Raw genomic sequence first — 144,179 nt, 5'->3', positions numbered from 1 at the left:
TGTACTACGCAGAAAAGGTGAATGGATGAACTCTACATGCCTGGTTCCCACCGTGAAGCATGGAGGAGGAGGTGTGATGGTGTGGGGGTGCTTTGCTGGTGACACTGTTGGGGATTTATTCAAAATTGAAGGCATACTGAACCAGCATGGCTACCACAGCATCTTGCAGCGGCATGCTATTCCATCCGGTTTGCGTTTAGTTGAACCATCATTTAATTTTCAACAGGACAATGACCCCAAACACACCTCCAGGCTGTGTAAGGGCTATTTGACCAAGAAGGAGAGAGATGGGGTGCTACGCCAGATGACCTGGCCTCCACAGTCACTAGACCTGAACCCAATAGAGATGGTTTGGGGTGAGCTGGACCGCAGAGTGAAGGCAAAAGGGCCAACAAGTGCTAAGCATCTCTGGGAACTCCGTCAAGATTGTTGGAAGACCATTTCCGGTGACTACCTCTTTAAGCTCATCAAGAGAATGCCAAGAGTGTGCAAAGCAGTCATCAAAGCAAAAGGTGGCTACTGTGAAGAACCTAGAATATAAGACATATTTTCAGTTGTTTCACACTTTTTTGTTAAGTATATAATTCCACATGTGGTAATTCATAGTTTTGATGCCTTCAGTGTGAATGTACAATTTTCATAGTCATGAAAACACAGAAAAATCTTTAAATGAGAACATGTGTCCAAACTTTTGGTCTATACTGTATATATATATACACACACATACATACATTTGGGATATGCTATTATTTTCTTTTTCTCTCCGGTTGTATTTGACTATATATCTGTGGACTGGGTGGTACGCCCGGCTTCACTGTTCTCTGTGGTGTCCTCACTGGCTGTATCAATATGTGCTCACATGACGCGGTTGCCGTGGATGCGGTGGTGTATCGGTGATTGCCATGTGTTATGCCACACCCTCCCCACACCCATTGGCGGAGACTACACACCCCCTTTTCTATTGGCTCAAGGGTTTCTAAACCCTACCCACCTTCATTGACGCCACCTCCTGACGAAGGCAGCCGTGCCGAAACGCGCACCAGGGTGAGTGCCATTGAGGAGCGTGTTCACATCCACTGTGGCTGTAAGTATTCTATAAGATTTATGCTACAATCTTTTCGCTGCCGTTCTTTAATCTTTTTTCCTACTTAGGTGCATTTTCTAGGCTTTAATATGTATTAGGATATACTTTTACTCTGTAGCCTAAGGGGTCAGGGCACTGATACCACTTATAAAGATCTGCTATCTTCGGTATGAGCTATCTATATTAGTACCTATATATAGACAGCGGTATGACTAACCTCTTACATAGCAACTACTTCTGACCTACCTCATAAGCACCTGCACTTTTATTGAATGCTTCACTGCATTTTAACAATATATTCTTATTTTTTTGGCAGCCCAATTATGTATTTACATCAGAAAAGAATCATCTTAATTTGTCTCATGCTCCTCCATTGTTTTACTATTAACTGTCTCTGTGATTCATATTTTTTTCCTGTATAAATTATAATTAATAAAATGTTGTCATTTTTTCACTATTAGATGGGACTCTGACTTGAAGTTTTTCCCTCTTGTTTCTTATGTATGGAGGACTATGTGGGGCCCATTATACTGTATGGAGGACTATGTGGGGCCCATTATACTGTATGGGGCACTATGTGGGGCCCATTATACTGTATGGAGGACTATGTGGGGCCCATTATACTGTATGGAGGACTATGTGGGGCCCATTATTCTGTATGGAGGACTATGTGGGGCCATTATTCTGTATGGAGTACTATGTGGGGCTCATTATACTGTATACTGGTCGGCCCACGACTTTGTCAAAGTTTTTCATTTTGGCCCTCTGCATGTTTTGAGCTTTCCATCCCTGATGTAAAATCAGTATGGGTAATGTACATGGAAATGGCAATAATGCAAAGCTGCTAATTGGACTTTGCTACAAGCCTCCTAATATAGCTGAACATGAAGAGGATGATATGCTGCAACAAATTCAAAAGGCAACAAAAACAAGTTATGGTCAAAAGTGTTGAAATTGTTCCAGAAAATGAAGTCATTCTCTCAGAAAATTATTGCAATTACAAGTTTTGTTATACACGTTTATTTCCTTTGCATGCATTGGAACAACACAAGAAAACAGAGAAAAAAAAGGCAACTTGAACATAATTTCACACAAAATAGTTCGGACAAAATTATTGACACCTTGCCAAAATTGTGGGTAAACAACTTTGTTTCAAGCATGTGAAGCTTGTTCAAACGCAATTTTGGGGAAGCACGCATCGTGCAGGTTCCCAGTCTCCCACTCAGGTAACTATGCTGGATTTTGACCGTGTGAGATACTAAGGGAAGGGATATCTATCTTTGAGATATAGCTATTTATAGCATATAGACGGTTGTTTTCATGTTGTCCCTTCACATGCGTTATAGTCTCTTTAAACATTTGACAATGGGGAGGAAGGGAGTTGTGAGACGAGATACCTGCATCCAATGTGTTACCTGCTTGTTTTTATCTATGTTTTAATGTTTTGTATGGTGATTTGGCACCGATTTGTCTCCTTAGACACTCTGCTCTATTCTTTATGTAAAAAATCTTTTTGAATAAAGTTTATACATGTTTTCTACATCATTGGCCATGTGATCGTTGTTTTCCGCTTCGGCACCCCCTAGTCAAATGCAATTTTGGCAAGTAACAGGTGTGGGCAATATGAAAATTACACCTAAAACCAGATAAAAAAGGGAGAAGTTGATTCAATATTTGCATTGTGTGAAAATGTGTGGCACACTAAGCATGGAGAAAACAGAAAAAGGAGAAGAGAACTGTCTGAGGACTTGAGAACCAAATTTGTTGAACAATATCAACAATTTCAAGGTTATAAGTCCATCTTTAGAGATCCATATGTTCCTTTGCCCAAGGTGCACAGCATAAAGAATAAATTTACAACCCATACAGTCAAATATGGTGGCGGTTCAAAGGTGGTTTGGGGTTGCTTTGCTGCCTCCGACTGTGTGCAAGGCATCATGAAATCTGAAGATTAGCAAAGTATTTTGGGTCACAATAGTGTCAGAAAGCTGGGTTTGCATCCTAGGTAGTGTTGAGCGAGTATGTTCGATTAACCCTTTCGCCGAGTATGCTCGGGCCGAGTTCCGAGTATTTACAGCTGCTCAGTGATATGTTTGAATCACTCCCATGTGCATGATTTGCAACTGTTTGACAGCTTTATTACATGTGAGGAATATCTATTTCTTACACATTCCTCACATGTAATAAAGCTGTCAAACAGTCGCAAATCATGCACACGGGAGTGATTCAAACATAACACAGAACAGCTGTAAATACTCGGAGCTCGGCCCGAGCATACTCGGAACAAAACACACTCGCTCAACACTAGTCCTAGGTCATGGGTCTTCCAGCATGACAATGAGCCCAAACATACTTCAAGAAGCACCTAGAAAATAGATGGAAACAAAGTGCTGGAGAGTTCTGACCAGCAATGAGTCTGGATCTAAATCCCATTGAACACATGTGGAGAGATCTTAAAATTGCTGTATGGAGAAAAATATTACAATTTGAGAGTCCTCAGTGGTTGATACCATCTTTTGAGTTAGCCATTAGTCAGTAAGCTTTCGAGACTACTCAGGTCTCTTCATGAGACATAGTATAACACAAAATCTGAAGAGTCACATATTTATACACAACAGGGCACAGGAATAATGCAATAGATAAGACAAGTGACGTGAAGCAGAACTATCAGTTTCGGAAAAGGATAAGCAGTTGTGGCCGTAAAAATGTGTGGCCACAAGTAGATCTATTCTTTTTTTTGTGTGGCGATGAGAATTCATACTTGTTTTAAGTTTTTGCCCTGTCTCCCCTACATACAGACCCCCAGTTGGATAATTGGTACATATAATTAAGTACATTACATTAGATTTGATGCAGCTGAAAGTACCTGGGATCTTGTAATCCTCATGTAAGTTGGGAATCTTTATCTTGTCCGTGGTCATTATAAACGGACAGGTTTACATACAGTGCCTACAAGTAGTATTCAACCCCCTGCAGATTTAGCTGGTTGACACATGCGGAATTAACTTGGCATTGTGACATTTGTACTGTAGATCAGCCTGGAAGTGGGAAATGCACTGCAGCAAATTTTGTTTTTTTTTTGTTTTTAAAAACGTTAAAAGTTAATTCAGAGTGTCATTTATTATTCAACCCCTCAAAACAAAAGAATTCTGTTTGGTCCCCCTAAAGTATTAAGAAGTAGTTCAGGCACCAAGAATAATGAGCTTCACATGTGTGGATTAAAGATCTCTTTTGCCAGCCTTTTCTGACTATTTAAGACCCTCCCCAAACTTGTGAACAGCACTCAGACATGGTCAACATGGGAAAGACAAAGGAGCATTCCAAGGCCATCAGAGACAAGATCGTGGAGGGTCACAAGGCTGGCAATGGGTACAAAACCCTTTCCAAGGAGTTGGGCCTACCTGTCTCCACTGTTGGGAGCATCATCCGTAAGTGGAAGGCTTATGGAACTACTGTTAGTCTTCCATGGCCTGGACAGCCTTTGAAAGTGTCAGGCCAGGCTTGTCAGAAGAGTCAAGGCTAACCCAAGGACAACAAGGAAGGAGCTCCGGGAAGATCTCATGGCAGTGGGGACATTGGTTTCCGTCAATACCATAAGTAACGTACTCCACCGCAATGGTCTCCGTTCCAGACGAGCCTGTATGGTACCTTTACTTTCAAAGCGTCATGTCAAGGCTCGTCTACAGTTTGCTCATGATCACTTGGAGGACTCTGAGACAGACTGGTTCAAGGTTCTATGGTCTGATGAGACCAAGATCGAGATCTTTGGTGCCAACCACACACGTGACGTTTGGTGACTGGATGGCACTACATACGACCCCAAGAATACCATCCCTACAGTCAAGCATGGTGGTGGCAGCATCATGCTGTGGGGCTGTTTCTCAGCCAAGGGGCCTGGCCATCTGGTCCGCATCCATGGGAAGATGGATAGCACGGCCTACCTGGAGATTTTGGCCAAGAACCTCCGCTCCTCCATCAAGGATCTTAAGATGGGTCGTAATTTCATCTTCCAACAAGACAACGACCCAAAGCACACAGCCAAGAAAACCAAGGCCTGGTTCAAGAGGGAAAAAGTCAAGGTGTTGGAGTGGCCTAGTCAGTCTCCTGACCTTAACCCAATTGAAAACTTGTGGAAGGAGCTCAAGAATAAAGTCCACATGAGACACCCAAAGAACCTAGATAACTTGGAGAAGATCTGCATGGAGGAGTGGGCCAAGATAACTCCACAGACCTGTGCTGGCCTGATCAGGTCTTATAAAAGATGATTATTAGCTGTAATTGCAAACAAGGGTTATTCCACAAAATATTAAGCATAGGGGTTGTATAATAATTGACCCACACTTTTATGTTTAAAATTTAATAAAATTCAACTGAGCAACATAACTTTTTGGTTTGTAAGATTTATGCTTCTGTTCATAAAACCTACTCTCGTTTGCAGTTTGAAGGCTCTAACTTATTTGCATCTTATCAAACCAGCTAAATCTGCAGGGGGTTGAATACTACTTGTAGGCACTGTATACAGGTGAGGATGAATTTTATAAGTTTCACCACAAAGGTGAAACTATCCTCCCGGTCAGTTTGCTTTTCCTCCCAGTACCTTTTAAGTCTAACAATGTTAGGTTTCTGGGAGATTATACTTGTTCCTTTTATTTTGGGTTCTCCTTAGCTTGCCTTCTTTGCCCTATATGAATGTGTTTTTGCTTCTCATTCAGGGTTTTCGTATTTTACTTCATACTTTCCTTTCCCCTTGTTGCAGCCTCCCCTCTGGTTACTCAGGAGGTATGAGAAACTCCTCAACGACTTATTAGGGAGTTAGGTCTGTGGTGGCGTTTCTAGTTGTACAGCTAGGGCCTTTCTTGTCTGTACAGAGACTAGTTGGGTGTAGTTGCGGCATTCTCCCCTGTGTGGGTTCTCCGGTGGTTATCAAGATGCGCTTTCTGTTTAAAACATTTCCCACATTTTCAACATGAAAAAGGCTTCTTCCCTGTGTGAATTCTCTGATGTTTATTATGATGTGATTTCTGTCCAAAACATTTCCCACAATCTGCACATGAAAAAGGCTTTGCCCCTGTGTGGGTTCTCTGATGGATTTTAAGAGTTGATTTCTCTGTAAAATATTTCCCACATTCTGAACATAAAAATGGCTTCTCTCCTGTGTGAGTTCTCAGATGGTTGATAAGAGTTGATTTCTCTGTAAAACATTTTCCACATTCTGAACATGGAAAAGGCTTCTCCCCTGTGTGAGTTCTCTGATGTTTGAAAAGATTTGATTTCTTTGCAAAACATTTCCCACATTCTGAACATGAAAATGGCTTCTCCCCTGTGTGAGTTCTCTGATGTATATTAAGACATGATTTTTGTACAAAACATTTCCCACAATCTGAACATGAAAATGGCTTCTCCACTGTGTGGGTTCTCTGGTGCTTAAGAAAACTAGATTTATGGTTATAACATTTTCCACATTCTGAACATGGAAAAGGCTTCTCCCCAGTGTGAGTTGTCTGATGTTTAATAAGAGTATATTTCTCTGTAAAACATTTCCCACATTCTGAACATGAAAAAGGCTTCTCAACTGTGTGAGTTTTGTGATGTTTGATAAGATTTGATTTCGCTGTAAAATATTTCCCACATTCTGAACAGGAAAACGGCTTCTCTCCTGTGTGTGTTCTCTGATGGTTGATAAGAGTTGATTTCTCTGTAAAACATTTTCCACATTCTGAACATGGAAAAGGCTTCTCCCCTGTGTGAGTTCTCACATGTTTGATAAGATTTGATTTCTTTGCAAAACATTTCCCACATTCTGAACATGAAAATGGCTTCTCCCCTGTGTGTGTTCTCTGATGGTTGATAAGAGTTGATTTCTCTGTAAAACATTTCCCACATTCTGAACATGAAAATGGCTTCTCCCCTGTGTGAGTTCTCTGATGTATATTAAGATTTGATTTCTGTACAAAACTTTTCCCACAATCTGAACATGAAAAAGGATTCTCCTCTGTGTGGGTTCTCTGGTGTGCGATAAGATTTGATTTCTCTGTAAAAAAATTCCCACATTCTGAACAGGAAAATGGCTTCTCTCCTGTGTGAGTTATCTGGTGCCTAACAAGACTTGATTTCTGATTAAAACATCTCCCACACTTGGAGCAAGAAAATCTATTTTTCGCTGTGTGAATTTTTTGATGTTTAAGAAAAGACTTTTTGAGAGGAAAACTATTTCTATATTCTGAATGTGAAAATGGCTTCTTTGCTTTAGGAGCAGTTTGTTTTTTAATGCTTATTTTGTGACTTTGATTTTCCTTAGTAGTCGGTAATGAATCAGAAGACAGGACGTGTTTCAAAGGATCAGATGACAGATCTTGGCTGTGAAGGGATGATGGTATATCTGCAGTAATGGCATTCACTTCAATTGTATCCTGTGGGATCTGAAAATTATCTGATTTGAAAATTGAAGGTGTCAGCTGTCCCTCTGATCTCCTGGTACAGACATCTGCCAAGAATAAAAACAATTATTATTTTTTAATAAAGAATCCTTGAATTTTATATTTTTGAACATTTCTACTTAAATTGTCTGTAAAAAAGGCAAGTTATATAAAAAAAAAAAAATCACTGGACAATGACCATCTAATAGAAAACCTCATAGGATGAAGCAGTGGAGCGTGGTGTTCACCTGTTTGTTTATTCTGCCTCCCAAATATGGAGTAAAAGGTACAGGCTCTGTCCAGCCACTAAGATTAGGGTGCTTGGGACCTGTAGTACCATCGAGTCTGGCAGTATGGGTGTGTGTGCAGTCCAGCTGGAGTAATCTGCTCCCTGCTTCAGCAATTTGGAAAGCACCGCACCCTACTAAAGCTGGAAGCATATTGCCGGAAGCTGCCAGATACAGCCTTGTTCTCCTCTGGTTCAGTCCTCTGTGCTCAGCTCCCGGCTTGTGTATTTGTTTCCTGTTGTGACCTCGGCCCGTTTACTGACTACTCTGGTGTCTTCTGATTTTGTATTTTCTCTGCCCTCCTGGTTCTGACCCGGTTACCTTACTATTCTTCTTTCCATCTCACTCCACCGAATAGCAGGTAACACCATGGCCCAAGCCTAGGGGTCTCTGTGTAGGTTCAGATCCATGTAGAAGAGTTAAAGGGTGATGAGCAAAGTAATTTGTGAAATCTGTAAACAGGATAGATAGTTATAAGCCTGTTCATGGTAGCCATCTTTTGAGCATTCCTAATAGCTAAATGGCGCTCCTTCCCTTCTCAACCTCCCATGTGCCCAAACAGTAGTGTAGAACCGTATATAGGGTATTGTCAGATTCAAAAGAAGTTGGAAAATAATTTGTAAGGTCCATTTGTTTCCTATTATCCTTTGTGAAGAATTCCAAAATTATCACCACATAAAGTGACACACGTCAAATTTGAAAAATGGGGCCTGATTAGAAACATAATACTGACTGCGGGAAGGGGTTAAAGCAGAGGATTACTGAAGTCAAAAACTGTGTCTACAGACAATAACACTTCTACTGAAATGATCAAACTGAACAGTCTTCATCAGAGAAAAATGAGTAACTAGTGGTGAAACCTCTCTGGGGTAATTAGAGTATGGGGCTCGGGGGCTCTTCTCAATCTAAACTATCGCTAAGGGACAATATTTTCTGGCAGATGAGTGTCAAGAAGAAATATTAGACATTCAAAGAGAACTTTTTTATAATACTGAAGAGCTGAGGTGTCTTAAATTTAGATCTCAGGTATTTGGAAGAGGCAATGGAGATCTTTTTGAAAGACGACCAGGGAGTTACAGACTCACATAAGTGAGGCCGGCCGATCCCACCAGAATGAAACTATCATAAAGAGTGAAAAAAATAAAAATATGTAAAAAAAAATAAAGAATATATAAACATGTAACATCCCCAACAACCACGTATGTATGAGGGGAGAAATCCAACACTAAACTGGAGTTGCACTCATTTATGGTGGACCATTTGGCGCGAACAAGCCGGAACCCCGAAAACTAACCCGAATTTGAAATGCCGAACAAATTCGCTCAATACTATTTATGACGTGGAGTGAATCCATGAAACCAGGGCTCGAGCCATGCCAACACATCTCCTGCAGGCGTGAATAAATGTATATTACAGCCATGAGCCACGCACAACTTAGAGATATATCATGGCACAGGTGTAATGTTTTCTGTGTAGTTTATGACAATCCTGTTTGAAGTTAGTTGGTTTTAAAAGAAATTGAAAAGTCAGGATAAAGGGAAACTCTGTTCTTATTGTACAGAAATTCACACTTGGCCTCACTGGACATTTAATGTTGTCGATCATAAAAGTGAAGTTTGGCCAGAAAGACTGGACCTGGTCTTGTAGGGACCATATGAGCACATTCAGCAGCACAGAAGGGAGAGAAGGTAGATTCATCTAATAAGATATCAGGGATCTAGGAAGCCAACAGCATCATTACCCTCCGCTTTCTCTTACAGGCCCATCATATTTTTCTTCAAGTGATTTTTTAATTTGTCAGCACATTCTACGTACGCTGTCATTTGGCTTTATAGTTTACAGACCTGGGCAGGTAACGGTCAGCGTCTCCTAATCCCAGGGGGTAGGTGGATCCTTCAGGTTGTAAGTTCTATAGAAAAGGTCTTTCACAATTACACAAAGTAATTTGAATATTTTCGAACGGAGGAGAATGTTGGAGTCTAGTGGCAAAATGGTGATCACACGATTGTGATACGACTACACCACTGATAAAGCAGCCACAGACAGGGACTTCTCTGTATTCAGTGGTTACTACTCACCTGAGTAGTCATATGTAGGAATCTCCTCTTTACACTGCTCATCAGCCCTTCCGTATGTCTCTGTAGTATTAATATGGGTCAGATCTTCACCCTGAAACAAATATTGTAAAAGTCACCGACAGATGGAGAAGTCACATCTATGATCAGCTCTAATCCTGCCATCTCCACCATTCTCATTACACAAATATAAAACATAATAATGATGGATAAAACAGAACTGAAGACATGACATTTACAGCCGTCTACACATCATAGGGGAGATCTCATGACACCTTCTCTCTATCTACCTGAGGAACATTTGGATTTTCTTGTTTACAGTCCTGTGGAAGAAGACGACGGGGACATCTCTCTGGTGTTGTCCTCTTACTGGATAGATCTGGAGGAAACACATACAGGGACTGAATTCATTCTTTACATACAGATAATTATAGGCCGTGTGCATTTAGTCCTGTCTATTACCTGGTGATGTGAGGGGCTGGGGAACCTCCATCATGACGTCCTTGTACAGATCTTTGTGTCCTTCTAAATACTCCCACTCCTCCATGGAGAAATAGACGGCGACATCCTGACATCTTATAGGAACCTGACACATACAATGATACCGTCATCCCCCTGATCCCTTCACAGCATTACTGCATAATGTCCCAGCATTCCCAGCAGTGTCACCTCTCCAGTCAGCAGCTCAATTATCTTGTAGGCGAGTTCTAGGATCTTCTGGTCATTGATGTCCTCATGTATTAGGGGGTGAGGTGGAGGCCCCGTGATTAATCTCTGGTTATGGAGAGTCACATTAATAAATCTCACTACAGACATTTCCAGAGTCCTCACCTCTCTAGTTCTGTCCATCTGTTATTTCCAAGAATGCTGTAATGTGACGTCATCAGAATCGCTCACCTCTCCAGTAAGCCGGAAGAGGATCTCTAGGGTGAGGTGTAATATCCCCTCCACCATCTTGTCCATGATTTTCCTGGATAAATCAGGAAAATTTTCTTATATAGACGATCTTCACTGAGAGGATCCGGTATTTTAGAGATCTGAATGAGGAAAAGATAAGCTGATGGATAAGACCATTTTTCTGCAAACGATGATGCGGAATCCAAAATGTACCACGAGTACCCTACATCCCTTAATCTGGTGTTCAGGTCTATTGCCTGTATATTAAAATCTGTGACAGTCGAGCAGTACCTTCTCAACCATAAAAATTGTCCCTTGGATTTTCCTCTTTTTATGGGGATGGGGGTGGTGGTTATCCCACTTCAGTAGTTTATTAGTGCTTGAAGGTTTCTGGTAGATGAGTGTCCCTAGGGTCCCGTTACAATCCTTCTTGATCAGTACATGCAGGAAAGGCAACTGGTAATAATTGGTGTTGGTCTGCTCCTTTAAATAAAATGTACTTTTCAGGTTATATCCTCAGTACCCTCATTTTTCATCCCTTCTTTTGAGGCCCACACAGTCAGACTCTACCGGCCCTTCTCCCTGCGAGTGGCGGTTGTGTATCGCCCTCTGGGCCCCTCCCGTCAGTTTGTGGATCACTTTGCCACTTGGCTTCCAAAATTTCTAACCTATGACATCCCCACCCTCATCATGGGAGATTTTAACATCCCATTAGGCGATTCCCTCTTCCCATCTGCCACTCATCTTTTATCGCTAACTTCCTCCTTCGGCCTTTCACAGCTTACTAATTCTCCTACACATGAAGATGGAAATACTCTTTGACCTGATCTTCACCCGGCTCTGTTCAATACATGACATTACTAACTCTCCTCTTCCACTCTCTGATCACAACCTTCTTTCATTCTCTGTCAAGAACTGTCACCCTGCTCAAGACACCCCCACTTTCCACACTTATAGAAATATACATGGCATTAACACCCAGAAATTTATGAAAACGTTGCAATCATCATTGGCCCCAATCTCCTCCCTCTCATGCCCTGACTCTGCACTGAAGAACTATAACGAAACATTGCAATGTGCCCTGGATGAAGGTGCACCTTCTACACAGAGAACAACTCGGCACAGACGGCGACAACCTTGGAACACGCTGCAAACACGTTTTCTCCAGCGGGGCTCCAGGTGTGCCGAACGGCTGTGGACAAAATCTAATCTGGCTGAAGATTTCCTCCATTATAAATTTATGCTTAAAACCTATAACTCCGCCCTTCACCTCTCCAAACAAACCTACTTTGAGGCTATGTGCCCACGATGCAGAAATGAAGCAGAAAATTTCTGCAGCATTTATGCATCTCCCTGGCGGAAAAAACGCATGCAGATTGTGCATGCATTTTTCCTGCAGAATACATGCGGAATACATGCGGATTCACATGCGTTAACGCATGTGTTTCCGCATGCGGACTGACAAGCACTTTCCAGGCGATAGCATCACTTGGAAAGTGCTTGACAACTAGGTCACACTGTAAAAATCCATGCAAACGGCATGGATTTATACAGTGTGAACGTAAAAATAAAAAAATAAAGTTATACTTACCTCCGATGCCGCCGTGTGTGCTGTCGCGCTCCTTCCTGGCTTGCCGGCATCTCGCGAGACAGCCTGCGGTCACATGACCGCGACGTCATCTCAGGTCCTGGAAGGAGAAGCGCTGCAGGGGCCGCCGGACAGGTGAATATAAACTTTATTTTTTATTTTATTCTTTTTTTTTACAGGTACAATGGTACCCAGGTCTGGATGAGAGTCTTCTCTCCTCCAGAACTGGGTACCATCCGCACATTGAAACGCATATTATCCGCTTGTACAAATGTACAGACACGGATTCTATGCGTCTCAATGCAAGCCAATGGCATGGCTTCCGCTGCGCTTCCGCAAAATTAATGAACATGCTGTGGATTTATGAGCGCTGCAGAAACGTTGCGGAAAAATCCGCAGCATGTGCATTGACATTGCGGAATGCCATTGGGGACCATGGGGTGCGGATTACCATGCGTTTTTGATGCGTTTCCGCAGCGGAAACGCATGAAAAAAGCATTGTGTGCACGCAGCCTAACAACCTCATCATCTCATGGCCCAATAATCCTAAACACCTGTTTGACACTTTTCATTCTCTCCTTAATCAAACAGCACAGGCCCCAACCAACAACCTCAGCACTGACGATCTGGACAATTATTTCAAAGAAAAAATTGACCATATCCGACAGGAAATTTTCTCTCAATCCCCAAATGTTATGCATGCTCCTCCCTCCCACATTGTATCTTGATCATTTTCTGACTTCGAACCAGTCACGGAAGATGAAGTGACAAGGCTCCTTGCTTCCTCTAGCTCTACCACCTGCACCAGTGACCCTATTCCTTCACATCTCCTTCAGTCCCTTTCTCCAGCTGTCACCACTCACCTAACTAAAATATTCAACCTCTACCTCTCATCTTGTATTTTTCCCTCCTTTTTTAAACACTCCAGCATACATCCATTACTTAAAAAAACATCCCTCGACCAGAACTGTGCTGCTAACTACAGACCTGTTTCCAATCTTCCCTTTATATCTAAACTCCTGGAACGACTGGTCCACTCCTGTATAATACGCTATCTCTCAGATAACTCCCTTCTTGACCCTTTACAATCTGGTTTCCGCTCTTTACATTCTACTGAAACTGAACTCACTAAAGTTTCTAATGATCTACTAACAGCCAAATCTAATGGTCACTACTCCCTGCTGATTCTCCTGGATCTCTCTGCAGCATTCGACACTGTGGATCTACCTCTCTGACCGCTCCTTCACTGTGTCTTTTGCTGGCTCCTCTTCTTCTCCCCTCCCCCTTATTGTCGGGGTTCCTCAAAGATCAGTCCTAGAAGCCCTTCTTTTCTACTTATATATCGCTCCTATTGGACAAACAATCAGCAGATTCGGTTTTTAGTACCATCTCTATGCTGATGACACCCAATTATACACCTCTTCTCCGGACATCACCCCTGCATTATTACAAAATACCAGTGATTGTCTTTCCGCTGTCTCTAACACTATGCCCTCCCTCTATCTAAAATTTAATCTGTCAAAAACTAAACTACTCCTATTTCCTCCCTCCACTAACCTATCTATGCCTGATATTGCCATTTCTGTTTGTGACTCCATCATTACTCGCCAGCAACATGCCGGCTGTCTTGGGGTCAAGCTTGATTCAGATCTTTCCTTCACTCCTCACATCAAATCACTCGCGCGCTCGTGTCATCTACACCTCAAAAACATCTCTAGAATCAGAAATTTTCTTACCTTTGACTCTGTAAAAACTCTTATGTAGCTCTTATTCATTCTCGTCTGGACTATTGCAACTCTTTACTTATCGATCTCCCCCTTTATAAACTTTCCCCTCTCCAATCCGTCCTGAACGCAGGAGTCAGGGTCATATTCCTCACCAACCGATACAACGATGTCTCTTCCCTGTGCCAGTCATTGCACTGATTGCCCATCCAATACAGAGTTCAATATAAACTTATCGCTCTTACCCACAAAACTCTTGATGATTCAGCACCGCCCTACATCACCTCCCTCGTCTCAGTCTACCACCCTACCCGTGCCCTCCGTTCTGCTAATGACTTAAAACTAAAATCCTCCGTAATCCGAACCTCCCACTCCAGTCTCCAAGATTTCTCGCATGCTGCTCCAATTCTTTGGAATGCACTACCCAGGACAATTTGATTAATTCCCAATACCCACAGTTTAAAGGGTGCCCTAAAAACCCATTTCTTTATACTGGCCTATCACCTCAACACACTTATCTAACTGTCCCAGTTTGGCCCATATTAAAATTTTCTTCAAAATCATGCTCATACCATCCATGCACTGCATAGCCTCTGTCTGTACTGTACACATACTGGCTGGCGACCAGTTCATGTGGTGTTATATACTTACTCTATTTAGTATATTAAGGCTGTATTATACAATATACGTACATTTTACCTTTTGTGTCTCCCCTATTTCCTTATAGACTGTAAGCTTGCGAGCAGGGCCCTCACTCCTTTTAATATCTGAGTTATGCTTATTCTGTAAAGTCTGTATTGTCAATATAAGTCCCCCTTAAAATTGTAAAGTGCTGCAGAATATGTTGTCGCTATAAAAATTATTATTATAATAAATTCAGATGTAAATCTAAGGCCCACTCTATTGATGTTGAGTTCCCCGACAAATTAAAAAGATTGTTCACTCGTCCCTGACCAGATGATAAAAATGCAGTCAATATATTTGTACCATACCCCAATATATGGATGCCATCCCTGAATATTGAGGATTCCTCCCACCAGTCCAGGGATAGGTTAGCATATAAGGGGGCACAGAGGCTACCCATCGCAGTACCCCTGAGCTGGTGGAAATACTTCCTATCAAAAAGAAAGAAGTTATGCATAAGAGTGAATTTTAGAAGATCCTCCATCAAGTCATTATGTCTGCTACACTCTACTGATCTCGATTTCAAGAAATGTCTTACTCCTCTGATATCATCCTCATGCGGTATATTACTGTACAAAGCCTCGATATCTAGTAATGCCTGCTCCACTACATGCCTGTATACATGCTCGAGGGTATATATGGAGGGGAGCAGGGAAAGGAAAAAACATTCTCCAGAGGGATTATTCCAACTGCAGGACCTCAGGCGGTACTGGGGGAACATTATACTGTGGGGGGGGGGGGGGGGGTCATACACACTGCATAAGGGGCATAATGGGGGCATTAAACTGTGTGGGGGCATCATACACACTGCATAAGGGGCATAATGGGGGCATTACACTGTGTGAGGGCATCATGCATCCTGCATAAAGGGCATAATGGGGGCATTACACTGCGTGGGGGCATCATACAGCCTGCATAAGGTGGATAATGGGGACATTACACTGTGTGGGGGGCATCATACATACTGTATAAGGGGCATAATGGGGGCATTACACTGTGTGGGGGGCATCATACATACTGCATAAGGGGCATAATGGGGGCATTACACTGTGTGGGGGGGGGCATCATCACACTGCATAATGCGAAACCCTGTGTGGGGGGGCATCATACATCCTGCATAAGGGGCATAATGGGGGCATCATACATACTGCATAAGGGGCATAATGGGGGCATTACACTGTGGGGGCATCATACATACTGCATAAGGGGCAAAATGGGGGCATTAAACTGTGTGGGGGCATCATACATACTGCATAAGGGGCATAATGGGGGCATTACACTGTGTGGGGGCATCATGCATCCTGCATAAAGGGCATAATGGGGGCATTACACTGCGTGGGGGCATCATACATCCTGCATAAGGTGGATAATGGGGACATTACACTGTGTGGGGGGCATCATACATACTGTATAAGGGGCATAATGGGGGCATTACACTGTGTGGGGGGCATCATACATACTGCATAAGGGGCATAATGGGGGCATTACACTGTGTGGGGGGGGGCATCATCACACTGCATAATGCAAAACCCTGTGTGGGGGGGCATCATACATCCTGCATAAGGGGCATAATGGGGGCATCATACATACTGCATAAGGGGCATAATGGGGGCATTACACTGTGTGGGGGCATCATACATACTGCATAAGAGGCATAATGGGGGCATTACACTGTGTGGGGGGCATCATACATCCTACATAAGGGGCATAATGGGGGCATTACACTGTGTGGGGGCATCATACATACTGCATAAGGGGCATAATGGGGGCATTACACTGTGGGGGCATCATACATCCTGCATAAGAGGCATCATGGGGGCATTACACTGTGTGGGGGCATCATACATACTGCATAAGGGGCATAATGGGGGCATTACACTGTGTGGGGGCATCATACATCATGCATAAGGGGCATAATGGGGGCATTACACTGTGTGGGGGGCATCATACATACTGCATAAGGGGCATAATGGGGGCATTACACTGTGTGGGGGGCATCATACATACTGCATAAGGGGCATAATGGGGGCATTACACTGTGTGGGGGGCATCATACATACTGCATAAGGGGCATAATGGGGGCATTACACTGTGTGGGGGCATCATGCATACTGCATAAGGGGCATAATGGGGGCATTACACTGTGGGGGCATCATACATCCTGCATAAGAGGCATCATGGGGGCATTACACTATGTGGGGGCATCATACATACTGCATAAGGGGCATAATGGGGGCATTACACTGTGTGGGGGGGGCATCATCACACTGCATAATGGGGGCGAAACCCTGTGTGGGGGGGCATCATACATCCTGCATAAGGGGCATAATGGGGGCATTACACTGTGTGGGGGGCATCATACATCCTACATAAGGGGCATAATGGGGGCATTACACTGTGTGGGGGCATCATACATACTGCATAAGGAGCATAATGGGAGCATTACACTGTGGGGGCATCATACATCCTGCATAAGAGGCATCATGGGGGCATTACACTGTGTGGGGGCATCATACATACTGCATAAGGGGCATAATGGGGGCATTACACTGTGTGGGGGCATCATACATCATGCATAAGGGGCATAATGGGGGCATTACACGGTGTGGGGGGCATCATACATACTGCATAAGGGGCATAATGGGGGCATTACACTGTGTGGGGGCATCATACATCCTACATAAGGGGCATAATGGGGGCATTACACTGTGTGGGGGGCATCATACATACTGCATAAGGGGCATAATGGGGGCATTACACTGTGTGGGGGCATCATGCATACTGCATAAGGGGCATTACACTGTGGGGGCATCATACATCCTGCATAAGAGGCATCATGGGGGCATTACACTGTGTGGGGGCATCATACATACTGCATAAGGGGCATAATGGGGGCATTACACTTTGTGGGGGCATCATACATCATGCATAAGGGGCATAATGGGGGCATTACACTGTGTGGGGGGCATCATACATACTGCATAAGGGGCATAATGGGGGCATTACACTGTGTGGGGGGCATCATACATACTGCATAAGAGGCATCATGGGGGCATTACACTGTGTGGGGGCATCATACATACTGCATAAGGGGCATAATGGGGGCATTACACTTTGTGGGGGCATCATACATCATGCATAAGGGGCATAATGGGGGCATTACACTGTGTGGGGGGCATCATACATACTGCATAAGGGGCATAATGGGGGCATTACACTGTGTGGGGGGCATCATACATCCTGCATAAGGGGCATTGCACTGTGTGGGGGCATCATACATACTGCATAAGGGGCATAATGGGGGCATTACACTGTGTGGGGGCATCATACATCATGCATAAGGGGCATAATGGGGGCATTACACTGTGTGGGGGGTATCATACATACTGCATAATGGGGGCAATACACTGTGTGGGGGCATCATACATCCTGCATAAGGGGCATAATGGGGGCATTACACTGTGTGGGGGGCATCATACATACTGCATAAGGGGCATCATGGGGGCATTGCACTGTGTGGGGGGCATCATACATCCTGTATAAGGGGCATTACACTGTGGGGTCAGTAAAGGGGTCCTGTACTATGAGAACAATACGTTTCCTCCTTCCTGTCTCCATAGTTGGGTCGTATGTATCTATTACAGGAAACAGAACAAAAACCTTATGATTCTTATAAAGGGGCAACACAAGACCCCAAAAGAGTCTCGGTGCTGAAGGGGTTAATGCCCCCTGCGCCCAGTAATGGGGTCTCCACATACCTCCACCTGCAGAGCCGCCACCACATATATGCCTGCTCTGTGCGCACAGGACCTGTGATGAGGTCACAGGAGGGGAGGAGTCAGGGGTCACATGATCAGGGGCCTCAGTGGATGCAGGACTCTGCTGTGCTGGTTGTCATGGTGCTGGATGAGCTGAAGTTTATGTGTGGGGTCAGGAGGGGTTTACAGTGTGGATGTAGCAGAGCCGCGTGTGCACGAGGTGTACGGAGCGGAGCCGCGTGTGTACGAGGTGTACGGAGCAGAGCCGCGTGTGTACGAGGTGTACGGAGCAGAGCCGCGTGTGTACGAGGTGTACGGAGCGGAGCCGCGTGTGTACGAGGTGTACGGAGCAGAGCCACGCGTGTACGAGGTGTACGGAGCAGAGCCGCGTGTGTACGGAGCGGAGCCGCGTGTGTACGAGGTGTACGGAGCAGAGCCGCGTGTGTACGAGGTGTACGGAGCAGAGCCGCGCGTGTACGAGGTGTACGGAGCGGAGCCGCGCATGTACGAGGTGTACGGAGCAGAGCCGCGCGTGTACGAGGTGTACGGAGCAAAGCCGCGCGTGTACGAGGTGTACGGAGCGGAGCCGCGCGTGTACGAGGTGTACGGAGCGGAGCCGCGCGTGTACGAGGTGTACGGAGCGGAGCCGCGCGTGTACGAGGTGTACGGAGCGGAGCCGCGCGTGTACGAGGTGTACGGAGCGGAGCCGCGCGTGTACGAGGTGTACGGAGCGGAGCCGCGCGTGTACGAGGTGTACGGAGCGGAGCCGCGCGTGTACGAGGTGTGCGGAGCGGAGCCGCGCGTGTACGAGGTGTGCGGAGCGGAGCCGCGCGTGTACGAGGTGTGCGGAGCGGAGCCGCACGTGTACGAGGTGTACGGAGCGGAGCCGCGCGTGTACGAGGTGTACGGAGCGGAGCCGCGCGTGTACGAGGTGTACGGAGCGGAGCCGCGCGTGTACGAGGTGTACGGAGCGGAGCCGCGCGTGTACGAGGTGTACGGAGCGGAGCCGCGCGTGTACGAGGTGTACGGAGCGGAGCCGCGCGTGTACGAGGTGTACGGAGCGGAGCCGCGCGTACGAGGTGTACGGAGCGGAGCCGCGTGTACGAGGTGTACGGAGCGGAGCCGCGTGTGTACGAGGCGTACGGAGCGGAGCCGCGCGTGTGCGAAGTGTACGGAGCGGAGCCTTGTGTGTGAGAGGTGTACGGAGCGGAGCCGCCGCACGTGTACGAGGCGTATGGAGCAGAGCCGCGCGTGTACGAGGTGTACGGTCAGTATATCGCTTATCTCTATAAATGTACATACAGTACAGAATATATACATACTGACCCTATATACATACAGTACAGAATATATACATACTGACCCTATACACATACAGTACAGAATATATACATACTGACCCTATACACATACAGTACAGAATATATACATACTGACCCTATATACATACAGTACAGAATATATACATACTGACCCTATACACATACAGTACAGAATATATACATACTGACCCTATATACATACAGTACAGAATATATACATACTGACCTTATATACATACAGTACAGAATATATACATACTGACCCTATACACATACAGTACAGAATATATACATACTGACCCTATATACATACAGTACAGAATATATACATACTGACCCTATATACATACAGTACAGAATATATACATACTGACCTTATATACATACAGTACAGAATGTATACATACTGACCCTATACACATACAGTACAGAATATATACATACTGACCCTATATACATACAGTACAGAATGTATACATACTGACCCTATACACATACAGTACAGAATATATACATACTGACCCTATACACATACAGTACAGAATATATACATACTGACCCTATATACATAGAGTACAGAATATATACATACTGACCCTATATATATATATACACTACAGAATATATACATACTGACCCTATATACATACAGTACAGAATATATACATACTGATCCTATACAGTACAGAATATATACATACTGACCCTATATACATACAGTACAGAATGTATACATACTGACCCTATACACATACAGTACAGAATATATACATACTGACCCTATACACATACAGTACAGAATATATACAGTACATACTGATCCTATATACATACAGTACAGAATATATACATACTGACCCTATACAGTACAGAATATATACATACTGACCCTATATACATACAGTACAGAATATATACATACTGACCCTATACACATACAGTACAGAATATATACAGTACATACTGATCCTATATACATACAGTACAGAATATATACATACTGACCCTATACAGTACAGAATATATACATACTGACCCTATATACATACAGTACAGAATATATACATACTGACCCTATACACATACAGTACAGAATATATACATACTGACCCTATATACATACAGTACAGAATATATACATACTGACCCTATACACATACAGTACAGAATATATACATACTGACCCTATATACATACAGTACAGAATGTATACATACTGACCCTATACACATACAGTACAGAATATATACATACTGACCCTATACACATACAGTACAGAATATATACAGTACATACTGACCCTATATACATACAGTACAGAATATATACATACTGACCCTATACACATACAGTACAGAATATATACATACTGACCCTATATACATACAGTACAAAATATATACATACTGACCCTATATACAGTACAGACCAAAAGTTTGGACACACCTTCTCATTTAAAGATTTTTCTGTATTTTCATGACTTTGAAAATTGTACATTCACATTGAAGGCATCAAAACTATGAATTACCACATGTGGAATTATATACTTAACAAAAAAGTGTGAAACAACTGAAAATATGTTTTATATTCTAGGTTCTTCAAAGTAGCCACCTTTTGCTTTGATGACTGCTTTGCACACTCTTGGCATTCTCTTGATGAGCTTCAAGAGGTAGTCACCGGAAATGGTCTTCACTTCACAGGTGTGCCCTGTCAGGTTTAGTAAGTGGGATTTCTTGCCTTATAAATGGATTTGGGACGATCAGTTGTGTTGTGCGGAAGTCTGGTGGATACACAGCTGATAGTCCTACTGAATAGACTGTTAGAATTTGTATTATGGCAAGAAAAAAGCAGCTAAGTAAAGAAAAACGAGTGGCCATCATTACTTTAAGAAATGAAGGTCAGTCAGTCCGAAAAATTGGGCAAACTTTGAAAGTGTCCCCAAGTGCAGTTGCAAAAACCATCAAGCGCTACAAAGAAACTGGCTCACATGAGGACCGCCCCAAGAAAGGAAGACCAAGAGTCACCTCTGCTTCTGAGGATAAGTTTATCCGAGTCACCAGCCTCAGAAATCGCAGGTTAACAGCAGCTCAGATTAGAGACCAGGTCAATGCCACACAGAGTTCTAGCAGCAGACACATCTCTACAACAGCTGTTAAGAGGAGAGTTTGTGCAGCAGGCCTTCATGGTAAAATAGCTGCTAGGAAACCACTGCTAAGGATAGGCAACAAGCAGAAGAGACTTGTTTGAGCTAAAGAACACAAGGAATGGACATTAGGCCAGTGGAAATCTGTGCTTTGGTCTGATGAGTCCAGATTTGAGATCTTTGGTTCCAACCACCGTGTCTTTGTGCGACGCAGAAAAGGTGAACGGATGGACTCTACATGCCTGGTTCCCACCGTGAAGCATGGAGGAGGAGGTGTGATGGTGTGGGGGTGCTTTGCTGGTGACACTGTTGGGGATTTATTCAAAATTGAAGGCATACTGAACCAGCATGGCTACCACAGCATCTTGCAGCGGCATGCTATTCCATCCGGTTTGCGTTTAGTTGGACCATCATTTATTTTTTAACAGGAAAATGACCCCAAACACCCCTCCAGGCTGTGTAAGGGCTATTTGACCAAGAAAGAGAGTGATGGGGGGCTACGCCAGATGATCTGGCCTCCACAGTCACCAGACCTGAACCCAATCGAGATGGTTTGGGGTGAGCTGGACCGCCGAGTGAAGGCAAAAGGGCCAACAAGTGCTAAGCATCTCTGGGAACTCCTTCAAGATTGTTAGAAGACCATTTCCGGTGACTACCTCTTGAAGCTCATCAAGAGAATGCCAAGAGCGTGCAAAGCAGTCATCAAAGCAAAAGGTGGCTACTGTGAAAAACCTAGAATATAAGACATATTTTCAGTTGTTTCACACTTTTTTGTTAAGTATATAATTCCACATGTGGTAATTCATAGTTTTGATGCCTTCAGTGTGAATGTACAATTTTCATAGTCATGAAAATACAGAAAAATCTTTAAATGAGAAGGTGTGTCCAAACTTTTGGTCTGTACTGTACATACAGTACAGAATATATACATACTGACCCTATATACATTCTTTACCCTATTACCTTTTGTACATTGCTGATAAATCCGGACATAATGACGACACATGGACTGAAGAACAATAGGGATGAGACTCGTCTGTGGTTTCTAGATGGAGTTGGCTCGTCTCTGCTGTGAAGGGTTTGTCCGGTCAGTCGGTGCCGCTGCCAGGATTTCCCAGTGTTGATTAGCGCTGGGCTACAATGAAATGACAAGTTCATAAGTCTGGGACATAAAATATCACAAAGAAAAGCTCTAGGATTACAATGAAATTCTAATTTTATTAAATTACAATACAGGGAAAAATAAATATCTACTATATAATCGGCTTATCCCGTCTGTCTGTCCGTCCAGGAAATCCCGTGTCGCTGATTGGTCCGGCAGCGGCCAATCAGTGATGCGGGATTTCAGAACAAGATGGCGGCAGTTAGCGGCTCATCTGCCGCACGGAGGTCAGTGGCGATGCAGCCGGGAGATGACCGGCACTAGCGGGTCATCTCCCGGCTTCTCGCAGCAGAAGTACCCCGACTGGCGGCCTAGGCAGCGCCGCTCCCCGGTCCTCCCTTCACACTTGCCGTCAGGAGATCAGAGACCCTAGCCGCTGAGCTCCCGACGGTAGCCGCATGGAGGTCAGCGGCGATGCAGCCGGGAGATGACCGGCGCTAGCAGCGGAAGTACCCGCACAGGCAGCGCCTCTCCCCGGTCCACACTAACACGGTTCGCTGATTGGTCGCGACCAATCAGCGATATTGCCGCCAAATTTAAACAGTGCTCTACTGATTGGCGCGAAATTTAAAAAAACGCTTCTCTGAATGGTCGCGGCCGCGACAAATCAGCGACTGGCGCAGCCCGGCCGCGAATTGGCGCCGGATTTGAAACACGCAGGCCACCGTCGGGAGATCAGCGGCGACGCAGCCGGGAGATGAAGTACACCGACCGGCGGCCTTGCTCCCCGGTCCTCCCTTCACACTTGCCGTCGGGAAATCAGCGGTCCTAGCCGCTGATCTCCCGACGGTAGCCGCATGGAGGTCAGCGGCGATGCAGCCGGGTGCTAGCCAGTCATCTCCCGGCTGCTCGCAGCGGAAGTACCCGAACAGGCAGCGCCGCTACCCGGTCCTCACTAACACGGTTCGCTGATTGGTCGCGGCCGGCATATGTCACGACTATTTGCAGCTGCAGCCAAGGGGTCTCCTGTTTCGCTTTCCACGGTGAGTGATGGACTGTGGGCGGGGTTATCCCCCATCCCGTCACACCCGGCATCCACCGCACGCGCATTCATTGACAGAGCGCGCGGTGGATGCTGGGTGTGACACGATGGGGGATAACCCCGCCCACAGCCCGTCATTCACTGTGGTACGTGGAACAGGAGACCCCTGGCTGCAGCCGCAAATAGTCGTGATGTAAGCGAAAGCAAGAGCCGGCTGCAGCCGGGGGAATTACGTCCTGGCTGTGCGTGGTCAGCGATGTTGTCACAAGCAGTATTGACAACATGACGTAATTACAAAATTCATTAGGGGCCCCGGGGGGATACATTGGGGGGTTAATTTAAAGTAGTGCACAACCCATTTAAATACTGCTTCGCTGATTAGTCGCACCCGGTCGGCCGCATACATATTCTAGAATACCCGATGCGTTAGAATCGGGCCACCATCTAGTATAAAATATATATTATATACTGTATATATATATATATATATATATATATATACATACATATATATATATATACAGTGCCTACAAGTAGTATTCAACCCCCTGCAGATTTAGCTGGTTTGATAAGATGCAAATAAGTTAGAGCCTTCAAACTGCAAACGAGAGTAGGTTTTATGAACAGAAGCATAAATCTTACAAACCAAAAAGTTATGTTGCTCAGTTGAATTTTATTAAATTTTAAACATAAAAGTGTGGGTCAATTATTATACAACCCCTATGTTTAATATTTTGTGGAATAACCCTTGTTTGCAATTACAGCTAATAATCGTCTTTTATAAGACCTGATCAGGCCGGCACAGGTCTGTGGAGTTATCTTGGCCCACTCCTCCATGCAGATCTTCTCCAAGTTATCTAGGTTCTTTGGGTGTCTCATGTGGACTTTATTCTTGAGCTCCTTCCACAAGTTTTCAATTGGGTTAAGGTCAGGAGACTGACTAGGCCACTCCAACACCTTGACTTTTTCCCTATTGAACCAGGCCTTGGTTTTCTTGGCTGTGTGCTTTGGGTCGTTGTCTTGTTGGAAGATGAAATTACGACCCATCTTAAGATCCTTGATGGAGGAGCGGAGGTTCTTGGCCAAAATCTCCAGGTAGGCCGTGCTATCCATCTTCCCATGGATGCGGACCAGATGGCCAGGCCCCTTGGCAGAGAAACAGCCCCACAGCATGATGCTGCCACCACCATGCTTGACTGTAGGGATGGTATTCTTGGGGTCGTATGCAGTGCCATCCAGTCTCCAAAGGTCACGTGTGTGGTTGGCACCAAAGATCTCGATCTTGGTCTCATCAGACCATAGAACCTTGAACCAGTCTGTCTCAGAGTCCTCCAAGTGATCATGAGCAAACTGTAGACGAGCCTTGACATGACGCTTTGAAAGTAAAGGTACCTTACGGGCTCGTCTGGAACGGAGACCATTGCGGTGGAGTACGTTACTTATGGTATTGACTGAAACCAATGTCCCCACTGCCATGAGATCTTCCCGGAGCTCCTTCCTTGTTGTCCTTGGGTTAGCCTTGATTCTTCAGACATGCCTGGCCTCGGCACGGGAGGACACTTTCAAAGGCTGTCCTGGCCGTGGAAGGCTAACAGTAGTTCCATAAGCCTTCCACTTACGGATGATGCTCCCAACAGTGGAGACAGGTAGGCCCAACTCCTTGGAAAGGGTTTTGTACCCCTTGCCAGCCTTGTGACCCTCCACGATCTTGTCTCTGATGGCCTTGGAATGCTCCTTTGTCTTTCCCATGTTGACCATGTCTGAGTGCTGTTCACAAGTTTGGGGAGGGTCTTAAATAGTCAGAAAAGGCTGGCAAAAGAGATCTTTAATCCACACATGTGAAGCTCATTATTCTTGGTGCCTGAACTACTTCTTAATACTTTAATTCTTGTGGTTTGAGGGGTTGAATAATAAATGACACTCTGAATTAACTTTTTACGTTTTAAAAAAAAAAAAAAATTGCTGCAGTGCATTTCCCACTTCCAGGCTGATCTGCAGTACAAATGTCACAATGCCAAGTTAATTCCGCATGTGTCAACCAGCTAAATCTGCAGGGGGTTGAATACTACTTGTAGGCACTGTATATATATATATATATATATATATATATATATATATATATATATATATATATATATATATATATATACACATACATACATACACACACACTAGATGGTGGCCCGATATATATATATATATTTTTTTGTACTGTGTTAGCCAGCTTTCAACCTGTTACTATCTTTTCAGTTAGTCATTAAAAGGTATAAACCACTGAGGACTCTCAAATTTAAATATTTTTAAAAGATTACAAAAAATCATGTAAAAACAAGGAAACCTCAGGAAAGTGCAGAGCATTAGATTGTGACTATCAGATTAGTAATATACCGAAGTATATGTGTAATAGGAAAGAATTAATAACTGATTAAGTGCTAGTGTAATACAGTGCTGGCCAAAAGTATTGGCACCCCTGCAATTCTGTCAGATAATACTCAGTTTCTTCCTGAAAATGATTGCAATCACAAATTCTTTGGTATAATTCTCTTCATTTAATTTGCTTGCAAGGAAAAAACACAAAAGAGAATGAAGCAAAATTCAAATCATTGATCATTTCACACAAAACTCCAAAAAAGTGCCGGACAAAAGTATTGACACCCTCAGCCTAATACTTGGTTGCACAACTTTTAGCCAAAATAACTGCGAACAACCGCTTCCGGTAACCATCAATGAGTTTCTTACAATGCTCTGCTGGAATTGTAGACCATTCTTCTTTGGCAAACTGCTCCAGGTCCCTGATATTTGAAGGGTGCCTTCTCCAAACTGCCATTTTGAGATCTCTCCACAGGTGTTCTATGGGGTTTAGGTCTGGACTCACTGCTGGCCACCTTAGAAGTCTCCAGTGCTTTCTCTAAAACCATTTTATAGTGCTTTTGGAAGTGTGTTTTGGGTCATTGTCCTGCTGGAAGACCCATGACTTCTGAGGGAGACTCAGCTTTCTCACACTGGGCCCTACCTTATGCTGCAAAATTTGTTGGTAGTCTTCAGACTTCATAATGCCATGCACACGGTCAAGCAGTCCAGTGCCAGAGGCAGCAAAGCAACCCCAAAACATCAGGGAACCTCCGCCATGTTTGACTGTAGGGACCGTGTTCTTTTCTTTGAATGCCTCTTTTTTTTCCCTGTACACTCTATGTTGATGCTTTTTCCCAAAAAGCTCTACTTTTGTCTCATCTGACCAGAGAACATTCTTCCAAAATGTTTTAGGCTTTCTCAGGTAAGTTTTGGCAAACTCCAGCCTGGCTTTTTTATGTCTTGGGGTAAGAAGTGGGGTCTTCCTGGGTATCCTACCATACAGTCCCTTTTCATTCAGACGTCGACGGATAGTAAGGGGTTGACACTGTTGTACCCTCGGACTGCAGGGCAGCTTGAACTTGTTTGGATGTTAGTCGAGGTTCTTTATCCACCATCCGCACAATTTTGCGTTGAAATCTCTCATAAATTTTTCTTTTCCGTCCACATCTTGGGAGGTTAGCCACAGTGCCATGGGCTTTAAACTTCTTGATGACACTGCGCACGGAAGACACAGGAACATTCAGGTCTTTGGAGATGGACTTGTAGCCTTGAGATTGCTCATGCTTCCTCACAATTTGGTTTCTCAAGTCCTGAGACAGTTCTTTGGTCTTCTTTCTTTTCTCCATGCTCAATGTGGTACACACAAGGACACAGGACAGAGGTTGAGTCAACTTTAACCCATGTTAACTGGCTGCAAGTTTGATTTAGTTATTGCCAACACCTGTTAGGTGCCACAGGTAAGTTACAGGTGCTGTTAATTACACGAATTAGAGAAGCATCACATGATTTTTCAAAGGGTGCCAATACTTTTGTCCACACCCTTTTTTAGGTTTGGTGTGGAATTATATCCAATTTGGCTTTAGGACAATTCTTTTTGTGTTTTTTTCATTGAAGACAAATTAAATGAAGAGAATACCACCAAAGAATTTGTGATTGCAATCATTTTGAGGAAGAAACTGAGTATTATCTGACAGAATTGCAAGGGTGCCAATACTTTTGGCCAGCACTGTATATTCTCCCTGGATGTTAATAATTACCCGCAGTTTATAAATCGTATAAAGTCTTTTCTCTATTGATCCACTATTCCCGTTTCATCACTTCTACATGTCTGTATATTTTTGCTCTTTCCTTACAATTTCTCAGCATCACCTCTCCATATTTGCTGCTTAACACGTGACATTTCCATCATACATCCTTAGTCACAATTTCTTTTCACACATTTGGGCAAATTATTTTTCCTACACTAATTTCACTTATCCAAACAATAAGTATAATAATATTCTTCTCCCATGGGCTCTTTTTGTTGTACAGTTTTCCTAGTGATAGGTATAGGCTATAACAATGTATAAAATTTATAGTAATCTGAACACATATATAGTATTCAAAAAATACTAAATAGTCTGGATTATTTTGGTAATACAAACATTTTCCTACATATAATTATTTTATTTCCCCCTACTACTCCCTTCAATATCCAAACATATATAAAAACAGCGCAGAGAACCATCTAAGTAATAATGGGCGGTAGTGCGCATGCGTCTCCTGAGGACCTCATAGACCAAACTCAGTGCGTATCATAGTAACCACTAGCATATCCTGCTTGTGGTTCACCTCGCACATGAAGGAGATCACTTCCTTATAGGGCGTCACAGTAGTGTTATGCGCCAACGACACCACCCACTTCATTACGTCAGATGCCATTTTCTATGGCTGATTGAGTAAAAACGTATCTGTAGCTGATTGGTCCAGTGACATATTTAACCAGGCCATGCCCCCCACTTAAGACACGCCCGCAAGGAAGAAGCCAGAGCGCTGAAACGCGCGTCGGGGGAAAAGGGGACTGACTTGTATACAAATTTACTATTCCCTATGTTCATTCAAGTGAAATAAGTTTACCTGATAAGGATCCTATGCGGTGCTTAACTGTGATGAAATAGGAATAGTGGTTAAATAATGATATATAAACTGCGGGTAATTATTAAGATATAGGGATAATATATTGCACTAGCATTTAAGAATTTATTAATTCTTTCTTATTTTACATATACTTCTGCATATTACTAATCTGATAAAGTCACAATCTAATGGTCTGCACTTTTATAATTTTTATTATGTAATTTAATAAAATTAAAATTTTATTATAATCATATAGCTTTTCTTTGTCTTTGACATTTTATGTCACAGACTGGTGAACTTTCAAGTGTTATTGAAGTGCTATGTATCATTTTGGAACATACAGTGATAATACAATTAAATGGTGCCTTACTCCCCTACTGCTATGGCAGCCACAGCATAGGAAATGAGATCGGATGCCTCCTGCAATCTCCTGTGGCCTGAGGCTGCCATATATGTGGTAAGCGTCGTTCTCAGACAAACACTAGCAAATAAAAAGATACTGACGAATAAGGGACTGTGTCGTCGAAACGTGTCCAGTTGTTCTCCTCCTAGTGACATGTTGTGATTTTTAATTTTGGAATAAAAGGATTTATCGCATGTGGCACCGGATTTTACCTTCCTTATATATCCTTGCAAGTGTAAGCTGGACACTAATCCGTGAGCCTGGGATTCCTGTGAGTATCAGGTGATATGAGCTAATTATCTTTTTTCAGTCTATGTAACAACATGAACAGTTTAATGGAAGCTCTGAAGATAAGTCATAATTCAGAGGAGTGGAGGCTCTTCATCGAACGTCCAAAACATGTGCTACCTTCAATTCCATTAGGTTATGCAGTCCACATGAAAGAAACCTATAACAACATGAAACAGCTGTTGAGGTGCCTGAACTATGACCAACATTTGCAGCCCCTCTGTGGTGACTTAAAGGTGGTTTCCCTCTAACTTTGTCTCCAGGTTGGATACACAAAGTACTGCTTCTTTCTGAGTGAAATAGTTGTGCAAGAGAATATCACTACAATAAAAGACTGGCCTTTCCAACAGTCACTTCAGCCAGGGAGTAAAAATGTCCTGCATCCAGCACTTCTTGACCTAGATAAGATTTTGTTGCCACCATTGCATATTACGTTGGGCCTAATGAAGAACTTTGTAAAGGCAATAGATAAAAATGCAAAAGCATAAAAGTATCTCATTGATACATTTCTAAGGTTGAGAGAAGCAAAGATAAAGGAAGGACTCTTTATTGGACCTCAGATTCTTAAGCTTCTTCAAGATGAGCAGTTTGTCCATTGCAGGACAATGAAAAGACTGCATGGGTAGCATTCACATTAGTGGTAACTAATTTTTTGGGAAACTCCAGAGTAGATAACTATGAAAAATTGGGAGAAATTCTCCTCAAAACATATAATGATCTTGGCTATAACATGCCCTTAAAGATTAATTTCTTACATTCGCATCTAGACTTTTTTCCACCAAACTGTGGAGCAGTAAATGAAGAGCACTGTGAGAGATTTCACCAAGATATTACGGCTATGGAGAAAAGATATCAAGAAAAATGGAAGCCATCAATGCTTGAACATTACCGTTATACAATTGTAAGAGATGATCCAGTGTAGGAGTACAAGAGACAAGCAAGAAAGAGTGGTCACTGAATGAGGAGCAAATGTTGTAGTGCAATTTCTGTATCTGTCAATAATTCGCAATAGTGTTTAGACAGGTTTTAGTTATTTGAATTGTTGCTAAGTTTCCTCTACATAAATATCAGAAGATTGGCATAGCAAAATATTCTGCATTTTTATATTTGCAAAAATAATAATGTTTCAAAGTACTGAAACTTTTATGCTTTCATTATATGTAGCAGTAAAAGGAAAACTCTTTGATGTCATAGAAACAAAAGCCAACTAAAATTCTCATTGTGAGATTTGAATTCAGGAGGTCAAAATCATTAACAAATGGCTCATTTCATAAATGAACCTGACAACTTTTGAAAATATGTAGAACAGTGTATTCTGTTGTAATTCCCATTAAGATTAAGTAATCTGAATAAAATAAAATATACTATATATCATGACGTATGTATAATTGATTGCGTCACTTGCCATGCTGGAAGTGATACTCGTTTTTCACCAGACACATTTCAAAGATGCGTTCCATGTTCCTGAAGGCATCGGCAAGAATATCGGGGGTATAGCATTAACTTCACGTTGGATATTTTCCTTCAAATCTTCCGAAGTGCAAGGCTAGTTCTGATAAACTTTTCCTTTGAGCATACCCCAAAAGGAAGAAGTCTGGTAGTGTTAGATCCAGAAACGGTGATTGCCAATTACCCTGTTGCCGAAAAAGGACTCAATTTCTGCTGTGTTTCTTGCCAAGGGATGGAAGTCGCAAACAGAGGTTAAGCGCTACAACAGCTGTCTACCTCAATGCATCCTGGCTTGTTCGAAGCTCCATATACTGAGATTCATATTGCATCTGTTTAGATCAGATTGCTTTGTCATAGTAAGAGTTGTTACAGAATATTCAGGGCCTCATTCGAGTGAATTTCCTTCTATTACACACTTTCCATGAAGCTGCTGATGCCAATAGCTTACCAAGCTCATTGCATGAAGCCATTATTGTAGCATTATTGAAGCAGAAAAAGGATCCACTTGTACCTGATTCTTATAGGCCAATATTTTTACTACCCACAGACATCAAAATATTGGCCGAGATGTTGGCTCTGAGGTTGAGTAAATTTATTTTTACAATAAGCCACGCTGGTCAAAATGGGTTAATGCCTATGAGGTCTAACATTGGTATGTTCACTTGAATCTCTAGATACCACGTGACAATTCAGGAGACAGGGTCATCGACTCGATGAATGCCACTAAGGCATTTCATAGCATAGAGTGAGAGTACCTCTGGTAGTGTTGGGAAGGTTCAGATTAGGACCTAAATTTATCTCTTGGATTAAATTGTTGTACCTGTAACCAAGGGCAAGGTTGAGAATCTTCTCACAAAGTCTTTGGGCAGGGTCACGCGGAAGAGGTGTACCTCGTCTCCCCTGCTCATTGTGATGGCCACAGAGCCGCTGGCAGCAGATATTGAAGAGCATTCAGACATTGCTGATTTTTGTTGTTAAGACGTGGAGAAAATGGTTGCCCTTTAAGCCGATGACTCATTGTTATTTTTAGCAGATGCTTCCTCTGCGTTATTAGTGGCAATATCCGTAATTGAAAGATTTGGATATTTGTCTGATTTGACCATCACCTGGTCTAAATCCGTTCTACTTCCCATAGAGAAAATGTGTTGCTCTTTGATCGCTCCAACTTCTGTCAGAGGTCCAATATTTCGGACTAAAGAGAACGGCCACTGTCATGGATTACAAGACATAAATTATTACAAAATATAAAACAGAATATAGAGGTTTGGTCCAGATGAACTCTGTCATTAGTGGGACACACAAATCTTATTAAACTAGTATAGGTGCCACAGCTGTTATATATACTACACAATTCTCCAGTGTAGATTCCATTATGCTATTTACCCCAAAATAATAAGACATTTATATGGAATAAGCATCCAGCTCATAACTTAGAATCTCTGATGTGGGGAGGTTTGGCAGTGCTGAATCTTTGGATATATTTTTTGGCAACACAGTTGGAGCATATCCGTGGCTGAGAGGAGGAGGGAAAGCTCAGCACTTACAGCTCCAATAACAATCTAGTCTCAATTAAGTTTTAGAGACCTATAAATTTAGAATAACGCCATATCAAATGCTCACCTTGATCCATAGGGTTTAGTGGAAAGTTGAGGTACTTTTAGGGTATGTGGAGGATCTCGAAACTGAGGAGCAGGGAAAGTCTGCAGTGGAAGAATGCTTTACATGGTAATGAAGTTGTTAGCACAACGTTGGATAGAGGCGAAGGGTCCGACTGTACAAGAATTTATTTCTAAGATAAACTGGCATATAACTCTGGAGAAGGCAGTGTATACTAAATGAGGTGTCATATGAGTGTGATATTGATACATCTGGAATGGCCTACGTAGAGTTAATCTGGTTCCATCTAGGTTTCTTGTAGCTTATTATCAGGGAGAGGTGAAACGTTAACAGAACAAGTTAATTTCTCAGTTGGGGTTTGGGAGATGGAAGGTAGTGCTTAATATCTAAAAAATTATATAATGTCAAAATAGTACAGATGAGCGAATCGCTTTGCTCAACCCTGCTCCACGGTCCAAGTCCATGCTCTCTGGCCATGGACAGGAGCTGCGCGAGTTTCCTGAGCTTCCAGGTTCCCAGCCACAGCGTTTGACTAACTGGTCTAGCACCATCTGTGTGGCATGGTGCAAAGGTGATGATGTGTCAGCTCGGCAAAGCATAAACTGAGCCTAAGATTCCAGAGGGTAAAGAAATTCTAGCAGCTCCTGTCATCGGCCAGAGATCACTGACCTGATCCATGGACCAGGGTTGAGCGAAGCGATCTGCTCATTTCTACTAAACAGATAATGGGTCCTACATAGTCCTCCATACAGAATAATGAGTTCCACATAGTCCTCCATACAGAATAATGGGCCCCTCATAGTCCTCCATACAGTATAATGGGCCCACATAGTCCTCCATACAGTATAATGGGCCCACATAGTCCTCGACACAGAATAATGGGCCCCATATAGTCCTCCATACAGTATAATGGGCCCCACATAGTCCTCCATACAGTATAATGGGCCCCACATAGTCCTCCATACAGTATAATCGGCCCCACATAGTTCTCCTTTCATACTGTATACATGGCCCCGCATAGTGCTTCATACTGTTTATATGGCCCCGCATAGTGCTCCATATTGTACATATGACCCTGCATAGTGCTCCGTACTGTATATATGGACCTGCATAGTGCTCCGTACTGTATATATGGCCCTGCATAGTGCTTCATACTGTATACAGGGCCCCGCATAGTGCTCCGTACTGTACACTGTGTGCAGAATTATTAGGCAAATGAGTATTTTGATCACATGATATTTTTTATACATGTTGTCCTACTCCAAGCTGCATAGGCTTGAGAGCCAACTCCCATTTAAGTAAATCTGGTGATGTGCATCTCTGTAATGAGGAGGGGTGTTGACTAAGGACATCAACACCCTATATAAGGTGTGCTTAATTATTAGGCAACTTCCTTTCCTTTGGCAAAATGGGTCAGAAGAGAGATTTGACGGGCTCTGAAAAGTCCAAAATTGTGAGATGTCTTGCAGAGGGATGCAGCAATCTTGAAATTTCCAAACTTTTGAAGCGTGATCACCAAACAATCAAGCGTTTCATGGCAAATAGCCAACAGGGTCGCAAGAAGCGTGTTGGCCAAAAAAGGCGCAAAATAACTGCCCATGAATTGAGGAAAATCAAGCGTGAAGCTGCCAAGATGCCATTCGCCACCAGTTTTACCATATTTCAGAGCTCCAACGTTACTGGAGTATCAAAAAGTACAAGGTGTGCGATACTCAGGGACATGGCCAAGGTAAGGAAGGCTGAAAAACAACCACCTTTGAACAAGAAACATAAGATAAAACGTCAAGAATGGGCCAAGAAATATCTTAAGACTGATTTTTCAAAGGTTTTATGGACTGATGAAATGAGAGTGACTCTTGATGGGCCAGATGGATGGGCCAGAGGCTGGATCAATAAAGGGTAGAGAGTTCCACTCCGACTCAGACGCCAGCAAGGTGGAGGTGGGGTACTGGTATGGGCTGGTATCATCAAAGATGAACTTGTGGGACCTTTTCGGGTTGAGGATGGAGTGAAGCTCAACTCCCAGACCTACTGCCAGTTTCTGGAAGACAACTTCTTCAAGCAGTGGTACAGGAAAAAGTCGGTATCGTTCAAGAAAAACATGATTTTCATGCAGGACAATGCTCCATCACATGCATCCAACTACTCCACAGCATGGCTGGCCAGTAAAGGTCTAAAAGAAGAAAAAATAATGACATGGCCCCCTTGTTCACCTGATCTGAACCCTATAGAGAACCTGTAGTCCATCATAAAATGTGAGATCTACAGGGGGGGGAAACAGTACACCTCTCGGAACAGTGTCTGGGAGGCTGTGGTGGCTGCTGCACACAATGTTGATGGAAAACAGATCAAGCAACTGACAGAATCTATGGATGGAAGGCTGTTGAGTATCATCATAAAGAAAGGTGGCTATACTGATCACAAATTTTTTTGGTTTTGGTTTTTGCATGTCAGAAATGTTTATTTCTAAATTTTGTGCACTGATATTGGTTTACCTGGTGAAAATAAACAAGTGAGATGGGATTATATTTGTTTTTTATTAAGTTGCCTAATAATTCGGCACAGTAATAGTTACCTGCACAAACAGATATCCTCCTAAGATAGCCAAATCTAAAAAAAAAACACTCCAACTTCCAAAAATATTAAGCTTGGATATTTATGAGTCTTTTGGGTTGATTGAGAACATAGTTGTTCATCAATAATAAAAATAATCCTCTAAAATACAACTTGCCTAATAATTCTGCACACAGTGTATATATGACCCTGAATAGTGCTCAATATTGTATATATGGTCCTGCATAGTGCTCCGTAATTTATACATGACCCCGCATAGTGCTCCGTACTGTATACATGGCCCCGCATAGTGCTCCGTACTGTATATATGGCCCTGCATAGTGCTCCGTACTGTATATATGGCCCTGCACAGTGCTCCTTATTGTATATATGGTCCTTCATAGTGCTCCGTACTGTATACATGGCCCCGCATAGTGCTCCATACTGTATATATGGCCCTGCATAGTGCTCTGTTCTGTATATATGACCCCGCATAGTACTCCGTATTGTATGTATGGCCCTGCATAGTGCTTCATACTGTATACTGGACCCCGTATAGTGCTCCGTACTGTATATTTGGCCCTGCATAGTACTCCGTATTGTATATATGGCCCCGCATAGTGCTCCGTAATGTATATATGGCCCTGCATAGTGCTCCGTAATTTATACATGGCCCCGCATAGTGCTCCGTACTGTATACGTTGCCCCGGATAGTGCTCTGTACTATATATATGGCCCTGCATAGTGCTCCGTACTGTATATATGGCCCTGCACAGTGCTCTGTATTGTATATATGGCCCTGCATAGTGCTTCATACTGTATACAGGGCCCCGCATAGTGCTCCATACTGTATATATGGCCCTGCATAGTGCTCTGTATTGTATATATGGCCCTGCATAGTGACCTCACATTATAAAGGCCCCAGATTAAAAAAATAAATAAATACTCACCTATGCCATTCCAGCGCTGATCCCTACCTACCTGTGGCCCACGAGCCATCCCCCTTTCACTAGCACCGCAGCTCCCGTCAGGCGGCGCGCCTTCCCGTCAGTCGGCGCGCCCTCCCATCAGGCCGCGCACCCTGATGGGTTTGGGCGTGAAAAGGAGAGTGGCCGCGGCAGTATTGCAGTCAGGCGGCACAGTTTGGGTCGCTCAGCCGAGGCGATGGCTGACGGCTGGGTGGCCCAAAACCGCAGCTAGAGGACCGACATGGAGAGCAATTGCCCCTCTGCCACCTGGCCCAGCCCGCCCCTGGAGATTCTAGTGAATTAAAGTGAGAGTGAGATGGAAAAAAAATTTGGAACCATGTTGAATTTTCCTTGGAGGATTCAACCTACAAAAATTTCACCTTACTTATCCAGGATGTCACAAAAGAACCAAGATGAACGTCTAAAGAACTAAAGGCCTCTTTTCTCTCCTCAGTTAATGTCAATGTCCTTAATTTCACAATAAGAAAGATGATGGGCAGAAATTGCATGAGAGAGTTGCAAACCGTGGCTGACCAAAAAGAACATAAAGGTTTTGTGACACTAATCACTACTTACGGACAGACTGTGAGGCAGAGAAGTCAGACGTTGCGGGGTCAGTACCAAGAGAGCACATAGAAAACCATAGGGAATAGACAAAGACATAAGTCAGGTCATGGTCCGGGGTCAAAATACCAGGAGAGAGTGGATCAAGGCAAAAGGACAAGACGAAGGGATAGTCAGAACAAAGGGTCAGGCAGTGTAAGATCAGAACTCAGCACAACATAACCAGGCAAACACTCACCAGGAAGCACATACTACCTCTGACAGGGATTAATGGCAGACAGCTCAGTTAAGTAGCTGGGCAATCTCCAGAACAGAGAACACCTGGAGAAAGTTCTTTACCTCCCAGTCACAGATTGGGCGGCAAAGGTGTTAATCAAGGTACCGACAGCTCAGCACGCCCTTCACAATATTGGATGCCCGAGCTGTCAGTCAAAACACCAACAATTCAGCATGACCCAGATTCCATAGTGCAGCAAAACAGTCATTCACTGAGTGGAGGAATTGTGACAGGCTTGACCCCCAGACTTTTATTATAATATTCTGTGAAATTGTGATTCAAAGGTGGAATTTTTTTGAAGACATAGGTCCCATCATATCTGATTAACACAGAATTCCACCATAATAACATCATACTAACAGACAAATGAGGTGATGTGATGGTGTGGAGCTGCTTCTACAAGAAGTGGCCGAGTTACCAGAATTGACGGAAACATGTATTCTGAACTCTATCACAAATTCACAGAAATTGGTCTCTCTCTGAATGACTAAAAAGAAACAAAACTAGGGTGTTGGAGTGGCTTAGTCAACGTCCTAACTTGAACTTCATTGAGATGCTGTGGCAAGACTTTCAACGAGAACCTTCCAATGTAGCCGAATAAAAACAATTCTGCAAAGACAAGTGTCCAAAATTCCTCCACATTGATGTAAAAAAATTCATCACAGGTTATCGCAAGCTAATGATTTGCAGTTGTTACTGCAGAGGATGGCATGACCAATTATTTGGTTTAGGAAAGCAATTATTCTTTTTTTACAAGGTGGATTTTTAGGGTTTGTATAAATCTTTAAACTTCAGTAAATGGAATGATCTATTAGAAGCTGCATTTTGTAGTTACTTGTTTAAACTTTATTTTATGGTAAAAATAGTTGGATGATCAAACATTTACATGTGACAAAAAAAGTAAAACTGAAAGAAACTACAAAAAGGCAAATACTTTTTTATATACATTTTTATAGGGGTTATCCCCTTTTAGAAAATCATCGTCTCCAACTGAAGTTTGTTAGAAAATAACCAACCACTCGTTACTCACCGTCCCAGGATCCAGCACTAAGTCTTTACCCATGTTCCTGGTGTCTGGTATTGGCTGTGGCACTGACTCAACATCGACAGCGCGGCGGTCAATCAGAGAACTCAGAAACTCTGAATGGGACGGTTCAGTTTCCACGGGCAGAGTCGCTGAGCTCACTGATTGGGTACCACACTTTTGCCATGAAGTCAACGCAGCATCCAATACTGGTCACAGGCAGCAGAGCCAGAAACTCAGTGTTGGACCCAGAGAAGGTGAGTGAAGAGTGGATGGTTATTTTATAACAAACGGCAGCATGGGACGAGGATTTTCTGAAAGGAGACAACCCTTTAAGTTCTTGACCAATGTTATATCTTTTCCTATCTCATCAATGATTTATTTTGACTATAAATTGAATGTCTGTTATAATTTTAGTACATAAAACAGATTGAAAAAATGCTGTCACTGAATAAATCCATTTGTTTTTAAGCAGATGTGATTTGTGTGTAAAACATTCAGGAATTGGAAATCTTTTTCCGGTAAAAGATTTCTCATGCAGAATTAGAGCTGGCTTTGATTAAAACACTCTCCGAATAGGGTAGATGAAAGTTTTCTCTTATATATTTGAGTTTTTTAATACTTATTAAGATTTGATTTCTTGGTAAGATATTTCTGACATTATTGCATGAAAATGGCTTCTCCCCTGTGAGAGTTCTTTGATGTCTAAAAACTTCTGACTAAAACATTTCCCACATTCTGAACATGAATATGGCATTGATCCTGTATGAACACTTTAATGGTTAACAAGAGATGATTTATCGGTAAAAAATGCCCCACACTCTGAACATGAAAATGGCTTCACCCCTGTGTGAACCCACTGATGTCTGGCAAGATGTGTTTTATTATTATATCGTTTCCCACATTCTGAACATGAGAATGGCTTCCCCCCTGTGTGAATTCTCTGATGGAATGGAGGCCCCCTTTAAACAGATGTTCAGAGAGAAGAGGCCCTCTCCTCTTCTCTCTATACACTGCCCCGATTGGACAAACCATCAGCAGATTTGGGTTTCATTATCTCTATGCTGACGACACCCAATCATACACTTCTTCCCCTGACATCACCCTAACCTAATACAAAATACCAAGGATTATTTGTCTGCTGTGTCTAACATCATGTCCTTCTTCTATCTTAAGCTGAATCTCTCCAAAACTAAACTTCTTGTGTTTCTCCCCTCTACTAACCTAACTCTACCTAACATTGAAATTACCTTGGAGGGTTCAACCATAACTCCCAAGCAGCACGCCTTGGGGTCATATTCGACACTAACCTTTCCTTTACCCCCCATATCCAATCACTCACTCACTCTTGTCACCTGCATCTTAAAAACATCTCCAGAATTCGACCTTTTCTCATCTTTGAAACTGCTAAAACTCTTACTTTCGCTCTTATTCACTGTTGTCTGGACTACTGCAACTCTCTTCTGATCGGTCTCCCTCTTACCAAACTTTCTCCTCTCCAATCCATCCTGAATGCGGCAGCCAGGGTCGTATTTCTGTCCAGCCGCTTCACCGATGCCTCCACCTTGTGCCAGTCATTACACTGGTTGCCCATTTGCTACAGGGTCCAATATAAACTCATCGCTCTCACCCACAAAGCTCTCCACAGTTCTGCACCGCCTTAAATTCCTCTCTCATCTCTGTCTATCGCCCTACACGTGTCCTCCGTTCTACAAATGACCTAAGACTAACATCCCCCATAATCCGAACCTTGCACATCCGTCTCCAAGACTTCTCTCGCGCTGCACCAGTTCTCTGGAATGCACTACCCCAGACGATCCGACTGATGCCTAGCCACCACGTCTTCAAGCGTGCTTTAAAAACCCATCAGCTTAAAAAAGCCTAGCACGTCAACTACTCAGTAAACTAACTTTCCCCTGTCCCCTCCTTCTAAATCTTATTCAGAATCTGCGCCCTACTCTTCATCTGTCTCCACACCCTCCATGCACATGATAACTGCACTCGATACTTGAGTATTGCATTTAAACATACTGATATGAAAATCCCTATTTATTATAATTGCCAGACCTGAAATAACAAGCACTTTCCACCTATTGTGTCCCCCCCATTTCCTTGTAGAATGTAATTTTGCGAGCAGGGACCTCACTCCTAATTTAACTGTTTAACTGTCTTACATTGTATTGAATTTATTGTCTGTACATGTCCCTGCTTAATTGTACAGTGCTGCGGAATATGTTGGTGCTATATAAATATAAATTATTATTATTTTTAAAGGCTTTCTGAGGCTGGATAAACCAGAAGATATTTCCAGCATTTAATCTCTTTCGGATGAATATTTTGAGCAGATTAAACAGAAGTAAATCTGCACCAGAAGGAAGGTGAGCAGCGTTCTCGACACCCATGGCACTGACCTTCCATCCTCCTAGGAATCTTCTGTTGTTTGGCTGTATACCTCCATGTTATCACACAGTAATATTATCTGACATATTTACATAGTTAATACGAATGAAAAAAGACAAATGTTCACAAGTTTTAATCGGATGGGAGAAAATGAACGTACAACCATAATGCATGTTCCGTTCTGACCAAAAGAGCTAAATATTTGCTTCTGATCTCAATTGTCAATCTACTGGAGATTCAAGAAAGCACCTTATATATTTACATCATTATTTATGTTATTGTTTTTAAAAAAGCATCTAAGTCTAAAAAACATCTATATGGTATAAAAACCCATCCAGACCGATGGTCTTGTCTAGTTCAAGTAAAGGAGCTAAAAAGCCCTCACCCTCCAAGTAATTTTGTCTTATCCTTTATCGTTGTTGTTTTACAAAGAACTGTCGATCAGCTTATATTTTATTGGATACAAATTACCTTTGATGTGGCGCATATACACTGCTCAAAAAAATAAAGGGAACACTCAAATAACACATCCTAGATCTGAATGAATTAAATATTCTCATTGAATACTTTGTTCTGTACAAAGTTGAATGTGCTGACAACAAAATCACCCAAAAATCATCAATGGAAATCAAATTTATTAACTAATGGAGGCCTGGATTTGGAGTCACCCCCAAAATTAAAGTGGAAAAACACCCTACAGGCTGATCCAATTTTGATGTAATGTCCTTAAAACAAGTCAAAGTGAGGCTCAGTATTGTGTGGCCTCCACGTGCCTGTATGACCTCCCTACAACGCCTGGGCTTGCTCCTGATGAGGTTGAGGATGGTCTCCTGTGGGATCTCCTCCCAGACCTGGACTAAAGCAACCGCCAACTCCTGGACAGTCTGTGGTGCAATGTGACATTGGTGGATGGAGCGAGACATGATGTCCCAGATGTGCTCAATCAGATTCAGGTCTGGGGAACGGGCGGGCCAGTCCATAGTTTCAATGCCTTTATCTTGCAGGAACTGCTGACACACTCCAGCCACATGAGGTCTGGCATTGTCCTGCATTAGGAGGAACCCAGGGCCAACCGCACCAGCATATGGTCTCACAAGGGGTCTGAGGATCTCATCTTGGTACCTAATGGCAGTCAGGCTACCTCTGGCGAGCACATGGAGGGCTGTGCAGCCCTCCAAAGAAATGCCACCCCACAGCATTACTGACCCACTGCCAAACCGGTCATGCTGAAGGATGTTGCAGGAAGCAGATTGCTCTCCACGGCATCCCCAGACTCTGTCACGTCTGTCACATGTGCTCAGTGTGAACCTGCTTTCATCTGTGAACAGCACAGGGCGCCAGTGGCGACTTTGCCAATCCTGCTGTTCTGTGGCAAATGCAAAGCGTCCTGCACGGTGTTGGGCTGTGAGCACAACCCCCATCTGTGGACGTCGGTCCCTCATACCACCCTCATGGAGTCGGTTTCTAACCGTTTATGCAGACACATACACATTTGCAGCCTGCTGGAGGTCATTTTGCAGGGCTCTGGCAGTGCTCCTCCTCTTCTTCCTTGAACAAAGGCAGAGGTAGCGGTCCTGCTGCTGGGTTGTTGCCCTCCTACGGCCCCCTCCACGTCTCCTGGTGTACTGGCCTGTCTCCTGGTAGCGCCTCCAGCCTCTGGACACTACGCTGACAGACACAGCAAACCTTCTTGCCACAGCTCGCATTGCTGTGCCATCCTGGATGAGCTGCACTATCTGAGCAACTTCTGTGGGTTGTAGAGTCCGTCTCATGCTACCACGAGTGTGAAAGCACAACCAACATTCAAAAGTGACCAAAACATCAGCCAGAAAGCATTGGTACTGAGATGTGGTCTGTGGTCCCCACCTGCAGAACCACTCCTTTATTGAGGGTGTCTTGATAATTGCCAATAATTTCCATCTATTGTCTATTCCATTTGCACAACAGCATGTGAAATTGATTGTCAATCAGTGTTGTTTCCTAAGTGGACAGTTTGATTTCACAGAAGTTTGATTTACTTGGAGTTATAGTCTGTTGTTTAAGTGTTCCCTTTTTTTTTTGAGCAGTGTATATATTCCCATGAGAAGAATCTGTGACTTCTCTGCATTTAGTGGTTACTACTCACCTGGGTGGTCATATGTAGGAATTTCCTCTTTACACCGCTCATCACCCCTCACATATGTCTCTGTAGTATTAATGTGGGTCAGATCTTCACCCTGAAACAAATATTGTATAAGTCACAGACAGATGAGAAGTCACATCTATGATCAGCTCTAATCCTGCCATCTCCACCGTTCTCATTATACAAGTATAAAACATATAATACTGGTGGATAAAACAAGACTGAACACAAGACCTACACAGAGGTCTACACATCATAGGGGAGATCTCATGACACCTTCTCTCCCTCTACCTGATGATCCTGAGGAACATTGATGTCTTCTTGTTTACGGTCCTGTGGAATAAGAGGACGGGGACATCTCTCTGGTGTTGTCCTCTTACTGGATAGATCTGGAGGAAACACATACAGGGACTGAATTCATTCTTTACATACAGATAATTATAGGCCGTGTGTATTTAGTCCTGTCTATTACCTGGTGATGTGAGGGGCTGGGGAACCTCCATCATGACGTTCTTGCACAGATCTTTGTGTCCTTAGACTGCGACATTTGGACACCTTATAGGAACCTGACAAATACAATGATACCGTCATTCCCTCGATCCCTTCATGAGTTCTAGGATCTTCTGGCCATTGATGTCCTCATATATCAGGGGGTGAGATGGAGGCCCTGTGATTGGGCTCGGGGGTCTTCCACATCCCTCAGACACAGGGTCCTGACAGCGCCCACTAGAGGTCTTCTTCACTACTGTGTAATCCTGGTTATGGAGAGACACATTATCTATCGTCAGTAGACAACTTCATCCAGCACCATGACCACCAGCACAGCAGAGTCCTGCATCCACTGAGGCCCCTGATCATGTGACCCCTGACTCCTCCCCTCCTGTGACCTCATCACAGCTCCTGTGCGCACAGAGCAGCCATATATGTGGTGGCGGCTCTGCAGGTGGAGGTATGTGGAGATTCCCCATTACTGGGCGCAGGGGGCATTAACCCCTTCAGCACAGAGACTCTTTTGGGGTCTTGTGTTGCCCCTTTATAAGAATCATAAGATTTTTGTCCTGTTTCCTGTAATAGATACATACGACCCAACTATGGAGACAGGAAAGGAGGAAACGTATTGTTCTCATAGTACAGGGCCCCTTTACTGGCCCCACAGTGTAATGCCCCCATTATGCCCCTTATGCAGGATGTATGATGCCCCCACAGTGTAATGCCCCCATTATGCCCCTTATGCAGTATGTATGATGCCCCCACACAGTGTAATGCCCCCATTATGCCCCTTATGCAGTATGTATGATGCCCCCACAGTGTAATGCCCCCATTATGCCCCTTATGCAGTATTTATGATGCCCCCACAGTGTAATGCCCCCATTATGCCCCTTATGCAGTATGTATGATGCCCCCACACAGTGTAATGCCCCCATTATGCCCCTTATGCAGTATGTATGATGCCCCCCACACAGTGTAATGCCCCCATTATGCCCCTTATGCAGGATGTATGATGCCCCACACAGTGTAATGCCCCCATTATGCCCCTTATGCAGGATGTATGATGCCCCCACAGTGTAATGCCCCCATTATGCCCCTTATGCAGTATTTATGATGCCCCCCACAGTGTAATGCCCCCATTATGCCCCTTATGCAGTATGTATGATGCCCCCACACAGTGTAATACCCCCATTATGCCCCTTATGCAGTATATATGATGCCCCCCACACAGTGTAATGCCCCCATTATGCCCCTGTAATCAGGTGACCGGATACAATGCACAGACAAACACAAGGTGGAAGTAACCAATATAATTATTTATGTCCCTGATATGGGGGAATTGTGATAACTATAGCAACAGTGAAAAATGCAGAACAGGGAGATTACAAAGATGAAATCTACAATATCAGATATACAGTGAATTCTCCGGCTCACTCTAACTGTAATCGCAGCCTCTAACCATATGTTACTTTATCTACTGACAAGGGTGTTGGTCCGGACACATATAGGCCATTATGCTCTGCGGCGTGGAACACATAACTACGGGCATGCGCAGTCACGGGTACGAGAGGTTGGGCTGCAATCTGTTTATCTGGCTTATCAGTGTAAAGCGTGTCACTTCCAGACATGCACACTAGGGGATGGATATTATCGAACCTCTAGCGCATGAGAAGTAGCGCAGGCGCAGTATATTATTGTAGACAAACTCCATTCTATATGTCTTATGACAATTCACCTCTAGGAATGGGAATGGGTCTCCTAGTCTGGGGAGGGGTTTTGGATGAAGTGGGATATTTAAACATGGACACCTGACTGTATCAAGCCTCCTGTTGAACCTGTTGGGGAAACGCATCAGGGCGGATTATAGAAACATTCTTTGATTAGTCCATACTCTTTCCTATATACAGTGGGGAAAATAAGTATTTGATACACTGCCTATTTTGCAAGTTTTCCCACCTACAAAGAATCGAAAGGTCTGTAATTTTTATCATAGGTACACGTCAACTGTGAGAGACAGAATCTAAAACAAAATCCGGAAAATCACATCGTATGATTTTTACACAATTAATTTGCATTTAATTGCATGAAATAAGGATTTAAAACAATAGACAAACAGAACTTAATATTTGGTCTAGAAGCCTTTGTTTGTCAGACATTTCCTATAGTTCTTGACCAGGTTTGCCCACACTGCAGCAGGGATTTTGGCCAACTCCTCCATACAGATCTTCTCCAGATCTTTCAGATTTCAGGGCTGTCACTGGACAACATTGAGTTCAGCTCCCTGGGGTCATATTCGACACTAACCTTTCCTTTACCCCCCATATCCAATCACTCACTCACTCTTGTCACCTGCATCTTAAAAACATCTCCAGAATTCGACCTTTTCTCATCTTTGAAACTGCTAAAACTCTTACTTTCGCTCTTATTCACTGTTGTCTGGACTACTGCAACTCTCTTCTGATCGGTCTCCCTCTTACCAAACTTTCTCCTCTCCAATCCATCCTGAATGCGGCAGCCAGGGTCGTATTTCTGTCCAGCCGCTTCACCGATGCCTCCACCTTGTGCCAGTCATTACACTGGTTGCCCATTTGCTACAGGGTCCAATATAAACTCATCGCTCTCACCCACAAAGCTCTCCACAGTTCTGCACCGCCTTAAATTCCTCTCTCATCTCTGTCTATCGCCCTACACGTGTCCTCCGTTCTACAAATGACCTAAGACTAACATCCCCCATAATCCGAACCTTGCACCTCCGTCTCCAAGACTTCTCTCGCGCTGCGCCAGTTCTCTGGAATGCACTACCCCAGACGATCCGACTGATGCCTAGCCACCACGTCTTCAAGCGTGCTTTAAAAACCCTTCAGCTTAAAAAAGCCTAGCACGTCAACTACTCAGTAAACTAACTTTCCCATGTCCCCTCCTTCTAAATATTATTCAGAATCTGCGCCCTACTCTTCATCTGTCTCCACACCCTCCATGCACATGATAACTGCACTCGATACTTGAGTATTGCATTTAAACATACTGATATGAAAATCCCTATTTATTATAATTGCCCGACCTGAAATAACAAGCACTTTCCACCTATTGTGTCCCCCCCATTTCCTTGTAGAATGTAATTTTGCGAGCAGGGACCTCACTCCTAATTTAACTGTTTAACTGTCTTACATTGTATTGAATTTATTGTCTGTACATGTCCCTGCTTAATTGTACAGTGCTGCGGAATATGTTGGTGCTATATAAATATAAATTATTATTATTATTAAAGGCTTTCTGAGGCTGGATAAACCAGAAGATATTTCCAGCATTTAATCTCTTTCGGATGAATATTTTGAGCAGATTCAACAGAAGTAAATCTGCACCAGAAGGAAGGTGTGCAGCGTTCTCGACACCCATGGCACTGACCTTCCATCCTCCTAGGAATCTTCTCTTGTTTGGCTGTATACCTCCATGTTATCACACAGTAATATTATCTGACATATTTACATAGTTAATACGAATGAAAAAAGACAAATGTTCACAAGTTTTAATCGGATGGGAGAAAATGAACGTACAACCATAATGCATGTTCCATTCTGACCAAAAGAGCTAAATATTTGCTTCTGATCTCAATTGTCAATCTACTGGAGATTCAAGAAAGCACCTTATATATTTACATCATTATTTATGTTATTGTTTTTAAAAAAGCATCTAAGTCTAAAAAAAACATCTATATGGTATAAAAACCCATCCAGACCGATGGTTTTGTCCGGTTAAAGTAAAGGAGCTAAAAAGCCCTCACCCTCCAAGTAATTTTGTCTTATCCTTTATCGTTGTTGTTTTACAAAGAACTGTCACCCAGCTTATATTTTATTGGATACAAATTACCTTTGATGTGGCACATATACACTGCTCAAAAAAATAAAGGGAACACTTAAATAACACATCCTAGATCTGAATGAATGAAATATTCTCATTGAATACTTTGTTCTGTACAAAGCTGAATGTGCTGACAACAAAATCACCCAAAAATCATCAATGGAAATCAAATTTATTAACCAATGGAGGCCTGGATTTGGAGTAACCCCAAAAATTAAAGTGGAAAAACACCCTACAGGCTGATCCAATTTTGATGTAATGTCCTTAAAACAAGTCAAAATGAGGTTCAGTATTGTGTGTGGCCTCCACGTGCCTGTATGACCTCCCTACAACGCCTGGGCATGCTCCTAATGAGGTTGCGGATGGTCTCCTGTGCGATCTCCTCCCAGACCTGGACTAAAGCATCCGCCAACTTCTGGACAGTCTGTGGTGCAACGTGATGTTGGTGGATGGAGCGAGACATGATGTCCCAGATGTGCTCAATCGGATTCAGATCTGGGGAAAGGGCGGGCCAGTCCATAGTTTCAATGCCTTTATCTTGCAGGAACTGCTGACACACTCCAGCCACATGAGGTCTGGCATTGTCCTGCATTAGTAGGAACCCAGGGCCAACCACACCAGCATATGGTCTCACAAGGGGTCTGAGGATCTCATCTTGGTACCTAATGGCAGTCAGGCAACCTCTGGCGAGCACATGGAGGGCTGTGCAGCCCTCCAAAGAAATGCCACCCCACAGCATTACTGACCCACTGCCAAACCGGTCATGCTGAAGGATGTTGCAGGAAGCAGATTGCTCTCCACGGCATCTCCAGACTCTGTCACGTCTGTCACATGTGCTCAGTGTGAACCTGCTTTCATCTGTGAATAGCACAGGGCGCCAGTGGCGACTTTGCCAATCCTGCTGTTCTGTGGCAAATGCCAAGCGTCCTGCACGGTATTGGGCTGTGAGCACAACCCCCATCTGTGGACATCGGGCGCTCATACCACCCTCATGGAGTCGGTTTCTAACCATTTATGCAGACACATGCACATTTGTGGCCTGCTGGAGGTCATTTTGCAGGGCTCTGGCAGTGCTCCTCCTGTTCCTCCTTGCACAAAGGCGGAGGTAGCGGTCCTGCTGCTGGGTTTTTGCCCTCCTACGGCCCCCTCCACGTCTCCTGGTGTACTGGCCTGTATCTTGGTAGCGCCTCCAGCCTCTGGACACTACGCTGACAGACACAGCAAACCTTCTTGCCACAGCTCGCATTGATGTGCCATCCTGGATGAGCTGCACTATCTGAGCAACTTCTGTGGGTTGTAGAGTCCGTCTCATGCTACCACGAGTGTGAAAGCACAACCAACATTCAAAAGTGACCAAAACATCAGCCAGAAAGCATTGGTACTGAGATGTGGTCTGTGGTCCCCACCTGCAGAACCACTCCTTTATTGAGGGTGTCTTGATAATTGTCAATAATTTCCATCTATTGTCTATTCCATTTGCACAACAGCATGTGAAATTGATTGTCAATCAGTGTTGATTCCTAAGTGGACAGTTCGATTTCACAGAAGTTTGATTTACTTGGAGTTATATTCTGTTGTTTAAGTGTTCCCTTTATTTTTTTGAGCAGTGTATATATTCCCATGAGAAGAATCTGTGACTTCTCTGCATTTAGTGGTCACTATTCACCTGTGTAGTCATATGTAGGAATTTCCTCTTTACACTGCTCATCACCCCTCACATATGTCTCTGTAGTATTAATATGGGTCAGATCTTCACCCTGAAGTCACAGACAGATGGAGAAGTCTCATCTATGATCAGCTCTAATCCTGCCATCAACACCGTTCTCATTACACAAGTATAAAACATATAATACTGGTGGATAAAACAAGACTGAGCACAAGACCTTCACAGCCGTCTACACATCATAGGGGAGATCTCATGACACCTTCTCTCCATCTACCTGATGATCCTGACGAACATTAGGATCTTCTTGTTTACAGTCCTGTGGAAGAAGAGGATGGGGACATCTCTCTGGTGTTGTCCTCTTACTGGATAGATCTGGAGGAAACACATACAGGGACTGAATTCATTCTTTACATACAGATAATTATAGGCCGTGTGTATTTAGTCCTATCTATTACCTGGTGATGTGAGGGGCTGGGGAACCTCCATCATGATGTCCCTGTACAGATCTTTGTGTCCTTCTAAATACTCCAACTCCTCCATGGAGAAATAGACGGCGACATCCTGACATATTATAGGAACCTGACACATACAATGATACCGTCATCCCCCAGATCCCTTCATAGAGTTACTGTATAATGTCCCAGCATTCCCAGCAGTGTCACCTCTCCAGTCAGCAGCTCAATCATCTTGTAGGTGAGTTCTAGGATCTTCTGGTCATTGATGTCCTCATGTATAATGGGGTGAGGGGTAGGCCCTGTGATTGGGCTCGGGGGTCTTTCACATCCCTCAGACACAGGGTCCTGACAGCGCTCACTAGAGGTCTTCTTCACTACTGTGTAATCCTGATTATGGAGAGACACATTATCTATCGTCAGCAGACAACTTCATCCAGCACCATGACAACCAGCACAGCAGAGTCCTGCATCCACTGAGGCCCCTGATCATGTGACCCCTGACTCCTCCCTCCTGTGACCTCATCACAGGTCCTGTGCGCACAGAGCAGCCATATATGTGGTGGCGGCTCTGCAGGTGGAGGTATGTGGAGATCCCCCATTACTGGGCGCAGGGGGCATTAACCCCTTCAGCTCGGAGACTCTTTTGGGGTCTTGTGTTGCCCCTTTATAAGAATCGTAAGGTTTTTGTTCTGTTTCCTGTAATAGATGCATACGACCCAACTATGGAGACAGGAAGGGGGGAAACGTATTGTTCTCATAGTACAGGACCCCTTTACTGCCCCACAGTGTAATGCCCCCATTATGCTCCTTATGCAGGATGTATGATGCCCCCCACACAGTGTAATGCCCCCATTATGCCCCTTATGCAGGATGTATGATGCCCCCACACAGTGTAATGCCCCCATTATTTCCCTTATACAGGATGTATGATGCCCCCACACAGTGTAATGCCCCCATTATGCCCCTTATGCAGGATGTATGATGCCCCCCACAGTGTAATGCCCCCATTATGCCCCTTATGCAGGATGTATGATGCCCCCACACAATGTAATGCCCCCATTATGCCCCTTATGTATTATGTATGATGCCCTCCACACAGTGTAATGCCCCCATTATGCCCCTTATGCAGGATGTATGATGCCCCCATTATGCCCCTTCTGCAGTATTTATGATTCCCCCTACAGTGTAATGTCCCCATTATGCCCCTTATGCAGTATATATGATGCCCCCCACACAATGTAATGCCCTCTTTATGCCCCTTATGCAGGATGTATGATGCCCCCACACAGTGTAATGCCCTCATTATGCCCCTTATGCAGTATGTATGATGCCCCCACACAGTGTAATGCCCCCATTATGCCCCTTATGCAGGATGTATGATGCCCCCACACAGTGTAATGCCCCCATTATGCTCCTTATGCAGGATGTATGATGCCCCCACACAGTGTAATGCCCCCATTATGCCCCTTATGCAGGATGTATGATGCCCCCAAACAGTGTAATGCCCCCATTATGCTCCTTATGCAGGATGTATGATCCCCCCACACAGTGTAATGTCCCCATTATGCCCCTTATACAGTATGTATGATGTCCCCACACAGTGTAATGCCCCCATTATGCCCCTTATGCAGGATGTATGATGCCCCCACAGTGTAATGCCCCCATTATGCCCCTTATGCAGGATGTATGATGCCCCCACACAATGTAATGCCCCTTATGTATTATGTATGATGCCCTCCACACAGTGTAATGCCCCCATTATGCCCCTTATGCAGGATGTATGATGCCCCCACAGTGTAATGCCCCCATTATGCCCCTTATATAGGATGTATGATGCCTCCACACAGTGTAATGCCCCCATTATGCCCCTTATGCAGTATGTATGATGCCCCCCACGCAATGTAATGCCCTCCTTATGACCCTTATGCAGTATGTATGATGCCCCCACACAGTGTAATGCCCCCATTATGCCCCTTAAGCAGTATGTATGATGCCCCCACACAGTGTAATTCCCCCATTATGCCCCTTATTCAGTATGTATGATGCCCCCACACAGTGTAATGCCCCCATTATGCCCCTTATGCAGTATATATGATGCCCCCCACACAGTGTAATGCCCCCATTATGCCCCTGTAATCAGGTGAACGGATACAACGCACAGACATACACAATGTGGAAGTAACTAATATAATTATTTATGTCCCTGATATGGGGGAATTATGATAACTATAGCAACAGTGAAAAATGCAGAACAGGGAGATTACAAGATGAAATCTACAATATCAGATATACAATGAATTCTCCGGCTCACTCTAACTGTAATCGCAGCCTCTAACCATATGTTACTTTTATCTACTGACAAGGGTGATGGTCCGGACACATATAGGCCATTATGCTCTCCGGCGTGGAACACATAACTACGGGCATGAGCAGTCACGGGTACAAGTGGCGTGGCGGCAATCAGTTTATCTGGCGTTTCAGTGTAAAGCGCGTCACTTCCGGACATGCACACTAGGTGATGGACATTATCGAACCTCTAGCGCATGAGAAGTAGCGCAGGCGCAGTACATTATTGTAGACAGACTCCATTCTATATATCCTGTGACAATTCACCTCTAGGAAAGGGAATGGGTCTCCTAGTCTGGGGAGGGGTTTTGGATGAAGTGGGATATTTAAACATGGACACCTGACTGTATCAAGCCTCCTGTTGAACCTGTTGGGGAAACGCATCAGGGCGGATTATAGAAACATTCTTTGATGAGTCCATACTCTTTCCTATATACAGTGGGGAAAATAAGTATTTGATACACTGCCGATTTTGCAAGTTTTCCCACCTACAAAGAATCGAGAGGGCTGTAATTTTTATCATAGGTACACTTCAATGGTAAGACAGAATCTAAAACAAAATCCAGAAAATCACATTGTATGATTTTTACATAATTAATTTGCATTTAATTGCATGAAATAAGGATTTAATACAATAGACAAACAGAACTTAATATTTGGTCTAGAAGCCTTTGTTTGTCAGACATTTCCTATAGTTCTTGACCAGGTTTGCCCACACTGCAGGAGGGATTTTGGCCAACTCCTCCATACAGATCTTCACCAGATCTTCCAGATTTCAGGGCTGTCACTGGACAACATTGAGTTCAGCTCCCTCAGAAGATTTTCTATTGGGTTCAGGTCTGGAGACTGGCTAGGCCACTCCAGAACCTTAAAATGCTTCTTACGGAGATCCTTTTTGGTTGCCCTGGCTGTGTGTTTCAACTCATTTTCATGCTGGAAGACCCAGCTGCGACCCATCTTCAGTGTTCTTACTGAGAGAAGGAGGTTGTTGGTCAAAATCGCTCAATATATGATCCCATCCATCCTCCCTTCAATATGGTGCCATCGTCCTGTCCACTTTGCAGAAAAGCACCCTCAAAGTATGATGTTTCTCCCACCCTGCTTCACAGTTGGGACGGTGTCCTTGGGGTTGTATCCATATCCTTCTTCTTACAAACATGGCAGTGTAGTTGATACTAAAAAGTTCTATTTTGGTCTTATCTGAGCACATGACCTTCTCCCATGCCTCCTTTGGATGATCCAGATGGTCATTGGCAAACTTCAAAGGGGTCTGGATGTGTGCTGACATGAGCAGGGGGACCTTGTGTGCCCTGCAGGATTTTAATCAATGTCAACGTAGTGTGTTAATAACAGTAATGTTTGACAATGTGGTCCCAGCTCTCATCAGGTCAATTATCAGTTCCTCCCATCTAGTTATGAGCTGATTCCTGACCTTTCTCAAAATCATCCTTACCCCACGAGGTGAGATCTTGCATGGAGCCCCAGACCGAGGAAAATTGACAGTCATCTTGTGTTTATTCCATTTTCTAATAATTGTGCCAACAGTTGTTGCCCTCTCAGTAGGCTGCTTGCCTATTGTCCTATAGCCCATCCCAGCTTTGTGCAGGTCTACAATTTTGTCCCTTAGCTCTTTGGTCTTGGCCATGTTAGAGAGGCTGGAGTGTGATTGAGTGATTGTGTGGACGTGTCTTTTATACAGATAACGAATTCAACCAAATGCAATTAATACAGGTAATGAGGGCAGAGTAGGAGGGCTTCTTAAAGAAAAACTAACTGGTCTATGAGAGCCAGAATTCTTGCTGGTTAGTAGGCGATCAGATACTTATTTCATGCAATAAAATGCAATTTAAAAAATCATACAATGTGATTGTCTGTTTTTTTATTTTTATATTCTGTCTGTCACAGTTGAAGTGTACCTGCGATAAAAATTACAGACCACTCCATTCTTTGTAGGTGAGAAAACTTGCAAAATCAGCAGTGTATTAAATACTTATTTTCCCCACTGTATATACCATGAGGCATATCTGGTCCTATTAAATTTATCAGTGCATTTTTATATATATATATATATATATATATATATATATATATATATATATATATATATATATATATATCTCTCTATCTATCTATCAGGGTCAACTAGGGCTTTTGAGGGACAACCACCAGTGAGCGGGGACGCCATTGTTGTTCCTTAGTCTGCCAGCCTCCCCGTTTAGGCAGTATCAGCTTTGCTTAGGTACAGGATAGGGTACGGTAGTGACTGTATCAATTATTCAGCAACATCTTTGTTTACATCTGTTTATACACAGTTGAAACCAGAAGTTTACATACACTATATAAAAAAGACACATCTGCATGTATTTCTCAATATCTGACATGAAATCAGAATAAACCTTTCCCGTTTTAGGTCAATTAGGATTACCATAATTTTTAATATCTGCCAAATACCAGAATAATGAGAGAGAATGTTTTAAGGCATTTTTATTACTTACTGCAAAGGCAAAAGTTTACATACATTTCATTAGTATTTGGCACCATTGCCCTTAACCCCTTTACAGCCTGTGGTGTATTAGTACGCACCAGGCTGTCACCCCCTGTTAATCGCGGGCTCCGGCGCTGAGCCCACACTGAACCGGGCACATGTCAGCTGATTTTTACAGCTGACATGTGCCTGCAACAGCCGCGGGTGGAATTGCGATCCACCCGCGGCTGTTAACATGCTAAATGCCGCTGTCAATCTCTGACAGCGGCATTTAACATCGCCGCACCGGAAGCGCATCACTTATCCCGCCCATCGGTGACACCGGGTCACTGATGGGTGTGCATGACAACCCTGGGTCTGCAGCAGACCCCAGTGGTTGTCATGTGCTGATCGCTATGAGCACCACCTAGTGGTCGGCGCTCATAGCACAGGGGCATTTCTGCTACATAGAGGTGATCTGCTCATCACCTCTATGTAGCAGAGGCGATCAGACAAGTGCTGCTTCTAGTCTCCTATGGAGACTATAGAAGCAAGAAAAAAGTGAAAAAAAATGTTTTTAAAAATATTTAAAAAAAATTTAAAATATAAAAGTTTAAATCACCCCCTTTTCGCCCCATTCAAAATAAAATAATTAAAAAAAAAACACATACACATATTTGGTATTGCCGTGTTCAGAATCACCCGATCTTTCAATATAAAAAAAGAATTAATCCGATCGGTAAACGGCGTAATGAGAAAAAAATTCAAAACGCCAGAATTACATTTTTTGGTCGCCGCAACATTGTAATAAAATTCAATAACGGGCGATCAAAACATCAGATCTACCCCAAAATGGTATAAATTAAAACTTCAGCTCGGCGCGCAAAAAATAAGCCCTCACCCGGCCCCAGATCCCAAACTTTGGATTTTTTTTTCACCATTTAAATAAAAAAAGAACCTATACATATTTGGTCTCTACGAACTCGTAATGACCTGGAGAATAATAATCGCAGGTCAGTTTTAGCATTCAGTAAACGTGGTAAAAAAAAATTAAAAAAAATCTATCATATTGCACTTTTTTCACAATTTCACCGCACTTAGAATTTTATTCCTGTTTTCCCATACGCGATATGGTAAAACCAGTAATGTCGTTCAAAAGTACAACTCATCCCGCAAAAAATAAGCCCTCACACGGCCATATTGACCAAAAAATAAAAACTCTATGACTCTGGGAACAAGGGGAGCAAGAAACAAAAATGCAAAAACGGAAAAGGCTCGCACCTGCCTTTTCAGCTTTGCAAAAAATTTTCAATAGGATTGAGATCAGGGCTATGTGATGGGCACTCTAAAACATTGACTTTGTTATCCTCAAGTCACTTTGTTACCATTTTGGCAGTATGCTTCGGGTCATTGTCCATTTGGAAGACCCATTTCCGCTCAAGCTTTAACTTCCTGGCTGAGATGTTGCTTCAGTATTGCCACATAATCTTCTTTTCTCATGATGCCATCTATTTTGTGAAGTGTACCAGTCCCTCTTGCAGCAAAACAACTCCACAATATGTTGCTGCCACCCCCGTGTTTCACATTTGGGATGGTGTTTTTAGGCTTCCAATCTTCTCCCTTTTTCCTCCAAACGTAACAATGGTCATTATGCCCAAAAAGTTCAATTTTAGTTTCATCAGACCACAGGACATGTCTCCAAAAATTAAGGCCTTTGTTCCTTTGTGCATTTGCAAACATTAATCTGGCTTTTTTTTGTTTCATTTGGAGTAATGGCTTCTTCCTGCAAAAGTGGCCTTTCAGCCCATGTTAATACCGTACTTGATTCACTGTGGTTATTGACACAATCTTACCAGCTTCCGCCATCATCTTCACAGGGTCTTTTGCTTTTGTCCATGGTTTAATATGCACATGTTGGACCAAAGCACGTTCATCTGTGGGACACAGAACTCGTCTACTTCCTGAGCCGTATGATGGCTGGACATTCCCATCTTGTTTGTTCTTGCGTATAATTGTTTGTACAGATGAACGAGGTACCTTCAGGTATCTTGAAATTGTACCCAAGGATGAGCCAAACTTGTGCAAGTCCACAATTCTCTTTGTGATATCTTGACTAATTTCATTAGACTTTCACATGATGCTGAACAAATAAGTAGTGTGTTTCAGGTGTGCATTAAAATACATCCACAGGTGTGTCTCTAATCAACTCAGCTGTTGCCAAAAAGCTTCCAAACACATGGCATCATCATATGGACAATCCAGAATTGTTTAAAGGCATAGTATGTAAACTTTTGACTTTGAAGTAAGTAATAAAAACGCCTTAAAACATTCTCTCTCATTATTCTGGCATTTGTCAAATATTAAAAATTATGGTAATCTTAATTGACCTAAAATGGGAAAGGTTTATTCTGATTTCATGTCAGATATTGAGAAAAACATGCATATGTGTCTTTTTATATAGTGTATGTAAACTTCTGGTTTCAACTGTACATCCACAACAAGCCATTCAGCTTATTTTTTTTTCCTTAGATTTAAGTATATATATGTTGTTAGTTCAGTTTTTAATGCATATATTTAATAAAGGTTTAAGAACAGGGCTGTGGAGTCGGTAAGCCAAACCTCCGACTCCAACTCCACGACTCCGATTCCCTCATACATGGCTCATGTTTATGTGATAAATTTACTGTAGCTCAGATTCATCTCAGCTAAAAGTCTAGATCCTTAGATCAGGGATAGGACAGATATTTACAGGACATTTCATAACTTTCCCAAATTCTTATGAAAAAAAATATTCCCCACAAACTGCATTGAACTACTGTACCCAGTTTATTATATATTTTAGGAGTTGGAATTGGTCTATTTTATACCGACTCCGATTCCGACTCCACCAAAATGGACACAGACTCCGACTCCAGCTCCACAGCCCTGTTTAAGAATTTACTTTAGAGTGCTGTCCCCACAGCACTGCTTCTAAACACACTATGCTATGTGACGACACAGCATTTGATCTCAATTTTCCAGACATAAATTCAGTAGGCCAGGAGACATACGCTATTATTTTTTTGTTGACTTTTTAATTTGTGGTTGGTCAAGAAGCACAGACTATTGTTTGTATAAACCTGGATGTTGACACTTGAGTTGATATGTACTGCAACTTATTGTCTACTAGCTTTGCAAAACGGGTGCAGGGTCATTGAATAATGGATGTTTACTAATTATGTTGATTGACCATTGTGTGGGCCCTGTGGCTTGTTTTTTTCATAAAACAGAGAAGGATGAACTGTGCAGATCGATTAAATGTTCAAAACAATGAGTTAAACTCATCCCACCTCCCCCTGTGGATGATGACCTGAGCCACAGATGTAAATATAAAAAGTGATTTATATCTTTCTGCAAGAAGAATGAGAGTCAACTGCCAGAGCAACAGCTAAGACAACATGGCCCCATGAAGAGGGACACAGATTTGACTTTCTATAGGATGTCAGCTTAGGGGACCATGGCCCCAGCTGGAAGAACACAGAAGTGTTCCACTGAATATCACTGAACCCATGGATACGTTTGGTAAAGCTAGGATTGTGACCATCTGGTCATCTGACCCCCAAGGATACATTTGGGTCACCTGTTCCCATGGAGATGTTTGGGGTAGCCAGGTTGTCATGCTAGGTATGGGAAGGACCCAGCATACGATGAAGGGAAAGGGGGGGAAGCCCAGCAACTAAGGAAAGGGAGAGTGGAGACCCCCTAGGCAGATCTAACACCCTGACTCCCCTACACTTAGCTTTGAGAAGACACCAGAAAGATCACGACTAAAGTCCACAAAGGAACTCCAAGAAGAATCTAGCCGACTGCTAGAACTCCAGACCTGAACAGAGGAATTTACTCTATCACAAGCTATTCTCTGAAGAAACTGAGAGTTTTTAAAGATCCAGCTATGGTGTGTTAATTAGCAGCAGGAGGTCGAGATCACTGCTGGGTCCTAGAGAGGGAGGCATGATGAAAGGATCAAGAAGGTGTCTGCAAGGCCAAGTGCAGCAACTTTCTACAGCCGGATCCAGAATGACTGTCTGTCAAACCTGACACACCCGTGACAGGTTGGGACCCTACGGTCACTTGGAACCCAGGGAGATGTTTGAAGTAGCCAGGTTAGGACCCTCCAGTCACCTGGAACCCATGGATATGTGCAGAGAAGCCAGGTTGCAACCCTCCGGTCACCTGGTCACGTACCTCTATGGACTGTCAGCTTTCTAAGCTTGTCATTACCTCCTCTCTGTGGATGCCCGCTAAAAGCGAGGTGCCATTGGTGGGGGTAGTCGGCCCTGGAAGCCCCGAAGTCTAAGCGGCTTTAATCCCCGCGAGTCAGCGGAAGGGTGGGACTTTGTGATTTTACACCATTTTGGGTATTTTGCTGGGACTGTTCTATATGTTATTGTCTGTTTGGTGGTTCAAGTATTGCCACACTGTTTTATCCTCACCCTGTGTTGTCCGAGCAGAATTCTGCTCACAGGAGACCCCCCGTGTCTCCGAATGGTACCATGTACCCCTTGTGAGGCAGTGACCGGGATCATATACGAGGGGCGTTATATATCACCCAGAATGTGTACAGAGTCCTATTAAATCCATTGGAGTGCATTGCAGTCACAAACTCACATGTGGCTGCAATGCAGGACTGAAGGTCAGCATTGACCTGGTCAGGCTATCTGGCTAAGGCTGATTAGTAAAACCCGGCAGGGCCTTCATTTCTTGGAGGAGGTTACAGGAAGGCAGTGGGGCGGGCTCCTCCCTCCAACCCGGGTTTCCAATGGCTCTTGCCACAGGTCCTTTAAAAACCCTGCAGTAAGGATTAGTGTTGTTCAGTGTTGGGACCTGCTAGGAGGATAGCAGGAAAACTCGGCAGGACTGTGTATAGCTGAACCCACGCCTGGGAAGGCTCTGCACCCGTCAGGCTCTGAGTGGCCCGGCGCGGCCGTTAACCACGGCATCCATTGTCTATAGACTTTCTGTTAACCCGGCTGCGAACCGGAGGACTTTTTGTTAACCCGTGAGTTGCTGAAATAAAAGCTGTTTATGTTGGACTTGCTTGGGTCACTGCCTCAGTTACTGCACGGTGTGAACACCGCTGCCTTACCATTTGGTGGAGAAAGCGGGCGTTGTGACTGAGGCATACCTCACCGGCAGCTGCATGACCACAATCCGGCCTGCCACCTTTCAGTTCCACCCCGTGGACAAAATGGAGGAGCTGTTAAAGCAGCTGGTACTCACTCAGCGGCAACAGCAGGAGCAGCACCTGAGTCTCCAGCGGCAACAGCAGGAGCGGGAGCAGCAGCATAATCAGCAGCAGCAGCTACTGTACCAGCAGCAACAAAAAACAAAAGAACTGTTGCTGCAATAGATTGCTGCTCTGTGGGAGACGTCGACGGCACCAGCCCCGGAACGTCGAGAGGCCCGGGACAAGGTTCGCTCAGCGTTAAGGAAAATGGAACCGGAGGACGACATGGAAGCCTTCCTGACCATTTATGAGTGCACAGCAGAGCGGGAAAACCTACCAGCCATCCAGTGGGCAGAAGTGGTGGCTCAGTTTCTGGTCTGCGATGCCCAAAAGGCCTACTTCGACCTCAGTCGGGAGGACGCCCAGGACTACTAGAGGCTCAAAGGTGAGATCCTTGCCCGACTGGGGGTCAATACATACGTGAGGGCTCAGCGCGTATTTTCATGGGCCTATGTGGAGACCCGACCCCCCCGGTCTCAGGCTTATGACCTTTTGCAGCTGGTAAAGAGGTGGCTCCAGCCTGAGTCTTTCACTCCAGCCCAGATGGTGGAGAGGGTGGTGGTCGACCGGCTGGTGAGGACTCTGCCGGCCGCTATCCAACGTTGGGTGGGGAAAGGGGACCCCGGCACCCTCGACCAGGTGGTTAGCCTGATCGAGCACTACTCGGCCACTCAGGACTGCGTCCGAGACTCTGCCCCCTCGCGGCTGTCACGCCGATCCCTGCCAACCCAGGAACCGGGAAAGGGGTCACGCCCCTTTGCTGTGGACAGTCAGCACCTTACCCCTGCTGAAGGGGTACCCCGGAGTCAGAGTGGCAGGAGACCGGTTACCTCCCAAACGGTCATAAGACCTAACAGTACCTCCACCATTAGGTGTTTGCGGTGTCAGGGGCCGGGACATGTGGTTGCTAACTGCCCCCTGCCCCTAGTGACTTTGGTACATGGGTCGCTGGTGGCAGGAGACAACCCCAGTGGACAGACAGTCGGGGTTGTGTGTATCCATGGGGACCTCCGAGAGTACCCAACTGCAGAGGTAGGTTTGTCCACGCCATGTGGCGACATAAAACGTGGTGGGGGTGGTAAAAACTCTTCCCTATGGGACTGTGTTGGGAAGAGACCTGCCCCTGTTCTGGACTCTGTGGAAAAACAGAATCCACTCTCCCCTGGTAAAATTTGTTACAAGCGCTGTACCCGACGAATCCGAGTCAAGGGTACCTGCCATAGGGGTGTCCAACCTAGGGACAGAGTGTGACCCTGATAGGTCTCCCCTAGAGGTACTGGCAGGAGAGGTCGAGGACACCCCATCAATCCCTGAGCTGGAAGTGGTTTGGGACAGCTCAGCTACAGGATCCTACTCTGACTCGGGCACGGGAAAGGATGTTAGAGGTAAATGGTGTAGCTCAACAGCCCGGTGCAGATACTGTATTTTCACGCATGGTAGTCAATGGTGAGTTGCTGTATAGGGTAGACAGAATCAGGGACGAGGTCGTGGAACAGTACCTCAGTCGTACCGTCGGGCGGTTCTGGAGTTGGCACACACCCACCTGCTGGGTGGACACTTAAGGGTTAAAAAGACGCAAGAGCGCATCTTGCAGGGGTTCTTTTGGCCGGGGATTTACGCAGAGGTCCAAAAGTACTGTGAATCCTGCCCCGATTGTCAGTTGACCACACCCACCCCAAGTTTCCGTAGCCCATTGGTACCTCTGCCAGTGATAGAGGTACCTTTTGAACTGATTGCAATGGACTTCGTAGTGCCCATTGTAAAATCTGCTCGTGGCCACCAACATATACTGGTGGTCGTCGACTATGCCACCCGGTACCCGGAGGCTATACCGCTACGCCACACCTCGGCGAAACTGATTGCACGGGAGCTGTTTTCCATGTTCTGTCGCCTTGTACTACGTAAGGAGATCCTGACCGGTCAAGGGACCCCTTTTATGTCCAAGGTGACAAGGGAACTGTGCAATCTGCTAAAAATTAAACAATTGCACACCTCGGTGTACCACCCTCAAACCAACGGGCCAGTAGAACGGTTCAATAAAACCCTCAAGTCCATGTTAAAAAAGGTGGTTTCTAAGGACGGAAGGGATTGTGACATGTTGCTACCCTATTTGATGTTCGCCGTCCGTGAGGTACCCAGGCTTCCACAGGGTTATCTCCCTTTCAGTTATTGTACGGCAGACACCCTAGGGGTCTGTTGGACGTAGCCAAAGAGACGTGGGAACAAGAGCCGACTCCACATAGGAGTATAATTGAACATGTGGCTAGTATGCAGGACCGGATTGCGGCAGTCATGCCCATCGTAAAATAACATCTGTTAGATGCCCAGGCGGCCTAGAGGCACACATATAATAAAAGAGCCATGGTCAGGACTTTTAACAAGGGCGATCGGGTGTTAGTACTGGTACCCACAGCCGAGAGTAAGCTCATGGCCAAGTGGCAAGGGCCATATGAGGTTCGAGAAAAGGTGGGGGAGGTAAATTACAGGGTGTATCAGCCCGGAAGGAGGAAACCTGAGCAGCTTTACCATGTAAACCTGCTAAAACCTTGGAAAGATCGAGAGTGTTTAGTTACAGATGTCACTTTGGGCATATCGCCAGAGAGTTCTCTACCTTCAGCCAGGGATGCGTCCGGAGGAGAGGTCAAAATAAGTGATGTTCTCACTAAACAGCAGTGATGGGAGGCTCGCTCGCTGGTGCAGCAGAATACCGACGTGTTCTCAGAGCTACCGGGTAGGACTACAGTTCTCCAGCATGACATTGTCACCGAACCTGGGGTAAGGGCGTGAATGAGACCGTACTGGGAACCCGAAGCCCGGAGGCAAGCCATCACGGCTGAGGTAAATCAAATGGTCCAGTTAGCGTCATCGAGGAATCACGGAGTGAGTGGTCTAGCCCCATCGTACTGATTCCGAAACCAGACGGATCTTTACGCTTCTTTAACGATTTCCGGAAATTAAATGAAGTGTCAAAGTTTGACCTTTATCCAATGCCCAAGGTGGATGAGCTGATTGAGAGACTGGGGCAGGACCAGTACTTTACCACGCTTGATCTCACCAAGGGTTACTGGCAGGTACCTCTCACGAAATCGGCGAAGGAAAAGACCACCTTAATAACGCCGGAGGGTCTATATCACTATGCGGTCTTACCTTTTGGGTTACATGGGGCCCCGGCTACATTCCAGAGGCTGATGGACATAGTGCTCAAGCCCCATCAGAAGTCCGCGTCCGCGTAGCTAGATTATATTATCATCTTTAGCACCGACTGGCATACGCATCTATCCCAGGTACAAGTGGTGCTAGATTCTGTCAGAGCTGCGGGGTTAACGACAAACCCCAAAAAATGTGCGATAGGCCTAGAGGAAGCCCGATATTTGGGGTATGTGATTGGCTGAGGAATTATCAAGCCCCAAATCAATAAAGTTGAGTCCATAAAAAACTTGCCTAAACCGTCAATTGCAAACCAGGTGAGGGGGTTCCTTGGCATCCTTGGGTATTACCGCCGGTTTATACCTAATTTTGCTGGGAGAACGGCGGCCCCGACCGATCTCTTGAAAGGGAAAAAATCGGTAATGGTTCGATGGAACCCTCAGGCAGAAGAAGCCTTTCAGTCCATGAAGTTGGCCCTGTGTGGACAGCCGGTCCTCATCAGCCCCAACTTCAAGGAAACCTTCATTGTACAGACAGACGCCTCGGAGGTAGGCCTACGGGCGGTATTGTCACAAAACGTGAATGATGAAGAGCACCCGGTCACCTACTTGAGTAGAAAACTTGTCCCGGCAGAGAAAAACTATAGCGTGGTAGAGAAGGAGTGTTTAGCTATTAAGTGGGCCTTGGAATTGCTACATTATTGTTTACTTGGGCGTCAGTTCCACTTGGTGACGGACCACTCACCTTTGGTATGGATGAGGAATGCCATGGAGAGGAATGTGCGAGTCACCAGGTGGTTCCTGTCACTGCAAAATTTCAGTTTCTCTGTAGAACATCGCCCTGGGAAGTTGCAGGCAAACGCGGATGCCCTGTCCCGGGCACCCTGCACAAGATTGAAAGAGGGAGGGCATTTGTGAGGCAGTGACAGGGATCGTATACAAGGGGCGTTATGTATCCCCCAGAATGTGTACAGAGTCCTATTAAATCCATTGGAGTGCATTGCAGCCACAAACTCACCTGTGGCTGCAATGCAGGAAGGAAGGTCAGCATTGACCTGGTCAGGCTATCTGGCTAAGGCTGATTAGTAAAACCCGGCAGGGCCTTCAATTTTTGGAGGAGGTTACAGGAAGGCATGGGGTGGCCTCCTCCCTCCAACCCGGGTTTTCCAGTGGCTCTTGCCACATGTCCTGTAAAAACCCTGCAGTAAGGATTAGTGTTGTTCAGTGTTGGGACCTGCTAGGAGGATAGCAGGAAAACTCAGCAGGACAGTGTATAGCTGAACCCACACCTGGGAAGGCTCTGCACCCGTCAGGCTCTGAGCGGCTCGGATCGGCCGTTGCCCACGGCAACCATTGTGTATGGACTTTCTGTTAACCCTGCTGTGAACCGGAGGACTTTCTGTTAACCCGTGAGTTGCTGAAATAAAAGCTGTTTATGTTGGACTTGCTTGTGTCACTGCCTCAGTTACTGCATGGTGTGAACACGGCTGCCTTACACCCTCCAACTACCACACTGCTAATTAATAAATTCACACTTAGCCCCATTCTTAGTGCAGATTATAATGAACCCAGGACCCATGATATATTTCTCACACGATAATAGGATAGACAGGGGAATACCATCAATAGCCGCCATGGTGTCTGTGAATTGAGAGGGCTCGTGCGGCTCAGCACCGGGCACCCTATCCTTCCACAACATCACAATTTCAGCGATATCCAAATTCCCATGACGATGGTACCATTGAATAGAATAGTGAATCAGGGAGTCACAAGCCCCTTGATCCACCATTCAGCCTTCGCCTGTGAGTCTGAGACTCCGTGATCTGCAGGCACAATGACGTCACAACATCACAACTGTGGTATGGAACCTCAGTACTCACACTGCACAGACCGGAGCAGCACACAATCAACCGCAGCAATATCAGGAATTGTGCGGGCATCACAATCAAACCGCAGCAATATCAGGAATTGTGCGGGCATCATATTAAGTGAAAGGCTGTGGGGAATCATATTCAGGGGAGGAGTCCTGAGGAGATAATTTGCATATTCCCACTGCATTTTGGGGTAAGTGAAGAGTCTCCGTGAGCTCAAAGAACACTGGATTTTGGCTGCTGGAGCTGAAAAGAGGACATCGGTAAACCAGGGGAGGAGTCCTGAGGAGATAATTTGCATATTCCCACTGCATTTTGGGGTAAGTGAAGAGTCTCCGTGAGCTCAAAGAACACTGGATTTTGGCTGTTGGAGCTGAAGAGAGGACATCGGTAAACCAGGGGAGGAGTCCTGAGGAGATAATTTGCATATTCCCACTGCATTTTGGGGTAAGTGAAGAGTCTCCGTGAGCTCAAAGAACACTGGATTTTGGCTGTTGGAGCTGAAAAGAGGACATCGGTAAACCGCGCGCATTTTGAAGCTTTTTTTTGAAGCTTTTTTCACTGTTTTCAGAACATTAACAGTAAGAACATGGAAGAGTCCAGGAGCCATTTGGTGAGCTGCATATCCTGCTACATGTTCACAGACTTGCCAGTGGAAAAGCCAGACTTCACATGCCAGAAATGCAAGCTTGTGTCCCTGTTGGAGGAAAAGTTGCGAAATCTAGAAGAGAGGTTAACTACCTTGAAAATCATTAAGGAAGGTGAAGAGTTCTTAGACAGAGCAGAATTATCTCTTCATGATTCAGAAAGAGAAGAAATTCGAACTGCACCTGAGGAAACAGAGGAATGGAAGCATGTGACCCCGAGAAGCAGGAGGATCGAGAGGCAGTCAGCACCCATACTGCTCAGGAACCAGTACCAGGCTCTCTCGCAGGAGAACCATGAAGAAATACAGCAAGATAAGACTTTGCCAGCAATGAATAACCTTGTAAGCCCTCAGAATCCTCCTGGATGGAGAAAGAAGAATGTTGTGAAGAAAAAACGGAGAGTGGTGGTCATGGGGGATTCCCTGTTAAGAGGAACAGAGGCCGCTATCTGCAGACCAGACATAACCTCAAGAGAAATGTGCTGTCTTCCAGGAGCAAAAATTAAAGATGTGTCTGACAGGATATCAAGACTCTTCAGACCTACAGATCACTACCCATTCCTGCTAATACATGTGGGGACAAATGACACCGCAAGAAAGGACCTGGAAACCATCTGCAGTGACTTTGAAGACTTGGGCAAGAAAGTGAAAGAATTGGGAGCGCAGGTGGTCTTCTCATCCATCCTCCCAGTGGATGGCCATGGAACAATGAGGTGGAATAAGATTCTACAGGTGAACAACTGGCTACGTCGATGGTGCCGTCAACAAGGATTTGGATTTCTGGATCACGGAATGAATTACCTATACGATGGACTACTTGCTAGAGATGGGGTGCACCTTACGAAGACTGGAAAACATGTATTTAGAAATTGCCTTGCTGCACTCATCAGGAGAGCTTTAAACTAGAACAATGTGGGAAGGGAAGCAAAAGGCCAGATAAAGCCATACAGCTGACAAATACTATTGAGATCTCTGCTACTGGAAGTGGAAAGGAAAAACTAAGACAAAACAATTTAAATAATAAAAATATGGGAGGAAGAGAAAACAATCACAAAGTAAAATGTTTTTATACAAATGCACAAAGCATGGGCAACAAACAAGGAGAATTGGAACTACTAATGCAGGAAAAGGAATATGATGTCATTGGAATCACTGAAACTTGGTGGGACGATACACATGATTGGAATAAAAGGCTAAAAGGATACAACTTATTTGCAAGAAACAGACTTGATAAACGAGGAGGAGGTGTCGCATTGTATGTTAGAAAAGCGTATATCTGCACAGAGATTGAAGCTTCAGAGACTGGGAGTTCTGTGGAAACTGTTTGGGTAAGAATACAAGGAGAGAACAACGGAAAGGACACCATTGTAGGCATTTACTACAGGCCACCTGGGCAAGCTGAAGATATGGATGAACTCTTTATGCATCAAATGACCAAGTTCTCCAAAAAATATGACATAGTGGTCATGGGAGATTTCAACTATCCAGACATTTGTTGGGAATCTCTCTCAAGTAAAACTAACAGGTCAAGCAAATTCTTATCCTCTCTTGCTGACAACTTTATCTTCCAAAAGGTAGGGGAGAAAACAAGGGGATCTGCTACTTTGGATCTAATCCTTATAAACAAGGAGGAAATGGTTGAGGAGGTAAAAGTGGCTGGGACCCTAGGAGGCAGCGATCATGCTATTATAGAATTTTGGATAACTAGAGGAGGAAGACATGTGAAGACTCAAACTTCAAGGTTAGATTTTAGAAAGGCAGATTTTAAGAGACTCAGAAAGAGAATAGGAGGGATCCAATGGCTGGATGTCCTTAAGGACAAAAATGTCCAGGAAGGATGGGAAATTTTTAAAAATGAGATTCTCAAAGCACAATCGTTAACAATCCCGAAAAGTAGGAAGAATGGGAAGCATTTAAGGAAACCAGGATGGATGAACACAGAACTTAAACACATGCTAAAAAGAAAGAAAGAAATGTTTATTAAATGGAAAGAGGGAGGCATATCTAAAGAAGATTATAATGCAGTCTGCAGATCCTGCAGGGCATGTATCAGGTTAGCTAAAGCTGACAATGAATTAAGGCTTGCAAGAGATGTCAAAAGCAATAAAAAAGGATTTTGGGGGTATGTCAAAAGTAAAAGAAAAGTCAAAGATGCTATAGGATTTTTACAGGCTGAAAATGGAGAAATGGTAAGAGAGGATGTTGAGAAGGCCAAACTTTTTAATTCCTATTTTGCATCTGTTTTCTCTCAGAAAGAAAATGTAACATCAACTGATCTTCACTGTCCTTTTAAAGGAATAGAAGAATCCAAGTTATCTGTAAACAGAAAGATTGTGAGGGAATATTTAGCTAACATAAATGAGTTCAAGTCTCCAGGTCCAGATGAATTACACCCCAGAGTACTGAAGGAGATCGTAGAAGAAATTTTAGAACCACTCTCCATAATCTTTGAAAATTATTGGAGAACAGGAGAAGTCCCAGAAGACTGGAGAAGAGCAAATGTTGTTCCTATCTTCAAAAAGGGGAAGAAGGTGGACCCAGGGAACTATAGGCCGGTGAGTCTGACTTCTATACCAGGAAAGATCTTTGAAAAAATGATTAAACAACATGTATGTAAGTACCTGGATAAGAATGAAGTGATTAACCAGAGTCAGCATGGGTTTATAACTAACAAGTCATGTCAGACTAACTTAATTTCCTTCTATGACAGAATCACTGACTGGGTGGATCAGGGAAATGCTGTAGATATAGTATATCTTGACTTCAGCAAAGCATTTGACAAAGTATCTCACACCATCCTTATTGAAAAAATGACCAAGTATGCAATGGACCAGGCAACTGTTAGGTGGATTCATAACTGGCTTAGTGATCGGACTCAAAGGGTGATTGTAAATGGCTTCACATCCAGCTGGATGAATGTCTCAAGTGGGGTACCACAGGGCTCCGTCCTGGGACCTGTATTGTTCAACATCTTTATCAATGATTTAGATAAAGGAATTGAGGGTAAACTGATTAAATTTGCTGATGACACAAAGCTAGGAGGGATAGCTAATACTAGAGAAGAGAGAGAGAGGATTCAAAAAGACCTAAATAAACTGGAGCAGTGGGCAGCAACCAACAGAATGGTTTTTAACAGGGAAAAATGCAAAGTACTACATCTGGGCAATAAAAATGAAAAAAGCATATACAGAATGGGAGGAATAGAGCTAAGCAACAGTACATGTGAAAAAGACTTAAGTATACTAATAGATCATAGACTGAACATGAGTCAACAGTGTGATGCAGCAGCAAAAAAGGCAAATACAATTCTGGGATGTATTAACAGAAGCATACAGTCTAGATCACGTGAAGTCATTATTGGTCTTTACTCCTCTTTGGTCAGACCTCATCTGGAATACTGTGTACAGTTTTGGGCACCACATTTTAAAAAAGACATAGACAAACTGGAGCAAGTTCAGAGAAGAGCGACCAGAATGGTGACTGGTCTGCAAACCATGTCCTATGAGGAACGGTTGCAGGATTTGGGAATGTTTAGCTTGCAAAAAAGAAGACTGAGAGGAGACTTAATAGCTGTCTACAAATATCTCAAGGGCTGTCACATTGTAGAAGGATCATCTTTATTCTCATTTGCACAAGGAAAGACTAGAAGCAATGGGATGAAACTAAATGGGAGGAGACACAGATTAGATATTAGAAAAAACTTTTTGACAGTTAGGGTGATTAATGAGTGGAACAGGCTGCCACGAGAGGTGGTGAGTTCCCCTTCAATGGACGTCTTCAAACAGAGGCTGGACAGACATCTGTCTGAGATGATCTAGTGAATCCTGCTTTCAGCAGGGGGTTGGACCAGATGACCCAGGAGGTCCCTTCCAACTCTACCATTCTATGATTCTATGATTCTAAGGACTGTGGGGCTCTCATACTGAATAGACGGCTGGTGGGGACCATTATACTGACTACTAAGTGGGGGGCTGTGGTGGACTGTAAGAGCCTCTATACTGATTGGGTGTCCTCATTTTGTGTAGCAGGCTGTAGGGGCCCTCATATTGTGTGGGGTCTAGGGGGGGCATCATACTGTGTGGGAGCTTTTATTCTGAGCTACATGGGCACAGAGGAAAACAATTTCATGGTGATGTGTCAGGGATAAGTGAGACCTTTGGTCTATCTGGTTGCAGACTTGAATTGATATCTTGTGTGACAAGAGGAGAAATCGGTACGTTCTGAAGAAAAGCAAAGATATAATGGCAGTCAGTGGGAATCTGGATTCCTTTCAGGGAGCATTGCGAAGATAAAGAGGAGGGTGAGGTTCTTAGCTCAGGTCAGGAGGCCTACTTAAACGGTACCTAGCTTTGCCCAAGGACAGCAGAAGGTCTGGAGACTTAATTACAGGGATAAAACTTTGCTAAGTTGAGCAGCAGGATGAGGTCCTTAGTCAGGCCAGGAGGCCTACTTAAACAGTACAGAACTTTGCCCTGGGGGGAGGGTCAGAAGGACTAATTGAAGGGGAATAAGTTAAGGAAGGATTCCTTATCTTAGACAAACAGGATTTAAACAAAATATTGTCTATACTAGAGAGGAAGCTACAGTGTCACCAAACAGGGACCCCAGTTCTCCTATGGAGAGCTGAAGATGCAGTGCCTCAGCAAGGAGTGTGTGGCCCTCATTGAAAGGACTTTGAGAGTACGAGTGAGGAGTCATACCGATGCACCTCAGCCAGTGAGGTCCTCAAAAATAAACTGGGAGCTGAGAGTAGCTCTGAGGGGCTTTAGCCACACATTATAACTGTATGGTCCCCACAGGAGATGGTAGGCCTTTTGTTTGATGGACTTTTGTAGCTTGTAACACATGTAACCGTAAACTTCTCTGCATAATGCAGAAGAAGCATTCATAAAGTGTTGTTCCTGCTATCCGATGTACATACTTCTCATCAAGTTCTTGTTAAGTAAAGAAAAGTTTATATTTGCAATTTTGTCTCCCTCATTCATCTCCATTATTATTATTATTATTATTTATTATTATAGCTCCATTTATTCCATGGCGCTCTACATGTGAAAGGGGTATACGTAGCAAAAACAATTACAATAATCTTGAACAATACAAGTCAGCGACTGGTACAGGAGGAGAGAGGACCCTGCCCGAGAGGGTTCACAATCTACAAGGGATGGTGAGGATATAGTAGGTGAGGATAGAGCTGGTTGTGCAGCCGTATTGTGGAGCTATGGTTACTGCAGGTTGTAGGCTTGTCGGAAGAGGTGGGTCTTCAGGTTCCTTTTGAAGGTTTCCACGGTAAGTGAGAGTCTGATGTTTTGGGGTAGAGAGTTCCAGAGTAGGGGCGATGCACGGGAGAAATCTTGTATGCGATTGTGGGAAGAGGAGATAAGAGAGGAGTAGAAAAGGAGATCTTGTGAATATCGGAGGTTGCGTTCAGGTAAGTACCGGGAGACTAGCTCACAGATGTATGGAGGAGACAGGTTGTGGATGGCTTTGTATGCCATGGTTAGGGTTTTCATCTGATTATTTTTATTGAGGAAATTTTACAATTATAGGGGAAGGGGAAAAAAGGCAAAAGAAAACAAAAAAACAGTATATATCAAACAAAAAATATATATAGAAAGGGAGGAATGAGAGGAAAAGTTAGGTAAGTGGGGAAGAAAGGGAAACCGGTGAAGGAAGAATATGTAAAGGGAAAGAGGATCAAAGGGTGATATATAGGCCACTAAGAATGCACTTTTACTTCATTTACATTACTAACTTGTATAAGATATAACTGAAAAAAACTATTAAAACAATACATATATACATATATATGATATTCTGGTCCAGTTTGATTTCATATTTTGTATGGGAGAGGCAATGACCTTAGAGGGAAATACTTTGCTCCACAAGTACCATCGGTTATTATAATGCCGAAGTGAATTATTTCTTATCGTAAAAGGTGTTGTGAGTTGAAACTCTATCAATTACATCTTCAATAGATGGTATATTACTTATATTACTAGATTTTCAATTAGTAGCTAATAAAATTTTTAATACTTGTGATATATGAATTATGATATATCTAGACTTAGGTGGAAAGTCGTCTATCTCTATAGATAGCAAAAGCAGATGTGGAGCGAACGGAATGGTTGAATTCGTAATTTTTATTAGTAAATCATGAACATCTTTCCATATTGCTCCAATTTTGGGACAATCCCAAAGATATGATAAACGTTTGCTCTTATTCCACAACCCCTCCAACATAAGTCTGAATGGTCTGCAAAAACCGAATGTAGTCCAGTAAGAGAGTAATACCATCTAGATGTTAGTTGAAAATAGGATTCGTGGAGTGATACATTGATAGTGGAAGTATAAGTATACTTAATTGCTTTTTTGCCATTTCTCTGGAGTAAATTGGATATTTAGATCTTCTTCCCATTTAAGTGAATAAGGTGATTTTACAAAGACTGAGTCTAGGTTACATATAGTATATATTTCTTTTTTGTTTTCCATAGGTTGTGGTTAGTTATGTTTTGTAGTAAAAGAAGAATATTCTTGGGTATAGTGAAAGGAATTTTAAAATGATTACTTAAGTATTTCCTAACCTCTAAGAAGTTATAAAATTCTTCTTCAGGTATATTGTAATCCAATCTTAGAGCTAAGAAGTTGATTATTGAATTTTGCTTGTTATCTTTTAGTAATATTGAAAAATCAGTTATTCCCAATTTTTCCCATTGGAAAATTAGGTAATGCATAATTTAGTATAGAGATTGGCAGTAACTTCAGGGGTATCTCTATTCGAGGTGCCGTAGATCTTTTTATTAATTGTTTCCATGCTAGTATTGTGTCCCTATTCAAGGGGTGAGTTGGAGTAGGTAGTTTAGGATCCAATATTGATGCTAATATTAAAGAGGATAAGGGAGAATTTTTATTAATTGAGATTTCCAAATCTACTCAAGAAATTTTATTAGCTTTTAAACACCAATGTCTGCTTTTCTTTATTAAGTTGATTAGATGGAAAGCCTGTAGATTTGGTAGACCAATTCCATCTCTTAATTTATGTTTTGAGAGAATCTTTTTTGAAATTCTTGGTATATGTAAGACTACATATTTGTTTCTGTAGTTTGGTCAACCATTGGTGGGGCCAAAATAATGGTATAGCCCTTTATATAGAACTAGCTATTGAACCCGTTCTACGCCCAGGTGGGGGCATTTTTTTGGTACATGGTCTCCCATGCTAGTATGTGCTGCCCCCCTCCTGGTATTTCCGCTGCCCCCATCCTGTCTCCACCATCCTATCCTGGTATGCATGTCACCCTCACCCCCAATCCTGGTATGCATGGCACCCCTCACCCCCAATCCTGGTATGCGTGGCACCCCTCATCCCAAATCCTGGAATGCGTGGCACCGCTCACCCCCAATCATGGTATGCGTGGCACCCCTCATCCCCAATCCTGGTATGCGTGGCACCCCTCATCCCCAATCCTGGTATGCGTGGTACTCCTCACCCCTATCCTGGTATGCGGGGTACTCCTCACTCCTATCCTGGTATGTGTGGCACCCCTCACCCCCAATCCTGGTATGCGTGGCACCCCTCACCCCCAATCCTGGTATGCATGGCACCCCTCACCCCCAATTCCAGTATGCATGGCACCCCTCACTCCCAATCCCGATATGCATGGCACCCCTCACCTCCAATCCTGGTATGCATGGAACCCCTCATCCCCAATCTCGGTATGCATGGCACCCCTCATCCTTATCCGGGTATGCATGGTATCCCTCATCCTGGTATGCATGGTGCCCCGCATTCCTATCCTGGTATGTATGGTACCCTTCATCCCTATTCTGGTATGTATGGTACCCCTCATCCCTATTCTGGTATGTATGGCACCCGTCACCCCACCAATCCTGGTATGTATGGCACCCCTCACCCCACCAATACTGGTATGCATGGTCCCCTCACCCCACAATCCTGGTATGCATGGTCCCCTCACCCCCCAATCCTGGTATGCATGGTCCCCCTCACCCCCCAATCCTGGTATGCGTGGTATCCCTCACCACCCAATCCTGGTATGCATGGTACCCCTTAACAACCAATCCTGGTATGCGTGGTACTCCTCACCCCCCAATCCTGGTATGCGTGGTACCCCTTACCCCCCAATCCTGGTATGCATGGTACCCCTTACCCCCCAATCCTGGTATGCATGGTACCCCTTACCCCCCAATCCTGGTATGCATGGTCCCCTCACCCCCCAATCCTGGTATGCATGGTCCCCTCACCCCCCAATCCTGGTATGTGTGGCCCCCTCATCCCTTTCATGTTGTACACACATGCAAAAAAATAAACACTTAGGCTGCATGCCCACGTTGCGGATTACAAGCGTTTTTGCTGCGGATTTTCCGCAGTGGAAACGCTTGTAAAACGCTTGGTAATCCGCATCCCATGGTCCCCAATGAGAATCCGCAAGTTCTATGCCCATGCTGCGTTAAAAAATCCGCAGCATGTTCATTAATTTTGCGTTTCCGCATGCGGAATTGCGTTATATAATGCAATAAAAAACGCAAGGCAATTCCGCATGTCGAAAACGCGTGAAAAACGCGCGATAAACGCTTGCGGAATTCCACATGCATTTTTCCGGGAGAGGACATGCGAAAATGAAGCAGAAATTTTCTGCTTCATTTCCGCAACGTGGGCACATAGCCTTATACTCACCTTTCTTCCCTGTGCTCCTGTGCTGTGTCCTGTTCTGCTGGAGGCCGGGGGAGGAGTGCAGCGCCGGAGCACCGCGCTATCCGGCGCCATTTTGCTGAAGACACACTGCAAATGTGTCTTCAGTAAAATGGCGCCGGATAGCACTACGCACATGCGCTGATCCGACGCCTCACTCCTGCCCCGGTCTCCGGCGAAGAGAGGCGCTGCGGCAACGCTCCCCTGGTCAGGTAAGTATGGCGCCGGAGATCGCGGTATGCGTTCCGTCTCTACGCATACTGCGATCTCCGGTACCATACACACTCCTCTTACCTGTAATGGCTGGATGCCTGCTTCTGTCTGCATGCGCAGTCTATAAAGGCTTCAGACAGAGACACTCATCCCCGGTTATATTATAGATGATTCTACCTAACCAGGAAGTTTCTTTTCCCTTGATATTGTCAATATTTTCCTGGGTTTCTTTGTAAATGTCAGACAGGTTTATATCAATTATTTTATTACCTGGGTTTGTCAATGGTTAGGGTTTTGAACTGGAGTTTCTGGGTAATAGGGAGCCAGTGAAGGGATTGACAGAGAGGAGAGGCCAGGGAATAGCGGGGGGACAGGTTGATTAGTCGAGCAGCAGAGTTTAGGATAGATTGGAGGGGTGCAAGAGTGTTAGAGGGAGGCCACAAAGCAGGAGGTTGCAGTAATCTCCATACTATTTGGTCTAGGCCTGCAAGTATAATGGCAGCATGCAACCTGCAGAGAGTTGGGAGATATGACTCTGCTATATATATATATATATATATATATATATATATAATGTACATACTTTATTATTTTCCTTTTCACATTGAGGGGCCCAATTACAGCTATTGCTGTGGGACCTGTGATTTCTATCTATGCCACTGTGTATAGGATAATAAAGCATAATAAAGTTGTTATGGACATGATTTACCTAACATTGTGCAGTGAGTCTGTTTTCCCCAAAGAGACGGATATTTCTTGTTGCAAGAACTGTGATATTATTTTTCACATTAAACCTTTCCTTAAATTTTTTGAAACTACTGAATAGTGCGATCATACAACATACAAGCCTCTGATGGCTCCGGTGAGTCACTGTACTACTGTAGTGCCGTGTATTATCACTGCCTGTCAGTGTAATACTAACGGCCCCATACACGAGATAAGTGTTGGCTGAACGGTCATTTAGCAGACGGCTATCTCTCCCGACTCCCCCATACACACAAATATTTCAGCTTTCCTGTGGTCTGTATGAGAGAATCGCCTCCAGGCTCCTCTAGGGAAGAACAAATGGATTAGCCTCTGAAATTCAGGATGCCATATCCTTCTCTGAAATAAGTATTGTTAAGGGGGCGCTGGTGGACTCACAACCCTGACCTGCTGCTGATACGGGCAGTGAACCAAAAAGACTGCAAGGGTTTAAATAGTAAATGTATAGAGTATCTGCGCTGGTCCTGGCCTACCAGGACCAGCGCAGATACTCTATACATTTACTACATATCCTTCTCTGCCCTGACATCATCTGTCCGGAGGTCCCCAAATACATTATATAGTCAACCAAATCCCCGAAATCAGTGCTTTCATGCAACTTTCATCTATGGGAGCGTTAAAAGGTAACTTATTGGATGTTGCCTCTGGCTCGGCCTATTAAACTTCTGTACATTGCAGGCCCAGACACCATTATTAGGCATTTAAGTATCGTAGTAACTAGACATCTTCATACTATCGAGTACTTGGGGGGAGGAGGGGCATTGAGCTGAATTCTGTCAAACCTTCTTAGATGCCATGTTTGCTTTTGACAGCAGCAAGTGGTTAAACTGCCAGGGTTTTTGTTGCAGCAGCACCTCTACTATCCCTGCGGTGTACATCTACTGGTGAATCTCACAAAATTAGAATATCATCAAAAAGTTAATTTATTTCAGTTCTTCAATACAAAAAGTGAAACTGATATATTACATAGAGTCATTACAGTCAGAGTGATCTATTTCAAGTGTTTATTTCTGTTAATGTTGATGATTATGGCTTACAGCCAATGAAAACACAAAAGTCATTATCTCAGTAAATTAGAATACTTTATAACAACAGCTTGAAAAATGTTTTTAAAATCCAAAATGTTGGACTACTGAAATGGTTGTTCAGTAAATGCACTCAATACTTGGTCTGGGCTCCTTTTGCATCAATTACTGCATCAATGCGGCGTGGCATGGAGGCGATCAGCCTGTGGCACTGCTGAGGTATCATGGAAGTCCAGGTTGCTTTGATAGCAGCCTTCAACTCTTCTGCATTGTTGGGTCTGGTGTCTCTCATCTTCCTCTTGACACAGTACCCCATGGATTCCCTATGGGGTTATGGTCAGGCAAGTTTGCTGGCCAATCAAGCACAGTGATACTGTTGTTTTTAAACCAGGTATTGGTACTTTTGGCAGTGTGGACAGGTGCCAAGCCCTGCTGGAGAATGAAATTTCCATCTCTCAAAAGCTTGTCGGCAGAGGGAAGCATGAAGTGCTCTAAAATTTCCTGGTAGACAGCTGCGCTGACTTTGGTCTTGATAAAACACAGTGGACCTCCACCAGCAGATGACATGGCTCCCCAAACCATCACTGATTGTGGAAAATTTGCACTAGACCTCAAGCAGCTTGAATTGTGTGCCTCTCCACTCTTCCTCCAGACTCTGGGACCTTGATTTCCAAATGAAAATTGAACTCTGGGACCTTGCGGAGTGTGTCAATGACAGCCTTCTGGACATCTGTCAAGTCAGCAGTTTTCCCCATGATTGTGGAGCCTACTAAAACAGACTAATGGACCTTTTAAAACGCTTAGGAAGCCTTTGCAGGTGATTTTTGTTAATTATTTTAATTTACTGAGATAATGACTGTTGTGTTTTCATTGGCTGTAAGTAGTGTTGAGCGAGTATGTTCTGTTAACCCTTTCGCCGAGTACACTCAGGCCGAGCTCCGAGTATTTATAGCTGCTCGGTGATATGCTTGAATCCCTCCCGTGTGCATGATTTGCGACTGTTTGACAGTTTTATTACATGGGAGGAATGTCTATTTCTTACACATTCCTCTCATGTAATAAAGCTGTCAAACAGTTGCAAATCATGCACACGGGAGTGATTCAAGCATATCACCGAGCAGCTGTAAATACTCGGAGCTCGGCCCGAGCATACTCGGACAGAACATACTCGCTCAACACTAGCTGGAAGCCATAATCATCAACATTAACAGAAATAAACACTTGAAATAGATCACTCTGTTTGTAATGACTCTATATAATATATGAGTTTCACTTTTTGTATTGAAGAACTGAAATAAATTAACTTTTTGATAGTCTAATTTTGTGATATATTCTGATGCCCAAAATAGTTAATTTTTTTTAACCCCTTTAAAGCCCAAGACGTACTAATACGTATCTGCGCCCTGGAACTTAAGAGCCACATACGTATTAGTACGTCATGGTTATCGTGCAAGCACACAGGCTGTGCGGGCACGATCACCGCCGGGTGTCAGCTGATTGTCACAATTGACAGCCGGTGCTATGTGTTAGAAGCGGTCCCTTACTGCTCCCCGCACATTAACCACCACAATGCTGCTATCGAATTCGATCGCAGCATTGTGGAGGTGATCGCGATACTCACCTCTCCTGCCGGCGTCCAAAGCAGTCTGCCGTGGCTTCCTGGATGTTGCCATGATGACCGGATGTCATCATGACAACATCCGGGTCACCAGACAGCAGGAAGATACTTTGGTCATGCGCAGTGCATGACCAAAGTATCTTCTGCATTTGCAGCGCTGACAGCCTGTATAGCACAGGGATGGTGCTCCATACCTATGCTATACAGGCGATCAGAATAAAAAAAGTGAAAATCTCATAGTGGGACAAAGAATAAAAGTAAAAAAAAGTGTTAAAAAACGGAAAAAAAAATTGTAAAAATATAAAACAAAATTTAAAAAAATAATCCACCAAAAGGAAAAATATAATGTACCCATCAATAAATAGTATTATAAAAAAAACAATAAAAGTACACATATTTAGTATCGCTGCATCTGGAACCACCTGACCTATGAAACTGTCCCACTAGTTAACCCCTTTAGTGAACATGGTAAAAAAAAAAAAAAAGAAGCAAAAAACAATGCTTTATCATCATACTGCCAACGAAAAAATGGAATAACATGCGATCAAAAAGACGAATATAAATAAAAACGGTGCCACTGAAAACATCATCTTGTCCCGCAAAAAAAAAAGCCGCCATACAGCTCCATCAGCCGAAAAATAAAAAAGTTATAGCTCTCGGAATAAAGTGATGCAAAAAAATTTTTTTTCTATAAAATAGCTTTTATTGTGTAAAAGCGCCAAAACATAGAAAAATAAATGTGGTACCGCTGTAAACGTACTGACCCGAAGAATAAAACTACGTTATCAATGTTACCACATGCGGAACAGAATAAAAAAATGGAAAAAAAACAATTCCTGAATTGTCGCTTTTTGTTTATTCTGCCTCCCAAAAATCGAAATCGAAAGCGATCAAAAAATGTCACATGCTTGAAAATGGCACCAATAAAAACGTCAACTCATCCCGCAAAAAAACAAGCCGTCACATGACTCTGTCGGCCAAAATATGGAAAAATTATAGCTCTCAAAAAATTGCGATGCAAAAACTAGATTTTGCAAAAAAATGCGTCTTTTAGTGTGTGACAGCTGTCAATCATAAATACCCGATATGAATCTGGTATCGCTGTAATCGCACCGCCCTGAAGAATAAAGTCGTCTAATCACTTTTACTGTAAGAGGAACGGTGTGAAAAATAAACTCTAGGGTTAGGGTTGTGCTAGGGTTAGGGTTAGGCGTTAGGGTTGGGGTTAGGGTTAGAGTTGGGCTAGGGTTAGGGTTGGGATTTTTTTCAAAAGTAAAAAAAAAAGATTATGATATGGCGACTAATGTTGAACGCAAGTGCTCGCTACTTGAGTTTGCATCGGGTGCTCGGATATGCACTGAGTATCGCGGGTGCTCAAGTGACATGATTGAGTCTCTGCCCCATATTCTTTGCAACCAAAAAATCCTTGCGGGGATTGCCTGCCATGCACGAGCGATCCTCACATGTTTTTTTGGGTGGCTAATAACCGTGAAACATGTGGGCGGGGAGTCGAGCATGTCACTCGAGCACCCGCGATACATGGTGCATAACTAAGTACCCGATGCAAACTCAAGTAGTGAGCACTTGCGCTCAAGACTAATGACAACTTATTCAATATGATAACATTAGGTCATCAAATTCTGTGTCGTACCTCTGGGTTCAAAATGTTCACTTTACCCCTTGATAAAATCCTTCAGGTGTGTAGTTTCCAAAATGGGATCACTTGTGGGGGGGGGGGGGGTTTCCACTATTTAGGCACATCAGGGGTTCTCCAACCGCGACATGGCGTCCGCTTTCGATTCCAGCCAATTTTGCGTTTAAAAAGTCACACAGTGCTCCTTCCCTTCTGAACTCTGCCGTGCGCCCAAACACTGTATTTTCCCCACATATGGGGTATTGGTGTACTCAGGAGAAATTGCACAAAGGTTTTTGGGGTCCATTTTCTCCTCTTACCTTTGTGAAAATAAAAAAATTGGGGCTAAAACGTCATTTTTGATACATCTAGATAAGTTCCCTGATGGGTCTAGTTTCCAAAATGGTGTCACTTCTGGGGGGTTTCCACTGTTTAGGCACATCAGGGGCACATCCGCTAATTATTTAAGCAAATTTTACATTCAAAAAGTCAAATGGTGCTCCTTCCCTTCCGAACTGTGCCGTATGCCCAACGCAGTGGTTTTCCCCCACATATGGGGTATAGACGTACTCAGGAGAAACTTCACAACAAGTTGCATGGTGCAATTTCTCCTGGTACCCTTATGAAAATGCAAAACTGGGGCTGAAAAACATTTTTGTAGGAAAAATGTGAAAATTTTATTTTTACGACTCCATGTTATAAACTTCTGTGAAGCACCGGGGGGTTCAAGGTGCTCACCACACATCTAGATAAGTTCCCTGAGGGGTCTAGTTGCCAAAATGGTGTCACTTGTGGGGGGTTTCCACTGTTTAAGCACATCAGGGGCTCTCCAAACGCAACATGGCGTCCGCTAATTATTCAAGCAAATTTTACAATCGAAAAGTCAAATGACGCTCCTTCCCTTCCGAACCCTGCCGTGAGCCCAAACAGTGGTTTTCCCTCACAAATGGGGTATCTGCTTACTCAGGAGAAATTGCACAACAAATTTTTTTCCTGTTGCCCCTGCGAAAATAAAAAAAATTGGGTCTAAAGTAACATTTTTGAGAAAAAAGTTAAATGTTAATTAAATGTTAATTTTTTTCTTCCACGTTCCAAAAATTCCTGTGAAGCATCTGAAGGGTTAATAAAGTTTTTGAATGCGGTTTTGAGCACGTTGGGGGTGCAGTTTTTAGAATGGTGTCACTTTTGGGTATTTTCTGTCATAAAGACCCCTCAAAGTGACTTCAAATGTGATGTGGTCCCTAAAAAAATGGTTTTGTAAATTTTGTTGGAAAAATTAGAAATCGCTGGTCAACTTTTAACTCTTATAGCTCCCTAATAAAAAAAAAAAATTGGTTCCAAAATTGTGCTGATGTAAAGTAGACATGTGGGAAATGTTATTTATTAACTATTTTGTGTGACATCTCTCTGACTTAAGGGCATAAAATTTTGAAAATTTCAAAAATTTCTAAACTTCCGCCAAATTTCCATCTTTTTCACAAATAAACGCAAGTGATATCAAAGAAATTTTTACTACAATCATGAAGTACAATATGTCACGAAAAAACAATCTCTGAATCAGGGGGGTCCGTTGAAGCGTTCCAGAGTAATTACCTCATAAAGTGACAGTGGTCAGAATTGTAGAAATTGGCCTGGTCATTAACGTGCAAACCACCTTGGGGGGTAAACGAGTTAAACAAACGTTTAATGTTTTCAAAAATGATAAAATGTGTCTAATGCTTTTTGCATGTTTTTTCTTTTTGAAAGAATTGTCGGTGCCACTTTTCTTTTGAAACATTTTAATTTCTGCTTTTTTTCTAGTGTTTTTCTTGTAATATAGGAAAGCTTAAGGCCAGAAATAAACTCCATAAATACTGTACATGGAGACTTTAGTGTCAAATAATTTCTGTCTGCAGTATTTGTGCAAACAAAAAAACTCTTATAAAAGCCTCAAACTTCTGTGTGTGAATCAGACATGAGATCTAACATGATAGAAGATTACAGTCTGGGGAAGATGGGAAACATTTATATAGACGGCCGGTGGAGATGTAGTCAGTGATGGACTCTGGCTAACTATGTTTCTACAGCCGTAGTAGAAGATGAAGATGTCGTCCTCATCATGAAGTAATTATTTCTCATGTCACGTGTAATGAATATCTCCTGCAGTATTGCTAATGCCGATTCCAGTGTCGGTAAATGAGTTGAGAATTAACATTATGGAAGATAAGTCTATGAGAAACGTATTCAACTGCAGACTCTGAAGAAGAAACTGCTTGTTATCTGTGACCTAAAATATATAGGTTTTATTTGTAGTTGTAAAGAAGAAAATTAAATACTTTAAATAATAAATCTCCTGTTTCCCCTATTATCTCCAGTAATTGTATCATTACACAGGATTTTTATGTTACATTGGCTCATCATCTTCTCATTCAGGTATTTACAATATCAGATCCACGCAGTGAAGATCTTCTATATAAGAGAATTTTCCTGATTTACCCATCAAATATGGATATGGATAGAAATAAGATGGCGGAGAGGATATTACACTTTGCCCTTGAAATCATCTTCCGACTTACTGGAGAGGTGAGAGATTCTGATGACATCACATTACATCATTCTTATAATTTCTGTAAAGCACTGTGGAATTAATGGCGCTATATAAGTGAGTACCGTATTTTTCGGACTATAAGATGCACTTTTTTCCTCCAAAATTTTGTAGGAAAGTGGTGGGTGCGTCTTATAGTCCGATATACATAAATACTGTGGCTGCAGGTGGTGGAGGATGTGGGGGGAGCAACAGCAGCAGAGTAGCAGAGCACATGAAGCATCAGCCGCATGCTGCAGCCTACACTGTACCAGCTAAAGAAAATGAATATTCACTGATCCCCATGCCCAGTATTCCTGAATTCATGAATATTCATGGACTTTAATAGTCTACAGTGTGCGTGCTACTAGGGAGAATGAATGGTGACTGCTCCCCACACACACAGTCCCAGCGTGGGGAGCAGTGACTATTCTGGCACAGCTGATCACTGTGTGAGGGCGCATAGCAGGGACGCCATGCGCGGTTCACACAGTGAGAACCCTGTCGGCAGCAGAGTTGGACGCAGCGCTGGAGGAGAGATGAGGTGAGCATGATTGTTTCTTTTTTTGTATGCAGCGTGACAGGGATCAGGGGAGGCCATACATACAGGGTTGAAGGGTGCAATACATACTATGATGAGGGATGACGGGGGCCATACATACCAGGATGGGGGATGAAGGCTACCATGCATACCAGGATGGGGAATTGGGGTGCCATGCATACCAGGATGGTGAATTGGGGTGCCATGCATATCAGGATGGGGATGAGGGCCACATATTACAGGAAGGAGGGGGCCATATACACATGTGGTCAAAATTTTTGGTACCCCTCGTTTAATGAAAGAAATACCCACAATGGTCACAGAAATAACTTGAATCTGACAAAATTAATAATAAATTAAAAATCGATGAAAATGAACAAATGAAAGTCAGTCATTGCTTTTCAACCCTGCTTCCACAGAATAAAAAAAAAAAATTAAACTCATGAAATAGGCCTGGACAGAAATGATGGCACCCCTGAAAATAATGTGACAAAAGGACATGTTAAATCAAGTTGTGTCCACTAATTAGCATCACAGATGTCTACAATCTTGTAATCAGTCAGTGGGCCTGCATATAGGGCTACAGATACTCACTGTGCTGTTTGGTGACATGGTGTGGACCAAACTCTGTTACGGATTCGGGTGGTGGAACCTCTGTGCTGCGGTGCAAGGAGGGAACAGAGAGGCGTAACTAGGTATCAACTCAGACTGACCAAGCTCGTACGGCGGCTCAATCGACTCCGTGACCAGGGAAGGACCAAGAAGAGGGACCAGGTGCTACTCTGGGCCAGAACTTGTATGAGACCAGGTGACTCCCACGGGTCAGAAGGCAGGGACTGACCAGTATAGTAGATGGGCACAGCAGGCAGGCTGGCGGGTGATCCAGGTAGACGGACTGCCAGACACGGCAGGTAACAAGCAGGAGCCTCCAGGTAGGCACGGCAGGTAACAAGCAGGAACCTCCAGGTAGGCACGGCAGGTAACAAGCAGGAACCTCCAGGTAGGCATGGCAGGTAGCAAGCAGGAGCCTCCAGGTAGGCTGGCTGGTAGGCACGGCAGGTGCTACCAGGTAAGCAAGCGGGTTGGCAGGCACGGCAGGTAACAAGAAGGAGCCTCCAGGTAGGCTGGCTGGTAGGCACGGCAGGTAACGGGCAGGTGCTTCCAGGTAAGCAGGCGGGCAGAGCCCATAGACTGACTGGCGGACTGAACGGAAGACAGACTGTTGGGCTGGAGAGTAGTCAGGCTGGCGGACTGGACTGGTAGTCAGGCTGGCGGACTGGACTGGTAGTCAGGCAGGCAGCGGAACCTGAGGGCTGAAGCAGAGGTAAGTACACAATGCTACAACTTTGCTCGGGCAAAGTGCCTTATATATGGGAGGTCCTCTGGCCATTGGCCGGGGACTCCTTAGGAGGGCGCACTCGGCCCCTTTAAGAAGGAGGGAGCGTGCGTGCCCTAAGCACAGTGCCCGGGAAGCTGCGTGCGCCGGCAGCCGCAGGAGTGCCGGAGGACGCTGGGCGGGGATCGTGGCGGAAAGAGGGACGGCATCTCTACCTGTCAGGGGGCAGAGACGTCGATACTACACACTCAACATGGACCAGAGGAAGCAAAGGAAAGAGTTGTCTCAGGAGATTAGAAAGAAAATTATAGACAAGCATGTTAAAGGCAAAGGCTATAAGACCATCTCGAAGCAGCTTGATGTTCCTGTGACTACAGTTGCACATATTATTCAGAAATTTAAGATCTATGGGACTGTAGCCAATCTCCCTGGATGTGGCCGCAGAAGGAAAATTGATGACAAATCAAAGAGACGGATAATACGAATGGCAACAAAAGAGCTCAGAATAACTTCTAAAAAGATTAAAGGTGAACTTCAAGCTCAAGGAACATCAGTGTCAGATCGCACCATCCGTCATTGTTTGATCCAAAGTGGACATCATGGGAGACGACCAAGGAGAACACCATTGTTGAAAAAAAATCACAAAAAAGCCAGACTGGAATTTGCCAAACTACATGTTGACAAGCCACAAAGCCTCTGGGAGAATGTCCTATGGACAGATGAGACGAAAATGGAAGTTTTTGGCAAGGCACATCAGCTCTATGTTCACAGATGGAAAAATGAAGCATATCAAGAAAAGAACAATTTCCCTACTGTGAAACATGGAAGAGGCTCTGTTATGTTCTGGGGCTGCTTTTCTGACACATGGTGTCTTGAATTTGTGCATGGTACAATGAAATCTCAAGACTATATCAAGGGATTCTAGAGAGAAATGTGCTGCCCAGTGTTAGAAAGCCTCGTCTCAGTCGCAGGTCATGGGTCTTGCAACAGAATAATGACCCAAAACACACAGCTAAAAACACCCAAGAATGGCTAAGAGGAAAGCATTGGACTATTCTGAAGTGGCCTTCTATGAGCCCTCACCTTAATCCTATTGAGCATCTTTGGAAAGAGCTGAAACATGGCGTCTGGAAAAGGCAACCTTCAAACACAAGATAGCTGGAGCAGTTTGCTCATGAGGAGTGGACCAAAATACCTGTCGAGATGTAGAAGTCTCATTGACAGTTACAGGAATCTTTTGATTGCAGTGATTGCCTCAAAAGGTTGTTCAACAAAATATTAAGTTAAGAAGAACCATCATTTCTGTCCAGGCCGATTTCATGAGTTTAATTTTTTAAACATTTCCGTGGAAGCAGAAAAGCAATGTCTGACTTTCATTTGTTCATTTTCATAGATTTTTAATTTATTATTACTTTTGTCAGATTCAAGTTATTTCTGTGACCATTGTGGGTTTTTCTTTCATTAAATGAGGGGTACTAACAATTATTACCTGTCTCCATAACCAGGATTACACAGTAGTGAAGAAGACCTCTAGTGAGCACTGTCAGGACCCTGTGTCTGAGGGATGGGGAAGACCCCTGAGCCCAATCACAGGGCCTCCACCTCATCCCCTGATGCATGAGGACATCAATAACCAGAAGATCCTAGAACTCACCTACAAGATGATTGAGCTGCTGACTGGAGAGGTGACACTGCTGGGAATGCTGGGACATTATACAGTAAAGCTATGAAGGTATCAGGGGGATGACGGTATCATTGTATATGTCAGGTTCCTATAAGGTGTCAGGATGTCGCCATCTATTTCTCCATGGAGGAGTGGGAGTATTTAGAAGGACACAAAGATCTGTACAAGGACGTCATGATGGAGGTTCCCCAGCCCCTCACATCACCAGGTAATAGACAGGACTAAATACACACGGCCTATAATTATCTGTATGTAAAGAATAAATTCAGTCCCTGTATGTGTTTCCTCCAGATCTATCCAGTAAGAGGACAACACCAGAGAGATGTCCCCGTTCTCTTCTTCCACAGGACTGTAAACAAGAAGATCCCAATGTTCCTCAGGATCATCAGGTAGAGAGAAGGTGTCATGTGATCTCTATAATATGTAGATGGCTGTGAAGGTCTTGTGTTCAGTCTTGTTTTATCCACCAATATTATATGTTTTATACTTGGGTAAAGAGGACAGTGGAAATGGCAGGATTAGAGTTGATCGTAGATGTGACTTCTCCATCTGTCTGTGACTTTTACAATATTTGTTTCAGGGTAAAGATGTGACGCATATTAATACTACAGAGACATATGTGAGGGGTGATGAGTGGTGTAAAGAGGAGATTCAAACATATGACTACCCAGGTGAGTAGTGACCACTAAATGTAGAGAAGTTACCAATTATTCTCAGTCACAGGCTGTAGTTGCTTTATCATTGGTGCAGGGTCTGCTGTATCACAATCGTGTGATCACCATTTTGCCTCTGGATCACAACATTCTCCTCCACCCAAAACTTTTCAAATGACTTTGGGTATTTAAAGCCCTTTTCTATTGAACTTGCAACATGGACAATCCACCTACACTCTGGGATTAGAAGACTCTGAACGTTACCTGCCCAGATCTGTAATTTCAAAAATCAAATGTCAGCATAGGTAGAATGTGCTGACAAATTAGAAAATCACTTGAAGAGAAATTATGATTGGCCTCTTAGAGAAAGTGAATTGTAATGATGCTGTTGACTTCTTAGAACCCTGATATCTTATTGGATGAATCTACCTTCTCTCCCTTCTGTGCTGCTGAATGTGTTCATAAGGTCCCTACAAGACCAGGTCCAGTCTTTCTGGCCAAACTCTATTTTTATAATCGACAATATTAAATGTGCAGTGAGGGCCAAGTGTGAATTTCTGTACAATAACAACAGAGTTTCCCTTTATCGTGACTTTTCAATTTCTTTTAAAACCAACTAACTTCAAAAAGGATTGCGATAAGCTGCTTAAAAAACATTACACCTCTGCCGTGATATATCTCTGTGCCATGATATATCTCTTGGACCAGAGAGTCCAAGAATAGGTGCATTCTATATGCATCCCAAAATCCACAAATGTGGTAATCCAGGAAGACCAATAATTTCATGTGTGGGCACCCTTACTTAGCAAGTTTCTGGATGGATAGAGCGTGTTCTTAAACCACTGGTAAAGATAACACCCAGCCACATTCAGGACACAACGGACCTACTGAATAAACTAGCAGCTATAGGTCCTCTACCAGAAGAGCCCATCCTGGCCACCATGGATGTGGAATCTTTGTACTCTAATATCCCACACCAGGATGGATTAAATGCCTGCAAAATCTTCATGGAAAATACAAGAATTGATGCTGATTCTGTAGTGAAACTTACAAAATTCATTCTCACCCACAATTACTTTCAATTTGATAACAACATATATCTACAGGAGACTTGTACAGCGATGGGTAGAAAAATGGCTCCACAGTATGCAAATCTTTTCATGGCCAAGCTTGAAAGTGACTTTTTGTCCTCATGTCCCATCAGCCCTCTGGCCTACTATCGTTGCATTGATGATATTTTAATCATCAGGACGGAGTCTGAGCAACAGCTGAAGACGTTCCATGAACACTTTAATCAATTTCATCCCACCATCAACCTAACACTCAACTACTCCTGTACTGAAATGAACTTTTTCGACACCATCATCAAGCTACAGAACAATGAAATAGAGACATCCTTGTACCGGAAGCCAATCAACTGTCCAGCATACCTTAAATGGGACAGTTTCCATCCAAAACACATAAAAAGCTCTATTGTCTACAGCCAAGCCATCAGATACAATCAGATATGTTCCAACCCTATGGATAGAGGCAAACACCTTGGTGGCCTCAGAAAGACCTTTTTGAATCAGGGCTACCATCCAAGAACAATTGAGAACCAGCCACCACAATATCAAGGAATCATCTCCTACATTACAAAACTAAACAAGAATGCAACCGATTGCCTCTAGTAGTTGCCTACAATCCAAATCTGGAGGCACTAAGGAGAGCTGGACGGAAACTATAACCCTTATTACAAAAAGATGCCCGATTACAATCCATATTTCCAGACTCCCCACTTCTGTATTTCAGGCAGCCCCCAAATCTAAGAAGCATCATTGTCAGAATCTCCCTGTCATCTCAACCAGCTACAGGTACCTTTCCTTGCAACCAGAAAAAATGTAAAACCTGTCTGTTTATAATTACCACAGACAAGATAAAGATCCCCAACTCACAGCAGGACTACAAGATCCCAGGTACTTTCAGCTGTATCACATCCAATGTAGTGTACTTAATTATATATACCAATGTCCAGCTGGATGTGGGGAGACAGGGCAAAAACTTAGGACAAGAATGAATCATCATCACCACACAATAAAAGAAAAAAGAATATATCTACTTGTGGCTAAGCATTTTTGTCTCCCTAATCACTGCATTAAGGACATGAAACTACTGGTATTAAAAGGTAATTTCAAATCTCAGAGAGAAAGAGTCTGGGAATAAAAAATAATGGTGACGTTTGATACCTTCAGAGCAGGAATGAATGTGTCGCATGGATTTATGTCATTCTACATCAACTAAGGAATGTGCCCATCAGACTTGTGGGGTCATCATAACACTGGACCTAGTCACAATAAAACCTTCACACTCCTTATCTATGAACTGCTAAAATATTTACAGCCAGAACTGTTTATCTCCCATAGTAATAGCTCTGCTTTTCATCACCTGTCTCATCTATTGCATTGTTTCTGTGTCCTATTGTGTATAAATATGTGACTCTCCAGATTTTCGGTTATACTAGCCTGATGAAGAGGCCTAAGTAGTCTCAAAAGCTTGCAACTTGTTACCATCTTTTCAGTTAGCCATTAAAAAGTATCAACCACTGAGGACTCTCAAATCTAAATATTTTCAATCATATCTCTAAGCTAAATTTAAGACACCTCGGCTCTGCAGTATTATGAAAAGTTATCTCTGAGGGTCTAATATTTCTTTTTGAAACTCATTTAATAGAAAATATTGTCCCTTATGATAGTTCAGATTGCCAAGAGCCACAGAGACCCATACTGAAATTACCCCAGAGAGGTTTCACCACTAGGTGCTCATTTTTTTACTGATGAAGACTGTTGAGTTTGATAATTTCAGTAGATGTGTTATTGTCTATACTCAGTTTTTTACTACAGTAGTTAGTGTCCAAAATACTCTGATTTAACCCCTTCTTGTAGCCAGTTTTGTGTTCCTAATCAGGACCCATTTTTCAAATCTGACGTGTGTGAATAATTCCAAAGTTATCACAACATAATGACAAAGGATAATAGGAAACAAATGGACCTTACAGATTACTTCCAACTTCTCTTGAATCCAACAATCCCCTACATATGGTTGTACCATACTGTCTGGGCACATAGCAAGTTAAGAAAAGAAGGAGCACCATTTAGCCATTTGATTGCAGATCTCGCTGGAACAGTTTGCAGACACAATGTATTGAGGGCACTGTTCATGTTCACCTGGCAGCTCAAAAGATGACTACCATGAACAAGTTTGGCACTCTCTACTCCGTTTTCCAGATCCCACGGATTGCTTTGCTCATCACCCTTTGACCCCACTACATGGATCTAGAATTGCACAGAGACCCCTAAGCTTGGGCCACGGTGTTGCCTGCTGTTTTGTGGTGTGAGATGGGAAGAAGAATAGTCAGGTAGCCGGGTTAGAACCATGAGGGCAGAGAAAAATCAGAAGACACAAGAGCATTCAGTAAATGGGCCGGGGTCACAAGTACACAAGCTGGGAGCTGAGCACAGAGGACTGAACCAGAGGAGAACAAGGCTGTATGTGACAGCTTATGGCAATATGCTTCCAGCTTTAGTAGGGCATGGTGCTCTACAGTTGGCTGAAGGAGGTAACAGATTACTGCAGCTGGACAGCACACACACTCATACTGCCAGTCTGGATGGTACTACTGGTCCCAGCAACCCTAATCTTAGTGGCTGGACAGAACATGCACCGCCCAGAGCTTCTAGCTCCTATTTCTCCTCCATTACCTGCGCCGCCTGCAGAATGAATAATGCGGCTCCTGGTGACAGAAGCAGACTTTGCAGGAGCAGATCCCAGAAGAGATGGGACACACCATTTGCAGAAGCCCTAATATAACAAAATGGCATAAAACCAGAGCAGTAAAAATCCCCATAAAGTGACTACATTTTGGACATTATAACCCTCAGTGAATTAATCTATAGAAGTAGTGACTATTTTTGACTCCACAGCCACTTTCCAGAAATTAGCACGCAGTGGATGTTGCTGAGTGAAAATTGCAAATATGCAATTTTATACCCCAACACAACACATAGTGCCCAGATTGTGCTCCAGGAGACACACACACACCGTAAATTAAGTGGGTTCATCTCACTGTAGTAATGCCAAATACATAGATGCTAAATGTGATTTGAGTACACTGCAAGGCTCAGAAGTGAGGAGGAGATTTGACTTTCTGAGAGTGGATATTGGTGGATAGGTTTATGGAAGCCATGTTGTTTTTCAAGAGCTTTTGAGCTGCTAACGTGGAAACCTCAGTTTTTCCACTGATAGATGATGAACCAGAGTGGGGACTTTTTTGTGAGATGAGTAGAAGTTTTTATTGATATTATTTTCACTAACATAACATTATTTGGTGGCTTTTTATTCCACATTTAAGAGGCAGAATGAACAAACAGTTGAACACCACGCTCCACTGGTTCATCCTGTGAAGTTTTTGTGACAAAACAGTTTCTAATCTTAATTAGCCAGATGTCTAGATTTGTTAAGCCAAGAGAAATACACTATTGTGTTTGTGAATGTATGTATTTTTCTTTGGCTGGTCAAGAAGGACATACTATTATGTGTATAAACCTAAATGTTGACTTCTCTTGGTCTGGAAACAATAATGTTTGTTAATATGCTAATTACATATTGTATTAAAGCCAGCTAATTGTTGATTTACAAGAGTCACCCTGCTATACCAACTATGTAAATTGATTAAATGCACAAACAATGTGACCTGAGCCCAGTGGAATAATATCTTCCCTTTTTTAGACCTGTGAATGTGTACTTGAAAGGACAATCGTAACTATCTAAGAGACATATGACTCTGTAGCAGTCAGAATGAAAAAGGAGAATCAGAGAGACTTTAGGACATCAGGTTGGTAGCATGGCTCCATCCAGAGAGACACAGATTTGGATTCTACATGATTCCGACCTAAGGGTGCACGGCCCTGACTGGAAAGATATGGATCTGCTCCATTGACCATCAGAGCGCCCATGGATACTTTTGGCGAGACCAGGTTGGGACGGTGAAGTCACCTGGCCCCATGTATATGTTGTTTGGGGTTTCCAGTTGAGACCCTCCAGTCGCCTGGAACCCATGGAGACATTCGAAGAAGCCATATTGGGATCTGCCGGTCATCTGGCCCCATGGAAACTCTCAGAGACCAGAGTGGGACCTTCATGTCCCCTGGCCTTGTAGCTCAATGGACTATCAGCTTCCTAAGCTTGCCGCTACCTCCTCTGTGTGGGGGCCTGCCAAAAGCGGGGGGCCACTGGTTGAGGTAGTTGGGCCTGGAAGTTCCAAAGTCGTAGTTGTTCTACTCCCAGGCGGGCCAGCGGAAGAGTGAGACTGTGTAATTTTGCACCATCTTGGGTATTTGCCGGGACTGTTCTATGTGTTTATTGTCCGTTTGGTGGTTTTACCCTCAACATGTGTTGTCTGAGTAGTATTATGACCATGGAAGACCCCGGGTCTTCACAGTTTCTTATTAGACTATGAACTGTCATTGTCTTAGTGAATAATTCTATAAATTTATATAACTTGCTATTTTTACAGAGAGTTTAAGTAGAAATGTTCAAAAATATAAAATTCAAGGATATTTTTTGTTCAAAAATAATAATTGGTTTTATTCTTGGCAGATGACTGTACCAGGAGATCAGAGGGACAGCTGGTATCTTCAATTTTTAAATCAGATGTTCTTGAGATCCAACAGAATACAATTGAAGTGAATGCCATTACTCCAGATGTACCATCATTCCTTCACAGCAAAAATCTGTCATCTGATCCTTTGAAACAGGTCCTGTCTTCAGATTCATTGCCAACTACTAAGGAAAATCAATGTCACAAAATAAGCATTAAAAAACAAATTGCTCCTAAAGCAAAGACGAAATTTTCACGCTCAGAATATGGGAATAGTTTTCCTCTCCAAAAGTGTTTTCCTAAACATCAAAAAATTCACAAAGCAGAAAATAGATTTTCTTGCTTCAAGTGTGGGAAATGTTTTAGGCAGAAATCAAATCTTGTAAGGCATGAGAGAACCCACACAGGGGAGAAGCCTTTTTCCTGTGCAGAATGTGAGAAATGTTTTAACCGGAAAAGTAATCTTGTAATACACCAGAAAACTCACGGAGGTGAGAAGCGTTATTCATGTTCAGAATGTGGGAAATGTTTTAACGATAAATCATACTTTGTTAAGCACCGGAGAACTCACACAGGTGAGAAGCCTTATTCATGTTCAGAATGTGGGAAGTGTTTTAACGATAAATCATATTTTGATAAGCATCAGAGAACCCATACGGGTGAGAACCCTTATTCATGTTCAGAATGTGGTAAGTGTTTTAACCAGAAAGGACATCTTGATAGCCACTGGAGAACCCACACGGGGGAGAAGCCTTTTTCCTGTTCAGAATGTGGGAAATGTTTTAACCACAAATCAAATTGTGTTAAGCACCAGAGAACTCACACAGGGGAGAAGCCTTATTCATGTTCAGAATGTGGGAAGTGTTTTAACGATAAATCTTATTTTGCTAAGCACCAGAGAAGTCACACAGGTGAGAAGCCTTATTCATGTTCAGAATGTGGTAAGTGCTTTAACCAGAAAGGGCATCTTGATAGCCACTGGAGAACCCACACGGGGGAAAAGCCTTTTTCCTGTTCAGAATGTGGGAAATGTTTTAACCACAAATCAAATTTTGTTAAGCATCAGAGAACTCACACAGGGGAGAAGCCTTATTCATGTTCCGAATGTGGGAAGTGTTTTAACGATAAATCATATTTTGATAAGCACCAGAGAACTCACACAGGTGAGAAGCCTTATTCATGTTCAGAATGTGGGAAATGTTTTAACCAGAAAGGGCATCTTGATAGCCACTGGAGAACCCACACGGGGGAGAAGCCTTTTTCCTGTTCAGATTGTGGGAAATGTTTTAACCACAAATCACGTCTTGTTGCGCACCAGCGAACTCACACAGGGGAGAAGCCTTATTCATGTTCAGAATGTGGGAAGTGTTTTAACGATAAATCATATTTTGATAAGCACCAGAGAACTCACACAGGTGAGAAGCCTTATTCATGATCAGAATGTGGGAAGTGTTTTAACCAGAAAGGGCATATTGATAGCCACTGGAGAACCCACACAGGGGAGAAGCCTTTTTAATGTTTAGATTGTGGGAAATCACCTTCCGTGTCAGCACCATTCTTGTGGTTTTGAGACTTGCATTCTCGGGCTTATGTGAGGTTGCTTCATCACACAAGTCCTGCCCCAAATCGGCTTCAATCGGCTTCAACGTCTCTGCCTTCGGACGTGTTGAACATCAAAAGGAAGCCAGGGCTGCAACTACGCTCCGACTTCCTCTTAATGTTTGATTTGTTTGAAGGTCGGGACAGTAACGCCAGCACTGATTGGGTGCAAGGCTCAAAATTACCTCACATGAGCCTTGGGAATGTAAATGCTGTCACCGCTGGATTGGAAAGTGTAAGTAAGTGTGTAATTGTTTTTATTTTAACAGGATCAAACATGAGGAATGAAAAGGGGTTGTCAATGTAGTGGACAACCCTTTAAACATCAAAAATCCCACATAGAGACTAGTCATTATCATACCTAGAGTGTGAAAATGATTTTCTGGAAAATCGTATCTTGTTGACCATCAAAAACAACTCAGACGGGGAGGGAAACTATATATGTTATTGTCAAACTGTACAAAAACAGTATAAATAAATGAGATATCACTTTAAACTGACTGTATTTTTTGGACTATAAGACACACTATTAGCAAGAAAAAAATCTTGCTAATAATTGAGAGCGTCTTGTAGACTGGAGACAGATTTCTGTGACAGAGGAGAACAATGAGACAGTGTCCTTCCTCATCACTGAAAGAACAGCTCCACACTTATCTGACTGATTGGTGCAGAGCAGGAGAGGAAGGTACTGGGACCTGCACTGAGTCTGCACATCCTGAGTGAGCAGCTGAAGAACCTTCGACCCGACTAGCTCAAGGACCTTTCAGATCATGTAATCAATCACATGACCTTAAAAGAATTACAAAATGGGGTCATGTGTGTATATATAGTGTATGTGTATGCAAATGTGTATATTTAGTAGAGCTGTATATATTTACTGTAAGTGTGCATACAGTGGCATGTAAAAGTTTGTGCACCCGTGGTCAAAATTACTGTTATTGAGAACAGTTAAGCAAGTTGAATATTAAATGATCTCTGAAATGCCTAAAGTTAAAGATGACACATTTCCTTTGTATATTAAACAAAAGAAAAAAATATATTGTAATTTTTTTACATTTTAAAAATTAGAAAAAGGAAAATGAGCCGATGCAAAAGTTTAGGCATTCTTTGAGATTTGTGTGCTTAGATAACTTTGACCAAGGTTTCAGACCTTAATTAGCCTGTTAGAGTTATGGATTTTTCATGGGTGTGTGGCCTATGGATATTGAAACCCTTTATCAGGGGGGTGCAATTATTAGGCAGCTTATTTTTCTCAGGCAAAATGGGCCAAAAAGAGTTTTAACTGACTATAAAAACTCAAAAATGGTTAAGTCTTACAGAGGGATGCAGCACTCCTTAAATTGCTCAAATATTGGATGTGATCACAGAACCTTCAAAAGTGTATAGGGTCACAAAAGAAAAAAAAAGAATAGCATTAACTGCAAAAGATTTCAGAAGACTCAAATGTGAAGCAACCAGGAATATATTATCCTCCAGTGCTATTGTATTCCAGAACAGCAGCCTCCCTGGAGGCCCAGAAGTACAAGATGTTCAGTGCTCAGAGACAAGGCTAAGGCTGAATACCGACCACCACTGAACAAGACACAAGAAAAGACTTGGCCAAGAAATATCAGAAGACAGATTTTTCAAAGGTTTTATGGACTGCTGAAAGTGACTCTTGACGGACCAGATGGATGGACCCGTGGCTGGATCAGTAATAGGCACAGACCTCAACTTCGACTGGTATGCTGGTATTATTACAGATGAACTAGTTGGACATTTTCAAGTTACAATTAGGTGTAAAATCAACTCCCAAACCCCCTGCCAGTTTTTAGAAGACACTTTAAGCAGAGGTACAGAAAAATCTTCATCTTTCAAAAAAAAAAAACAGTATTGTTCTGCAGGACAATTCTCAATCACAGCATCAAAGTCTTGACTGCTCGGTGTCGAAAAGGTCTTAAAGATTAAAAAATAATGACATATTGAAATGGCCTTTTCCTCATTGGACCTAAACCGTAGAGTGAACTTTCGAGCTTTTCTTAAACTCGATATTTATGGTGAAGGAAAACAGTCCCCTCTGTGATCAGTGTCTGGGACTATGGTTGGTGCTGCCCACAAAGATGATCGTCAACAGATTAAGAAACTAATGGACTCCATGGATGGATGGCTTATCACTGGTATTGAAAAGAATGGTGGATATATTGGTCACTGTTATATTTTTATTAAATGTCAGAAATGTATTTTTGGACATTGAGTTGTTTGGTTCTTATCCTCACTATACCAGATGAAAATAAACAATAAAGATGGAAAATTTACATTTTTCACATAGTTGCATAATAATTCTGGACACAGAGATATTCTCCTAAGACAACACCTCACTTTTACTTTCTTAAATATTCAGGTTTATTACCCTTTGAATTGACCAACAGCACTGGAGATGTTAAATAATAAAGGTAATCATCAAAAATACAAATAATCGTGCACACAGTGTAGAGTAGGCGGTAGAGTTAGAAGACCTCTTCTTTCTAGAACTTATCATGGAGTGGTGAGATGTGTACAAATAAACCATTAAAATATTGTTACGGATCCGGGAGGTGGAACCTCTGTGCTGCGGTGCAAGGAGGGACCCAGAGGGGCGTAACTAGGTATCAACTCGGAGCGACCAAGGTCGTACGGCGGCTCAATCGACTCCGTGACCAGGGAGGGTCCGAGCAGAGGGACCAGGTGCTACTCTGTGGATGACCTTGTAAGGGAGCAGGTGACTCCCACGGTACAGATAGTTGGGACTGACCGGTATTGCAGATGGGCACAGCAGGCAGGCTGACGAGTGATCCGGATAGATGGACTGGCAGACACGGCAGGCGACAGGCAAGAGTCTCTAGGTAGGCTGACAGGTGGTCACGGCAAGTGGCGGGCAGGAGCCTCCAGGTAGGCACGGCAGGTAGCAAGCAGGAGCCTCCAGGTAGGCACGGCAGGTAGCAAGCAGGAGCCTTGGTAGGCACGGCAGGTAGCAAGCAGGAGCCTCCAGGTAGGCACGGCTGATAGCAGGCAGGTGCTTCCAGGTAAGCAGATGGGCAGAGCCCATAGACAGACTGGCGGGATGAACAGAAGACAGACTGTCGGGCTGGAGAGTAATCAGGCTGGCGGGCTGGACTGGAAGTCAGGCTGGCGGACAGGACTGGAAGTCAGGCTGGCGGACAGGACTGGAAGTCAGGCTGGTGGACAGAACTGGACGTCAGGCTGGTGGACAGGACTGGAAATCAGGCTGGCAGACAGGACTAGTAGTCAGGCTAGCAGCGGGACCTGAGGGCTGAAGCAGAGGTAAGTACACTGTGAAACAATTATTTCTCGGGCACCTCCATTTTGGAGGAGGTGCCTTATATATGGGAGGACCGGGGACTCCTTAGGACGGCACGCGCGGCCCCTTTAATAGAGAGGGAGCGAGTGCGAGCCCTAAGCACAGTGCCCGGGAAGCTGCGCGCCCCAGCAGCAGCAGGAAGAGGAGCGCCGGAGGACGCCAGACAGGGAGCGCGGAGGTGAGAGGGACGGCGTCTCTGCCTGGCAGGGGGCAGAGACTCCAATGCTACAGTACCCCCCCCCCTCTACGCCCCCTCTTTTTTAGGCCAGAAAGAAATTTTTTAAGGAGAAGTGGGGCATGAATGTTCTCCCTGGGTTCCCAAGTTCTCTTCTCTGGGCCAAACCCCTTCCAATCCATCAGAAAAAACGTTTTTCCTCTTACCCTCTTGGTGGCCAGAATGTTCTCTACCTCAAAAACGTCCTCAGTGGAAACCGGAGCAGGGGGAGCACCTGGATTGTTGGAAGAAGAATTAAACACAACTGGTTTGAGGAGAGATACATGGAAGGAGTTGGGAATCCGCAAGGTGGCCGGGAGTTTTAACTTGTAGGCCACTGGGTTGATTTTTTTGAGGACTTCAAATGGACCAATGAACTGAGGACCCAACTTATAGGAGGGTATTTTGAGCCGGACATGTTTGGAAGAGAGCCAGACTTTATCTCCCGGACGGAATTGAGGCGGATCCAGACGTCTCTTGTCAGCATGTTTCTTCATGCGCTCAGAGGACTGAAGAAGTGCGGACCTAGTATTTTCCCAAATGGTGGAGAATTCGCTGACTAGAGACTCCGTGGCAGGGTTGTCCACCGAGGCGGAGATGGGAAACAGAATCCGGGGAAGTTGACCGTAGACCACAAAGAATGAGGATTTAAAAGTAGATTCTTTCTCATGGTTGTAGGAGAATTCGCCCCATGGTAGGAGCTCCACCCAATCAGTATGGTGAGCGTTAACAAAGTGCCAGAGGTAGCTGGTAAGGATTTGGTTGATACGCTCCACTTGGCCATTGGACTGTGGATGGTAAGCGGAGGAGAAATCCAGGGAGACATCCAGCAGCTTACACGTAGCTCTCCAGAAGCGTGAGGTGAACTGAACCCCTCGATCCGACACAATGTGGAGGGGTAGGCCATGGAGACGGAAGATATGAAGGATGAAGTCCTTAGCCAGCTCCGATGCAGATGGGAGACCAGGCAGAGGGATGAAGTGGGCCATTTTAGAAAAGCGGTTGGCAACCACCCAAATGACTGTACAACCGGCAGAAACAGGGAGATCTGTAATAAAGTCCATGGCAGTGTGCTGCCACGGCGCAGAAGGTACGGGAAGAGGCAGGAGGCGACCGGCTGGAAGATGTCTGGGAACTTTGTTGCGGGCACAGGACGAACAGGCCGAGACGAAGTCTACCACATCCTTGCACAGGGTAGGCCACCAGTAATGCCGGGTAATGAGCAGGAAGGTCTTCTTCTGACCGGCATGGCCTGCTAGCTTAGATGAATGACCCCAGTTAAGAACCTTCTCACGATCTGGAACCGCTACAAACGTCTTACCTGTGGAAGACGAGTCAGATCCAAGGGGGCCACATTCGTCACTTTGGAGGGGTCGATGATGTGCCTAGGCTCCTCCTCTTGATCGGAGGACAGGAAGGATCGGGATAAGGCGTCAGCTTTATAATTCTTGTCCGCCGGGTGGTAATGTAGGATAAAGTCGAAGCGGGAGAAGAACAAAGACCACCGGGCCTGACGCAGATTGAGTCTTTGGGCATTCTGGAGATATGCTAGATTTTTGTGATCTGCATAGATGATCACTGGGTATAGAGCCCCTTCAAGCAAATAACGCCACTCCTCCAGCGCCAATTTAATGACTAACAGTTCTCGGTCTCCTATGGAGTAGTTGCGCTCAGACGAGGAGAAGAGTTTGGAGAAGAAGCCACAGGTTACCATTCTCCCTGATAAAGATTTTTGGGTGAGCACCGCTCCGGCTCCGGAGGAGAAAGCATCAATCTCCATGAAGAACTGTTTGTTGCAGTCCGGACGGTACAGCACTGGGGCAGAGGAGAAGGCTTGCTTTAAGGAAAGGAAGGCCTCCTCAGCTTCGGGCGGCCATTCCTTGGGATTTGCTCCCTTACGGGTGAGCGCAGAGATGGGGGCAGTCTGGGAAGAGAAGTGTGGGATGAAGTGACGATAGTAGTTGGCAAAGCCCAGGAATCGCTGAATCGCCTTCAACCCCTTCGGACGGGGCCACTTTAGGACAGCAGAAAGCTTCTCAGAATCCATTCGTAGACCTGTCTGGGAGATAACATAGCCCAGGAATGGAAGAGAGGTCTGCTCGTAGAGGCACTTCTCAAATTTTGCATAGAGGTGATTCTGCCTGAGCCTAAGCAGGACCTGACGAACATCCCTCCGGTGTGTGGGAAGATCCGGAGAGAAGACCGAGATGTCGTCCAGGTACACCACCACGCAAGAATATAGGAGGTCACGGAAGATGTCGTTGACTAATTCTTGGAAAACGGCGGGAGTATTGCAGAGGCCGAAGGGCACCACACGGTATTCATAGTGACCGTCCCGGGTATTGAATGCCGTCTTCCACTCGTCTCCTTGACGGATCCGGACCAGGTTATACGCCCCACATAGATCCAGCTTGGTAAAGATCCTAGTGCCCTTAAGGCGGTCAAACAACTCGGAGATGAGCGGCAGGGGGTATTTATTTTTGACTGTGATTTGGTTGAGTCCTCTATAGTCAATACAGGGGCGTAGTGAACCATCCTTCTTTTTAACGAAGAAAAATCCGGCTCCAGCCAGGGAGGTGGATTTCCGGATGAATCCCCTGGCCAGATTCTCCTCGATGTAATCCGACATGGCCCGGGTTTCTGCCGACGACAGCGGGTAGATACGTCCACGGGGTGGAGTGGCACCGGGTACCAGGTCGATCGGGCAATCATATGGCCTATGAGGTGGCAGTGTCTCTGCTTCCTTTTTGTCGAAGCCAACTGCATAGGACCAGTAAGGTGCCGGTAAACCTTGTAGATTAGCCGGGGTGGGTGGAGGACGAACTGGGCGAACCGGGACCAGGCAGGTCTTATGACAATCCTGCCCCCAACGGTGTACTTCACCGGATTGCCAATTCAGCACGGGTTCATGTCTCTGAAGCCAGGGTAGACATAGCAATAGGGAGTGAGAGAGTCCGGAAAGCACATAGAAGGAGATCCTCTGAGTGCAGCATTTCCACCTGCAGAGTTATAGGTTCTGTGATGAGCAGGATGGTCACCGGAAGGAGTCTTCCATCCACGGAGGCGACTGCCAATGGTTCAGCCAGAGGTTTGGTGGGAATGTGATATTTCTCTACCAGGGACTGGGAAATGAGGTTCCCAGCAGCTCCGGAATCCAGGTGTGCAACTTCAAAGTAGCGGTTCTCTCCCCAGGAGATAGAGACAGACAAAGTCAGGGAAGGAGAGGGTTTACTTTTGCCTAGGACGACCTCTCCGAGCGGTCCTAGACACTGGAGTTTCCCGGCTTTACCGGGCAGGAACGAATGAAGTGCTCCTTACTGCCACAGTAGAAACAGCTCCCCTCGGCTCGGCATGACTCTTGGCGAGATTTGACCATCTTGGTCTGGTCGATCTGCATAGGTTCGGGCGAGGGTGCCCGGGGAGTTGCTGATTGAGAAGCAGGTCTCTGGAAAATAGGAGCAAGATGAGGAAATCTTCTCTCCAAGGTGACCTCCTTGGTACGTTCTTGGAAACTGAGGTCAATCCAGGTAGCTAGTGACACCAGGTCATCCAGGGAGGTAGGAATATCCTGGGCGGCTAACTCGTCCTTAATCCGACCAGAAAGGCCCTCCCAGAAGATAGACACCAGGGCTTCATTGCCCCAGGTAAGCTCAGAAGCAAGGGTGCGGAAGCGTATGGCATACTGGCCCACGGTGAGACATCCTTGGCGGAGACGGAGCAAAGAGGAGGCAGTAGAAATCCTTCGTCCTGGTTCATCGAAGACCCTCCAGAAGGCAGAGAGGAAAGCTGGAAGATCAGACACCATGGAATCTTCTCTCTCCCATAGGGGGTTAAGCCATGCCAGTTCTTCCCCGGTGAGGTGAGACATGATGAACGCCACCTTGGCCCGGTCGGAGGAGAACTGATGTGCCAAAAGTTCAAAGTGCAGCGTGCACTGGTTCAGAAAGCCCCGACATGAGACGGGGTCACCTCCAAAACGAGGAGGCGCAGAGAGCCGGGGACCTGGGTTGGATGCTGTGGTGTTGGTGGGCAGCGGCGCTGCGGGAACGGGAGTCGCACGACTCGAGGCGTACACAGGTGGGACAGACAGCGTGTCCAGGCGGGAGTTGACATTCCGCAGGAAGTTCAGGATGGTTTCCTGTTGGGATCTCTGACGAGAAACCTCCTGGTACAGGTCAGTAAGCAAGGGGGTTTGGGGGCCACTGGGTTCCATAGCCCGAGCAAACTGTTACAGATCCGGTAGGTGGAACCTCTGTGCTGCGGTGCAAGGAGGGACCCAGAGGGGCATAACTAGGTATCAACTCGGAGCGACCAAGGTCGTACGGCGGCTCAATCGACTCCGTGACCAGGGAGGGTCCGAGCAGAGGGACCAGGTGCTACTCTGTGGATGACCTTGTAAGGGAGCAGGTGACTCCCACGGTACAGATAGTTGGGACTGACCGGTATTGCAGATGGGCACAGCAGGCAGGCTGACGAGTGATCCAGATAGATGGACTAGCAGACACGGCAGGCGACAGGCAGGAGTCTCTAGGTAGGCTGACAGGTGGTCACGGCAAGTGACGGGCAGGAGCCTCCAGGTAGGCACGGCAGGTAGCAAGCAGGAGCCTCCAGGTAGGCACGGCAGGTAGCAAGCAGGATCCTTGGTAGGTACGGCAGGTAGCAAGCCGGAGCCTCCAGGTAGGCATGGCAGGTAGCAGGCAGGTGCTTCCAGGTAAGCAGACGGGCAGAGCCCATAGACAGACTGGCGGGCTGAACGGAAGACAGACTGTCGGGCTGGAGAGTAATCAGGCTGGCGGGCTGGACTGGAAGTCAGGCTGGCGGACAGGACTGGAAGTCAGGCTGGCGGACAGGACTGGAAGTTAGGCTGGCGGACAGGACTGGAAATCAGGCTGGCGGACAGGACTGGTAGTCAGGCTAGCAGCGGGACCTGAGGGCTGAAGCAGAGTTAAGTACACCGTGCAACAACTATTGCTCGGGCACCTCCAGTTTGGAGGAGGTGCCTTATATATGGGAGGACCTCCAGCTATTGGCCGGGGACTCCTTAGGACGGTGTGCGCGGCCCCTTTAAGAGAGAGGGAGCGAGCGCGCACCGTAAGCACAGTGCCCGGGAAGCTGCGCGCGCCGGCAGCAGCAGGAAGAGGAGCGCCGGAGGACGCCGGGCGGGGAGCGCGGAGGTGAGAGGGACAGCGTCTCTGCCTGGCAGGGGGCAGAGACGCCGATGCTACACATTTTATTGGCTGTACAAAGACTGTTGCGTTCTTTATATTGTTAAATTACCTGAATTATTTTATATCTTTCGTAATCCCAACTGATAGCACATAGGTATCTCTGTATGACCTGAAGATGTATGAAGAGCTCTACCATATTATTGCTTTATACCAGCATCACAATGCTATTAATTTTTTTTTATTACACAGAATTTTATAGATTTTACACCAACTCATCTTCAATCCACTCAGATTCCCACAATATGAGATACTAATAATTTATCTATATCACTTTCCTAGAGAAGAATGGATAGAGACAAAACGAAGATGGCAGAGAGGATATTACACCTCACCCTAGAGATCCTCTTCTGGCTTACTGGAGAGGTGAGAGATTCTGATGACGTCACATTACGTCATTCTTATCTATGGGAATAACAGATGTACAGAACTGGAGAGGTGAGGACTCTGGAAATGTCTGGAGTGAGATTTATTAATGTGTCTCTCCATAATCAGGATTATACAGTAGTGAAGAAGACCTCTGGTGAGCGCTGTCAGGACCCTGTGTCTGAGAGATGGGGAAGACCCCTGAGCTCAATCACAGGGCCTCCACCTCATTCCCTGATACATGAGGACATCAATGACCAGAAGATCCTAGAACTCACCTACAAGATGATTGAGCTGCTGACTGGAGAGGTGACACTGCTGGGAATGATGGGACATTATACAGTAATGCTATGAAGGGATCAGGGGATGACGGTATCATTGTATGTATCAGGTTCCTATAAGTTGTCAGGACTTCACTGTCTATTTCGCCATGGAGGAGTGGGAGTATTTAGAAGGACACAAAGATTTGTACAAGAACGTCATGATGGAGGTTCCCCAGCCCCTCACATCACCAGGTAATAGACCGGACTAAATACACAAGGCCTATAATTATCTGTATGGAAAGAATTAATTCAGTCCATGTATGTGTTTCCACCAGATCTATCCAGTAAGAGGACAACACAAGAGAGATGTCCCTCTCATCTTCTTCCACAGGACTGTAAACAAGAAGATCCCAATATTCCTCATAATCATCAGGTAGATGGAGAGAAGGTGTCATGTGATATCCTCTATAATATGTAGATGGCTGTGAAGGTCTTGTGTTCAGTCTTGTTTTATCCACCAATATTATATGTTTTATACTTGGGTAATGAGGACAGTGGAAATGGCAGGATTAGAGCTGATCATAGATGTGACTTCTCTATATGTCTTTTACAACATTTGTTTCAGGGTGAAAATCTGACCCATATTAATACTACAGAGACATATGTGAGGGGTGATGAGTGGTGTAAAGAGGAGATTCCTACATATGACTACCCAGGTGAGTAGTTACCACTCAATGTAGAGAAGTCACAGATTCTTCTCAGTCACCGGCTGTGGCTGCTTTATCGATGGTGTAGTTCGGCCATGTCATAATTGTGTGATCACCATTTTACCTCTAGACCACAACATTTTCCTCCATCCAAAAATGTTCACATTACTTTGTGTAATTGTGAAAGACCTTTTCTAGAGAACTTACAACCTGGAGGATCTACCTACCCCCTGGGATTAGGAGACGCTGACCGTTACCTGCTCAGATCTGTAAACTATAAAGCCAAATGAAAATCACTTGATCAATGTTTTCAATCCTAAGGAATTCAGATTACTGCACAATCTCTCCTGAAACGAGGGGCACTAATACTTTCTCTACTTTTATGGTCAGAACTAATAGTAGCTCCAATGGTCCACCATAAATGAGTACTCTCCCGGAGTAAACTCCAGTTTAGTGTTGAAGCTCTCACTTATTTATATGTTGTTGTTGCGGATATAACATATCTTTTATTCTGTCTTTTTTTACAGGTTCATACTGTATGGTAGTTTGATTGTGGTGGGATCGGCTTGACTCACTTATGTGACTCTGTAACTCTCTAGTCTTTAAAAGAAGGTCTCCATTACATCTTCCCAATGCCCGAGGTCTAAATTTAAGACACATCAGCTCTGAACTATTATAAAAAGTTCTCCTTCAATGTCTAATATTTCTTCTTGAAACTCATCTGACAGAAAATATTGGCCCTTACGATAGTTTAGATTGCCAAGAGCCAACGAGCCCCATACTCTAATTACCCTAGAAAGGTTTCACCACTGGTTACTCATTTTTTACTGATGAAGAATGTTGAGTTTGATCATTTCAGTAGATGTGTTATTGTCTATAGTCAGTTTTTGGATACAGTAGTTAGTGCCCAAAATACTCTGATTTAACCTCTTCCCGCAGCCGGTTTTGTGTTCCTATCCAGGGCCCATTTTCAGATCTGACATGTGTCACTTTATGTCGTGATTATTGTTGAGTGAGCACTAAAATGCTCGAAGCTCGGACCGAGCTCACCGTGATTCTCGGGTGCTCGACCCGAGCAACGAGCCTAATGTTAGTCTATGGGAGACCCGAGCATTTTTGCGGTGGCACCCCCGGCAGTCTGTAGAAAGCCTAAAAAGTGCCCAAAACGATAGTGACAGTGCTCAAAAGTCATGGGGACAGCATGGGGATCACCCCAGGAAGCATTTCTGACCCTCAGGTCACTGCTGTCAACAACGTGGTCAGAGGTATTAAGTCACTTTTACGGGCTCACAATAAAACGTTCAAAAACGAAACTGAAACGGTTTTCCTGTGAAATATGTTAAGGAACTTCCTTTAAAGGGTAAAGAGACTTGTGTATAAGGTAAAATAAATAACCAAAAGCAAAAATACTCCTCCACACCTTGGGCTATGTTCACAAGTAGCATTTTTTATGCGTTTTTGAACTTTTGTATTGCTTTCAACCGTGACAAATGCATTCACTGGGAAATGTCATTTTAACATTTTACAATCTTATCTGGCTATGTGCTGTGTGACACATGCATACAGTGCTGAAAAGACATGGGAACAGCATGGGGAAGACCCCTGGAAGCATCTCTGACACCCAGGTCACTGCCTAAAAATGTGCCCATCAGAAGTGATCAGAAGATGCAGACTTGCAACTATCCCCATGCAAGTCCTTCTCCCAGGGCAGTGTTCAATTGTACCTCCCCCATTCCTTGCAATGCAAGCGCAAGTATGCAGCCTGCCACCCACCCCCAGGCTGCAATACCATACTGCTAGCTTGCTTGCACTTGAAATTGGGCCTTTTAGGCATGTGGAGGAAGATGCCGGCCACCATGTCATGGCTGCGTCGGCGGCCTGGTATCCATACTCAGTCCCCAGCCGCCCGGCGGTCGGGTGTCCACGCTCGGTCCCCAAACGCCCCGCGGCCGGGTGTTCATACTCCGTCCCCAGCCGCACCGCGGCCGGGTGTCCATAAACGGTCCTCAGCCGCCCCTATTTCTCCTGGGACCTTCCCCCACACTTTTCTTAGCCTGGCCTGCTTTAGGACAGCATTGGACGAGCCCACCAGAGAACTAGACTCCTCCGGTGGGCCCTGGCTTCTCCATCAGGGGAGTTGAGAGTGCCAAGGTGAGGAGCATGATGATGATGATGATAGAAGGAAGCATCTGCTTTGTTTTCTTGGAATGCAAGCGTAAGTGTGCAAGCTGCCACCCACCCACCCCCAGGCTGCAATACCATACTGGCATGTGGAGGCAGATGCCGGCCACCATGTCATGGCTGCGTAGGGGGCCTGGTATCCATACTCAGACTCCAGCCACCCGGCGGCCGGGTGTCCACGCTCGGTCCCCAGCCACCAGGGGGCGGCCGTGTGTCCATACTCGGTCTCCAGCCACCCCTATTTGTCCCGGTGCGCCTTATACACAAGCGTGCATACCAAAACATTACCTGTGCCCTCCCCAGTGCATTTAGTGAGAAGGACAGCCTAACCACAAACACGTGGACAAGTGAAAATGGCCAGGGATGGTCCATCTTACTGATGCCTTCACACTGGGTTAATATTGTGGAAGCCGGGACACAGTTGCACACTGGGATGCAACACGTCCTCCAGTCATAGAGGATTGCGAGTCCTCGGTCACTTAGGCTTCAACACAAGGTTCAGAAGGTAGACAGCAGCAGTGCTCGGCCTCCTACACAACGAGTAAATTATTCATGATCATGAGGCCATCCATCTCCTTAGCTTTCTGTTCCTTGGAATTCAAAGCACATGTATGTAGTAGTGGCTAGGCCTGAGGTGGTCAGCGTTTTGGCGCATATCCTACCTCCTCCGAGGATTGCTGGATGTTTTCCTGCTACTATCTTAGTTCTCTTACTCCCGTTAAAACAAAGCTTCAGGTGATGAATGATGGATGACATAGTAACATAGTTTGTAAAGCCGAATAAAGACTTGCGTCCATCAAGTTCGACATGTTAGTTCAGTAATTGCTAAAGTTGATCCAGAGGAGGGCAAAAACCCCAAATGATTTAGCCAATCTTCACCTGAGGAAAAATTCCCTCCCGACTCTGAAACCAGCAGTCAGAATAAATCCCTGTATCAACCTACTATTTTATTTTATTTTTAAGTATATGCTGAAATCTGCCTGGTATCTAGAAATGCATCCAGTCCCCGCTTGAACTGGTGGTGAATCCGACATTACCGTCTCCTCACTCAGTGAATTCCATATTCTCACTGCTCTTACCATAAAGAACCCCTTCCTATGCTGGTGCTGAAACCTTTTCTCTTCCAGTCTTAGTGAGGGCCCTCTTGTTACCGTAATATCCCTCCTTTTGAACAAATCCCGGGCAAGATCTCTATACTGTCCCCTAACATATTTGTACACATTTATTATGTCCCCCCTCAACCTTCTCTTTTCCAGGCTGAATAGTCCTAGTTTTGCCAACCTCTCTGGGTATTGCAGTCCCTCCATTCCCTTTATTAATTTTGTTGCCCTCCTTTGTACCTTTTCAAGCTCATTTATATCCTTTCTATATATTGGGGCCCATAACTGAGCACAGTATTCCAAGTGTGGTCTGACCAGTGCTTTGTACAGTGGAAGAACAATGTTCTCATCCTTTGCAGCTATACCTCTTCTGATACATCCCATTACCCTGTTTGCCCTTACAGCAGCGGCCTGACTTTGGGCACTCCAATTTAGTTTGCTATCAATCAAGATGCCCAAGTCCTTCTCCATCTCTGAATTCCCCAATGATTTCCCATTCAGTGAGTACTGGTGACTTCCATTTTTCCTTCCCATATGTATGACCTTACATTTCTCCTCGTTAAACCTCATTTGCCATTTAATGCTCCACCTACCCAGCTTATCCAAATCCCTCTGTAGGTCTGCACTGTCCTCTTTTGTATTAATTGTTTTACATAACTTTGTGTCATCTGCAAATATTGATATTTTACTATTTATCCCGTTGACTATGTCGTTAATAAAGATATTAAATAACATTGGGCCTAGTACAGACCCCTGTGGTACCCCACTAGTGACGCTTACCCAATCTGAGTATATTCCATTTATAACCACCCTCTGCCTTCTATCCTTTAGCCAGTTAGCTACCCACTTGCAGACATTTTCCCCCAGCCCCATCATTCTCATTTTGTATACCAACCTATTATGTGGCACGCTATCGAACGCTTTTGAGAAGTCGAGATACACGACATCCACTGGTTCCCCCTGATCTACTCGAGAGCTAACCTCCTCGTAGAAGTCAATCAGGTTTGTTTGGCAGGAGCGATTCCTCATGAATCCATGTTGGTTCGGGATTAAAAGATTATTAGCATCAAGATGCTCCGTAATTGCTTCTTTAATTAAGCTTTCAAAAATTTTGCCCACAACGGACGTCAGACTCACCGGCCGATAGTTTCCGGCGTCACTTTTCGCTCCCTTTTTGAATATTGGCACTACATTCGCCTGTCGCCAATCAAGTGGTACAGACCCAGTCTCAACAGAGTCCTTAAATATAAGATATAACGGTCTGTCTATCACATTACTTAGTTCCCTTAGTACCCGTGGGTGTATGCCATCAGGTCCTGGTGATTTGTTTATTTTAATGTTACTGAGGCGTTTCTGTACCCCAACTTGGGTTAGATTTGTCATACTTAGTGGAGGATTAAGTTTGTCACTTCTCATTTCTCCTGTTAGTTCGATTTCCTTTGTGAAAGTTGTCGAAAAAAAATTATTTAATAGATTAGCTTTATCCTCATCTTTCTCTATGATTTTGCCTTCCTCACTTTTTATCGGTCCAATATTATCCGATTTAATCCTTTTACTATTTATATACGTAAAGAACAGTTTGGGATTTGATCTACTTTCCCTAGCAATACGTTTCTCTGTTTCCTCCTTCGCTATTTTTATTTGTTTTTTACAGGTTCTCGTTTTTTCCTTGTAACACATTAGTGCCTCCTTACTGTTTTCCTGTTTTAATCTCTTGAATGCCTCTTTTTTGCTATTTAACGCCCCTTTTACGTTCTTGTTCAACCATATTGGTTTCCTCTTATTTCTGGCCCTTTTATTCCCATACGGTATATACCTCTCGCACTGAGTATTCAGAATTCTTTTGAAGGTTTCCCATTTACTATTCGTATTCCTTTGATTAAGAACTTTGTCCCAGTCAATAAGTTGAAGGCTTTCTTTCAGCTGATCAAACTTCGCCCTCCTAAAGTTAATAACCCTACTGAAGGGCATTTTGAAGTCGATAATATTATGGTCGCTATTACCTAGGTGCCCCCCTATCTGTACCTCAGTTATTCTATCAGGCCTATTAGTCAATATTAAGTCCAACACGGCCTTCCCTCTCGTTGGTTCCTGCACTAGTTGGGAGAGATAATTATCCTTAATATTTGTCAAGAACCTTTTTCCTTTCTGAGATCTACAGGTTTCTGTTTCCCAGTCAATATCCGGGTAGTTGAAATCCCCCATTACAATCACTTCATTATGTTTTGCTACTTTGTCTATTTGTCCTAATAGCAGATTCTCATTCTCCTCTGTTATATTTGGTGGCTTATAGCAGACCCCCAGTAATATTTTATTAATATTTTTAGTTCCTTCTATCTCTACTCACATGGACTCGACCCCCTCTTCTCCCTCTCCTATATCTTCCCTTAGTCTGGGTTTTAGACATGACTTTACATATAAGCAGACTCCTCCGCCTTTCCCCTGTTTCCGGTCCCTTCTAAATAAACTATAATCTAATAAATTTACCGCCCAGTCGTAGCTATCGTCTAGCCAAGTCTCTGTTATACCTACGATGTCATACCTCTCCTCCGATATAAGCGCCTGCAGCTCATCCGCCTTATTGGTCAGGCTTCTTGCGTTGGTCAGCATTCAAGATAAAACTTTGGGGTTATTTAGCATCCTATTCTTCTCTAACGATCTAACTGTACTATCCCCACCCCCCTCTCCACCCTCATTATATTCACTTCTCCCCTTCCCCCTTGCTTGCCTCACATCCCACATCCCACCTATTTCCTTGGTCCCCCCCCCCCGTCTCTAGTTTAAAAACTCCTCCAACCTATTAGCCATCTTCTTCCCCAGCACCGCTGCACCCTCCCCATTGAGGTGCAGCCCGTCCCTACGGTAGAGCCTGTAGCCGACCGCGAAGTCGGCCCAGTTCTCCATGAACCCAAACCCTTCTGCCTTGCACCAACTCTTTAGCCACTTATTCACCTCCCTAACTTCCCGTTCGCGCTCCTGTGTGGCTCGCGGGGTTGGTAGTATTTCTGAGAAAACTACCTTGGAGGTCCTTGCCCTAAGCTTCCTACCTAGGTCCCTGAAATCATTTTTAAGGACCCTCCATCTACCACTCACTTTGTCATTGGTGCCGATGTGGACCATGACCGCTGGGTCTTCGCCAGCCCCACCCAGTAACCTGTCAACCCGATCCGCGATGTGCCGGACTCGAGCGCCAGGGAGGCAGCACACCATTCGGCGATCCCGGTCTTTGTGACAGATTGCCCTGTCTGTCCCCCTAATAATAGAGTCACCCACTACCAGAACCTGTCTTGCCTGCCCTACACTTCCCCCTCCCCCTCATTACTGGAGCATACACTCCCCCGGCGGTCAGAGGATCTGTCGTGCTCCAATAATGCCGGTTCTGAACCAGCCTTCCTATACTTCTTCCCTCTATCCCTCCTAACTGTTATCCAGCTCCCTGCCTGTTCAGCCTGTTGAGGTGGTGGCAAAGGAGAAAGAGCAGGAGGAACAGGGACCATTCACATCAATATCAGGCCAGTCAACCACACATGTCTTGTAGGATATGTTTCTGTACCAAAAGGAGCTGTTCGGCTACACAGTTATAGGGCATACAGTGAGTGCAATGCCTACCAAAAATTTCGAGGCACTCCAATGCCCCATGGAAGTGACATGGAGGTCAGAGGGCCTTAACTAAACCTTTTTTCCATTTATAGCAACTGTATCTCCTGTACACTGTTGGCCTAAGCAGTGAATGGAAGGCTTTCCAAAAATTATGAGAAACTGCAATGCCCCTTGAAACAGACGTGGATTACAGCATGCTAAAAACCTTCTACCCATTATTGGGGAGTGGGTCTCCCTTAGTTTTCGCCCATGCATTGAAAAGCAAAAGCTGACTAAAATTAGGAGGAAATGCAATGCCCGTTGGAAGAGTCGTGGAGGTTAGAGGTAATTAAAAACAACATTTCAATGCCCCTTGGAAGAGCTGTGGAGTTCAACGTGGTTTAACAAGACGGTTTTAATGCTCCTTGGAAGAGTGGTGGAGGTCGCAGCTGATTAAAAAGACAATATCAATGCCCCTTGGAAGAGCTGTGTAGTTCAGAGTGGTTTAACAAGACGGTTTTAATGCCCCTTGGAAGAGACGTGGAGGTCACAGTGGTTTAACAAGACGGTTTTAATGCCCCTTGGAAGAGACGTGGAGGTCACAGTAGCTTAACAAGACGGTTTTAATGCCCCTTGGAAGATTGGTGGAGGTCGCAGTGGTTTAACAAGACTGATTTAATGCCCCTTGGAAGAGACGTGGAGGTCACAGTGGTTTAACAAAACGGATTTAATGCCCCTTGGAAGAGACGTGGAGGTCACAGTAGCTTAACAAGACGGTTTTAATGCCCCTTGGAAGAGTGGTGGAGGTCACGGTGGTTTAACAAGACAGTTTTAATGCCCCTTGGAAGAGACGTGGAGGTCACAGTGGTTTAACAAGATGGTTTTAATGCCCCTTGGAAGAGACGTGGTTACAGTGGTTTACCAAGACGGTTTTAATGCCCCTTGGAAGAGACGTGGAGGTCACAGTGGTTTAACAAGACGGTTTTAATGCCCCTTGGAAGTGTGGTGGAGGTGGCAGTGGAATAAAAAACAATATCAATGCGCCGTGGGGAAGAGACGTGGAGGTCACAGTAGCTTAACAAGACGGTTTTAATGCCCCTTGGAAGAGTGGTGGAGGTCGCAGTGGAATGAAAAGACAATATCAATGCCCCTTGGAAGAGCTGTGGAGTTCAGAGTGATTTAACAAGACAGTTTTAATGCCCCTTGGAAGATTGGTGGAGGTCGCAGTAGTCTAACAAGACGGTTTTAATGCCCCTTGGAAGATTGGTGGAGGTCGCAGTAGTCTAACAAGACGGTTTTAATGCCCCTTGGAAGAGACGTAGAGGTCACAGTGGTTTAACAAGACGGTTTTAATGCCCCTTGGAAGAGACGTGAAGGTCACAGTAGCTTAACAAGACGGTTTTAATGCCCCTTGGAAGATTGGTGGAGGTCGCAGTGGTTTAACAAGACAGTTTTAATGCCCCTTGGAAGAGACGTGGAGGTCACAGTGGTTTAACAAGACGGTTTTAATGCCCCTTGGAAGAGACGTGGAGGTCACAGTAGCTTAACAAGACGGTTTTAATGCCCCTTGGAAGAGTGGTGGAGGTCGCGGTGGTTTAACAAGACGGTTTTAATGCCCCTTGGAAGAGACGTGGAGGTCACAGTGGTTTAACAAGATAGTTTTAATGCCCCTTGGAAGAGACGTGGAGGTCACAGTGGTTTAACAAGATGGTTTTAATGCCCCTTGGAAGAGACGTGGAGGTCACAGTGGTTTAACAAGACGGTTTTAATGCCCCTTGGAAGATTGGTGGAGGTCGCAGTGGTTTAACAAGACAGTTTTAATGCCCCTTGGAAGAGACGTGGAGGTCACAGTGGTTTAACAAGACGGTTTTAATGCCCCTTGGAAGAGACGTGGAGGTCACAGTAGCTTAACAAGACGGTTTTAATGCCCCTTGGAAGAGACGTGGAGGTCACAGTGGTTTAACAAGATAGTTTTAATGCCCCTTGGAAGAGACGTGGAGGTCACAGTGGTTTAACAAGATGGTTTTAATGCCCATTGGAAGAGACGTGGAGGTCACAGTGGTTTAACAAGACGGTTTTAATGCCCCTTGGAAGAGATGTGGAGGTCACAGTAGCTTAACAAGACGGTTTTAATGCCCCCTGGAAGAGTGGTGGAGGTCGCAGTGGAATAAAAAAACAATATCAATGCGCCGTGGAAGAGACATGGAGGTCACAGTAGCTTAACAAGATGGTTTTAATGCCCCTTACAAAAGCCATGCAGTACAGCATCTTAAAAACATTATTCCCATTATTGGGGAGTGGGTCTCCCATAGTCTTTGCCTATGCCTTCCAAGCAAAAGCTGCCAAAAATAAGGACGGAGGAACTTGCAATGCTGGCAAACAAGAGCCATGCAGTACAGCATCTTAAAAACATTATTCCCATTATTGGGGAGTGGGTCTCGCATAGTCTTTGCCTATGCCTTCCAAGCAAAAGCTGCCAAAAATTAGGACAGAGGAACTTGCAATGCTGGCAAACAAGAGCCATGCAGTACAGCATCTTAAAAACATTATTCCCATTATTGGGGAGTGGGTCTCCGATAGTCTTTGCCTATGCCTTCGGATCAAAAGCTGCCAAAAATTAGGACGGAGGAATTTGCAATGCTGGCAAACAAGAGCCATGCAGTACAGCATCTTAAAAACAGTATTCCCATTATTGGGGAGTTGGTCTTCCATAGTATTTGCCTATGCCTTCCAAGCAAAAGCTGCCAAAAATTAGGACAGAGGAACTTGCAATGCCCCTTACAAGAGCCATGCAGTACAGCATCTTACAAACATTATTCCCATTATTGGGGAGTGGGTCTCCCATAGTCTTTGCTTATGCCTTCCAAGCAAAAGCTGCCAAAAATTAGGACGGAGGAACTTGCAATGCCCCTTACAAGAGCCATGCAGTACAGCATATTACAAACATTATTCCCATTATGGGGGAGTGGGTCTCCCATAGTCTTTGCTTATGCCTTCCAAGCAAAAGCTGCCAAAAATTAGGATGGAGGAACTTGCAATGCCCCTTACAAGAGCCATGCAGTACAGCATATTACAAACATTATCCCCATTATTGGGGAGTGGGTCTCCCATAGTCTTTGCTTATGCCTTCCAAGCAAAAGCTGCCAAAAATAAGGACGTAAGAACTTGCAATGCTGGCAACACGGACCACGGTCACCCTGGTGGTATAGTGGTGGTGGAGGCTGAGGATAAGGAGAAGAGCATAAAACAGCCGAAATGAGGAAGCGTATACCCATGTGTGGATGTGAAGCGGTGCATGTGAATACACCTCCCGAAATAACACAGTGGATTTGACTTTATGTTACTCTGCTGTCATTTGGTGGTGATGAGAAGTCTGGCCCAATCCAGCCCTTGTTCATTTTGATAAGGGTCAGCTTGTCAGCATTTTCAGTTGACAGGTGAGTGCGCTTATCAGTTATAATTCCACCAGCGACACTAGAAACACGCTCCGATAACACGCTAGCAGCAGGGCAGGCCAGGACCTCCAAGGCGTACAGAGCGAGTTCATTCCAAGTGTCCAGCTTGGATACCCAATAATTAAAAGGCACAGAGAATTCACAGAGGACGCTGGTACGGTCGGCAAGTTACTCCCTCACCATCTTTTGAAACTTTCCACTCCTTGTGAGAGTACCCCGCGCCTTAGGGCCTGTCCGAAGGGAGGGTCTGAGAAAACTCTCCCAGAATGTTGACAGTGTTCCCCTGCCTCTGCTGGATTGGAGTTGCGTCTCTCTCGCCTGTACACCTTGGTTGGGCAACGAACTGTGACCTCTGCCGCTAGCGTGTTCAGATGGGAATTTTTTTAACAGTTCTGCAGCAAGGGCCTTCTGGTACTGCCCCATTTTTGTAGACCTCTCCACCTCAGGAATAAGAGAGTGAAAGTTCTCCTTGTAGCAGGGGTCTAAAAGTGTCACCAACCAGTAATGACTGTCACCCAACATTTTGACAACACGAGGGTCACGATTAAGGCAGCGTAAAATAAAGTCAGCCATGCGTGACAGACTGGTAACGGGCAAGATATCCGTGTCCTCACCAAGATGATGACTGACCATGCTGTCCTCCTCCTCCCCCCTGTCCTCAGGCCACCCACGCTGAACCGACGGTATGACAGTTGTACAGGTACTACCGTCTACAGAGCATGATACCAGCTCCTGTTCTTCCTCCTCCTCCTCTCCCTCATTGTCCCCCAATGCACGTTGGGATGAGATGAGGCTGGGCTGTGTGTAATCGATCGCTATGGCTTCTTGATCCATCTCATCATACTCTGGCTGCAATGCCTCCTCTTTAATTCTCTGCAGAGAGCGTTGCAAAAGACAGACAAGTAGAGTTCCAACGTGTGGGGACATCACACACCAGTCGGTGTGACGGAAGCTTCAAACGCTGCTGCAACACAGCAAGGGTGGCGGAAGCTGTAACTGACTTGCGAAAATGAGCTGACAGGGGGCGTACTTTGACAAGCAGATCTGGCAACTCGGGGTACGATTTAAGAAACCGCTGAACCATGAGGTTAAGCACATGAGCCAGGCATGGTACATGTGTGATCTTGCCTCGCCTCAGCGCCGCCACCAGGTTACGGCCATTGTCACACATGACCATGCCTGGATGTAAGTTCAGTGGTCTCAGCCACAGATCTGCCTGCTCTTTCACAGCTGTCCACAACTCACAAGCAGTGTGAGGTTTATCACCTAAGCTTATGAGTTTCAGCACAGCCTGTTGCCGCTTGGCTGAGGCAGTACTGCAGTGCTTCCAGCTTGTAACTGATGTGGTGATATCTGAGATGGAGGCTGAACATGAGGAGGAGGAGGATGATGCGCAGGATCTGTACACTGTGGGGGCAACTCTGACTGACATAGGGCCCGCAATCCTCGGTGTGGGGAGGATGTGTTCCGTCCCAAGGTCCGACTGGGTCCTGGCTTCCACTATGTTTACCCAGTGTGCTGTCAGGGAGATGTACCGTCCCTGGCCACAAGCACTTGTCCACGTGTCCGTTGTCAGGTGGACCCTCCCAGTAACTGCGTTGCTGAGGGCACGGCAGATGTTTTGGGACACGTGCTTGTGTAGTGCGGGGATGGCACACTGGGCAAAATAGTGTCGGCTGGGGACCGAGTACCGAGGGCCGGCCACTGCCATAAGGTTGCGGAAGGATTCCATCTCCACCAGCCTAAAAGGCAGCATTTCCAACGCAAGCAGTCGTGAAATGTGCGAATTTAGGACTGTGGCCTGTGGGGCGTTGGCTGCGAATTTGCGCTTTTGTTTAAAGGTCTGGGATATGGACAATTGAACGCTGCAGTGGGACGTGGATGTTGATGCTGTTTCTTGAGAAACTGCCATAACAAGTGAAGACTGAGAGGAGGGGGCATCTTTGCATGCAGTATGGACAGGGGATTGCCTTGCACGCACAACAGGGGGTTCTCTTACACGCACAACAGCGGAAGAAGCAGTGGTGACACCCGCTGACACTGGTCGTGGACCCTGGGGTTCACCCCACAAAGTCGGGTGCTTTGCTGACATGTGCCTGATCATGCTGGTGGTGGTCAGGCTGGTAGTTTTGTCACCCCTGCTGATGCTGGCCTGGCAGGTGGTACAAATGGCCTTTTTGGGGTTATCAGCAGAGTCTTTAAAAAAATTCCAGACTCTGGAAGACTGACCGGTTGTACTGGCAACGTCCCTCGTGTTGGTGTTACGGGGAACGGTTGCCCGCCTTCTGTCTGCGGCCACCACACTGCTTCTTCCTGTTTGTTGGGGTACTCTGCCTCCCTCCCCCCTGTGTGCTGCTGGCCTCGCTCTGTGTGTCCTCCTGCCAGGTTGGGTCAGTTACTATATCATCCACCACCTCGTCTTCCCCTTCCGCACCCTGGTCCTCCTCCTGACTTTCTGGCAATTGTGTCTCATCATCGTCCACCTCTTGTGACACTTTCCCACCGTTGCCTTTGTGTGACCGTGGCTGCTCAAATATTTGGGCATCGCTACATGGGATCTCCTCTTCCACCACTTCAAGCGGAGTAGGCGAGGGGTCCAAATATGGAAATGGACCAGTGAACAGCTCTTCAGAGTGTCCAAGTGTGGGATCAGTTGCTGTCTGACGACACTCGGCATGGTGGGAGGAAGGAGCATCAGGGTGAGGAGGAGTATGCGGTCGAGACTCACGGCTACTAAGACTTGACCGTGTGGAAGACAGACCGGAGGTGGTGGTGCCCAGGTAACTGGAAGTATTATCTGCTATCCAATTAATAACCTGTTCACACTGATCAGTTCGCAATACTGGTGTTGTTGTGTGCTTCCCTAGTAATTTGGTCAAGAACTGGGAGTGAGACGATGTGGCTGTTGGTTGTGGCACATTTTCACCTTGGCCACGGCCCCGTCCTCTGCACGCGGCGGCATTACAGTGACTGGCTGGCAATCCCTGCATGTTCATTGGCTCTGTAAAGAGCGCCAAAGATGCAGGGCGGAGAACCGAGCTCCTACCCGAATAACCCGGAAATGCTCGGTGCTTGCCGACCTTCCCGAGTAGCGTGATGCTCGGGCGAGTACCGAGCAGTGTCGAGCATGCTCGCTCAACACTAGTTGTGATAAATTTGGAATACTTCCCCAAGGATAATAGGAAACAAATGGACCTTACAGATTATTTTCCAACTGCTCTAGAATGTGACAATACCCTATATACGGTTGTACACTACTGTCTGGGCACATGACAGGTTAAGAAGGGAAGGAGCGACATTTAGTTTTTGGAATGCAGAACTTTCTGGGATAGTTTGCCGACACAGTGTATTGGGGGCACTGTTCATGGTCACCTAGCAGCTCAAAAAATGGCTATCATGAACAAACTTGACGCTATATACTTAATTTTCCAGATCCCAGGGATTGCCTCGCTCATCACCCTTTAACCCCAAGAAGAATCGTCAGGTAGTTGGGTCAGAACCAGGAGGGCAAAGAAAATACAAAATCAGAAGACACAAGAGTAGTCAGTAAACGGGCCGGGGTCAGTCACAACAGGAAACAAATACACAAGCCGGGAGCTGAGCACAGAGAACAGAACCAGAGGAGAACAAGGCTGTATCTGGCAGCTTCCGGCAGTATTCTTCCAGCTTTAGTAGGGTATGGTGCTTTCCAATTGGATGAAGCAGGGAGCAGATTACTCCAGCTGGACAGAACACACACCCATACTGCCAGACTGGATGGTACTACTGGTTCCAGGCAACCTAATCTTAGGGGCTGGACAGAGCCTGCACCACCCAGAGCTTCTGGTTCTGACGTCTCCTCCATTTCCAGCACTGCTGGCAGAATGATTAAGGCGGCTCCTGGTGACAGAAGCAGACGTCGTGGGAGCAGATCCCAGGGGAGATGGGACACACCATTTACAGAATCCTTAATATATCAAAATGGCAGAAAACCAGAGCAGTAGAAATCCCCATAAAGTGACTCAATTTTGGAAATTATAACCCTCAGTGTATTAATCTATAGGCGTAGCGATTATTTTGACTCCACAGGCACTTTCCGAAAATTAGCACGCCATGGATATAAGAGAGTGAAAATTGCACATTGACCATTTTATTACCCAACACTAGTGTTGAGCCACCCCCGTAGTGTTCGGGTTCGGTTCGGTTCGTCGAACACCGGGATGTTCGAGGAACTGTTCGTCGAACTGTTCGTCGAACACCTTAGAACACCGTCGAACACCGTTAAAACCAATGGCAGGCAAACAAAAACACATAGAAACACATAGAAAACACCTTCAAATGTGTCCAAAAGCTGACAAACTGCTCAGAAGACGCTCTCTTTAAAAAAGCCGGCCGGCAATTCAGCAGCGGCATACACCGGTACCCGACAATTTAGACAAGAAGGAATAGAGCATCACACATAGATTAGATAGATAGAAACATGTCAGTCACATATATAATAAGTACAGTGACAGTGTTGGTTACTGTACTTGTCATTTAGTGTAAAGGATTTATTTAAAAAAATAATAGTGTTTTCATGCACTGTCTCTTTAAAAAAGCCGGCCGGCAATTCAGCATCTGTACCCGACAATTTAGATAGATAGAAACATGTCAGTCACATATATATGAAGTACAGTGAAAGTGTTGGTTACTGTACTTGTCATTTAGTGTTAAAATAAAGGATTTATAAAAAAAAAAAATTGGCGTGGGGTTCCCCGTAATTTTAGTCTCTAGCGGAGGTTAAGCAGATGGCTGGGGCAGATGTTTGAAGCCTGGGAAGAGGGTAATACCCACGGAGCTTCCCAGGCTACTAATATCAGCCCCCAGCTGAATACCTAGCCTTTACTAGCTATTAAAATGGGGGACCCCCCCCAAAAAATGACGTGGGGTCCCCCCTATTTTAATAGCTAGCAAAGGCTAGGCAGACAGCTGGGGGCTGATATTAATAGCCTAGGAAGGGTGCCATGAATATTGGCCCCCTCCCAGGCTAGAAACACCAGCCGTCAGCCGCCCCAGAAATGGCGCATCCATAGGATGCGCCAATTCTGGCACTTAGCCTCGCTCTTCCCTCTGCCCTGTAGCGGTGGCAGTGGGGTAATAGGGTTGGGGTTGATGTCAGCTTATAATGCCAGCTGACATCAAGCCCAGGTTAGTAATGGAGAGGCGTCTATAAGACACCCCCATTACTAACTCCATAGTCAAAGTTAAAAGAAAACACAAACACCCAGAATAAAGTCCTTTAATTGAAATAAACACACAATTCTTTATTGTTCTAAATTAAACCATACTTACCGTCACGCCCATTCCAGCTGAAGCCAATGATCTCCTGCAATAAAAGAAAAATAATAAAGCAACATCATCCTTACCTTTCCATGGTTCCCACGACAGCTTCAGCTCTGCTACATCAAGATGACAGGCTGGACCGCAGCAGAAAGCTGCCATCCAGCCTGTCATCCCGCGGACACTGAGAAGCGCAGGCATGCTTGTGCTCCTCCGTGTCTGGCTGTGACGGCATAAAGATGAGCCGAGGTCATGTCCAATGAACTCTGCTCACCTCATGCACGTCACTGACAGCGTGGGAAAATTCTCCTGCACTCAGCGCTTCAGCGTGAGAATTTTCCCACGCTGTCAGTGACATGCATGAGTAGCACAGTAGTGTTTAACTTTGGCGGCAAGATCAGTGATTGGTCGCGGGTCAATAACCATGGTGTTACAAAGGTCCGGACATTTGTGTTAAAAATCGCTGATTGGCCGCTGGCGCTGCTGATTGGTCGCGGCCGGCAATTGCGACCAATCAGCATTATTGGCGCCAAATTTAAACCCCGCTCTGCTGATTGGTCGCGACCGCCGGCCGCGACTAATCAACATTATTGCCGCCAAATTTAAACACCGCTCTGCTGAATGGTCGCGGTCGTGACCAATCACCATTATTGGCGCAAAATTTAAACCCCGCTCTGCTGATTAGTCGCGACCACCGGCCGTGACCAATCAGCGATATAGTCGCCAAATTTCAACACCGCTTTGCTGATTGGTCGCGGTTGCTGGCCGCGACCAGTCAGCGATTTTGGCGCCAAATTTAAACACCGCTCTGCTGATTGCGCCGGGTCTGCCGCATACATATTCTAGAATACCCGATGCGTTAGAATCGGGCCACCATCTAGTTTCATGAAATAATTAAAAAAAAAATTGACGTGGGGCTTCGCACTATATTTGTGTCCAGCCAGGTACAGCAGGCAGGAACGGGCTGCCCCCAACCACCAGCTGCCTATTTGTACCTGGCCGGACACAACAATATAGGGAAGCCCTTTTTTCTTAATTATTTCATGAATTTCAAGAAATAATTAAAAAAAAAAAAACGTGGGGCTTCGCCCTATTTTTGTGTCCAGCCAGGTACAACTAGGCAGCTGGGGGCTGGAATCTGCAGCGCAGGGAGGCCCAAGCCCCCCCCCCCGCTGCAAATTGCAGTCCGCAGCCACCCCGGAAAATGGCACGTTCATAGAAGCGCCATCTTCTGGCGCTGTACCCAACTCATCCAGGGCCCTGGTGCGGTGGCTCACTGGGTAATAAAGGGGTTAGGGCCAGCTTGGCATTATCAGCTGGCCCTAAGCCCGAAATTCATGGGGTCACGCCAATATTAGACATGACCACCATGAATTTCTAGTAAAGTATTTAAAAAAAACACAACACCCAGAATAAAGTCCTTTCATTGAAAAAAACACACAATTCTTTATTGTTCTAAATTAAACCATACTTACCGTCACGCCCATTCCAGCTGAAGCCAACGATCTCCTGCAATAAAAGAAAAATAATAAAGCAACATCATCCTTACCTTTCCATGGTTCCCACGACAGCTTCAGCTCTGCTACATCGAGATGACAGGCTGGACCGCAGCAGAACGCTGCCATCCAGCTTGCCATGCCGCACAGACTGAGAAGCGCAGCCATGCTTGAGCTCCTCAGTGTCTCGCTGTGACGGCATCCAGATGAGCCGAGGTCATGTCCAATGAACTCGGCTCACCTCATGCACGTCACTGACAGCGTGGGAAAATTCTCCTGCACTCAGCGCTTCAGCGTGAGAATCCTCCCACGCTGTCAGTGATGTACATGAGGTGAGCTGAGTTCATTGGACATGAGCTCACCTCATGCACGTCACTGACAGCGTGGGAAAATTCTCACGCTGAAGCGCTGAGTGCAGGAGAATTTTCCCACGCTGTCAGTGACGTGCATGAGGTGAGCCGAGTTCATTGGACATGACCTCGGCTCATCTTTATGCCGTCACAGCCAGACACTGAGGAGCACAAGCATGCCTGCGCTTCTCAGTGTCCGCGGGATAACAGGCTGGATGGCAGCTTTCTGCTGCGGTCCAGCCTGTCATCTCGATGTAGCAGAGCTGGAGCTGTCGTGGGAACCATGGAAAGGTAAGGATGATGTTGCTTTATTATTTTTCTTTTATTGCAGGAGATCATTGGCTTCAGCTGGAATGGGCGTGATGGTAAGTATGGTTTAATTTAGAACAATAAAGAATTGTGTGTTTATTTCAATTAAAGGACTTTATTCTGGGTGTTTGTGGTTTTTTTAACTTTGACTATGGGGTTAGTAATGGGGGTGTCTTATAGACGCCTCTCCATTACTAACCTGGGCTTGATGTCAGCTGGCATTATAAGCTGACATCAACCCCAGCCCCATTACCCCACTGCCACCGCTACAGAGCAGTGGGAAGAGCGAGGCTAAGTGCCAGAATTGGCGCATCCTATGGATGCGCCATTTCTGGGGCGGCTGACGGCTGGTGTTTCTAGCCTGGGAGGGGGCCAATATTCATGGTACCCTTCCTGGGCTATTAATATCAGTCCCCAGCTGTCTGCCTAGCCTTTGCTAGCTATTAAAAAAGGGGGGACCCCACGTCATTTTTTTGGGGGGGTCCCCCATTTTAATAGCTAGTAAAGGCTAGGTATTCAGCTGGGGGCTGATATTAGTAGCCTGGGAAGCTCCGTGGGTATTACCCCTTCCCAGGCTTCAAATATCTGCCCCAGCCGTCTGCTTAACCTCCGCTAGAGACTAAAATTAAGGGGAACCCCACGCCAATTTTTTTTTAAATAAATCCTTTATTTTAACACTAAATGACAAGTACAGTAATCAACACTGTCACTGTACTTCATATATATGTGACTGACATGTTTCTATCTATCTAATCTATGTGTGAAGCTCTATTCCTTCTATTCTAAATTGTCGGGTACAGATGCTGAATTGCCGGCCGGCTTTTTTAAAGAGACAGTGCATGAAAACACTATTATTTTTTTTAATAAATCCTTTACACTAAATGACAAGTACAGTAAGCAACACTGTCACTGTACTTCATATATATGTGACTGACATGTTTCTATCTATCTAATCTATGTGTGATTCTCTATTCTTTCTGTTCTAAATTGTCGGGTACCGGTGTATGCCGCTGCTGAATTGCCGGCTTTTCATGTTTCAATGTGGGCACTGTTCCCATCGATTTGGGCAATCACTCTAATGCCACAACCACCATGGCTGTGGCATTACAGTGAGTGGCAGGCAATCCCTGCATGATTGGTGCTCAAAATAGCGCCAGACATGCAGGACACGCTTTTGGTGCACGAACAGTTATCGAACATAACCTCGAACAGCCAAATTTTTTGCAAATCGTTCGGGTTCGTCGAACAACTCGAACACCACCCAAAACAGCTCGAATTTGAGATTGGCGAACAGTTCTAGTCGAACACCGCTCATCTCTACCCAACACATAGTGCCCAGATTGTGTTCCATGAGACACACACCATAAATTAAGTGGGTTTTTCTCACTATAGTAATGCTAAATACATGGATGATAAATGTGATTTGGGCACACTGCAAGGCTCAGATGCGAGGGGGAGAATTGACTTTGGGAGAGTGCATATTGCTGGATTGGTTTATGGATGAGTAGAAGTTTTTATTGGTATCAGTTTCGCCTACATAACATTTTTTGGTGACTTCTTATTCCATACTTTGGAGGCAGAATGAACAAACAGTTGAACACCATGCTCCACTGGTTTATCCTATGAGGTTTTCTATTAGACTGAACTGTCATTCACTGTCATTCTGTCAATAACTTGCCATTTCTACAGACATTTTAAGTAGAAATTGTCAAAAATATAAATTTCAAGGATATTTTATTTAAAATTAATAATTGTTTAATTTCTTGGCAGATGACTGTATCAGGAGATCAGAGGGACGGGAGATTTTTAAATCAGATGATCTTGAGATGCCACAGGATACAATTGAAGTGAATGCCATTACTCCAGATATCCCATCATCTCTTCACAACAAAGATCTGTCATTTGATCCTTTGAAACAGCCCCTGTCCTCTGATTCATTACCAACTACAAAGAAAAATCAAAATAAGAAAATAAGCATTACAAAACGAACTGCTCATAAAGCAAATAAGTCATTTTCACTTTCAGAAAATGGAAATAGTTTTACCCTCGAAAACTCTTTTCTTAAACATCAAAAAATTCACACAGCAGACAATAGATTTTTTTGTTCCAAATGTGGGAGATGTTTTAACCAGAAAGCGCATCTTGATGTCCACCAGAGAACACACACAAGGGAGAAGACTTTTTCATGTTCAGAGTGTGGGAAATGTTTTATCCAGAAATCAGATCTTGTTAGACACCATAGAACTCACACAGGGGAGAAGCCTTTTTCATGTTCAGAATGTGGGAAATGTTTTAACCAGAAAGCCCATCTTGATATCCACCAGAGAACCCACACATGTGAGAAGCCTTTTTCATGTTCAGAATGTGGGAAATGTTTTAACCAGAAATCATATTTTGTCAAGCACCAGAGAATTCACACAGGAGAGAAGCCTTTTTCCTGTTCAGAATGTGGAAAATGTTTCAACCTCAAAGCAAATCTTAATAGCCACCAGAGAACCCACACCGGGGAGAAGCCTTTTTCATGTTCAGAATGTGGGAAATGTTTTAACCGGAAACCAGATTTTGTCAAGCACCAGAGATCCCACACAGGGGAGAAACCTTTTTCATGTTTGGAATGTGGGAAATGTTTTAACCAGAAAGAACATCTTAATATCCACCAGAGAACCCACACAGGTGAGAAGCCTTTTTCATGTTCAGAATGTGGGAAATGTTTTAACCAGAAATCAGATCTTGTTAGACACCAGAGAACTCACACAGGGGAGAAGCCTTTTTCATGTTCAGGATGTGGGAAATGTTTTAACGTTAAATCAGCGTTGGTTAAGCATCAGAGAACCCACACAGGAGAGAAGCCTTTTTCATGCTCAGCATGTGGGAAATGTTTTAAACAGAAAGCACATCTTTATAACCACCAGGCAACCCACACAGGAGAGAAGCCATTTTCTTGTTCAGAATGTGGAAAATGTTTTACATTGAAATCAAGTTTTATCAGACATCAGAGAACTCACACAGGGGAGAAGCCTTTTTCCTGTTCTGAATGAGGGAAATGTTTTAACCTTAAATTTGCTGTGGTTAAGCATCAGAGAATTCACACAGGGGTGAAGCCTTTTTCATGTTCAGAATGTGGGAAATGTTTTAATGATAAATCCGCTTTGGTTAAGCACCAGAGAACTCACACAGAGTTCCTATTCTTTTTTTTTAATCCAATAAATTTTTATTCAGATATTGGTTTTGGTTCAGTGGTTTTTTTTTTGATTTTTTTTACAAAACAAGAAACCAGTACATACAATAATAAAATAAAATATCATACCATAGGGATCACATACATGCATTTTTTATTATTATTTATTTATATAGCGCCATTGATTCCTTGGTGCTGTCCTTAAGAAGGGGTTACATACCAAATACAGATATCACTTACAGTAAACTAACTAACAATGATAGACTGGTACGGAGGGAAGAGGACCCTGCCCCTCCTGGCTTACAATCTACAGGAATGGGGAAGGAGACATTAGGTTCAGGGGTTGCAGTAGCTCTGGTGTTGTTGAGGTGGCAGCAAGCAAGGTCATGGCAGGCTGTAAGCTTGTTTGAAGATATGGGTTTTCAGGTTCCGTCTGAAGGATCCAAGTGTGGCGGATAATCGGACGTGTTGAGGCACAGAATTCCATAGGACAGGGGATATTCAGGAGAAATCTTGGAGGCAATTGCGTGAGGAACGAATAAGTGTGGAGGAGAGAAGAACGTTTTGGGAGGACCGGAAATTACATGAGGGAATTTATCGGGAGATTAGTTCAGAGATGTATGGAGGATAGAGGTTATGGGTGGCTTTGCAGGTCAGTGTTAGTAGTTTGAACTGGATACGCTGGGCAATTGGGAGCCAGTGAAGGGATTTGCAAAGGGGGGTAGCAGAGGAGTAGCCCGGCGAGAGATGGACTAGTCGTGCAGCAGAGTTAAGGATGGACTGGAGGGGTGCGAGAGTGCTAGCAGGTAGGCCACAGAGGAGGATGTTGCAGTAGTCGAGGCAGGAGATGATGAGGGAATGCACAAGCAGTTTAGTAGATTAAGGGTTGAGGAAAGGACGGATTCTGGAAAAAATTTTGAGCTGGAGGCGACAGAAGGTGGCGAGAGCTTGGATGTGGGGTTTGAAGAACAGGGCAGAGTCAAGGGTTACTCCGAGGCAGCGGATTGTCGGTACAGGGGAAAGAGTGATGTCATTTATTGTGATAGAAAGATAAGGTGGGAAAGATATGCAAGATGGGGGAAAGATAATGAGTTCAGTTTTGTCCACATTGAGCTAGAGGTAGCGGGAGAAGAAGGAGGATATGGCTGCTAGACATGCTGGGATTCTGGACAGCATAGAGGTGACATCTGGGCCAGAGAGGTAGATCTGGGTGTCATTAGCATACAGATGGTACTGGAAGCCTTGGGACTTTATGAGCTGTCCCAGGCCAAGGGTAGATTGAGAAGAGTTGGGGTCCTAGGACAGAGCATTGAAGGACTCCAACAGAGAGGGGGCGGGGTGAGGAGGTAGTATGGGAGTGGGGAATGCTAAATGTGCGGTTAGAAAGATATGAGGAGATCCAAGATAGGACAAGGTCTGTGATGCCAAAGGAAGAGAGGATCTGTAGTAGGAGGCAGTGGTCAAGTGTATCGAAAGCAGAGGACAGGTCAAGAAGAAGGAGTACAGAGAATTGTCTGTTAGCTTTGGCTGTAATTGATTTTGGTAAGGGCAGTTTCGGTGGAATGGTGGGGGCGGAAGCCGGATTGTCGGTTGTCAAAGAGAGAGTTATATGAGAAGTGGGAGGAAAGTTCAGTGTGAACGTGTTGCTCAAGGTGTTTGGAGGCAAATGGGAGCAGTGATATGGAGCGATAGCTGGACAAGGTGGTTGGGTCGAGGGATGGCTTTTTGAGGATGGGCGTGATTGTGGCATGTTTGAAGGCAGCGGGGAAGGTACCAGAAGATAGTGATAAGTTGAAAAGATGGGTTAGGGATGGGATGAGTGTGGGGTTAAGGTTGGGGAGGAGGTGGTATGGGGTCGAGTGCACAAGTGGTGAGGTGTGATTTGGAGAGGAGACGAGTAAGGTCTCTTTCCATGATGTTGGGAAGGGCGGTTATGGGGGTAGGGCAATGGTGTGGAAAACAAGGGGGTTGTGATGGTCGAACAGTAAAGACTTGCCGTGTTTGGTCCATCTTGTTTTTGAAGTGTGTAGCAAACTTCTCAGTAGAGATGACGGAGGTCAGAGGGGGCAGTGAAGATCGGAGAAGAGAGTTAAAAGTGTTGAATAGCTGTTTGGGGTTGTAGGATAGGGAAGAAATGAGGGTTGTGAAGTAGGCCTGTTTAGCAGAGGTGAGTGGTGATTTGAATGCAAATGTTCCTTGTTTGAATGCAGTGACGCTTGTCGAAGCTGTTTAGTGAGATTGTTGTGCCAGGGTTGCCTGTTGACTCGTCGCGCTCTACCATGCATAAGAGGGGCGACCGAGTCAATAGCTGATGCGAGAGTGGCACTGTAGAAAGTAGTGGAGCTGTCTGTGTCATGAAGTGAAGATATGGATGTCAGTGGAAGAACAGAGTCAAAGAGTGTGTGGGTGTCTAGATGTGCAAGGTTTCTGCGGGGGAGTGGCAGTTGCTGGACATGGGTGACAGGTGAGGAAGACAGGGATGAGAAAGTGAGTATATGGTGGTCAGATAGGGGTAGGGGGGAGGTTGTGAAGTTATATAGGGAGCAGAGTCAGGTGAAGATGAGGTCTAGTGTGTGACCGTCTGTGTGGGTGACTGAGGAGGACCACTGAATAAGTCCAAGGGACGAAGTAAACGACAGGAGTTTGGGTGCTGCTGACTGGCGAATGTCAGTGGGGATGCTAAAATCGCCCATGATGATTATGGGAATGTCAGCAGAGAGAAAGTAAAGAAGCCAGGTGGAGAATTGGTCAATAAAGGCAGCGACCGAGCCTGAAGGTCAGTATATGACAGCCACTTGGACGTTGGAGGGAGAGTAGATGTGGACAGAGTGGACTTCAAAAGAAGGGAGAATAAGGGAGGGTAGAGGAGGAGTAGGGCTAAAGGTGCAGTTGTTAGAAAGGAGAGGACCCACTCCACCATGTCTGTTACCAGGACGAGGAGTATGGGTGTAGTGCAAGCCACCGTAACACAGCGCAGCAGGGAAGGCAGTGTCGGAGGGTGTCAGCCATGTCTCTGTGATGCCCAGGAAGGAGAGATGACGAGAGGTAAAGAGGTCATGGACAAAATGGAGCTTGTTGCAGACAGAGCGGGCATTCCAGAGTGCTCCAGAGAGAGGGAGCAGGGGGGTGGGCGTCAGGGGGACCGGTTTTGCGTACGAGAGGTTGCGGTAGTTTGCAGTTGGTTTGCTGCGATAGGTGGGCAAATTGGTGGAAGGTGCAAGCTGTGGGGGTTCAGGATTGAGAGATATGTCGCCAGCAGTGAGGAGAAGCAGAGAGAGGGAGAGCCGGTAGGAGAAGTAGGGTGTTCAGCTTGTGTTACGTTTTGGTAGGATAGATCTAAGGTTGAGGAGCAGGTCTGTAGATGAGGTCAGGTGGGGAGGTAAGACGGAAGGAGAGATGATGATTTGGTTAGAGGGTGCTGGGGTTTGGGGATAGGGAAGGAAAGTGAGGATTAGTGGGGCAAAACAGTAAGGGCATATATAAGCATAATGAATGTTAACTGTGAATGAGATAGAGAATCTAAGTTCAAATAGTAAATAGTTATCCGTACCTTCTGGTCAATTCTGGCCCATATCTGGCATATTTCATTTTTAGCCCCTTAAAAACCTACCCTTTGAAAGCCAGACCCGTCTGCGCCAGACTTGGCTCGCTTGATTTATGGAGCTCTGGCCAGCAAATTAGGTGGGTCAGATGTGCAGGAGGGCAGGAGCCGCAGGAACACTGCTCACAAAAGCATGGGTGGAGGGGGGATGTAATTAGGACACAGAGGCTAAATGTATTCAGGAATCAGACAGCTAGAGACCAGTGTGTATTGGGATCAAAGGATTGAGGTGATGAACATGCAGATTGGATCAAATGTACCAAGGACAGATAGAATGAAATTAGCTGGGATCTGTAGATACACAGCAGATAATGGATGCAGGGAACATACCGGGAGACAGATGGATACAGTTTGGAATGCATCTCTCCTATATATCTTTTCAGCTTGCCCATTACCGTCTGATAACTTGCAATTACTATATCTTACAATTAACATTCCACATTCTTGAAATCTCTTATATAACCATAATATTGTAATAAACATTATAATCCTATACACATATAGGTGTGCTATATTACCCATACCACATGTTAAGGAATTCCAATGCACATTACAATGAAACATTAGACCTCGCCAATTCCCCCCTTCCCCTATAATTCAAATTGTCTCTCCAAAAATAACCCCCTTGATGGCATTCCAGGTGCATCCAACCATAAGCCCCATATTTTCTCTAATTTATTCATTCAGTTTTGTTTTTTATATACCCCTTTTTCTAATCTGATAATATTATTTATCCTATTTTTGCATTCACTAATTTCTGGAGGTGAGGGGTTAATCCATTTGGATGCAATATGTTTCCTAGTTTTAAATAAAATACGTGAAATCCCTATTGAAATTGGGTCAAATTCCATATCATCCTCTAATATACCTAATAGGCATTTTTTGGGGTCTGGTTGAATATCTATTTTATATACCCTCTTTATAATAGACAGAACTTCTTTCCAGTATTTACCTAACTCCCGGCATTCCCATAGCGGATGTAATAGGCCCGCAGCATCCATGTTACATCCTGGACATTCAGCAGCAGTCCGGTATCCTATGTTACATAGGAATCTAGGCGTCTTATATTTCCTGTGTATTAATATGATCTGGGAGAATCTCTGACCCTCATGTAAAGATAATTGGAGTACCAGGTCTAATACCGCTCTCCTCAGAAATTGGACCTATATCTCCATCCATTTTTGTCTAGTTGGAGAAGGAAATATTTTTAAATAATTATCAAGAAGGACTCAGTAAATATCAGAAATACGACCCTTAGTATTTCCCTTCTCTAATACCAACTTAGCAAAAGTATTATTTTCTACCCAAAAGGGCGTCCATCTTGATTGTGCATTAAATGAATGCCGAAACTGTAGATATTTATACAATTGTTTATTTGTCAACCCAAACTCCCCCTTTAATTGATCAAAGGACTTAAGTATCCCTTCAGACAATGTTTTATATCGTATATACAGTACAGACCAAAAGTTTGGACACACCTTCTCATTAAAAGATTTTTCTGTTTTTTCATAACTATGACAATTGTACATTCACACTGAAGGCATCAAAACTATGAATTAACACATGTGGAATTATATACTTAACAAAAAAGTGTGAAACAACTGAAAATATGTCTTATATTCTAGATTCTTCAAAGTAGCCACCTTTTGCTTTGGTGACTGCTTTGCACACTCTTGGCATTCTCTTGATGAGCTTCAAGAGGTAGTCACCGGAAATGGTCTTCCAACAATCTTGAAGGAGTTACCAGAGATGCTTAGCACTTGTTGGCCCTTTTGCCTTCACTCTGCGGTCCAGCTCACCCCAAACCATCTTGATTTGGTTCAGGTCTGGTGACTGTGGAGGCTAGGTCATCTGGCGTAGCACCCCATCACTCTCCTTCTTGGTCAAATAGCCCTTACACAGCCTGGAGGTGTGTTTGGGGTCATTGTCCTGTTGAAAAATAAATGATTGTCCACCTAAACGCAAACCGGATGGAATAGCATGCCGCTGTAAGATGCTGTGGTAGCCATGTTGGTTCAGTATGCCTTCAATTTTGAAAAAATCCCCAACAGTGTCACCAGCAAAGCACCATCACACCTCCTCCTCCATGCTTCACGGTGGGAACCAGGCATGTAGAGTCCATTCGTTCACCTTTTCTGCATCGCACAAAGACACAGTGGTTGAAACCAAAGATCTCAAATTTGGACTCATCAGACCAAAGCACAGTTTTCCACTGGTCTGATGTCCATTCCTTGTGTTCTTTAGCCAAACAAGTCTCTTCTACTTGTTGCCTGTCCTTAGCAGTGGTTTCCTAGCAGCTATTTTACCATGAATGCCTGCTGCACAAAGTCTCCTCTTAACAGTTGTTGTAGAGATGTGTCTGCTGCTAGAACTCTGTGTGGCATTGACCTTGTCTCTAATCTGAGCTGCTGTTAACCTGCGATTTCTGAGGTTGGTGAGTCGGATAATCTTATCCTCAGAAGCAGAGGTGACTCTTGGGCTTCTTTTCCTGGGGCGGTCCTCATGTGAGCCAGTTTCTTTGTAGCGCTTGATGGTTTTTGCAACTGCACTTGGGGACACTTTCAAAGTTTGCCCAATTTTTCCGACTGACTGACCTTCATTTCTTAAAGTAATGATGGCCACTCGTTTTTCTTTACTTAGCTGCTTTTTTATTGCCATAATACAAATTCTAACAGTCTATTCGGTAGGACTATCAGCTGTGTATCCACCAGACTTCTGCACAAAACAACTGCTGGTCCCAACCCCATTTATAAGGCAAGAAATCCCACTTATTAAACCTGGCAGGGCACACCTGTGAAGTGAAAACCATTTCCGGTGACTACCTCTTGAAGCTCATCAAGAGAATGCCAAGAGTGTGCAAAGCAGTCATCAAAGCAAAAGGTGGCTACTTTGAAGAACCTAGAATATAAGACATATTTTCAGTTGTTTCACACTTTTTTGTTACGTATATAATTCCACATGTGTTAATTCATAGTTTTGATGCCTTCAGTGTGAATGTATAATTTTCATAGTCCTGAAAATACAGAAAAATCTTTAAATGAGAAGGTGTGTCCAAACTTTTGGTCTGTACTGTATGTTATATATGTTTTATATTGTATAAATTTCTTTATCCACCCAACTTCGGAATCCCTCTAATTTATAGAACTCTGCATATTTATTATTAAACCATATAGGTGTAGATTCATTGCAGTCCCCTATTTCCATTATATCTTTACCCCTATCCCAGACCTCGTAGAGTAGAGCAAGTGTAGGGTATAGTGATTTCTTGTGTGCGAGGTCATTCAGTTCCACTATATGAATAGGAATATTCCACGGTGTTCCTGAAGTAATTAACCGCTTAATACTATTTGGGTTTGCAGCACTTTGCCACCCACCCAAATGTTACAATTGCGCTGCCATATAATACAGTGGGGCAAGAAAGTATTTAGTCAGCCACCAATTGTGCAAGTTCTCCCACTTAAAAAGATGAGAGAGGCCTGTAATTGACATCATAGGTAGACCTCAACTATGAGAGACAAAATGAGAAAACAAATCCTGAAAATCTCATTGTCTGATTTGGAAAGAATTTTTTTTCAAATTTTGGTGGAAAATAAGTATTTGGTCAATTACAAAAGTTCATCTCAATACTTTGTTTTATATCCTTTGTTGACAATGACAGAGGTCAAACATTTTCTGTAAGTCTTCACAAGGTTGGCACACACTGTTGATGGTATGTTGGCCCATTCCTCCATGCAGATCTCCTCTAGAGCAGTGATGTTTTGGGGCTGTCGCTGGGCAACACAGACTTTCAACTTCCTCCAAAGGTTTTCTATAGGGTTTTGATCTGGAGACTGGCTAGGCCACTCCAGGACCTTGAAATGCTTCTTATGAAGCCACTCCTTTGTCGCCCTGGCAGTGTGCTTGGGATCATTGTCATGCTGAAAGACCCAGCCACATTTCATCTTCAATGCCCTTGCTGATGGAAGGAGGTTTGCACTCAAAATCTCACGATACATGAGCCAATTCATTCTTTCATGTACACGGATCAGTCGTCCTGGTCCCTTGGCAGAGAAACAGCCCCAAAGCATGATGTTGCCACCCCCATGCTTCACAGTAAGTATGGTGTTCTTTGGATGCAACTCAGCATTCTTTCTCCTCCAAACACAACGAGTTGTGTTTCTACCAAACAGTTCTACTTTGGTTTCATCTGACCATATGACATTCTCCCAATACTCTTCTGGATCATCCAAATGCTCTTTAGCAAACTTCAGACAGGCCCAGATATATAATGGCTTAAGCAGGGGGACACGTCTGGCACTGCAGGATCTGAGTCCCTGGCGGTGTAGTGCGTTACTGATGGTAGCCTGTGTAACGTTGGTTCTGGGATTTTTGCTCACCTTTCTTGAGATCATTTTGACCCAACTGGGTGAAATCTTGTGTGGAGCCCCAGATCGAGGGAGATTATCAGTGGTCTTGTATGTCTTCCATTTTCTAATTATTGCTCCCACAGTTGATTTCTTCACATCAAGCTGCTTGCCTATTGCAGATTCACTCTTCCCAGCCTGGTGCAGGGCTACAATTTTGTTTCTGGTGTCCTTCGACAGCTCTTTGGTCTTCACCATAGTGGAGTTTGGAGTGTGGCTGTTTGAGGTTGCAGACTGGTGTCTTTTATACTGATAACAAGTTCAGACAGGTGCCAGTACTACAGGTAATGAGTGGAGGACAGAGGAGCCTCTTAAAGAAGAAGTTACAGGTCTGTGAGAGCCAGAAATCTTGCTTGTTTGTAATTGACCAAATACTTATTTTCCACCAAAATTTGAAAAAAAAATTCTTTCCAAATCAGACAATGTGATATTCAGGATTCGTTTTCTCATTTTGTCTCTCATAGTTGAGGTCTACCTATGATGTCAATTACAGGCCTTTCTCATCTTCTTAAGTGGGAGAACTTGCACAATTGGTGGCTGACTAAATACTTTTTTTCCCCACAGTATATTAGTGCATTAAAAATCGCCAAAACACCAGATTCCTTGTCACTTTGTAGCTATTCAAATTTTATCCTAGCCGATTTCTTTTTTCCATATAAGAGAACGAAACTTGCTATGAATTTTCTGAAAATGGGAATTATGGATCCAAATAGGGGCATTATGCAGAATGTATAAGAGTTGGGGCATCAATATAATTTTTAATAAGTTCCCTCTTCCTACAGCTGATAATGGTAATCTCCACCACACATTGATTTTCTTTTTATACTTTTCCAGAAGAAGATATAGATTCAGTGCAATGTAATCCTGAGATCTTTTTGTTATATTTATACCAAGGTATTAGAATTTCTCAACCGTTTGTATTTGTGTATGTTCTAATATGCTCGAATTAGGGATATCCTCAAATGGTAGAATAACCGACTTATCCCAATTAATGGACAGGCCTGACCATTCACCAAACTCTCCAATAATGTTCAGAATAGGATCAATAGACTAATGGATATCACCTGCTGTACATATATAACTGTGTATTATACAATCACTGTATTTTATGTAGTGTGGGCACCCGCTTCTGCAGTGCCACTGACGCGCCCCCTGGGCCAGTGTTGTTGGGGATACCCGGAGCCGGATCAGATGGGGGTTGTAGTCTCCGAGTGGCTGTGACCCGGTCCGTGCCCAGGGTGTCAAGCTCAGTGTGTGGCAGTCCTTACTGATGTTACTAAAGTTCTTTATGTCGACTACGCCACCCGTTGAATTGCGGTCAATACGGCCGCCGCTGCAGCAGGGTCCACTGAGGCTGATGATGTGAGTGCAGCTTAGGTGGTATAACCCCCAACGGGAGGGGTATAGCCTCAGGGGGTCAGGTGCAGAGGATGGTGGTTGTGGAAGTGCAGTGAAGATGGTAATGAGAGTCAGAGTCGGGTTGTGCAGTTCAGGGTTCTTTACTTACTGCTGTTCTTGTACCGGTCACTCCGGCCTTAAGTGACCACCCGAGCCGTGCTGCGTCCACCAGGTCCTGGACTCGGCCAACCCCCAAGTAGTTCTGGAGCGTGGTTCTGAGCTCCCTTTCTGTCCTGTCCTCGTCTCTGGCCTTCCCCACCAGGGATCCACCTAAGTCCGGCTCCCTCGGGCCTCTTGTTGGTGAACCCTTGTCTCTGGGTTCCCTGACCCTATGCGTGGTCTGCCTTCCGGGTGGATATAGTGGGTGGCCGTGGCAGATTCTGCCCACGGCCTCCGGTTCCTGGCTAAGGTGTGCTGTAGCCTCTGCCAGCTTGGGATCCGGTACCCTGTTGCCAACTCTTCACCCTCTGGTCTAATTTGGGCTCTTGGAGTTCCTTCTTTCTCCCCCTCTGGGTCTTTCTTTCTCCTCTCTCACTCTTGGCTCTGGGGCTGCTCTGCTCCTCTGCTCTCTTCCTCTACAAAGACTGACGTCTCACTGGCTGACTGACTGACTGACCCTCATCTAAGATGGTGCCCACCTTATATACTCCCTCTATGTGTGAGCTCAGGTGACCAGCACCCAATGAGCTCCTAGCTTTACCCAGACTGCTCCCCCTATCTGCCCCTACACTACTGGGATTTTCCACCCCCCTCCCACTCCAGCCAGGAACAGACACTGTCGTACCTGCACATTTCTCTAGTGGGAGTACCATCGGTCTGTTCCCCGGAAATGGGATGTGTGTAGTGCATGCAGCTAACTGAGCTCAGTTCTACACTCCATCCTTACCCGGGAGTGGAATATCACACCTCTGGGTTGAGGTGCAATACCCCTGTAGCAGCCGAATCCTCAGGGTGCTACACCACCATGTAACCAATTGCTTATGAAATAAAGGTTTTTGACCAAAGTCGTGTTTGGTGTTTCTGATTATTCCCAAATGTTCTGCTATTCATATCCTAGCATGGATAGGTCACCATCTTATTGGTACTAGACAATTGTCTGATACGAAGATACTTTCCTTTGGTTTAATATATATTATTTGCTTCGTTCAATTTTTGTTTTGTTGTGGTAACCCCTTTACCCCCGAACGTGGTTTGCACGTTAATGACCAGGCCAATTTTTACAATTCTGACCACTGTCACTTTATGAGGTAATTACTCTGGAACGCTTCAACAGATCTCACTGATTCTGAGATTATTTTTTGTGACATATTGCACTTCATGATAGTGTTAAAATTTCTTTGATGTGACTTGCGTTACTTTGTGAAAAAATCAGAAATTTGGCGAAATTTGAATTTTCATGCCCTTAAATCAGAGATTTATGTCACACAAAATAGTTAATAAATAATTCCCACATAAAACACACGTCACCCACTATAGGCAATACTAGGGGTATAATGGAGTCTAGACACAATGAAATTTAAAAAATTACAGTTTTTATTAAGTCATATATTAATGAAAAAAGTTTTTTTCCATAGAAAAAAACAATGATTAAAAAGTTAAGCAGGAAAATTTTCAGCTGTCCAGGATTATGTATATGGGACTCAATCCAAAGGCTCTTGTAGGATCGAGGGTAGGGTTAAGATATTTATTCCCTCAATGAATATATAGATATCAGCAATCCAGCTTTTAATGCTTACTGGCCAGAGGGTATAAAGTACAAATGCCCTATAAAGTGCCAGTGCCAGCAGCATGGGCATGTTACCCTAATAGATATACAGATATCAACAATCCATTTTTTTGATACCTGATGACCAGAGGGTATAAAGTACAAATGTCCTATAAAGTGTCAGTGCCTGCAGCATGGGCTTATTGCCTCAATATAGCTATATCAAAGGGACATTCAGATAATAATATTGTGCTGAGACCCAACCACTATATCCCCAGTTGTCATAATGTCAATTACTTACAGCCAGAGGAGAGAGAAAGTGACCCAGTGATCCTGGTGCTGCACCCCGATGCCGCCGTTTCGCCACGCTTCTTCCAGGGGGCGTTAACCACTATAGCTTAACTGGCTCCTTAAATACACTGTGTTCCAAATTATTATGCAAATAATATTTTCTCAGATTTTCCCAAATTACCTATATGAATTGCAGTCATTGTAATTTTCCAGTCAAATAACTATTAGAGTACAATTGAAAGGTTTTTGTATAAACTGCCTATGATAACAGTATATTTTTAAAATAATGAAAAACTCAAACTGCACTCAAAATGCATGTTCCAAATTATTATGCACAGCAGAGTTTTCAACCTTTTCATTTTAATAAAGAACAAAAAAAATGGTCTTTTTTGAAATTATAAGCATTAGCAGGTTATTACAAACTGAAATCAAACAGTTTTCAACTCAAAACTTTATTCTAGGTGATGTTACATTTGCACATAGGACCGCTTGTTCGAAAGGAGCTTCTGAACTCTCTCGTCCATTGAATTTGTCAGGTTTTGGATGGTTTCTGCTTTAATTGTTTTGCATGAGGACAGAATACCCTCCCAGAGCTGTTGCGTAGATATGAACTGCCTCCCGCCATCATAGACACTCCTTTTGATGATGCTCCAGAGGTTCTCAATGGGGTTGAGGTCAGGGGAGCATGCTGGCCACACCATAAGTTTGTTCCCTTTTATGCCCACAGCAGCCAGAGATGCAGATGTGTTATGTGCAGCATGAGACGTGGCATTTTCATGCATGAAAATGATCTTGCTGCGGAATGCACTTCTTGAACCATGGAAGTGCTGTTTGAGAAACTCAACATACATTATGGAGTTCATCTTTACCCCTTCAGGGATCCTAAAGGGGCCGACAATCCCTCTCCCCATGATTCCAGCCCAAAACATTACTCCACCTCCTCCTTGTTAGCGCCGTAGCCGTGTTTGCATGGGGTGTCCATCAGCCAGCCATCCTCCACTCCATCCATCTGGACCATCGAGATCATTTCATGCATGATAATGCCCCGTCTCATGCTGCACATAACACATCTGCATCTCTGGCTGCTGTGGGCATAAAAGGGGACAAACTTATGGTGTGACCAGCATGCTCCCCTGACCTCAACCCCATTGAGAACCTCTGGAGCATCATCAAAAGGAGTGTCTATGATGGCGGGAGGCAGCTCACATCTAAGCAACAGCTCTGGGAGGGTATTCTGTCCTCATGCAAAACAATTGAAGCAGAAACCATCCAAAACCTGACAAATTCAATGGACGATAGAGTTCAGAAGCTCATTTCAAACAAAGGGTCCTATGTGCAAATGTAACATCACCTAGAATAAAGTTTTGAGTTGAAAACTGTTTGATTTCAGTTTGTAATAACCTGCTAATGCTTATAATTTCAAAAATGACCATTTTTTTGTTCTTTATTAAAATGAAAAGGTTGAAAACTCTGCTGTGCATAATAATTTGGAACATGCATTTTGAGTGCAGTTTGAGTTTTTTATTTTTTTTTTAAACATACTGTTATCATAGGCAGTTTGTACAAAAACCTTTCAATTGTACTCTAATAGTTATTTGACTGGAAAATTACAATGACTGCAATTCATATAGGTAATTGGGGAAAATCTGAGAAAATATTATTTGCATAATAATTTGGAACACAGTGTAGTTGCTATGAAATGTTTTTTTTATTCCTACAAGTTTGATGCGTTCCTGTCCCCGGGCCCGCAAGAAATCCCGCCTCCTGCGTGAATTACAATGTCTCCCCCCTCCCCTGCATGTCAGTGCCCTGTGACGTGCTGTTGCCGTGGCCAAATCCCTCACCTGCGCACTTCTCCTTTTACCCTAGGCGCACTTCTTCCTGCCGTCTATGTTCATTTCACTGGAAGAATCTTGTGCGCAGGCGCCAGGAAGTCAGAGCGATACCAAATATGTGTCGTTTATTTTATTTTTTTTTCATAATATTAATTTATAAGTACAATTATATATTTTTTAAAAAATATTTTTTCAACTTTTTTTTTAACTTCTTTACTTTGTCCCACTGTAGGACTTTCACTTTCTACAGTCTGATCGCAGTTATCTATAATATAACCGGGGATGCGTGTCTCTGTCTGAAGCCTCTATAGACTGCGCATGTGTGACGCGCAGTCTGGCTCCAGACAGAATCAGGCATCCAGCCGTTACAGGTAAGAGGAGGTGTATGGCGCCGGAGATCGCTCGGTATGCGTAGAAACTGAACGCATAACGCGATCTCCGACGCTATACTTACATACTTACCTGATTGGGAGGAGCGTTGCCGCGGCGCCTCTCTTTACCGTAGACCGGGGCAGGAGTGACGCGTCGGATAAGCGCATGCGCATAGCGCTATCCGGCGCCATTTTATTGAAGACACATTTGCAGTGTGTCTTCATAAAAATTACGCTAAACAGCGCGGTGCTCCGGCGCCGCACTCCTCCCCCGGCCTCCGGCAGAACAGGACGCAGCAGCGCTCGAGCACAGAGAAGAAAGGTGAGTATAACTGTTTATTTTTTTTGTATGTGTGTACAGTGTGAAAGGGATGAGGTGGCCACACATACCAGGATTGTGGGGTGAGGGGACCATGCATACCAAGATTGGGGGGTGAGGGGACCATGCATACCAGGATTGGGGGGTGAGGGGTGCCACGCATACCAGGATTGGGGATGAGGGGTGCCACGCATACCAGGATTGGGGATGAGGGGTGCCATGCATACCAGGATTGGGGATGAGGGGTGCCAAGCATACCAAGATTGGGGATGAGGGGTTCCATGCATACCAGGATTGGAGATGAGGGGTTCCATGCATACTAGGATTGGGGATGAGGGGTTCCATGCATTCCAGGATTGGGGATGAGGGGTTCCATGCATTCCAGGATTGGGGATGAGGGGTGCCATGCATACCGCGATTGGGCATGAGGGGTGCCATGCATACCGGGATTGGGGATGAGGGGTGCCATGCATACCAGGATTGAGGATGAGGGGTGCCATGCATACTGGGATTGGGGATGAGGGGTGCCATGCATACCGGGATTGGGGATGAGAGGGGCCATGCATACCAGGATAGGTATGAGGAGTGCCATGCATACCAGGATTTGGATGAGGTGCCATGCATACCAGGATTTGGATGAGGGGCCATGCATACCAGGATGGGGATGAGGGGTGCTATGCATACCACGATGTGGGTGAGGGGTGCCATGCATACCAGGATAGGGATGAGGGATGGGGTACCATGCATACCAGGATAGGGATGAGGAGTACCACACATACCAGGATTGGGGATGAAGGGTGCCACACATACCAGGATTGGGGGTGAGGGGTGCCATGCATACCAGGATTGGGGGTGAGAGGTGCCATGTATACCAGGATTGGGGGTGAGGGGTGCCATGCATCCCAGGATTGGGGGTGAGGGGTGCCATGCATCCCAGGATGGGGATGAGGGGTGCCATGCATACCAGGATTGGGGGTGAGGGGTGCCATGCATCCCAGAATAGGATGGTGGGGACAGGATGGGGGCAGCACAAATACCAGGAGGGGGGCAGCACATACCAGCATGGGAAACCATATACCAATAAAAATGCTCGCCACCCGGGCGTAGAATGGGTTCAATAGCTAGTAAGATATAGCAGTGCAGGATCACTGTTATACCTTGTAACCTGTCAGCCCTGCAGACACAAGCTAGTTTGACCATGCACTATGCATGATCAAACTAGCTTGCAAGTATCTGATCACCCGGATGTTGTCATGACGAAATCGGGTCACCATGGCAACGATCGAGACCCCGCGATGACATCTCCAATCCAAGGTAAGAAGGGCTGTTTTTCCTCTCCCTTCTCCCGAAGTGCTACGATCTACTTCAATCACAGCATTTCGTGGTTTAATGTGCTGGGGACAGTGCGGGACCGCTCTTGGCAATGAGTACCAGGTGTCAGCTGTCAGAATCAGCTGACACCCGACGGCAATCATGCACGCACAGCCTCTGTGCGGGTGCAATCGCCTGTACATAATAGTATGTATCTGGTCCATAAGGCCCAGGGCACAGGGATGTATTATTACTGACCACGTCATAAAGGGTTTGATGACATCACAGTGTCCTATGGAAGGTTCCTGAGATGGTATTTCTGTGCCTTTTTGTTTCGGTTGGTGTTTCCTTTTCTCCTGTGCTGTTTTTTCTTGTTTGTTTCTCTTGTAATAGGAGTTTTTTAGCTCCTGAATAGACTCCAATAGACTCTGTTGCTCCAGCTGAGGTATCTGGGTCAGAGGAACTAAAGGTGACCTTGTTAGGTGTACGATGCATATTGGAGCTATATTTATGGTTTCTAAGGATGGATCTAGGGGATTTGCCGGTTTTGTCCCACCTTCCCCACTCATCAGCTTGATCTGTGGATTAATCATGGGAATCACGTTCTAGTTTTATAATTTCCATGATTTTCTCTTCTGCTTTGCTAATTTTAGCATTACTTTTATTAATGAAATCTTCAAAGTCCCAAAGTCTTTCTTCCAGTGATAATTCCAATAAATTCTTTCAGCAATCCTGGCTTGATCTGACCGGCTTCTATAACTGTGGAGCGCACCGCTGCAAGGCTTGTGAATGCGCCCAGAAGTCTAAATCATTTATCCTCTTAGCGCCCGAGACAATTTTCACCTTAATGACCAGGCAGAATTTTTGAAATCTGAACAGCGTCACTTTACGTGGTAATAACTCATGACACATTTTACTTTATGTTAATGGTAAATTTAAGTCCATATTTTTTGCATTTATTTGTGAAAATATCAGAATTTGAGACAATTTTGAAAATGTTCCAACTTACAATTTTTATATCCTTAAGCCAGTTAGTCCTGCTGTACTAAATAATTAATACATAACATTTCCCATATGTCTACTTTACATCTGAATCATTTTTCAAATGTCATTTTATTTTGTTGGGATGTTAGAAGGGTTAAAGGTTTAGCAGCAATTTCTAATATTTTCAAGAAATTTCCAAAACCTGTTTCTTTAAGGATCTATTTAGATATAAATGGACTTTGAGGGGCTTATTTATCTGAAACTCCCCAAAAGTGCCACCATTTTAAAAACTGCACCCCTCAAATGCTTCAAAATTGCGGTCAGGAAATTTTTTAACCCTTCAGGTGCTACACAGGATTTAATGCAAAGTGGAATTAAAAAATATAAATTTAAATCTTGCTTCTAAAATGTTGCTTTAGCCCCACATTTTTCACTTTACAAAAGATAGCATGACAAAATGGACTCCAAAATTTGTTATCCAGTTTCTTCTAAATTAATTGATACCCCCATATGTGCTCAGAAACCTCTGTTTGGACAAACGGCCGGGCTCGGAAGGGAAGGAGCACTATTTGAATTCTGGAACACAAATTTGGGTGAAATAAATTGTGGGCACTGTGTCGCATTTGCAGGGCCCCCAAAGCGCAGAAAATCCCCCCCACAAGTTACCCCATTTTGGAGACTACACAGCTGAAGGATTTTATCCAGGAGTATAGTGAGAATTTTGAGCCCACAGGTACTACACAGAATTTGATAACATTAGGCCGTCATATTGACAATTTTCATTTTTTTCACAAAAATGTTATTTTAGTCCCAAATTTGTAATTTTCACAATGGATAATAGGAGAAAATGGACCCCATAATTTGTAACACAATTTTTCCTGAACACGATGATGCTCTATATGGGGTAAAAAACGTCTGTTTGGGCACATGGCAGGGCTAGAATCAGTAAGCAAACTATTTGTCTGGAATAAATTGTGAATGCCATGTTGCATTTGTAGAGCCCCCGACATGCGAAAACAACAGAAACCCCCCCACAAGAGACCCCTCAATGAATTCATCTAGGGGTGTACTGACCATTTTTAACCTGCAAGTGATTTATGAAACTTTACAACATTTAGATGTGAGAACAAAAAATAAAAATGTTTCCACTAAAATACTGTTTTAGCACCAAATTTATAATTTACATGAGGCGTAATGGGGGAAACTGGACCCTACAATTTCTCCCGAATGTGGCAGTACCCCATATGTGGTTGTACACTTCTGTTTGAGCACACAGCAGGGATCGGATGGGAAGGAGCGCTACTTGGCTGTTAACCTCTTTCTGACATGGTCAGTAGTGTTCATCAAACATGTATTGTTAACCCTTTTGGCGAGCAGGCTCGGGTACTCGCCAAGTATTTGCGGTGTGTTCTGCATCTTTGTTAGTGGCGCCGCAGCTGCATGTGTCTCGGTTGTTTATCAGCTGATTCTGCCTGCACTGCTCTCGGCACTTTAACCCCCTAAATGCTGTGATCGGTGCCCGTCTGCTCTTGGATCGGAGATCCCGCACCATCAGCGCAGGGTCCCGATAGTTGCCATGGTGACCCGATGTCATGTCATGACCAGACACCAGCAAGTTAGTTTGATCATGCGCAGTGCATGATCAAAGTAACTTGTGTCTGCAGCACTGACAGGTTATAATGTATAACAGTGATCCTGCACTGCTATACATTATAGCTGCGATCAGACAGCAGAAAGTGAAAGTCCCATAGTGGGACTAAGTAAAAAAGTGAAAAAAGGTAAAAAAAAAAAGAAAAAAAAAAAAGTTGTAAAAATTATTTAAAAAAATATATATTTATACATGTATATGTGTGATACATACACACTGTACCCGTAAATAAATATTATTCTGAAAAACAAAAACAAGGATAAAACAATAAAAGTACACATATTTGGTATCGCCACGTCCAGAATGACCTGATCTATAAAACTGTCTCACTAGTTAATCCTATTAGTAAACACGGTAAAAATAAAAAAACAAAGCAAAAAACGATGCTTTATAATCATACCGCCGACCAAAAAGTGAAATAAAACGCAAAGAAAAAGACAAATGTAAATAAAAATGGTACCGCTGAAAACTTCATTTTGTCCCGCCAAAATCAAGCCACCAAACAGCTCCATCAGCTGAAAAATAAAAAAGTTATAGCTCTCAGAATAAACCGATGCAAAAAAATTATTTTTTTTATAAAATAGTTTTTATTGTGTAAAAGCGCCAAAACATTAAAAAAAATATATAAATGTAGTATCGCTGTAAACGTACTGACCCGAAGAATAAAGCTACCTTATCAATTTTACCACACGCAGAAAGGCAAAGAAAAACAAAAAAAAACAATTCCTGAATTGTTGGCTTTTGTTTATTCTGCCTCCAAAAAATCGGAATAGAAAGCGATCAAAAAATGTCACGTGCCCGAAAATGATACCAATAAAGACGTCAACTCGTCCCGCATAAAACAAGCCCTTACATGACTTTGTCGGCCGAAATATTGAAAAATTATAGCTATCAAAATATGGCGATTCAAAAACTAGTCTTTAAGCGTATTTTAGTCAGTGACAGCTGTCAATCATAAAAACCAGATATTAATCTGGTCTCGCTGAAATCGCACCGACCCGAAGAATAAAGTCATCTAATCACTTATACCGCATGAGGAACAGCATAAAAAAATAAGATCAATTCTTCACCTGCTGATTAGTTTAATTCTGCCTTCCAAAGATCGTAGTAAGGCTCTGCTCACATTTATCCTGCTTTCTGAGGGCTTACACCAGGGTTTCTGTGTAAATCTCTGAAATACATGATTCAGACAGAACCCCTTGCGGAAGACTCCCTGTAATGAGGCAGATGGAGGCACCGTGGACGCCGTCCGGCCTGTGATCCCACGGTGTCACTCTTTTAATTAGATGTGCATAAAAATGCCAGTAGCCACAGTTTTGTGAACCTCTGAAAAAAAGGACACCGCTAAACAGAGGCCAGAGTAACTCTGCTGCTTCATTATAGTGAATGGATCCCTCGGGGTAGGTTTAGGGTTGTGTTAGGTTTGGAATTTTTTCAATAGCAAAGAAAAAAAAATGACAATATGGCGATTAGTGTTGAGTGTAAGTGCTCGCTACTTGAGTTTGGATCGGGTGCTTGGGTATGCTCTGAGTATCGAGGGTGCTCGGGTGACATGCTCGAGTCTCTGCCCCGCATGTTTCGTGGCTGTTATACAGCCAAAAATAACACGAGGGGATTGCTTGCCATACACGAGCAATCCCCACATGTTTTTTTTTTGGGTGTCTAACAACCGTGAAACATGCGAGCGGGGACTCGAGCATGTCACTTGAGCACCTGCGATACTTGGTGCATACCCAAGCACCCGATCCAAACTCAAGTAGCGAGCACTTACACTCAACACTAATACTTGGTGCACACCTGAGTACCCGATGCAAACTCAAGTAGCAAGCACTTGCGCTGAAGACTAATGACATTCAATATGATGACCTAATGTTATCAAAATTCTGTGTTGTACGTCTGGGTTCAAAACTTTCACTATACCCATTGATAAAATCCTTGAAGGGTGTAGTTTCCAAAATGGGGTCACTTGTGGGGGGGTTTCCACTGTTTAGGCACATCAGAGGTTCTCCAAACACGACATGCCGTCCGCTCTCGATTCCAGCCAATTTTGCGTTCATAAAGTCACACAGCGCTCCTTCCGTTCTGAACCCTGTCGTGTGTCCAAACAGTGTTTTTTCCCCACATTTGTGGTATTGGCGTACTCAGAAGAAACTGCACAACAGTTTTTGGGGTCCATTTTCTCCTCTTTCCCTTGTGAAAATAAAAAATTTGGCGCTAAATGATCATTTTTGTGGAAAAAGTTTTATTTGTTTATTTTCACGGCTCTACGTTACAAACTTCTGAGAAGCACCTGGGGGTTCAGCATGCTCACCACACATCTAGAT

General features: G+C 44.4%; 2 protein-coding genes across 5 annotated transcripts; one reads left to right on the top strand and one right to left on the bottom strand.

Annotated features, from left to right (window-relative positions):
* Positions 1–5,142: 5,142 nt before the first annotated feature.
* On the bottom strand, positions 5,143–23,079 carry LOC141217345 (uncharacterized). 4 transcript variants are annotated; one of them, XM_073665771.1, is made up of 7 exons: positions 22,942–23,079; positions 10,760–10,899; positions 10,532–10,636; positions 10,325–10,448; positions 10,153–10,241; positions 9,866–9,956; positions 5,143–7,568 (listed from the first exon to the last, which is right to left on the bottom strand). In XM_073665771.1, the coding sequence occupies exons 2-7, from the start codon at positions 10,823–10,825 to the stop codon at positions 6,046–6,048; spliced, it is 1,998 nt and encodes a 665-aa protein (XP_073521872.1). In that variant the 5' UTR covers positions 10,826–10,899; positions 22,942–23,079; the 3' UTR covers positions 5,143–6,045. The 4 variants fall into 4 exon arrangements, with proteins under 4 accessions (XP_073521872.1, XP_073521871.1, XP_073521870.1 ...); XM_073665770.1 differs by lacking the exon at positions 22,942–23,079 and adding an exon at positions 18,514–18,598; XM_073665769.1 differs by lacking the exon at positions 22,942–23,079 and having other exon boundaries at positions 10,532–10,886.
* A 26,663-nt stretch (positions 23,080–49,742) lies between these two features.
* On the top strand, positions 49,743–126,446 carry LOC141217344 (uncharacterized). The gene is made up of 13 exons (XM_073665768.1): positions 49,743–49,803; positions 81,333–81,482; positions 84,866–85,045; positions 85,129–85,252; positions 85,336–85,433; positions 85,625–85,715; positions 91,332–91,489; positions 101,990–102,073; positions 102,203–102,382; positions 102,465–102,588; positions 102,672–102,769; positions 102,962–103,052; positions 122,582–126,446. The coding sequence occupies exons 2-13, from the start codon at positions 81,405–81,407 to the stop codon at positions 123,847–123,849; spliced, it is 2,574 nt and encodes an 857-aa protein (XP_073521869.1). The 5' UTR covers positions 49,743–49,803; positions 81,333–81,404; the 3' UTR covers positions 123,850–126,446.
* The last annotated feature ends 17,733 nt before the right edge of the window (positions 126,447–144,179 follow it).

The sequence above is a fragment of the Phyllobates terribilis genome, unplaced genomic scaffold (genome assembly GCF_046119375.1).
Source record: "Phyllobates terribilis strain yellow unplaced genomic scaffold, ASM4611937v1 Scaffold_238__1_contigs__length_3037890, whole genome shotgun sequence".
Classification (NCBI taxonomy): domain Eukaryota; kingdom Metazoa; phylum Chordata; class Amphibia; order Anura; family Dendrobatidae; genus Phyllobates; species Phyllobates terribilis.
The sequence above is the reverse complement of the archived record's forward strand: the minus strand, read 5'-3'. Positions and strand labels throughout refer to the sequence as shown.

Bases quoted from the DNA above. Each gene is read 5' to 3' on its own strand.
- LOC141217345 (XM_073665769.1), bottom strand. From the start codon at position 10,711: ATGGACAGAACTAGAGAGGTGAGGACTCTGGAAATGTCTGTAGTGAGA. The intron at 10,449-10,531 runs GTGACACTGCTG...TGTATGTGTCAG, and splicing joins TTGAGCTGCTGACTGGAGAG to GTTCCTATAAGATGTCAGGA. The intron at 10,242-10,324 runs GTAATAGACAGG...TGTTTCCTCCAG, and splicing joins CCAGCCCCTCACATCACCAG to ATCTATCCAGTAAGAGGACA.
- LOC141217344 (XM_073665768.1), top strand. From the start codon at position 81,405: ATGGATATGGATAGAAATAAGATGGCGGAGAGGATATTACACTTTGCC. The intron at 102,383-102,464 runs GTGACACTGCTG...TGTATGTATCAG, and splicing joins TTGAGCTGCTGACTGGAGAG to GTTCCTATAAGTTGTCAGGA. The intron at 102,589-102,671 runs GTAATAGACCGG...TGTTTCCACCAG, and splicing joins CCAGCCCCTCACATCACCAG to ATCTATCCAGTAAGAGGACA.